Genomic DNA, 144,179 nt, shown 5'->3' with positions numbered 1-144,179 from the left:
TACTCAGTAAGAAGTGTCGGTCTTCATGTACTTAAGTCGGCATTGTGCCTTTTGTATGAAATTCCGATGCAATTTCTGTGTTTCATCGTCAATAAGAAGGTCCAAGGGATACAGTAAACCTGAAGTGAAGCATCGGAATCTATAACTAGTGTCACAGGAATGGTCAGTAGGAAGAGTCAGTCTTCTTGCCCTTAAGTCGGCATTGTGCTTTTTGTATTTAATTCCGATGCAATTTCTGTGTTTCATCGTCAATAAGAAGGTCCAAGGGATACAGTACACCTGATGTGAAGCATCGCAATCTGTAACTAGTGTCACAGGAATGGTTCAAAACATAGTCAGTAAGAAGTATCGGTCTTCATGTAATTAAGTCGGCATTGTGCCTTTTGTATTTAATTCTCATGCAATTTCTGTGTTTCATCGTCGGCAAAAAGGTCCAAGGGTTACAGTAAACCTGAAGTGAAGCATCGGAATTTATAACTAGTGTCACAGGAATGGTCAGTAGAAAGAGTCAGTCTTCTTGTCCTTAAGTCGGCATTGTGCCTTTTGCATTTAATTCCGATGCAATTTCTGTGTTTCATCGTCAATAAGAAGGTCCAAGGGATACAGAAAACCTGAAGTGAACCATCAGAATCAATAACTAGTGTTACAGGAATGGTTCAAAACATAGTCAGTAAGAAGTGTCGGTCTTCATGTACTTAAGTCGGCATAGTGCCTTTTGTATGTAATTCCGATGCAATTTCTGTGTTTTTATCGTCGATAAGAAGGTCCAAGGGATACAGTAAACCTTGATTGAAGCATCGGAATCTATAACTAGTGTCACAGGAATGGTCAGTAGGAAGAGTCAGTCTTCTTGTCCTTAAGTCGGCATTGTGCCATTTGTATTTAATTCCGAAGCAATTTCTGTGTTTCATCGTCAAAAAGAAGGTCCAAGGGATACAGTAAACCTGATGTGAAGCATCGGAATCTATAACTCGTGTCACAGTAATGGTTCAAAACATAGTCAGTAAGAAGTGTAAGTCTTCATGTACTTAAGTCGGGATTGTGCCTTTTGTATTTAATTCCGATGCAATTTCTGTGTTTCATCGTCAATAAGAAGGTCCGAGTGATACAGAAAGCCTGAAGTGAAGCATTGGAATCTACAACTAGTGTCACAGGAGTGGTCAGTAGGAAGAGTCAGTCTTCTTGTCCTTAAGTCGGCATTGTGCCTTTTGTATTTAATCCGAAGCAATTTCTGTGTTTCATCGTCAATACATTGTACCAAGGGATGCAGTAAACCTGAAGTGAAGCATCGGAATCTATAACTAGTGTCACAGGAATGGTTCAAAACATTGTCAGTAGGAAGTGTCCGTCTTCATGTACTTAAGTCGGCATTGTGCCTTTTGTATTAAATTCCGATGTAATTTCTGTGTTTCATCGTCATTAAGAAGGACCAAGGGATACAGTAAACCTGGAGTGAAGCATCGGAATCTATAACTAGTGTCACAGGAATGGTTCAAATCAAAGTCAGTAAGAAGTGTCGGTCTTCATGTACTTAAGTCGGCATTGTGCCTTTTGTATTTAATTCCGATGCAGTTTCTGTCTTTCATCGTCAATAAGAAGGTCCAAGGGATACAGTAAACCTTGATTGAAGCATCGGAATCTATAACTAGTGTCACAGGAATGGTTCAGAACATAGTCAGAAACAAGTGTCGGTCACATATGTACTTTAGTCGGTATTGTGCCATTTGTATTGAATTCCGATGCAATTTCTGTGTCTCATCGTCAATAAGAAGGTATAAGGGATACAGTAAACCTGAAGTGAACCATCAGAATCAATAACTAGTGTTACAGGAATGGTTCAAAACATAGTCAGTAAGAAGTGTCGGTCTTCATGTACTTAAGTCGGCATAGTGCCTTTTGTATGTAATTCCGATGCAATTTCTGTGTTTTTATCGTCGATAAGAAGGTCCAAGGGATACAGTAAACCTGGAGTGAAACATCGGAATCTATAACTAGTGTCACAGGAATGGTTCAAAACATTGTCAGTACGAATTGTCGGTCTTCATGTACTTAAGTCGGCATTGTGAATTTTGTATTTAATTCCGAAGCAATTTCTGTGTTTCATCGTCAATAAGAAGGTCCAAGGGATTCAGTAAACCTGAAGTGAAGCATCGGAATCTATAACTAGTGTCACAGGAATGGTCAGTAGGAAGAGTCAGTCTTCTTGTCCTTAAGTCGGCATTGTGCTTTTTGTATTTAATTCCGATGCAATTTCTGTGTTTCATCGTCAATAAGAAGGTCCAAGGAATACAGTAAACCTGAAGTGAAGCATCGGAATCTTTTACTAGTGTCACAGGAATGGTTCAAAACATAGTCAGTAAGAAGTGTTGGTCTTTATGTACTTAAGTCGGCATTGTGCCTTTTGTATTTAATTCCGATGCAATTTCTGTGTTTCATCGTCAATAAGAAGGTCCAAGTGATACAGAAAACCTGAAGTGAAGCATCGGAATCTATAACTAGTGTCACAGGAGTGGTCAGTAGGAAGAGTCAGTCTTCTTGTCCTTAAGTCGGCATTGTGCCTTTTGTATTTAATCCGATGCAATTTCTGTGTTTCATCGCCAATAAGATGGTCCAAGGGATACAGTAAACCTGAAGTGAAGCATCGGAATCTATAACTAGTGTCACAGGAATGGTTCAAAACATAGTCAGTAGGAAGTGTCCGTCTTCATGTACTTAAGTCGGCATTGTGCCTTTTGTATTTAATTCCGATGTAATTTCTGTGTTTCATCGTCAATAAGAAGGTCCAAGGGATACAGTAAACCTGAAGTGAAGCATCGGAATCTATAACTAGTGTCACAGGAATGGTCTGTAGGAAAAGTCAGTCTTCTTGTCCTTAAGTTGGCAGTGTGCCTTTTGCATTTCATTCCGATGCAATTTCTGTGTTTCTTCGTCAATAAGAAGGTCCAAGGGATACAGTAAACCTGCAGTGAAGCATCGGAATCTATAACTAGTGTCACAGGAATGGTTCAAAACATAGTCAGTACGAAGTGTCGGTCTTCATGTACTTACGTCGGCAATGTGCCTTTTGTATTTAAATCCGATGCAATTTCTGTGTTTCATCGTCAATAAGAAGGTCCAACGGATACAGTAAGCCTGAAGTGAAGCATCGGAATCTATAACTAGTGTCACAGGAATGGTCAGTAGGAAGAGTCAGTCTTCTTGTACTTAAGTCGGCATTGTGCTTTTTGTATTTAATTCCGATGCAATTTCTGTGTTTCATCGTCGGTAAAAAGGTCGAAGGGATACACTAAACCTGAAGTGAAGCATCGGAATCTATAACTAGTGTCACAGGAATGGTCAGTAAGAAGAGTCAGTCTTCTTGTCCTTAAGTCGGCATTGTGCCTTTTGTATTTAATTCCGATGCAATTTCTGTGTTTCATCGTCAATAAGAAGGTCCAAGGGATACAGTAATCCTGAAGTGAAGCATCGGAATCTATAACTAGTGTTACAGGAATGGTTCAAAACATAGTCAGTAAGAAGTGTCGGTCGTCATGTACTTAAGTCGGCATTGTGCCTATTGTACTTAATTCCGATGAAATTTCAGTGTTTCATCGTCACTAAGATGGTCCAAGGGATACAGTAAACCTGAAGTGAAGCATCGGAATTTATAACTAGTGTTACAGGAATGGTTGAAAACATAGACGGTAAGAAGTGTAGGTCTTCATGTACGTAAGTCGGCATTGTGCCTTTTGTATTTAATTCCGATGCAATTTCTGTGTTTCATCGTCAATAGGAAGGTCCAAGGGATACAGTAAACCTGAAGTGAAGCATCGGAATCTATAACTAGTGTTACAGGAATGGTTCAAAACATTGTCAGTAAGAAGTGTCGGTCTTCATAAACTAAAGTCGGCATTGTGCCTTTTGTATTTAATTCCGGAGCAATTTCTGTGTTTCATCGTCAATAAGAAGGTTCAAGGGATACAGTAAACCTGGAGTGAAGCATTGGAATCTTCAACTGGTGTCCCAGGAATGGTTCAAAACATAGTCAGTAAGAAGTGTCGGTCTTCATGTACCTAAGTCGGCATTGTGCCTTTGTATTTAATTCCGATGCAATTTCTGTGTTTCATCGTCAATAAGAAGGTCCAAGGGATACAGTAAACCTGAAGTGATGCATCGGAATCAATAACTAGTTTCACAGGAATGGTCAGTAGGAAGAGTCAGTCTTCTTGTCCTTAAGTCGGCATTGTGCCTTTTGTATGTAATTCCGATGCAATTTCTGTGTTTTTATCGTCGATAAGAAGGTCCAAGGGATACAGTAAACCTTGATTGAAGCATCGGAATCTATAACTAGTGTCACAGGAATGGTCAGTAGGAAGAGTCAGTCTTCTTGTCCTTAAGTCGGCATTGTGCCATTTGTATTTAATTCCGAAGCAATTTCTGTGTTTCATCGTCAAAAAGAAGGTCCAAGGGATACAGTAAACCTGATGTGAAGCATCGGAATCTATAACTCGTGTCACAGTAATGGTTCAAAACATAGTCAGTAAGAAGTGTAAGTCTTCATGTACTTAAGTCGGGATTGTGCCTTTTGTATTTAATTCCGATGCAATTTCTGTGTTTCATCGTCAATAAGAAGGTCCGAGTGATACAGAAAGCCTGAAGTGAAGCATTGGAATCTACAACTAGTGTCACAGGAGTGGTCAGTAGGAAGAGTCAGTCTTCTTGTCCTTAAGTCGGCATTGTGCCTTTTGTATTTAATCCGAAGCAATTTCTGTGTTTCATCGTCAATACATTGTACCAAGGGATGCAGTAAACCTGAAGTGAAGCATCGGAATCTATAACTAGTGTCACAGGAATGGTTCAAAACATTGTCAGTAGGAAGTGTCCGTCTTCATGTACTTAAGTCGGCATTGTGCCTTTTGTATTAAATTCCGATGTAATTTCTGTGTTTCATCGTCATTAAGAAGGACCAAGGGATACAGTAAACCTGGAGTGAAGCATCGGAATCTATAACTAGTGTCACAGGAATGGTTCAAATCAAAGTCAGTAAGAAGTGTCGGTCTTCATGTACTTAAGTCGGCATTGTGCCTTTTGTATTTAATTCCGATGCAGTTTCTGTCTTTCATCGTCAATAAGAAGGTCCAAGGGATACAGTAAACCTTGATTGAAGCATCGGAATCTATAACTAGTGTCACAGGAATGGTTCAGAACATAGTCAGAAACAAGTGTCGGTCACATATGTACTTTAGTCGGTATTGTGCCATTTGTATTGAATTCCGATGCAATTTCTGTGTCTCATCGTCAATAAGAAGGTATAAGGGATACAGTAAACCTGAAGTGAACCATCAGAATCAATAACTAGTGTTACAGGAATGGTTCAAAACATAGTCAGTAAGAAGTGTCGGTCTTCATGTACTTAAGTCGGCATAGTGCCTTTTGTATGTAATTCCGATGCAATTTCTGTGTTTTTATCGTCGATAAGAAGGTCCAAGGGATACAGTAAACCTGGAGTGAAACATCGGAATCTATAACTAGTGTCACAGGAATGGTTCAAAACATTGTCAGTACGAATTGTCGGTCTTCATGTACTTAAGTCGGCATTGTGAATTTTGTATTTAATTCCGAAGCAATTTCTGTGTTTCATCGTCAATAAGAAGGTCCAAGGGATTCAGTAAACCTGAAGTGAAGCATCGGAATCTATAACTAGTGTCACAGGAATGGTCAGTAGGAAGAGTCAGTCTTCTTGTCCTTAAGTCGGCATTGTGCTTTTTGTATTTAATTCCGATGCAATTTCTGTGTTTCATCGTCAATAAGAAGGTCCAAGGAATACAGTAAACCTGAAGTGAAGCATCGGAATCTTTTACTAGTGTCACAGGAATGGTTCAAAACATAGTCAGTAAGAAGTGTTGGTCTTTATGTACTTAAGTCGGCATTGTGCCTTTTGTATTTAATTCCGATGCAATTTCTGTGTTTCATCGTCAATAAGAAGGTCCAAGTGATACAGAAAACCTGAAGTGAAGCATCGGAATCTATAACTAGTGTCACAGGAGTGGTCAGTAGGAAGAGTCAGTCTTCTTGTCCTTAAGTCGGCATTGTGCCTTTTGTATTTAATCCGATGCAATTTCTGTGTTTCATCGCCAATAAGATGGTCCAAGGGATACAGTAAACCTGAAGTGAAGCATCGGAATCTATAACTAGTGTCACAGGAATGGTTCAAAACATAGTCAGTAGGAAGTGTCCGTCTTCATGTACTTAAGTCGGCATTGTGCCTTTTGTATTTAATTCCGATGTAATTTCTGTGTTTCATCGTCAATAAGAAGGTCCAAGGGATACAGTAAACCTGAAGTGAAGCATCGGAATCTATAACTAGTGTCACAGGAATGGTCTGTAGGAAAAGTCAGTCTTCTTGTCCTTAAGTTGGCAGTGTGCCTTTTGCATTTCATTCCGATGCAATTTCTGTGTTTCTTCGTCAATAAGAAGGTCCAAGGGATACAGTAAACCTGCAGTGAAGCATCGGAATCTATAACTAGTGTCACAGGAATGGTTCAAAACATAGTCAGTACGAAGTGTCGGTCTTCATGTACTTACGTCGGCAATGTGCCTTTTGTATTTAAATCCGATGCAATTTCTGTGTTTCATCGTCAATAAGAAGGTCCAACGGATACAGTAAGCCTGAAGTGAAGCATCGGAATCTATAACTAGTGTCACAGGAATGGTCAGTAGGAAGAGTCAGTCTTCTTGTACTTAAGTCGGCATTGTGCTTTTTGTATTTAATTCCGATGCAATTTCTGTGTTTCATCGTCGGTAAAAAGGTCGAAGGGATACACTAAACCTGAAGTGAAGCATCGGAATCTATAACTAGTGTCACAGGAATGGTCAGTAAGAAGAGTCAGTCTTCTTGTCCTTAAGTCGGCATTGTGCCTTTTGTATTTAATTCCGATGCAATTTCTGTGTTTCATCGTCAATAAGAAGGTCCAAGGGATACAGTAATCCTGAAGTGAAGCATCGGAATCTATAACTAGTGTTACAGGAATGGTTCAAAACATAGTCAGTAAGAAGTGTCGGTCGTCATGTACTTAAGTCGGCATTGTGCCTATTGTACTTAATTCCGATGAAATTTCAGTGTTTCATCGTCACTAAGATGGTCCAAGGGATACAGTAAACCTGAAGTGAAGCATCGGAATTTATAACTAGTGTTACAGGAATGGTTGAAAACATAGACGGTAAGAAGTGTAGGTCTTCATGTACGTAAGTCGGCATTGTGCCTTTTGTATTTAATTCCGATGCAATTTCTGTGTTTCATCGTCAATAGGAAGGTCCAAGGGATACAGTAAACCTGAAGTGAAGCATCGGAATCTATAACTAGTGTTACAGGAATGGTTCAAAACATTGTCAGTAAGAAGTGTCGGTCTTCATAAACTAAAGTCGGCATTGTGCCTTTTGTATTTAATTCCGGAGCAATTTCTGTGTTTCATCGTCAATAAGAAGGTTCAAGGGATACAGTAAACCTGGAGTGAAGCATTGGAATCTTCAACTGGTGTCCCAGGAATGGTTCAAAACATAGTCAGTAAGAAGTGTCGGTCTTCATGTACCTAAGTCGGCATTGTGCCTTTGTATTTAATTCCGATGCAATTTCTGTGTTTCATTGTCAATAAGAAGGTCCAAGGGATACAGTAAACCTGAAGTGAAGCATCGGAATCTATAACTAGTGTCACAGGAATGGTTCAAAACATAGTCAGAAAGAAGTGTCGGTCCTCATGTACTTAAGTCGGCATTGTGCCTTTTGTATTTAAATCCGATGCTATTTCTGTGTTTCATCGTCAATAAGAAGGTCCAAGGGATACAGTAAACCTGAAGTGATGCATCGGAATCAATAACTAGTTTCACAGGAATGGTCAGTAGGAAGAGTCAGTCTTCTTGTCCTTAAGTCGGCATTGTGCCTTTTGTATTTAATTCCGATGCAATTTATGTGTTTCCTCGTCAATAAAAAGGTCCCAGGGATACAGTAAGCATGAAGTGAAGCATCGGAATCTATAACTAGTGTTACAGGAATCGTTCAAAGCATAGTCAGTAAGAAGTGTCGGTCTTCATGTACTTGAGTCGCCGTGTGATTTTTGTATTTAATTCCGGTTCAATTTCTGTGTTTCATTGTCAAAAAGAAGGTCCAAGGGATACAGTAAACCTGGATTGAAGCATCGGAATCTAAAACTAGTGTCACAGGAATGGTTCAAAACATAGTCGGAAAGAAGTGTCGGTCTTCATGTACTTAAGTCGGCATTGTGCGTTTTGTATTTAATTCCGATGCAATTTCTGTGTTTCATCGTCAATAAGAAGGTCCAAGGGATACAGTAAACCTGAAGTGAAACGTCGGAATCAATAACTAGTGTCACAGGAATGGTCAGTAGGAAGAGTCAGTCTTCTTGTCCGTAAGTCGGCATTGTGCCATTTGTATTTAATTCCGATGCAATTTCTGTGTTTCATCGTCAATAAGATGGTCCAAGGGATACAGTAAACCTGAAGTGAACCATCAGAATCAATAATTAGTGTTACAGGAATGGTTCAAACCATACTCAGTAAGAAGTGTCGGTCTTCATGTACTTAAGTCGGCATTGTGCCTTTTGTATGAAATTCCGATGCAATTTCTGTGTTTCATCGTCAATAAGAATGTTTAAGGGATACAGTAAACCTGGAGTGAAGCATCGGAATCTATAGCTAGTGTCACAGGAATGGTTAAAAACATTGTCAGTACGAAGTGTCGGTATTCATGTACTTAAGTCGGCATTGTGCCTTTTGTATTTAATGCCGATGCAATTTTTGTGTTTCATCGTCAATAAGAAGGTCCCAGGGATACAGTAAACCTGAAGTGAAGCATCGGAATCTATAACTAGTGTCACAGGAATGGTCAGTAGGAAGAGTCAGTCTTCTTGCCCTTAAGTCGGCATTGTGCTTTTTGTATTTAATTCCGATGCAATTTCTGTGTTTCATCGTCAATAAGAAGGTCCAAGGGATACAGTACACCTGATGTGAAGCATCGCAATCTGTAACTAGTGTCACAGGAATGGTTCAAAACATAGTTAGTAAGAAGTATCGGCCTTCATGTACTTAAGTCGGCATTGTGCCTTTTCTATTTAATTCTCATGCAATTTCTGTGTTTCATCGTCGGCAAAAAGGTCCAAGGGATACAGTAAACCTGAAGTGAAGCATCGGAATTTATAACTAGTGTCACAGGAATGGTCAGTAAAAAGAATCAGTCTCCTTGTCCTTAAGTCGGCATTGTGCCTTTTGTATTTAATTCCGATGCAATTTCTGTGTTTCATCGTCAATAAGAAGGTCCAAGGGATACAGAAAACCTGAAGTGAAGCATCGGAATCTGTAACTAGTGTCACAGGAATGGTTCAAAACATAGTCAGTAAGAAGTGTCGGTCTCTATGTACTTAAGTCGGCATTGTGCCTTTTGTATTTAATTCCGATGCAATTTCTGTGTTTCATCGTCAATAAGAAGGTCCAAGGGATACAGAAATCCTGAAGTGAAGCATCGGAATCTATAACTAGTGTCACAGGAATGGTCAGTAGGAAGAGTCAGTCTTCTTGTCCTTAAGTCGGCATTGTGCCATTTGTATTTAATTCCGAAGCAATTTCTGTGTTTCATCGTCAAAAAGAAGGTCCAAGGGATACAGTAAACCTGAAGTGAAGCATCGGAATATATAACTCGTGTCACAGTAATGGTTCAAAACACAGTCAGTAAGAAGTGTAAGTCTTCATGTACTTAAGTCGGGATTGTGCCTTTTCTATTTAATTCCGATGCAATTTCTGTGTTTCATCGTCAATAAGAATGTCCGAGTGATACAGAAAGCCTGAAGTGAAGCATTGGAATCTACAACTAGTGTCACAGGAGTGGTCAGTAGGAAGAGTCAGTCTTCTTGTCCTTAAGTCGGCATTGTGCCTTTTGTATTTAATCCGAAGCAATTTCTGTGTTTCATCGTCAATTCGTTGGTCCAAGGGATACAGTAAACCTGAAGTGAAGCATCGGAATCTATAACTAGTGTCACAGGAATGGTTCAAAACATAGTCAGTAGGAAGTGTCCGTCTTCATGTACTTAAGTCGGCATTGTGCCTTTTGTATTTAATTACGATGTAATTTCTGTGTTTCATCGTCATTAAGAAGGTCCAAGGGATACAGTAAACCTGGAGTGAAGCATCGGAATCTATAACTAGTGTCACAGGAATGGTTCAAATCAAAGTCAGTAAGAAGTGTCGGTCATCATGTACTTAAGTCGGCATTGTGCTTTTTGTATTTAATTCCGATGCAGTTTCTGTCTTTCATCGTCAATAAGAAGGTCCAAGGGATACAGTAAACCTAGATTGAAGCATCGGAATCTATAACTAGTGTCACAGGAATGGTTCAGAACATAGTCAGAAACAAGTGTCGGTCTTCATGTACTTAAGTCGGCATTGTGCCTTTTGTATTTAATTCCAATGCAATTTCTGTGTTTCATCGTCAATAAGAAGGTCCAAGGGATACAGTAAACCTGACGTGAAGCATCGGAATCTATAACTAGTGTCACAGGAATGGTCAGTAGGAAGAGTCAGTCTTCTTGTCCTTTAGTCGGTATTGTGCCATTTGTATTTAATTCCGATGCAATTTCTGTGTCTCATCGTCAATAAGAAGGTATAAGGGATACAGTAAACCTGAAGTGAACCATCAGAATCAATAACTAGTGTTACAGGAATGGTTCAAAACATAGTCAGTAAGAAGTGTCAGTCTTCATGTACTTAAGTCGGCATAGTGCCATTTGTATGTAATTCCGATGCAATTTCTGTGTTTTTATCGTCGATAAGAAGGTCCAAGGGATACAGTAAACCTGGAGTGAAACATCGGAATCTATAACTAGTGTCACAGGAATGGTTCAAAACATTGTCAGTACGAATTGTCGGTCTTCATGTACTTAAGTCGGCATTGTGAATTTTGTATTTAATTCCGAAGCAATTTCTGTGTTTCATCGTCAATAAGAAGGTCCAAGGGATACAGTAAACCTGAAGTGAAGCATCGGAATCTATAACTAGTGTCACAGGAATGGTCAGTAGGAAGAGTCAGTCTTCTTGTCCTTAAGTCGGCATTGTGCTTTTTGTATTTAATTCCGATGCAATTTCTGTGTTTCATCGTCAATAAGAAGGTCCAAGGAATACAGTAAACCTGAAGTGAAGCATCGGAATCTTTTACTAGTGTCATAGGAATGGTTCAAAACATAGTCAGTAAGAAGTGTCGGTCTTCATGTACTTAAGTCGGCATTGTGCCTTTTGTATTTAATTCCGATGCAATTTCTGTGTTTCATCGTCAATAAGAAGGTCCAAGTGATACAGAAAACCTGAAGTGAAGCATCGGAATCTATAACTAGTGTCACAGGAGTGGTCAGTAGGAAGAGTCAGTCTTCTTGTCCTTAAGTCGGCGTTGTGCCTTTTGTATTTAATCCGATGCAATTTCTGTGTTTCATCGCCAATAAGATGGTCCAAGGGATACAGTAAACCTGAAGTGAAGCATCGGAGTCTATAACTAGTGTCACAGGAATGGTTCAAAACATAGTCAGTAGGAAGTGTCCGTCTTCATGTACTTAAGTCGGCATTGTGCCTTTTGTATTTAATTCCGATGAAATTTCTGTGTTTCATTGTCAATAAGAAGGTCCAAGGGATACATTAAACCTGCAGTGAAGCATCGGAATCTATAACTAGTGTCACAGGAATGGTCTGTAGGAAAAGTCAGTCTTCTTGTCCTTAAGTCGGCATTGTGAAATTTGTATTTAATTCCGATGCAATTTCTGTGTTTCATCGTCAATAAGAAGGTCCAAGGGATACAGTAAACCTGAAGTGAACCATCAGAATCAATAACTAGTGTTACAGGAATGGATCAAAACATACTCAGTAAGAAGTGTCGGTCTTCATGTATTTAAGTCGGCATTGTGTCTTTTGTATGTAATTCCAATGCAATTTCTGTGTTTCATCGTCAGTAAGAAGGTCCAAGGGATACAGTAAACCTGCAGTGAAGCATCGGAATCTATAACTAGTGTCACAGGAATGGTTCAAAACATAGTCAGTACGAAGTGTCGGTCTTCATGTACTTACGTCGGCAATGTGCCTTTTGTATTTAAATCCGATGCAATTTCTGTGTTTCATCGTCAATAAGAAGGTCCAACGGATACAGTAAGCCTGAAGTGAAGCATCGGAATCTATAACTAGTGTCACAGGAATGGTCAGTAGGGAGAGTCAGTCTTCTTGTCCTTAAGTCGGCATTGTGCTTTTTGTATTTAATTCCGATGCAATTTCTGTGTTTCATCGTCGGTAAAAAGGTCGAAGGGATACACTAAACCTGAAGTGAAGCATCGGAATCTATAACTAGTGTCACAGGAATGGTCAGTAGGAAGAGTCAGTCTTCTTGCCCTTAAGTCGGCATTGTGCCTTTTGTATTTAATTCCGATGCAATTTCTGTGTTTCATCGTCAATAAGAAGGTCCAAGGGATACAGTAAACCTGATGTGAAGCATCGGAATCTATAACTAGTGTCACAGGAATGGTTCAAAACATAGTCAGTAAGAAGTGTCGGTCTTCATGTACCTAAGTCGGCATTGTGCGTTTTGTATTTAATTCCGATGCAATTTCTGTGTTTCATCGTCAATAAGAAGGCCCAAGGGATACAGTAAACCTGAAGTCAAGCATCGGAATCAATAACTAGTGTCACAGGAATGGTCAGTAAGAAAAGTCAGTCTTCTTGTCCTTAAGTCGGCATTGTGCCTTTTGTATTTAATTCCGATGCAATTTCTGTGTTTCATCGTCAATAAGAAGGTCCAAGGGATACAGTAATCCTGAAGTGAAGCATCGGAAACTATAACTAGTGTTACAGGAATGGTTCAGAACATAGTCAGTAAGAAGTGTCGGTCGTCATGTACTTAAGTCGGCATTGTGCCTATTGTACTTAATTCCGATGAAATTTCAGTGTTTCATCGTCACTAAGATGGTCCAAGGGATACAGTAAACCTGAAGTGAAGCATCGGAATTTATAACTAGTGTTACAGGAATGGTTCAAAACATAGACGGTAAGAAGTGTAGGTCTTCATGTACGTAAGTCGGCATTGTGCCTTTTGTATTTAATTCCGATGCAATTTCTGTGTTTCATCGTCAATAAGAAGGTCCAAGGGATACAGTAAACCTGAAGTGAAGCATCGGAATCTATAACTAGTGTCACAGGAATGGTTCAAAACATAGTCAGAAAGAAGTGTCGGTCTTCATGTACATAAGTCGGCATTGTGCCTTTTGTATTTAAATCCGATGCTATTTCTGTGTTTCATCGTCAATAAGAAGGTCCAAGGGATACAGTAAACCTGAAGTGATGCATCGGAATCAATAACTAGTTTCACAGGAATGGTCAGTAGGAAGAGTCTGTCTCCTTGTCCTTAAGTCGGCATTGTGCCTTTTGTATTTAATTCCGGTGCAATTTCTGTGTTTCATTGTCAAAAAGAAGGTCCAAGGGATACAGTAAACCTGGATTGAAGCATCGGAATCTATAACTAGTGTCACAGGAATGGTTCAAAACATAGTCGGAAAGAAGTGTCGGTCTTCATGTACTTAAGTCGGCATTGTGCGTTTTGTATTTAATTCCGATGCAATTTCTGTGTTTCATCGTCAATAAGAAGGTCCAAGGGATACAGTAAACCTGAAGTGAAACGTCGGAATCAATAACTAGTGTCACAGGAATGGTCAGTAGGAAGAGTCAGTCTTCTTGTCCGTAAGTCGGCATTGTGCCATTTGTATTTAATTCCGATGCAATTTCTGTGTTTCATCGTCAATAAGATGGTCCAAGGGATACAGTAAACCTGAAGTGAACCATCAGAATCAATAATTAGTGTTACAGGAATGGTTCAAACCATACTCAGTAAGAAGTGCCGGTCTTCATGTACTTAAGTCGGCATTGTGCCTTTTGTATGAAATTCCGATGCAATTTCTGTGTTTCATCGTCAATAAGAATGTTTAAGGGATACAGTAAACCTGGAGTGAAGTATCGGAATCTATAGCTAGTGTCACAGGAATGGTTAAAAACATTGTCACTACGAAGTGTCGGTCTTCATGTACTTAAGTCGGCATTGTGCCTTTTGTATTTAATTCCGATGCAATTTCTGTGTTTCATCGTCAATAAGAAGGTCCAAGGGATACAGTAGACCTGAAGTGAAGCATCGGAATTTATAACTAGTGTCACAGGAATGGTCAGTAGAAAGAGTCAGTCTTCTTGCCCTTAAGTCGGCATTGTGCCTTTTGTATTTAATTCCGATGCATTTTCTGTGTTTCATCGTCAATAAGAAGGTCCAAGGGATACAGTAAACCTGAAGTGAAGCATCGGAATCTATAACTAGTGTCACAGGAATGGTTCAAAACATAGTCAGTAAGATGTGTCGGTCTTCATGTACTTAAGTCGGCATTGTGCCTTTTGTATTTAATTCCGATGCAATTTCTGTGTTTCATCGTCAATAAGAGGGTCCAAGGGATACAGTAAACCTGAAGTGAAGCATCGGAATCTATAACTAATGTCACAGGAATGGTCAGTAAGAAGAGTCAGTCTTCTTGTCCTTAAGTAGGCATTGTGCCTTTTGTATTTAATTCCGATGCAATTTCTGTGTTTCATCGTCAATAAGAAGGTCCAAGGGATACAGTAAACTTGAAGTGAAGCATCGGAATCTATAACTAGTGTTACAGGAATGGTTCAAAACATAGTCAGTAAGAAGTGTCGGTCGTCATGTACTTAAGTCGGCATTGTGCCCATTGTATTTAATTCCGATGCAATTTCAGTGTTTCATCGTCACTAAGATGGTCCAAGGGATACAGTAAACCTGAAGTGAAGCATCGGAATTTATAACTAGTGTAACAGGAATGGTTCAAAACATAGACGGTAAGAAGTGTAGGTCTTCATGTAAGTAAGTCGGCATTGTGCCTTTTGTATTTAAATCCGATGCAATTTCTGTGTTTCATCGTCAATAAGAAGGTCCAAGGGATACAGTAAACCTGAAGTGAAGCATCGGAAACTATAACTAGTGTCACAGGAATGGTTCAAAGCATAGTCAGAAAGAAGTGACGGTCTTCATGTACTTAAGTCGGCATTGTGCCTTTTGTATTTCAATCCGATGCTATTTCTGTGTTTCATCGTCAATACGAAGGTCCAAGAGATACAGTAAACCTGAAGTGATGCATCGGAATCTATAACTAGTTTCACAGGAATGGTCATTAGGAAGAGTCAGTCTTCTTATCCTTAAGTCGGCAATGTGCCTTTTGTATTTAATTCCGATGCAATTTCTGTGTTTCATCGTCAATAAGAGGGTCCAAGGGATTCAGTAAACCTGAAGTGAAGCATCGGAATCTATAACTAGTGTCACAGGAATGGTCAGTAGGAAGAGTCAGTCTTTTTGTCCTTTAGTCGGCATTGTGCCTTTTGTATTTATTTCCGATGCAATTTCTGTGTTTCATCGTCAATAAGAAGGTCCAAGGGATACAGTAAACCTGAAGTGAAGCATCGGAATCTATAACTAGTGTTACAGGAATGGTTCAAAACATTGTCAGTAAGAAGTGTCGGTCTTCATAAACTAAAGTCGGCATTGTGCCTTTTGTATTTAATTCCGAAGCAATTTCTGTGTTTCATCGTCAATAACAAGGTTCAAGGGATACAGTAAACCTGGAGTGAAGCATCGGAATCTTCAACTGGTGTCCCAGGAATGGTTCAAAACATAGTCAGTAAGAAGTATCGGTCCTCATGAACCTAAGTCGGCATTGTGCCTTTGTATTTAATTCCGATGCAATTTCTGTGTTTCATCGTCAATAAGAAGGTCAAAGGGATACAGTAAACCTGAAGTGAAGCATCGGAATCTATAACTAGTGTCACAGGAATGGTTCAAAACATAGTCAGAAAAAAGTGTCGGTCTTCATGTACTTAAGTCGGCATTGTGCCTTTTGTATTTAAATCCGATGCTATTTCTGTGTTTCATCGTCAATACGAAGGTCCAAGGGATACAGTAAACCTGAAGTGATGCATTGGAATCTATAACTAGTTTCACAGGAATTGTCAGTAGGAAGAGTCAGTCTTCTTGTCCTTAAGTCGGCATTGTGCCTTTTGTATTTAATTCCGATGCAATTTATGTGTTTCCTCGTCAATAAGAAGGCCCAAGGGATACAGTAAGCATGAAGTGAAGCATCGGAATCTATAACTAGTGTTACAGGAATCGTTCAAACATAGTCAGTAAGAAGTGTCGGTCTTCATGTACTTGAGTCGCCGTGTGCCTTTTGTATTTAATTCCGGTGCAATTTCTGTGTTTCATTGTCAATAAGAAGGTCTAAGGGATACAGTAAACCTGGATTGAAGCATCGGAATCTATAACTAGTGTCACAGGAATGGTTCAAATCATAGTCAGAAAGAAGTGTGGGTCTTCATGTACTTAAGTCGGCATTGTGCCTTTTGTATTTAATTCTGATGCAATTTCTGTGTTTCATCGCCAATAAGAAGGTCCAAGGGATACAGCAAACCTGAAGTGAAACATCGGAATCAATAACTAGTGTCACAGGAATGATCAGTAGGAAGAGTCAGTCTTCTTGTCCTTAAGTCGGCATTGTGCCATTTGTATTTAATTCCGATGCAATTTCTGTGTTTCATCGTCAATAAGATGGTCCAAGGGATACAGTAAACCTGAAGTGAACCATCAGAATCAATAACTAGTGTTACAGGAATGGTTCAAACCATACTCAGTAAGAAGTGTCGGTCTTCATGTACTTAAGTCGGCATTGTGCCCTTTGTATGTAATTCCGATGCAATTTCTGTGTTTCATCGTCAATAAGAATGTTTAAGGGATACAGTAAACCTGGAGTGAAGCATCGGAATCTATAGCTAGTGTCACAGGAATGGTTAAAAACATTGTCAGTACGAAGTGTCGGTCTTCATGTACTTAAGTCGGCATTGTGCCTTTTGTATTTAATTCCGATGCAATTTCTGCGTTTCATCGTCAATAAGAAGGTACAAGGGATACAGTAAACCTGAATTGAAGCATCGGAATCTATAACTAGTGTCACAGGAATGATCAGTAGGAAGAGTCAGTCTTCTTGTCCTTAAGTCGGCATTGTGCTTTTTGTATTTAATTCCGATGCAATTTCTGTGTTTCATCGTCAATAAGAAGGTCCAAGGGATACAGTACACCTGATGTGAAGCATCGCAATCTGTAACTAGTGTCACAGGAATGGTTCAAATCATAGTCAGAAAGAAGTGTGGGTCTTCATGTACTTAAGTCGGCATTGTGCCTTTTGTATTTAATTCCGATGCAATTTCTGTGTTTCCTCGTCAATAAGATTGTCCAAGGGATACAATAAACCTGAAGTAAAGCATCGGAATCTATAACTAGAGTTACAGGAATGGTTCAAAACATAGTCAGGAAGAAGTGTTCGTCTTCATGTACTTAAGTCGGCATTGTGCCTTTTGTACCTAATTCCGATGCAATTTCTATGTTTCATCGTCACTAAGATGGTCCAAGGGATACAGTAAACCTGAAGTGAAGCATCGGAATCTGTAACTAGTGTTACAGGAATGGTTAAAAACATAGTCAGTAAGAAGTGTCAGTCTTCATGTACTTAAGTCGGCATTGTGCCTTTTGTATTTAATTCCGATGCAATTTCTGTGTTTCATCGTCATTAAGAAGGTCCAAGGGATATAATAAACCTAAGTGAAGCATCGGAATCTATAACCAGTGTCACAGAAAGGGTCAGTAGGAAGAGTCAGTCTTCTTGTCCTTAAGTCGGCATTGTGCTTTTTGTATTTAATTCCGATGCAATTTCTGTGTTTCATCGTAAACAAGAAGGTCCAAGCGATACAGTAAACCTGAAGTGAAGCATCGGAATCTATAACTAGTGTTACAGGAATGGTTCAAAACATAGACAGTAAGAAGTGTCGGTCTTCATACACTTAAGTCGGCATTGTGCCTTTTGTATTTAATTCCGAAGCAATGTCTGTGTTTCATCGTCAATAAGAAGGTCCAAGGGATACAGTAAACCTGGAGTGAAGCATCAGAATCTATAACTGGTGTCCCAGGAATGGTTCAAAACATAGTCAGTAAGAAGTGTCGGTCTTCATGTAGCTAACTCGGCATTGTGCCTTTTGTATTTAATTCCGATGCAATTTCTGTGTTTCATCGTCAATCAGAAGGTCCAATTGATACAGTAAACCTGAAGTGAAGCATCGGAATCAATAACTAGTGTCACAGGAATGGTCAGTAGGAAGAGTCAGTCTTCTTGTCCTTCAGTCGGCATTGTGCCATTTGTATTTAATTCCGATGCAATTTCTGTGTTTCATCGTCAATAAGAAGGTCCAAGGGATACAGTAAACCTGAAGTGAACCATCAGAATCATTAACTAGTGTTACAGGAATGGTTCATAGCATACTCAGTAAGAAGTGTCGGTCTACATGTACATAAGTCGGCATTGTGCCATTTGTATTTAATTCCGATGCTATTTCTGTGTTTCATCGTCAATAAGAAGGTCCAAGGGATACAGTAATCCTGAAGTGAACCATCAGAATCAATAACTAGTGTTACAGGAATGGTTCATAGCATACTCAGTAAGAAGTGTCGGTCTTCATGTACATAAGACGGCATTGTGCCTTTTGTATGTAATTCCGATGCAATTTCTGTGTTTCATCGTCAATAAGAGGGTCCAAGGGATACAGTAAACCTGAAGTGAAGCATCGGAATCTATAACAAGGGTCACAGGAATGGTCAGTAGAAAGAGTCAGTTTTCTTGCCCCTTAAGTCGGCATTGTGCCTTTTGTATTTAATTCCGATGCAATTTCTGTGTTTCATCGTCAATAAGAAGGTCCACGGGATATAGTAAACTGAAGTGAAGCATCGGAATCTATAACTAGTGTCACAGGAATGGTTCAAAACATAGTCAGTAAGAAGTGTCGGTATTCATGTACTTAAGTCGACATTGTGCCTTTTGTATTTAATTCCGATGCAATTTCTGTGTTTCATCGTCAATAAGAAGGTCCAAGGGATACAGTAAACCTGAAGTGAAGCATCGGAATCTATAACTAGTGTCGCAGGAATGGTCAGTAACAAGAGTCAGTCTTCTTTTCCTATAGTCGGCATTGTGCCTTTTGTATTTAATTCCGATGCAATTTCTGTGTTTCATCGTCAATAAGAAAGTCCTAGGGATACAGTAAACCTGAAGTGAAGCATCGGAATCTATAACTAGTGTTACAGGAATGGTTCAAAACATAGTCAGTAAGAAGTGTCGGTCTTCATGTACATAAGTCGGCATTGTGCCTTTTGTATTTAATTCCGATGCAATTTCTATGTTTCATCGTCACTAAGATGGTCCAAGGGATACAGTAAACCTGAAGTGAAGCATCGGAATCTGTAACTAGTGTTACAGGAATGGTTCAAAACATAGTCAGTAAGAAGTGTCGGTCTTCATGTACTTAATTCGGCATTGTGCCTTTTGTATTTAAATCCGATGCTATTTCTGTGTTTTATCGTCAATAAGAAGGTCCAAGGGATACAGTAAACCTGAAGTGATGCATCGGAATCTATAACTAGTTTCACAGGAATGGTCAGTAGAAGAGTCAGTCTTCTTGTTCCTAAGTCAGCATTGTGCCTTTTGTATTTTATTCCGATGCAATTTATGTGTTTCTTCGGCAATAAGAAGGTCCAAGGGATACAGTAAGTATGAAGTGAAGCATCGGAATCTATAACTAGTGTTACAGGAATCGTTCAAAACATAGTCAGTAAGAGGTGTCGGTCTTCATGTACTTAAGTCACCGTGTGCCTTTTGTTTTTAATTCCGATGCAATTTCTGTGTTTCATCGTCAATAAGAAGGTCCAAGGGATACAGTAAACCTGGATTGAAGCATCGGAATCTATAACTAGTGTCACAGGAATGGTTCAAAACATAGTCAGAAAGAAGTGTTGGTCTTCATGTACTTAAGTCGGCATTGTGCCTTTTGTATTTAATTCCGATGCAATTTCTGTGTTTCATCGTCAATACGAAGGTACAAGGGATACAGTAAACCTGAAGTGAAGCATCGGAATCAATAACTAGTGTCACAGGAATGGTCAGTAGGAAGAGTCAGTCTTCTTGTCCTTAAGTCGGCATTATGCTTTTTGTATTTAATTAAGATGCAATTTCTGTGTTTCATCGTCAATAAGAAGGTCCAAGGGATACAGTAAACCTGAAGTGAAGCATCGGAATCTGTAACTAGTGTTACAGGAATGGTTCAAAGCATAGTCAGTAAGAAGTGTCGGTCTTCATGTACGGAAGTCGGCATTGTGCCTTTTGTATTTAATTCCGATGCAATTTCTGTGTTTCATCGTCGGTAAAAAGGTCCAAGGGATACAGTAAACCTGAAGTGAAGCATCGGAATCTATAACTAGTGTCACAGGAATGGACAGTAGAAAGAGTCAGTCTTCTTGCCCCTTAAGTCGGCATTGTGCCTTTTGTATTTAATTCCGATGCAATTTCTGTGTTTCATCGTCAATAAGAAGGTCCAAGGGATACAGTAAACCTGAAGTGAAGCATCGGAATCTATAACTAGTGTCACAGGAATGGTTCAAAACATAGTCAGTAAGAAGTGTCGGTCTTCATGTACTTAAGTCGGCATTGTGCCTTTTGTATTTAATTCCGATGCAATTTCTGTGTTTCATCGTCAATAAGAAGTTCCAAGGGATACAGTAAACCTGAAGTGAAGCATCGGAATCTATAACTAGTGTCACAGGAATGGTCAGTAAGAAGAGTCAGTCTTCTTTTCCTTAAGTCGGCATTGTGCCTTTTGTATTTAATTCCGATGCAATTTCTGTGTTTCATCGTCAATAAGAAGGTCCAAGGGATACAGTATACCTGAAGTGAAGCATCGGAATCTATAACTAGTGTTACAGGAATGGTTCAAAGCATAGTCAGGAAGAAGTGTCGGTCTTCATGTACTTAAGTCGGCATTGTGCCTTTTGTATTTAATTCCGATGCAATTTCTATGTTTCATCGTCACTAAGATGGTCCAAGGGATACAGTAAACCTGAAGTGAAGCATCGGAATCTGTAACTAGTGTTACAGGAATGGTTCAAAACATAGTCAGTAAGAAGTGTCGGTCTTCATGTACTTAAGTCGGCATTGTGCCTTTTGTATTTAATTCCGATGCAATTTCTGTGTTTCATCGTCAATAAGAAGGTCCAAGGGATAAAGTAAACCTGAAGTGAAGCATCGGTATCTATAACTAGTGTCTCAGTAAGGGTCAGTAGGAAGAGTCAGTCTTCTTGTCCTTAAGTCGGCATTGTGCCTTTTGTATTTAATTCCGATGCAATTTCTGTGTTTCATCGTAGTTAAGAAGGTCCAAGCGATACAGTAAACCTGAAGTGAAGCATCGGAATCTATAACTAGTGTTACAGGAATGGTTCAAATCATAGTCAGTAAGATGTGTCGGTTTTCATAAACTTAAATCGGCACTGTGCCTTTTGTATTTAATTCCGAAGCAATTTCTGTGTTTCATCGTCAATAAGAAGGTCCAAGGGATACAGTTAACCTGGAGTGAAGCATCGGAATCTATAACTGGTGTCCCAGGAATGGTTCAAAACGTAGTCATTAAGAAGTGTCTTTCTTCATGTACCTAAGTCGGCATTGTGCCTTTTGTATTTAATTCCGATGCAATTTCTGTGTTTCATCGTCAATAAGAAGGTCCAAGGGATACAGTAAACCTGAAGTGAACCATCAGAATCAATAACTAGTGTTACAGGAATGGTTCATAGCATACTCAGTAAGAAGTGTCGGTCTACATGTACATAAGTCGGCATTGTGCCATTTGTATTTAATTCCGATGCTATTTCTGTGTTTCATCGTCAATAAGAAGGTCCAAGGGATACAGTAATCCTGAAGTGAACCATCAGAATCAATAACTAGTGTTACAGGAATGGTTCATAGCATACTCAGTAAGAAGTGTCGGTCTTCATGTACATAAGACGGCATTGTGCCTTTTGTATGTAATTCCGATGCAATTTCTGTGTTTCATCGTCAATAAGAGGGTCCAAGGGATACAGTAAACCTGAAGTGAAGCATCGGAATCTATAACAAGGGTCACAGGAATGGTCAGTAGAAAGAGTCAGTTTTCTTGCCCCTTAAGTCGTCATTGTGCCTTTTGTATTTAATTCCGATGCAATTTCTGTGTTTCATCGTCAATAAGAAGGTCCAAGGGATACAGTAAACCTGAAGTGAAGCATCGGAATCTATAACTAGTGTCGCATGAATGGTCAGTAACAAGAGTCAGTCTTCTTTTCCTTTAGTCGGCATTGTGCCTTTTGTATTTAATTCCGATGCAATTTCTGTGTTTCATCGTCAATAAGAAAGTCCTAGGGATACAGTAAACCTGAAGTGAAGCATCGGAATCTATAACTAGTGTTACAGGAATGGTTCAAAACATAGTCAGGAAGAAGTGTCGGTCTTCATGTACATAAGTCGGCATTGTGCCTTTTGTATTTAATTCCGATGCAATTTCTATGTTTCATCGTCACTAAGATGGTCCAAGGGATACAGTAAACCTGAAGTGAAGCATCGGAATCTGTAACTAGTGTTACAGGAATGGTTCAAAACATAGTCAGTAAGAAGTGTCGGTGTTCATGTACTTATGTCGGCATTGTGCCTTTTGTATTTAATTCCGATGCAATTTCTGTGTTTCATCGTCAATAAGAAGGTCCAAGGGATACAGTAAACCTGAAGTGAAGCATCGGAATCTACAACTAGTGTCACAGGAATGGTTCAAAACATAGTCAGTAAGAAGTGTCGGTCTTCATGTACATAAGTCGGCATTGTGCCTTTTGTATTTAATTCCGATGCAATTTCTATGTTTCATCGTCACTAAGATGGTCCAAGGGATACAGTAAACCTGAAGTGAAGCATCGGAATCTGTAACTAGTGTTACAGGAATGGTTCAAAACATAGTCAGTAAGAAGTGTCGGTCTTCATGTACTTAATTCGGCATTGTGCCTTTTGTATTTAAATCCGATGCTATTTCTGTGTTTTATCGTCAATAAGAAGGTCCAAGGGATACAGTAAACCTGAAGTGATGCATCGGAATCAATAACTAGTTTCACAGGAATGGTCAGTAGAAGAGTCAGTCTTCTTGTTCCTAAGTCAGCATTGTGCCTTTTGTATTTTATTCCGATGCAATTTATGTGTTTCTTCGGCAATAAGAAGGTCCAAGGGATACAGTAAGTATGAAGTGAAGCATCGGAATCTATAACTAGTGTTACAGGAATCGTTCAAAACATAGTCAGTAAGAGGTGTCGGTCTTCATGTACTTAAGTCACCGTGTGCCTTTTGTTTTTAATTCCGATGCAATTTCTGTGTTTCATCGTCAATAAGAAGGTCCAAGGGATACAGTAAACCTGGATTGAAGCATCGGAATCTATAACTAGTGTCACAGGAATGGTTCAAAACATAGTCAGAAAGAAGTGTCGGTCTTCATGTACTTAAGTCGGCATTGTGCCTTTTGTATTTAATTCCGATGCAATTTCTGTGTTTCATCGTCAATACGAAGGTACAAGGGATACAGTAAACCTGAAGTGAAGCATCGGAATCAATAACTAGTGTCACAGGAATGGTCAGTAGGAAGAGTCAGTCTTCTTGTCCTTAAGTCGGCATTATGCTTTTTGTATTTAATTCCGATGCAATTTCTGTGTTTCATCGTCAATAAGAAGGTCCAAGGGATACAGTAAACCTGAAGTGAAGCATCGGAATCTGTAACTAGTGTTACAGGAATGGTTCAAAGCATAGTCAGTAAGAAGTGTCGGTCTTCATGTACGGAAGTCGGCATTGTGCCTTTTGTATTTAATTCCGATGCAATTTCTGTGTTTCATCGTCGGTAAAAAGGTCCAAGGGATACAGTAAACCTGAAGTGAAGCATCGGAATCTATAACTAGTGTCACAGGAATGGACAGTAGAAAGAGTCAGTCTTCTTGCCCCTTAAGTCGGCATTGTGCCTTTTGTATTTAATTCCGATGCAATATCTGTGTTTCATCGTCAATAAGAAGGTCCAAGGGATACAGTAAACCTGAAGTGAAGCATCGGAATCTATAACTAGTGTCACAGGAATGGTTCAAAACATAGTCAGTAAGAAGTGTCGGTCTTCATGTACTTAAGTCGGCATTGTGCCTTTTGTATTTAATTCCGATGCAATTTCTGTGTTTCATCGTCAATAAGAAGTTCCAAGGGATACAGTAAACCTGAAGTGAAGCATCGGAATCTATAACTAGTGTCACAGGAATGGTCAGTAAGAAGAGTCAGTCTTCTTTTCCTTAAGTCGGCATTGTGCCTTTTGTATTTAATTCCGATGCAATTTCTGTGTTTCATCGTCAATAAGAAGGTCCAAGGGATACAGTATACCTGAAGGGAAGCATCGGAATCTATAACTAGTGTTACAGGAATGGTTCAAAGCATAGTCAGGAAGAAGTGTCGGTCTTCATGTACTTAAGTCGGCATTGTGCCTTTTGTATTTAATTCCGATGCAATTTCTATGTTTCATCGTCACTAAGATGGTCCAAGGGATACAGTAAACCTGAAGTGAAGCATCGGAATCTGTAACTAGTGTTACAGGAATGGTTCAAAACATAGTCAGTAAGAAGTGTCGGTCTTCATGTACTTAAGTCGGCATTGTGCCTTTTGTATTTAATTCCGATGCAATTTCTGTGTTTCATCGTCAATAAGAAGGTCCAAGGGATAAAGTAAACCTGAAGTGAAGCATCGGTATCTATAACTAGTGTCTCAGTAAGGGTCAGTAGGAAGAGTCAGTCTTCTTGTCCTTAAGTCGGCATTGTGCCTTTTGTATTTAATTCCGATGCAATTTCTGTGTTTCATCGTAGTTAAGAAGGTCCAAGCGATACAGTAAACCTGAAGTGAAGCATCGGAATCTATAACTAGTGTTACAGGAATGGTTCAAATCATAGTCAGTAAGATGTGTCGGTTTTCATAAACTTAAATCGGCACTGTGCCTTTTGTATTTAATTCCGAAGCAATTTCTGTGTTTCATCGTCAATAAGAAGGTCCAAGGGATACAGTTAACCTGGAGTGAAGCATCGGAATCTATAACTGGTGTCCCAGGAATGGTTCAAAACGTAGTCATTAAGAAGTGTCTTTCTTCATGTACCTAAGTCGGCATTGTGCCTTTTGTATTTAATTCCGATGCAATTTCTGTGTTTCATCGTCAATAAGAATGTCCAAGGATACAGTAAACCTGAAGTGTTGCATCGGAAACTATAACTAGTGTCACAGGAATGGTTCAAAACAGAGACAGTAAGAAGAGTCAGTCTTCTTTTACTTAAGTCGGCATTGTGCCTTTTCTATTTAATTCCGATGCAATTTCAGTGTTTCATCGTCAATAAGAAGGTCAGAGGGATACAGTAAACCTGAAGTGAAGCATCGGAATCTATAACTAGTGTCACAGGAATGGTTCAAAACATAGTCAGTAAGAAGAGTCACCCTTCTTGTAATTAAGTCGGCATTGTGCCTTTTGTATTTAATTCCGATGCAATTTCTGTGTTTCATCATCAATCAGAAGGTCAGAGGGATACAGTAAACCTGAAGTGAAAAATCGGAATCTATAACTAGTGTCACATGAACAGTTCAAAACATAGTCAGTAAGAAGAGTCACTCTTTTTGTACATAAGTCCTCATTGTGCCTTTTGTATTTAATTCCGATGCAATTTCTGTGTTTAATCGTCAATAAGAAGGTCAAAGGGATGCAGTAAACCTGAACTGAAGCATCGGAATCTCTAACTAGTAACACAGGATTGGTTCAAAGCATAGACAGTAAGAAGAGTCTGTCTCCTTGTACTTAAGTCGGCATTGTGCCTTTTGTATTTAATTCCGATGCAATTTCTGTGTTTCACCGTCAATAAGAAGGTCCAAGGGATGCAGCAAACCTGAAGTGAAGCATCGGAATCTATAACTAGTGTCACAGGAATGGTTCAAAACATTGTCATTAAGAAGAGTCAGTCTCTTGTACTTAAGTCGGCTTTGTGCCTTTTGTATTTAATTCCGATGCAATTTCTGTGTTTCATCGTCAATAAGAAGGTCCAAGGGATACAGTAAAACTGAAGTCAAACATCGGAATCTATAACTAGTGTCACAGGAATAGTTCAAATCTTAGACAGTAGGACGAGTCAGTCTTCTTGTACTTAAGTCGCCATTGTTCCTTTTGTATTTAATTCCGATGCAATTTCTGTGTTTCATCGCCAATAAGAACGTCCAAGGGATACAGTAAATCTGCAGTGAAGCATCGCAATCTATAACTAGTGTCACAGGAATGGTTCAAAACATTGTCAGTAAGAAGAGTCAGTCTCTTGTACCTAAGTTGGCTTTGTGCCTTTTGTATTTAATTCCGATGCAATTTCTGTATTTCATCGTCACTAAGAAGGTTCAAGGGATACAGTAAACCTGGGGTGTAGCATCGGAATCTATAACTAGTGTCACAGGAATGGTTCAAAACATAGTCAGTAAGAAGTGTCGGTCTTCATGTACTTAAGTCGGCATTGTGCCTTTTGTATTTAATTCCAATGCAATTTCTGCGGTTCATCGTCAATAAGAAGGTCCAAGGGATACAGTAAACCTGACGTGAAGCATCGAAATCTTTAGCTAGTGTCACAGGAATGGTCAGTAGGAAGTGTCAGTCTTCTTGTCCTTAAGTCGGCATTGTGCATTTTGTATTTAATTCCTATGCAATTTCTGTGTTTCATCGTCAATAAGAAGGTCCAAGGGATAAAGTAAACCTGAAGTGAAGCATCGGTATCTATAACTAGTGTCTCAGTAAGGGTCAGTAGGAAGAGTCAGTCTTCTTGTCCTTAAGTCGGCATTGTGCCTTTTGTATTTAATTCCGATGCAATTTCTGTGTTTCATCGTAGTTAAGAAGGTCCAAGCGATACAGTAAACCTGAAGTGAAGCATCGGAATCTATAACTAGTGTTACAGGAATGGTTCAAATCATAGTCAGTAAGATGTGTCGGTTTTCATAAACTTAAATCGGCACTGTGCCTTTTGTATTTAATTCCGAAGCAATTTCTGTGTTTCATCGTCAATAAGAAGGTCCAAGGGATACAGTTAACCTGGAGTGAAGCATCGGAATCTAAAACTGGTGTCCCAGGAATGGTTCAAAACGTAGTCATTAAGAAGTGTCTTTCTTCATGTACCTAAGTCGGCATTGTGCCTTTTGTATTTAATTCCGATGCAATTTCTGTGTTTCATCGTCAATAAGAAGGTCCAAGGGATACAGTAAACCTGAAGTGAACCATCAGAATCAATAACTAGTGTTACAGGAATGGTTCATAGCATACTCAGTAAGAAGGGTCGGTCTACATGTACATAAGTCGGCATTGTGCCATTTGTATTTAATTCCGATGCTATTTCTGTGTTTCATCGTCAATAAGAAGGTCCAAGGGATACAGTAATCCTGAAGTGAACCATCAGAATCAATAACTAGTGTTACAGGAATGGTTCATAGCATACTCAGTAAGAAGTGTCGGTCTTCATGTACATAAGACGGCATTGTGCCTTTTGTATGTAATTCCGATGCAATTTCTGTGTTTCATCGTCAATAAGAGGGTCCAAGGGATACAGTAAACCTGAAGTGAAGCATCGGAATCTATAACAAGGGTCACAGGAATGGTCAGTAGAAAGAGTCAGTTTTCTTGCCCCTTAAGTCGGCATTGTGCCTTTTGTATTTAATTCCGATGCAATTTCTATGTTTCATCGTCAATAAGAAGGTCCACGGGATATAGTAAACTGAAGTGAAGCATCGGAATCTATAACTAGTGTCACAGGAATGGTTCAAAACATAGTCAGTAAGAAGTGTCGGTATTCATGTACTTAAGTTGACATTGTGCCTTTTGTATTTAATTCCGATGCAATTTCTGTGTTTCATCGTCAATAAGAAGGTCCAAGGGATACAGTAAACCTGAAGTGAAGCATCGGAATCTATAACTAGTGTTACAGGAATGGTTCAAAACATAGTCAGGAAGAAGTGTCGGTCTTCATGTACATAAGTCGGCATTGTGCCTTTTGTATTTAATTCCGATGCAATTTCTATGTTTCATCGTCACTAAGATGGTCCAAGGGATACAGTAAACCTGAAGTGAAGCATCGGAATCTGTAACTAGTGTTACAGGAATGGTTCAAAACATAGTCAGTAAGAAGTGTCGGTGTTCATGTACTTATGTCGGCATTGTGCCTTTTGTATTTAATTCCGATGCAATTTCTGTGTTTCATCGTCAATAAGAAGGTCCAAGGGATACAGTAAACCTGAAGTGAAGCATCGGAATCTACAACTAGTGTCACAGGAATGGTTCAAAACATAGTCAGTAAGAAGTGTCGGTCTTCATGTACATAAGTCGGCATTGTGCCTTTTGTATTTAATTCCGATGCAATTTCTATGTTTCATCGTCACTAAGATGGTCCAAGGGATACAGTAAACCTGAAGTGAAGCATCGGAATCTGTAACTAGTGTTACAGGAATGGTTCAAAACATAGTCAGTAAGAAGTGTCGGTCTTCATGTACTTAATTCGGCATTGTGCCTTTTGTATTTAAATCCGATGCTATTTCTGTGTTTTATCGTCAATAAGAAGGTCCAAGGGATACAGTAAACCTGAAGTGATGCATCGGAATCAATAACTAGTTTCACAGGTATGGTCAGTAGAAGAGTCAGTCTTCTTGTTCCTAAGTCAGCATTGTGCCTTTTGTATTTTATTCCGATGCAATTTATGTGTTTCTTCGGCAATAAGAAGGTCCAAGGGATACAGTAAGTATGAAGTGAAGCATCGGAATCTATAACTAGTGTTACAGGAATCGTTCAAAACATAGTCAGTAAGAGGTGTCGGTCTTCATGTACTTAAGTCATCGTGTGCCTTTTGTTTTTAATTCCGATGCAATTTCTGTGTTTAATCGTCAATAAGAAGGTCCAAGGGATACAGTAAACCTGGATTGAAGCATCGGAATCTATAACTAGTGTCACAGGAATGGTTCAAAACATAGTCAGAAAGAAGTGTCGGTCTTCATGTACTTAAGTCGGCATTGTGCCTTTTGTATTTAATTCCGATGCAATTTCTGTGTTTCATCGTCAATACGAAGGTACAAGGGATACAGTAAACCTGAAGTGAAGCATCGGAATCAATAACTAGTGTCACAGGAATGGTCAGTAGGAAGAGTCAGTCTTCTTGTCCTTAAGTCGGCATTATGCTTTTTGTATTTAATTCCGATGCAATTTCTGTGTTTCATCGTCAATAAGAAGGTCCAAGGGATACAGTAAACCTGAAGTGAAGCATCGGAATCTGTAACTAGTGTTACAGGAATGGTTCAAAGCATAGTCAGTAAGAAGTGTCGGTCTTCATGTACGGAAGTCGGCATTGTGCCTTTTGTATTTAATTCCGATGCAATTTCTGTGTTTCATCGTCGGTAAAAAGGTCCAAGGGATACAGTAAACCTGAAGTGAAGCATCGGAATCTATAACTAGTGTCACAGGAATGGACAGTAGAAAGAGTCAGTCTTCTTGCCCCTTAAGTCGGCATTGTGCCTTTTGTATTTAATTCCGATGCAATTTCTGTGTTTCATCGTCAATAAGAAGGTCCAAGGGATACAGTAAACCTGAAGTGAAGCATCGGAATCTATAACTAGTGTCACAGGAATGGTTCAAAACATAGTCAGTAAGAAGTGTCGGTCTTCATGTACTTAAGTCGGCATTGTGCCTTTTGTATTTAATTCCGATGCAATTTCTGTGTTTCATCGTCAATAAGAAGTTCCAAGGGATACAGTAAACCTGAAGTGAAGCATCGGAATCTATAACTAGTGTCACAGGAATGGTCAGTAAGAAGAGTCAGTCTTCTTTTCCTTAAGTCGGCATTGTGCCTTTTGTATTTAATTCCGATGCAATTTCTGTGTTTCATCGTCAATAAGAAGGTCCAAGGGATACAGTATACCTGAAGTGAAGCATCGGAATCTATAACTAGTGTTACAGGAATGGTTCAAAGCATAGTCAGGAAGAAGTGTCGGTCTTCATGTACTTAAGTCGGCATTGTGCCTTTTGTATTTAATTCCGATGCAATTTCTATGTTTCATCGTCACTAAGATGGTCCAAGGGATACAGTAAACCTGAAGTGAAGCATCGGAATCTGTAACTAGTGTTACAGGAATGGTTCAAAACATAGTCAGTAAGAAGTGTCGGTCTTCATGTACTTAAGTCGGCATTGTGCCTTTTGTATTTAATTCCGATGCAATTTCTGTGTTTCATCGTCAATAAGAAGGTCCAAGGGATAAAGTAAACCTGAAGTGAAGCATCGGTATCTATAACTAGTGTCTCAGTAAGGGTCAGTAGGAAGAGTCAGTCTTCTTGTCCTTAAGTCGGCATTGTGCCTTTTGTATTTAATTCCGATGCAATTTCTGTGTTTCATCGTAGTTAAGAAGGTCCAAGCGATACAGTAAACCTGAAGTGAAGCATCGGAATCTATAACTAGTGTTACAGGAATGGTTCAAATCATAGTCAGTAAGATGTGTCGGTTTTCATAAACTTAAATCGGCACTGTGCCTTTTGTATTTAATTCCGAAGCAATTTCTGTGTTTCATCGTCAATAAGAAGGTCCAAGGGATACAGTTAACCTGGAGTGAAGCATCGGAATCTATAACTGGTGTCCCAGGAATGGTTCAAAACGTAGTCATTAAGAAGTGTCTTTCTTCATGTACCTAAGTCGGCATTGTGCCTTTTGTATTTAATTCCGATGCAATTTCTGTGTTTCATCGTCAATAAGAATGTCCAAGGATACAGTAAACCTGAAGTGTTGCATCGGAAACTATAACTAGTGTCACAGGAATGGTTCAAAACATAGACAGTAAGAAGAGTCAGTCTTCTTTTACTTAAGTCGGCATTGTGCCTTTTCTATTTAATTCCGATGCAATTTCAGTGTTTCATCGTCAATAAGAAGGTCAGAGGGATACAGTAAACCTGAAGTGAAGCATCGGAATCTATAACTAGTGTCACAGGAATGGTTCAAAACATAGTCAGTAAGAAGAGTCACCCTTCTTGTAATTAAGTCGGCATTGTGCCTTTTGTATTTAATTCCGATGCAATTTCTGTGTTTCATCATCAATCAGAAGGTCAGAGGGATACAGTAAACCTGAAGTGAAAAATCGGAATCTATAACTAGTGTCACATGAACAGTTCAAAACATAGTCAGTAAGAAGAGTCACTCTTTTTGTACATAAGTCCTCATTGTGCCTTTTGTATTTAATTCCGATGCAATTTCTGTGTTTAATCGTCAATAAGAAGGTCAAAGGGATGCAGTAAACCTGAACTGAAGCATCGGAATCTCTAACTAGTAACACAGGATTGGTTCAAAGCATAGACAGTAAGAAGAGTCTGTCTCCTTGTACTTAAGTCGGCATTGTGCCTTTTGTATTTAATTCCGATGCAATTTCTGTGTTTCACCGTCAATAAGAAGGTCCAAGGGATGCAGTAAACCTGAAGTGAAGCATCGGAATCTATAAATAGTGTCACAGGAATGGTTCAAAACATTGTCATTAAGAAGAGTCAGTCTCTTGTACTTAAGTCGGCTTTGTGCCTTTTGTATTTAATTCCGATGCAATTTCTGTGTTTCATCGTCAATAAGAAGGTCCAAGGCATACAGTAAAACTGAAGTCAAACATCGGAATCTATAACTAGTGTCACAGGAATAGTTCAAATCTTAGACAGTAGGACGAGTCAGTCTTCTTGTACTTAAGTCGCCATTGTTCCTTTTGTATTTAATTCCGATGCAATTTCTGTGTTTCATCGCCAATAAGAACGTCCAAGGGATACAGTAAATCTGCAGTGAAGCATCGCAATCTATAACTAGTGTCACAGGAATGGTTCAAAACATTGTCAGTAAGAAGAGTCAGTCTCTTGTACTTAAGTTGGCTTTGTGCCTTTTGTATTTAATTCCGATGCAATTTCTGTATTTCATCGTCACTAAGAAGGTTCAATGGATACAGTAAACCTGGAGTGTAGCATCGGAATCTATAACTAGTGTCACAGGAATGGTTCAAAACATAGTCAGTAAGAAGTGTCGGTCTTCATGTACTTAAGTCGGCATTGTGCCTTTTGTATTTAATTCCAATGCAATTTCTGCGGTTCATCGTCAATAAGAAGGTCCAAGGGATACAGTAAACCTGACGTGAAGCATCGAAATCTATAGCTAGTGTCACAGGAATGGTCAGTAGGAAGTGTCAGTCTTCTTGTCCTTAAGTCGGCATTGTGCATTTTGTATTTAATTCCTATGCTATTTCTGTGTTTCATCGTCAATAAGATGATCCAAGGGATACAGTATACCTGAAGTGAAGCATCGGAATCTCTAACTAGTGTCACAGGAATGGTTCAAAACATAGTCAGTACGATGTGTCCGTCTTCATGAACTTAAGTCGGCATTGGGCCTTTTGTATTTAATTCCGATTCAATTTCTGTGTTTCATCGTCAATAAGAAGGTCCAAGGGATACAGTAAACCTGGAGTGAAGCATTGGAATCTATAACTAGTGTCACAGGAATGGTTCAAAACAAAGTCAGTAAGAAGTGTCTGTCTTCATGTACTTCAGTCGGCATTGTGCCTTTTGTATTTAATTCCGATGCAATTTCTGTGTTTCACCGTAAATAAGAAGGTCCAAGCGATACAGTAAACCTGAAGTGAAGCATCGGAATCTATAACTAGTGTCACAGGAATGGTCAGTAGGAAGAGTCAGTCTTCTTGTCCTTAAGTCGGCATTGTGCCTTTTGTATTTAATTCCGATGCAATTTGTGTGTTTCATCGTCAATAAGAAGGTCCAAGGGATACAGTAAACCTGAAGTGAAGCATCGGAATCTATAACTAGTGTTACATGAATGGTTCTAAACTTAGTCAGTAAGAAGTGTCGGTCTTCGTGTACTTAAGTCGGCATTGTGCCTTTTGTATTTAATTCCGATGGAATTTCTGTGTTACATCGTCAATAAGAAGGTCCAAGGGATACAGTAAACCTGAAGTGAAGCATCGGAATCTATAACTAGTGTCACAGGAATGGTCAGTCGGAAGAGTCAGTTATCTCGTCCTTAAGTCAGCATTGTGCCTTTTGTATTTAATTCCGATGCAATTTCTGTGTTTCATCGTAAATAAGAAGGTCCAAGCGATACAGTAAACCTGAAGTGAAGCATCGGAATCTATAACTAGTGTTACAGGAATCGTTCAAATCATAGTCAGTAAGATGTGTCGGTTTTCATAAACTTAAATCGGCACTGTGCCTTTTGTATTTAATTCCGAAGCAATTTCTGTGTTTCATCGTCAATAAGAAGGTCCAAGGGATACAGTTAACCTGGAGTGAAGCATCGGAATCTATAACTGGTGTCCCAGGAATGGTTCAAAACGTAGTCATTAAGAAGTGTCTTTCTTCATGTACCTAAGTCGGCATTGTGCGTTTTGTATTTAATTCCGATGCAATTTCTGTGTTTCATCGTCAATAAGAATGTCCAAGGATACAGTAAACCTGAAGTGATGCATCGGAAACTATAACTAGTGTCACAGGAATGGTCAGTAGAAAGAGTCAGTTTTCTTGCCCCTTAAGTCGGCATTGTGCCTTTTGTATTTAATTCCGATGCAATTTCTGTGTTTCATCGTCAATAAGAAGGTCCAAGGGATACAGTACACCTGATGTGAAGCATCGCAATCTGTAACTAGTGTCACAGGAATGGTTCAAATCATAGTCAGAAAGAAGTGTGGGTCTTCATGTACTTAAGTCGGCATTGTGCATTTTAAATTTAATTCCGATGCAATTTCTGTGTTTCCTCGTCAATAAGATTGTCCAAGGGATACAATAAACCTGAAGTAAAGCATCGGAATCTATAACTAGAGTTACAGGAATGGTTCAAAACATAGTCAGGAAGAAGTGTTCGTCTTCATGTACTTAAGTCGGCATTGTGCCTTTTGTATTTAATTCCGATGCAATTTCTATGTTTCATCGTCACTAAGATGGTCCAAGGGATACAGTAAACCTGAAGTGAAGCATCGGAATCTGTAACTAGTGTTACAGGAATGGTTAAAAACATAGTCAGTAAGAAGTGTCAGTCTTCATGTACTTAAGTCGGCATTGTGCCTTTTGTATTTAATTCCGATGCAATTTCTGTGTTTCATCGTCATTAAGAAGGTCCAAGGGATATAATAAACCTAAGTGAAGCATCGGAATCTATAACTAGTGTCACAGAAAGGGTCAGTAGGAAGAGTCAGTCTTCTTGTCCTTAAGTCGGCATTGTGCTTTTTGTATTTAATTCCGATGCAATTTCTGTGTTTCATCGTAAACAAGAAGGTCCAAGGGATACAGTTAACCTGGAGTGAAGCATCGGAATCTATAACTGGTGTCCCAGGAATGGTTCAAAACGTAGTCATTAAGAAGTGTCTTTCTTCATGTACCTAAGTCGGCATTGTGCCTTTTGTATTTAATTCCGATGCAATTTCTGTGTTTCATCGTCAATAAGAAGGTCCAAGGGATACAGTAAACCTGAAGTGAACCATCAGAATCAATAACTAGTGTTACAGGAATGGTTCATAGCATACTCAGTAAGAAGTGTCGGTCTACATGTACATAAGTCGGCATTGTGCCATTTGTATTTAATTCCGATGCTATTTCTGTGTTTCATCGTCAATAAGAAGGTCCAAGGGATACAGTAATCCTGAAGTGAACCATCAGAATCAATAACTAGTGTTACAGGAATGGTTCATAGCATACTCAGTAAGAAGTGTCGGTCTTCATGTACATAAGACGGCATTGTGCCTTTTGTATGTAATTCCGATGCAATTTCTGTGTTTCATCGTCAATAAGAGGGTCCAAGGGATACAGTAAACCTGAAGTGAAGCATCGGAATCTATAACAAGGGTCACAGGAATGGTCAGTAGAAAGAGTCAGTTTTCTTGCCCCTTAAGTCGGCATTGTGCCTTTTGTATTTAATTCCGATGCAATTTCTGTGTTTCATCGTCAATAAGATGGTCCACGGGATATAGTAAACTGAAGTGAAGCATCGGAATCTATAACTAGTGTCACAGGAATGGTTCAAAACATAGTCAGTAAGAAGTGTCGGTATTCATGTACTTAAGTTGACATTGTGCCTTTTGTATTTAATTCCGATGCAATTTCTGTGTTTCATCGTCAATAAGAAGGTCCAAGGGATACAGTAAACCTGAAGTGAAGCATCGGAATCTATAACTAGTGTCGCAGGAATGGTCAGTAACAAGAGTCAGTCTTCTTTTCCTTTAGTCGGCATTGTGCCTTTTGTATTTAATTCCGATGCAATTTCTGTGTTTCATCGTCAATAAGAAAGTCCTAGGGATACAGTAAACCTGAAGTGAAGCATCGGAATCTATAACTAGTGTTACAGGAATGGTTCAAAACATAGTCAGGAAGAAGTGTCGGTCTTCATGTACATAAGTCGGCATTGTGCCTTTTGTATTTAATTCCGATGCAATTTCTATGTTTCATCGTCACTAAGATGGTCCAAGGGATACAGTAAACCTGAAGTGAAGCATCGGAATCTGTAACTAGTGTTACAGGAATGGTTCAAAACATAGTCAGTAAGAAGTGTCGGTGTTCATGTACTTATGTCGGCATTGTGCCTTTTGTATTTAATTCCGATGCAATTTCTGTGTTTCATCGTCAATAAGAAGGTCCAAGGGATACAGTAAACCTGAAGTGAAGCATCGGAATCTACAACTAGTGTCACAGGAATGGTTCAAAACATAGTCAGTAAGAAGTGTCGGTCTTCATGTACATAAGTCGGCATTGTGCCTTTTGTATTTAATTCCGATGCAATTTCTATGTTTCATCGTCACTAAGATGGTCCAAGGGATACAGTAAACCTGAAGTGAAGCATCGGAATCTGTAACTAGTGTTACAGGAATGGTTCAAAACATAGTCAGTAAGAAGTGTCGGTCTTCATGTACTTAATTCGGCATTGTGCCTTTTGTATTTAAATCCGATGCTATTTCTGTGTTTTATCGTCAATAAGAAGGTCCAAGGGATACAGTAAACCTGAAGTGATGCATCGGAATCAATAACTAGTTTCACAGGAATGGTCAGTAGAAGAGTCAGTCTTCTTGTTCCTAAGTCAGCATTGTGCCTTTTGTATTTTATTCCGATGCAATTTATGTGTTTCTTCGGCAATAAGAAGGTCCAAGGGATACAGTAAGTATGAAGTGAAGCATCGGAATCTATAACTAGTGTTACAGGAATCGTTCAAAACATAGTCAGTAAGAGGTGTCGGTCTTCATGTACTTAAGTCACCGTGTGCCTTTTGTTTTTAATTCCGATGCAATTTCTGTGTTTCATCGTCAATAAGAAGGTCCAAGGGATACAGTAAACCTGGATTGAAGCATCGGAATCTATAACTAGTGTCACAGGAATGGTTCAAAACATAGTCAGAAAGAAGTGTCGGTCTTCATGTACTTAAGTCGGCATTGTGCCTTTTGTATTTAATTCCGATGCAATTTCTGTGTTTCATCGTCAATACGAAGGTACAAGGGATACAGTAAACCTGAAGTGAAGCATCGGAATCAATAACTAGTGTCACAGGAATGGTCAGTAGGAAGAGTCAGTCTTCTTGTCCTTAAGTCGGCATTATGCTTTTTGTATTTAATTCCGATGCAATTTCTGTGTTTCATCGTCAATAAGAAGGTCCAAGGGATACAGTAATCCTGAAGTGAAGCATCGGAATCTGTAACTAGTGTTACAGGAATGGTTCAAAGCATAGTCAGTAAGAAGTGTCGGTCTTCATGTACGGAAGTCGGCATTGTGCCTTTTGTATTTAATTCCGATGCAATTTCTGTGTTTCATCGTCGGTAAAAAGGTCCAAGGGATACAGTAAACCTGAAGTGAAGCATCGGAATCTATAACTAGTGTCACAGGAATGGACAGTAGAAAGAGTCAGTCTTCTTGCCCCTTAAGTCGGCATTGTGCCTTTTGTATTTAATTCCGATGCAATTTCTGTGTTTCATCGTCAATAAGAAGGTCCAAGGGATACAGTAAACCTGAAGTGAAGCATCGGAATCTATAACTAGTGTCACAGGAATGGTTCAAAACATAGTCAGTAAGAAGTGTCGGTCTTCATGTACTTAAGTCGGCATTGTGCCTTTTGTATTTATTTCCGATGCAATTTCTGTGTTTCATCGTCAATAAGAAGTTCCAAGGGATACAGTAAACCTGAAGTGAAGCATCGGAATCTATAACTAGTGTCACAGGAATGGTCAGTAAGAAGAGTCAGTCTTCTTTTCCTTAAGTCGGCATTGTGCCTTTTGTATTTAATTCCGATGCAATTTCTGTGTTTCATCGTCAATAAGAAGGTCCAAGGGATACAGTATACCTGAAGTGAAGCATCGGAATCTATAACTAGTGTTACAGGAATGGTTCAAAGCATAGTCAGGAAGAAGTGTCGGTCTTCATGTACTTAAGTCGGCATTGTGCCTTTTGTATTTAATTCCGATGCAATTTCTATGTTTCATCGTCACTAAGATGGTCCAAGGGATACAGTAAACCTGAAGTGAAGCATCGGAATCTGTAACTAGTGTTACAGGAATGGTTCAAAACATAGTCAGTAAGAAGTGTCGGTCTTCATGTACTTAAGTCGGCATTGTGCCTTTTGTATTTAATTCCGGTGCAATTTCTGTGTTTCATCGTCAATAAGAAGGTCCAAGGGATAAAGTAAACCTGAAGTGAAGCATCGGTATCTATAACTAGTGTCTCAGTAAGGGTCAGTAGGAAGAGTCAGTCTTCTTGTCCTTAAGTCGGCATTGTGCCTTTTGTATTTAATTCCGATGCAATTTCTGTGTTTCATCGTAGTTAAGAAGGTCCAAGCGATACAGTAAACCTGAAGTGAAGCATCGGAATCTATAACTAGTGTTACAGGAATGGTTCAAATCATAGTCAGTGAGATGTGTCGGTTTTCATAAACTTAAATCGGCACTGTGCCTTTTGTATTTAATTCCGAAGCAATTTCTGTGTTTCATCGTCAATAAGAAGGTCCAAGGGATACAGTTAACCTGGAGTGAAGCATCGGAATCTATAACTGGTGTCCCAGGAATGGTTCAAAACGTAGTCATTAAGAAGTGTCTTTCTTCATGTACCTAAGTCGGCATTGTGCCTTTTGTATTTAATTCCGATGCAATTTCTGTGTTTCATCGTCAATAAGAATGTCCAAGGATACAGTAAACCTGAAGTGTTGCATCGGAAACTATAACTAGTGTCACAGGAATGGTTCAAAACATAGACAGTAAGAAGAGTCAGTCTTCTTTTACTTAAGTCGGCATTGTGCCTTTTCTATTTAATTCCGATGCAATTTCAGTGTTTCATCGTCAATAAGAAGGTCAGAGGGATACAGTAAACCTGAAGTGAAGCATCGGAATCTATAACTAGTGTCACAGGAATGGTTCAAAACATAGTCAGTAAGAAGAATCACCCTTCTTGTAATTAAGTCGGCATTGTGCCTTTTGTATTTAATTCCGATGCAATTTCTGTGTTTCATCATCAATCAGAAGGTCAGAGGGATACAGTAAACCTGAAGTGAAAAATCGGAATCTATAACTAGTGTCACATGAACAGTTCAAAACATAGTCAGTAAGAAGAGTCACTCTTTTTGTACATAAGTCCTCATTGTGCCTTTTGTATTTAATTCCGATGCAATTTCTGTGTTTAATCGTCAATAAGAAGGTCAAAGGGATGCAGTAAACCTGAACTGAAGCATCGGAATCTCTAACTAGTAACACAGGATTGGTTCAAAGCATAGACAGTAAGAAGAGTCTGTCTCCTTGTACTTAAGTCGGCATTGTGCCTTTTGTATTTAATTCCGATGCAATTTCTGTGTTTCACCGTCAATAAGAAGGTCCAAGGGATGCAGTAAACCTGAAGTGAAGCATCGGAATCTATAACTAGTGTCACAGGAATGGTTCAAAACATTGTCATTAAGAAGAGTCAGTCTCTTGTACTTAAGTCGGCTTTGTGCCTTTTGTATTTAATTCCGATGCAATTTCTGTGTTTCATCGTCAATAAGAAGGTCCAAGGGATACAGTAAAACTGAAGTCAAACATCGGAATCTATAACTAGTGTCACAGGAATAGTTCAAATCTTAGACAGTAGGACGAGTCAGTCTTCTTGTACTTAAGTCGCCATTGTTCCTTTTGTATTTAATTCCGATGCAATTTCTGTGTTTCATCGCCAATAAGAACGTCCAAGGGATACAGTAAATCTGCAGTGAAGCATCGCAATCTATAACTAGTGTCACAGGAATGGTTCAAAACATTGTCAGTAAGAAGAGTCAGTCTCTTGTACTTAAGTTGGCTTTGTGCCTTTTGTATTTAATTCCGATGCAATTTCTGTATTTCATCGTCACTAAGAAGGTTCAAGGGATACAGTAAACCTGGAGTGTAGCATCGGAATCTATAACTAGTGTCACAGGAATGGTTCAAAACATAGTCAGTAAGAAGTGTCGGTCTTCATGTACTTAAGTCGGCATTGTGCCTTTTGTATTTAATTCCAATGCAATTTCTGCGGTTCATCGTCAATAAGAAGGTCCAAGGGATACAGTAAACCTGTCGTGAAGCATCGAAATCTATAGCTAGTGTCACAGGAATGGTCAGTAGGAAGTGTCAGTCTTCTTGTCCTTAAGTCGGCATTGTGCATTTTGTATTTAATTCCTATGCTATTTCTGTGTTTCATCGTCAATAAGATGATCCAAGGGATACAGTATACCTGAAGTGAAGCATCGGAATCTATAACTAGTGTCACAGGAATGGTTCAAAACATAGTCAGTACGATGTGTCCGTCTTCATGAACTTAAGTCGGCATTGGGCCTTTTGTATTTAATTCCGATTCAATTTCTGTGTTTCATCGTCAATAAGAAGGTCCAAGGGATACAGTAAACCTGGAGTGAAGCATTGGAATCTATAACTAGTGTCACAGGAATGGTTCAAAACAAAGTCAGTAAGAAGTGTCTGTCTTCATGTACTTCAGTCGGCATTGTGCCTTTTGTATTTAATTCCGATGCAATTTCTGTGTTTCACCGTCAATAAGAAGGTCCAAGCGATACAGTAAACCTGAAGTGAAGCATCGGAATCTATAACTAGTGTCACAGGAATGGTCAGTAGGAAGAGTCAGTCTTCTTGTCCTTAAGTCGGCATTGTGCCTTTTGTATTTAATTCCGATGCAATTTGTGTGTTTCATCGTCAATAAGAAGGTCCAAGGGATACAGTAAACCTGAAGTGAAGCATCGGAATCTATAACTAGTGTTACATGAATGGTTCTAAACTTAGTCAGTAAGAAGTGTCGGTCTTCGTGTACTTAAGTCGGCATTGTGCCTTTTGTATTTAATTCCGATGGAATTTCTGTGTTACATCGTCAATAAGAAGGTCCAAGGGATACAGTAAACCTGAAGTGAAGCATCGGAATCTATAACTAGTGTCACAGGAATGGTCAGTCGGAAGAGTCAGTTATCTCGTCCTTAAGTCAGCATTGTGCCTTTTGTATTTAATTCCGATGCAATTTCTGTGTTTCATCGTAAATAAGAAGGTCCAAGCGATACAGTAAACCTGAAGTGAAGCATCGGAATCTATAACTAGTGTTACAGGAATCGTTCAAATCATAGTCAGTAAGATGAGTCGGTTTTCATAAACTTAAATCGGCACTGTGCCTTTTGTATTTAATTCCGAAGCAATTTCTGTGTTTCATCGTCAATAAGAAGGTCCAAGGGATACAGTTAACCTGGAGTGAAGCATCGGAATCTATAACTGGTGTCCCAGGAATGGTTCAAAACGTAGTCATTAAGAAGTGTCTTTCTTCATGTACCTAAGTCGGCATTGTGCGTTTTGTATTTAATTCCGATGCAATTTCTGTGTTTCATCGTCAATAAGAATGTCCAAGGATACAGTAAACCTGAAGTGATGCATCGGAAACTATAACTAGTGTCACAGGAATGGTCAGTAGAAAGAGTCAGTTTTCTTGCCCCTTAAGTCGGCATTGTGCCTTTTGTATTTAATTCCGATGCAATTTCTGTGTTTCATCGTCAATAAGAAGGTCCAAGGGATACAGTACACCTGATGTGAAGCATCGCAATCTGTAACTAGTGTCACAGGAATGGTTCAAATCATAGTCAGAAAGAAGTGTGGGTCTTCATGTACTTAAGTCGGCATTGTGCCTTTTAAATTTAATTCCGATGCAATTTCTGTGTTTCCTCGTCAATAAGATTGTCCAAGGGATACAATAAACCTGAAGTAAAGCATCGGAATCTATAACTAGAGTTACAGGAATGGTTCAAAACATAGTCAGGAAGAAGTGTTCGTCTTCATGTACTTAAGTCGGCATTGTGCCTTTTGTATTTAATTCCGATGCAATTTCTATGTTTCATCGTCACTAAGATGGTCCAAGGGATACAGTAAACCTGAAGTGAAGCATCGGAATCTGTAACTAGTGTTACAGGAATGGTTAAAAACATAGTCAGTAAGAAGTGTCAGTCTTCATGTACTTAAGTCGGCATTGTGCCTTTTGTATTTAATTCCGATGCAATTTCTGTGTTTCATCGTCATTAGGAAGGTCCAAGGGATATAATAAACCTAAGTGAAGCATCGGAATCTATAACTAGTGTCACAGAAAGGGTCAGTAGGAAGAGTCAGTCTTCTTGTCCTTAAGTCGGCATTGTGCTTTTTGTATTTAATTCCGATGCAATTTCTGTGTTTCATCGTAAACAAGAAGGTCCAAGCGATACAGTAAACCTGAAGTGAAGCATCGGAATCTATAACTAGTGTTACAGGAATGGTTCAAAACATAGACAGTAAGAAGTGTCGGTCTTCATACACTTAAGTCGGCATTGTGCCTTTTGTATTTAATTCCGAAGCAATGTCTGTGTTTCATCGTCAATAAGAAGGTCCAAGGGATACAGTAAACCTGGAGTGAAGCATCAGAATCTATAACTGGTGTCCCAGGAATGGTTCAAAACATAGTCAGTAAGAAGTGTCGGTCTTCATGTACCTAACTCGGCATTGTGCCTTTTGTATTTAATTCCGATGCAATTTCTGTGTTTCATCGTCAATCAGAAGGTCCAAGGGATACAGTAAACCTGAAGTGAAGCATCGGAATCAATAACTAGTGTCACAGGAATGGTCAGTAGGAAGAGTCAGTCTTCTTGTCCTTCAGTCGGCATTGTGCCATTTGTATTTAATTCCGATGCAATTTCTGTGTTTCATCGTCAATAAGAAGGTCCAAGGGATACAGTAAACCTGAAGTGAACCATCAGAATCAATAACTAGTGTTACAGGAATGGTTCATAGCATACTCAGTAAGAAGTGTCGGTCTACATGTACATAAGTCGGCATTGTGCCATTTGTATTTAATTCCGATGCTATTTCTGTGTTTCATCGTCAATAAGAAGGTCCCAGGGATACAGTAATCCTGAAGTGAACCATCAGAATCAATAACTAGTGTTACAGGAATGGTTCATAGCATACTCAGTAAGAAGTGTCGGTCTTCATGTACATAAGACGGCATTGTGCCTTTTGTATGTAATTCCGATGCAATTTCTGTGTTTCATCGTCAATAAGAGGGTCCAAGGGATACAGTAAACCTGAAGTGAAGCATCGGAATCTATAACTAGGGTCACAGGAATGGTCAGTAGAAAGAGTCAGTTTTCTTGCCCCTTAAGTCGGCATTGTGCCTTTTGTATTTAATTCCGATGCAATTTCTGTGTTTCATCGTCAATAAGAAGGTCCACGGGATACAGTAAACTGAAGTGAAGCATCGGAATCTATAACTAGTGTCACAGGAATGGTTCAAAACATAGTCAGTAAGAAGTGTCGGTATTCATGTACTTAAGTCGACATTGTGCCTTTTGTATTTAATTCCGATGCAATTTCTGTGTTTCATCGTCAATAAGAAGGTCCAAGGGATACAGTAAACCTGAAGTGAAGCATCGGAATCTATAACTAGTGTCGCAGGAATGGTCAGTAACAAGAGTCAGTCTTCTTTTCCTTTAGTCGGCATTGTGCCTTTTGTATTTAATTCCGATGCAATTTCTGTGTTTCATCGTCAATAAGAAAGTCCTAGGGATACAGTAAACCTGAAGTGAAGCATCGGAATCTATAACTAGTGTTACAGGAATGGTTCAAAACATAGTCAGGAAGAAGTGTCGGTCTTCATGTACATAAGTCGGCATTGTGCCTTTTGTATTTAATTCCGATGCAATTTCTATGTTTCATCGTCACTAAGATGGTCCAAGGGATACAGTAAACCTGAAGTGAAGCATCGGAATCTGTAACTAGTGTTACAGGAATGGTTCAAAACATAGTCAGTAAGAAGTGTCGGTCTTCATGTACTTATGTCGGCATTGTGCCTTTTGTATTTAATTCCGATGCAATTTCTGTGTTTCATCGTCAATAAGAAGGTCCAAGGGATACAGTAAACCTGAAGTGAAGCATCGGAATCTACAACTAGTGTCACAGGAATGGTTCAAAACATAGTCAGTAAGAAGTGTCGGTCTTCATGTACTTAATTCGGCATTGTGCCTTTTGTATTTAAATCCGATGCTATTTCTGTGTTTTATCGTCAATAAGAAGGTCCAAGGGATACAGTAAACCTGAAGTGATGCATCGGAATCTATAACTAGTTTCACAGGAATGGTCAGTAGAAGAGTCAGTCTTCTTGTTCCTAAGTCAGCATTGTGCCTTTTGTATTTTATTCCGATGCAATTTATGTGTTTCTTCGGCAATAAGAAGGTCCAAGGGATACAGTAAGTATGAAGTGAAGCATCGGAATCTATAACTAGTGTTACAGGAATTGTTCAAAACATAGTCAGTAAGAGGTGTCGGTCTTCATGTACTTAAGTCACCGTGTGCCTTTTGTTTTTAATTCCGATGCAATTTCTGTGTTTCATCGTCAATAAGAAGGTCCAAGGGATACAGTAAACCTGGATTGAAGCATCGGAATCTATAACTAGTGTCACAGGAATGGTTCAAAACATAGTCAGAAAGAAGTGTCGGTCTTCATGTACTTAAGTCGGCATTGTGCCTTTTGTATTTAATTCCGATGCAATTTCTGTGTTTCATCGTCAATACGAAGGTACAAGGGATACAGTAAACCTGAAGTGAAGCATCGGAATCAATAACTAGTGTCACAGGAATGGTCAGTAGGAAGAGTCAGTCTTCTTGTCCTTAAGTCGGCATTATGCTTTTTGTATTTAATTCCGATGCAATTTCTGTGTTTCATCGTCAATAAGAAGGTCCAAGGGATACAGTAAACCTGAAGTGAAGCATCGGAATCTGTAACTAGTGTTACAGGAATGGTTCAAAGCATAGTCAGTAAGAAGTGTCGGTCTTCATGTACGGAAGTCGGCATTGTGCCTTTTGTATTTAATTCCGATGCAATTTCTGTGTTTCATCGTCGGTAAAAAGGTCCAAGGGATACAGTAAACCTGAAGTGAAGCATCGGAATCTATAACTAGTGTCACAGGAATGGACAGTAGAAAGAGTCAGTCTTCTTGCCCCTTAAGTCGGCATTGTGCCTTTTGTATTTAATTCCGATGCAATTTCTGTGTTTCATCGTCAATAAGAAGGTCCAAGGGATACAGTAAACCTGAAGTGAAGCATCGGAATCTATAACTAGTGTCACAGGAATGGTTCAAAACATAGTCAGTAAGAAGTGTCGGTCTTCATGTACTTAAGTCGGCATTGTGCCTTTTGTATTTAATTCCGATGCAATTTCTGTGTTTCATCGTCAATAAGAAGTTCCAAGGGATACAGTAAACCTGAAGTGAAGCATCGGAATCTATAACTAGTGTCACAGGAATGGTCAGTAAGAAGAGTCAGTCTTCTTTTCCTTAAGTCGGCATTGTGCCTTTTGTATTTAATTCCGATGCAATTTCTGTGTTTCATCGTCAATAAGAAGGTCCAAGGGATACAGTATACCTGAAGTGAAGCATCGGAATCTATAACTAGTGTTACAGGAATGGTTCAAAGCATAGTCAGGAAGAAGTGTCGGTCTTCATGTACTTAAGTCGGCATTGTGCCTTTTGTATTTAATTCCGATGCAATTTCTATGTTTCATCGTCACTAAGATGGTCCAAGGGATACAGTAAACCTGAAGTGAAGCATCGGAATCTGTAACTAGTGTTACAGGAATGGTTCAAAACATAGTCAGTAAGAAGTGTCGGTCTTCATGTACTTAAGTCGGCATTGTGCCTTTTGTATTTAATTCCGATGCAATTTCTGTGTTTCATCGTCAATAAGAAGGTCCAAGGGATACAGTAAACCTGAAGTGAAGCATCGGTATCTATAACTAGTGTCAAAGTAAGGGTCAGTAGGAAGAGTCAGTCTTCTTGTCCTTAAGTCGGCATTGTGCCTTTTGTATTTAATTCCGATGCAATTTCTGTGTTTCATCGTAGTTAAGAAGGTCCAAGCGATACAGTAAACCTGAAGTGAAGCATCGGAATCTATAACTAGTGTTACAGGAATGGTTCAAATCATAGTCAGTAAGATGTGTCGGTTTTCATAAACTTAAATCGGCACTGTGCCTTTTGTATTTAATTCCGAAGCAATTTCTGTGTTTCATCGTCAATAAGAAGGTCCAAGGGATACAGTTAACCTGGAGTGAAGCATCGGAATCTATAACTGGTGTCCCAGGAATGGTTCAAAACGTAGTCATTAAGAAGTGTCTTTCTTCATGTACCTAAGTCGGCATTGTGCCTTTTGTATTTAATTCCGATGCAATTTCTGTGTTTCATCGTCAATAAGAATGTCCAAGGATACAGTAAACCTGAAGTGTTGCATCGGAAACTATAACTAGTGTCACAGGAATGGTTCAAAACATAGACAGTAAGAAGAGTCAGTCTTCCTTTACTTAAGTCGGCATTGTGCCTTTTCTATTTAATTCCGATGCAATTTCAGTGTTTCATCGTCAATAAGAAGGTCAGAGGGATACAGTAAACCTGAAGTGAAGCATCGGAATCTATAACTAGTGTCACAGGAATGGTTCAAAACATAGTCAGTAAGAAGAGTCACCCTTCTTGTAATTAAGTCGGCATTGTGCCTTTTGTATTTAATTCCGATGCAATTTCTGTGTTTCATCATCAATCAGAAGGTCCAAGGGATGCAGTAAACCTGAAGTGAAGCATCGGAATCTATAACTAGTGTCACAGGAATGGTTCAAAACATTGTCATTAAGAAGAGTCAGTCTCTTGTACTTAAGTCGGCTTTGTGCCTTTTGTATTTAATTCCGATGCAATTTCTGTGTTTCATCGTCAATAAGAAGGTCCAAGGGATACAGTAAAACTGAAGTCAAACATCGGAATCTATAACTAGTGTCACAGGAATAGTTCAAATCTTAGACAGTAGGACGAGTCAGTCTTCTTGTACTTAAGTCGCCATTGTTCCTTTTGTATTTAATTCCGATGCATTTTCTGTGTTTCATCGCCAATAAGAACGTCCAAGGGATACAGTAAATCTGCAGTGAAGCATCGCAATCTATAACTAGTGTCACAGGAATGGTTCAAAACATTGTCAGTAAGAAGAGTCAGTCTCTTGTACTTAAGTTGGCTTTGTGCCTTTTGTATTTAATTCCGATGCAATTTCTGTATTTCATCGTCACTAAGAAGGTTCAAGGGATACAGTAAACCTGGAGTGTAGCATCGGAATCTATAACTAGTGTCACAGGAATGGTTCAAAACATAGTCAGTAAGAAGTGTCGGTCTTCATGTACTTAAGTCGGCATTGTGCCTTTTGTATTTAATTCCAATGCAATTTCTGCGGTTCATCGTCAATAAGAAGGTCCAAGGGATACAGTAAACCTGACGTGAAGCATCGAAATCTATAGCTAGTGTCACAGGAATGGTCAGTAGGAAGTGTCAGTCTTCTTGTCCTTAAGTCGGCATTGTGCATTTTGTATTTAATTCCTATGCTATTTCTGTGTTTCATCGTCAATAAGATGATCCAAGGGATACAGTATACCTGAAGTGAAGCATCGGAATCTATAACTAGTGTCACAGGAATGGTTCAAAACATAGTCAGTACGATGTGTCCGTCTTCATGAACTTAAGTCGGCATTGGGCCTTTTGTATTTAATTCCGATTCAATTTCTGTGTTTCATCGTCAATAAGAAGGTCCAAGGGATACAGTAAACCTGGAGTGAAGCATTGGAATCTATAACTAGTGTCACAGGAATGGTTCAAAACAAAGTCAGTAAGAAGTGTCTGTCTTCATGTACTTCAGTCGGCATTGTGCCTTTTGTATTTAATTCCGATGCAATTTCTGTGTTTCACCGTCAATAAGAAGGTCCAAGCGATACAGTAAACCTGAAGTGAAGCATCGGAATCTATAACTAGTGTCACAGGAATGGTCAGTAGGAAGAGTCAGTCTTCTTGTCCTTAAGTCGGCATTGTGCCTTTTGTATTTAATTCCGATGCAATTTGTGTGTTTCATCGTCAATAAGAAGGTCCAAGGGATACAGTAAACCTGAAGTGAAGCATCGGAATCTATAACTAGTGTTACATGAATGATTCTAAACTTAGTCAGTAAGAAGTGTCGGTCTTCGTGTACTTAAGTCGGCATTGTGCCTTTTGTATTTAATTCCGATGGAATTTCTGTGTTACATCGTCAATAAGAAGGTCCAAGGGATACAGTAAACCTGAAGTGAAGCATCGGAATCTATAACTAGTGTCACAGGAATGGTCAGTCGGAAGAGTCAGTTATCTCGTCCTTAAGTCAGCATTGTGCCTTTTGTATTTAATTCCGATGCAATTTCTGTGTTTCATCGTAAATAAGAAGGTCCAAGCGATACAGTAAACCTGAAGTGAAGCATCGGAATCTATAACTAGTGTTACAGGAATCGTTCAAATCATAGTCAGTAAGATGTGTCGGTTTTCATAAACTTAAATCGGCGCTGTGCCTTTTGTATTTAATTCCGAAGCAATTTCTGTGTTTCATCGTCAATAAGAAGGTCCAAGGGATACAGTTAACCTGGAGTGAAGCATCGGAATCTATAACTGGTGTCCCAGGAATGGTTCAAAACGTAGTCATTAAGAAGTGTCTTTCTTCATGTACCTAAGTCGGCATTGTGCGTTTTGTATTTAATTCCGATGCAATTTCTGTGTTTCATCGTCAATAAGAATGTCCAAGGATACAGTAAACCTGAAGTGATGCATCGGAAACTATAACTAGTGTCACAGGAATGGTTCAAAACATAGCTAGTAAGAAGAGTCAGTCTTCTTTTACTTAAGTCGGCATTGTGCCTTTTCTATTTAATTCCGATGCAATTTCAGTGTTTCATCGTCAATAAGAAGGTCAGAGGGATACAGTAAACCTGAAGTGAAGCATCGGAATCTATAACTAGTGTCACAGGAATGGTTCAAAACATAGTCAGTAAGAAGAGTCACCCTTCTTGTAATTAAGTCGGCATTGTGCCTTTTGTATTTAATTCCGATGCAATTTCTGTGTTTCATCATCAATCAGAAGGTCAGAGGGATACAGTAAACCTGAAGTGAAGAATCGGAATCTATAACTAGTGTCACATGAACGGTTCAAAACATAGTCAGTAAGAAGAGTCACTCTTTTTGTACTTAAGTCCTCATTGTGCCTTTTGTATTTAATTCCGATGCAATTTCTGTGTTTAATCGTCAATAAGAAGGTCAAAGGGATGCAGTAAACCTGAACTGAAGCATCTTAATCTCTAACTAGTAACACAGGATTGGTTCAAAGCATAGACAGTAAGAAGAGTCTGTCTCCTTGTACTTAAGTCGGCATTGTGCCTTTTGTATTTAATTCCGATGCAATTTCTGTGTTTCACCGTCAATAAGAAGGTCCAAGGGATGCAGTAACCCTGAAGTGAAGCATCGGAATCTATAACTAGTGTCACAGGAATGGTTGAAAACATTGTCATTAAGAAGAGTCAGTCCCTTGTACTTAAGTCGGCTTTGTGCCTTTTGTATTTAATTCCGATGCAATTTCTGTGTTTCATCGTCAATAAGAAGTTCCAAGGGATACAGTAAAACTGAAGTCAAACATCGGAATCTATAACTAGTGTCACAGGAATAGTTCAAATCTTAGACAGTAATACGAGTCAGTCTTCTTGTACTTAAGTCGCCATTGTGCCTTTTGTATTTAATTCCGATGCAATTTCTGTGTTTCATCGCGAATAAGAACGTCCAAGGGATACAGTAAATCTGCAGTGAAGCATCGCAATCTATGACTAGTGTCACAGGAATGGTTCAAAACATTGTCAGTAAGAAGAGTCAGTCTCTTGTACTTAAGTTGGCTTTGTGCCTTTTGTATTTAATTCCGATGCAATTTCTGTATTTCATCGTCACTAAGAAGGTTCAAGGGATACAGTAAACCTGGAGTGTAGCATCGGAATCTATAACTAGTGTCACAGGAATGGTTCAAAACATAGTCAGTAAGAAGTGTCGGTCTTCATGTACTTAAGTCGGCATTGTGCCTTTTGTATTTAATTCCAATGCAATTTCTGCGGTTCATCGTCAATAAGAAGGTCCAAGGGATACAGTAAACCTGACGTGAAGCATCGAAATCTATAACTAGTGTCACAGGAATGGTCAGTAGGAAGTGTCAGTCTTCTTGTCCTTAAGTCGGCATTGTGCATTTTGTATTTAATTCCTATGCTATTTCTGTGTTTCATCGTCAATAAGATGATCCAAGGGATACAGTTTACCTGAAGTGAAGCATCGGAATCTATAACTAGTGTCACAGGAATGGTTCAAAACATAGTCAGTACGATGTGTCCGTCTTCATGAACTTAAGTCGGCATTGGGCCTTTTGTATTTAATTCCGATTCAATTTCTGTGTTTCATCGTCAATAAGAAGGTCCAAGGGATACAGTAAACCTGGAGTGAAGCATTGGAATCTATAACTAGTGTCACAGGAATGGTTCAAAACAAAGTCAGTAAGAAGTGTCTGTCTTCATGTACTTCAGTCGGCATTGTGCCTTTTGTATTTAATTCCGATGCAATTTCTGTGTTTCACCGTCAATAAGAAGGTCCAAGCGATACAGTAAACCTGAAGTGAAGCATCGGAATCTATAACTAGTGTCACAGGAATGGTCAGTAGGAAGAGTCAGTCTTCTTGTCCTTAAGTCGGCATTGTGCCTTTTGTATTTAATTCCGATGCAATTTGTGTGTTTCATCGTCAATAAGTAGGTCCAAGGGATACAGTAAACCTGCAGTGAAGCATCGGAATCTATAACTAGTGTTACATGAATGGTTCTAAACTTAGTCAGTAAGAAGTGTCGGTCTTCGTGTACTTAAGTCGGCATTGTGCCTTTTGTATTTAATTCCGATGGAATTTCTGTGTTACATCGTCAATAAGAAGGTCCAAGGGATACAGTAAACCTGAAGTGAAGCATCGGAATCTATAACTAGTGTCACAGGAATGGTCAGTCGGAAGAGTCAGTTATCTCGTCCTTAAGTCAGCATTGTGCCTTTTGTATTTAATTCCGATGCAAATTCTGTGTTTCATCGTCAATAAGAAGGACCAAGGGATACAGTAAACCTGAAGTGAAGCATCGGAATCTATAACTAGTGTCACAGGAATGGTTCAAAACATAGTCAGTAAGAAGTGTCGGTCTTCATGTGCTTCAGTCGGCTTTGTGCCTTTTGAATTTAAATCCGATGCAATTTTTGTGTTTCATCGTCAATAAGAAAGTCGAAGGGATACAGTAAACCTGAAGTGAAGCATCGTAATATATAACTAGTGTCATAGGAATGGTCAGTAGGAAGAGTCAGTCTTCTCGTCCCTAAGTCGGCATAGTGCCTTTTGTATTTAATTCTGATGCACTCTCTGTCTTTCATCGTCAATAAGAAGGTCCAAGGGATACAGTAAACCTGAAGTGAAGCATCGGAATCTATAACTAGTGTTACAGAAATGGTTCAAAAGATAGTCAGTAAGAAGTGTCGGTCTTCATGTACTTTAAATGGCATTGTGCCTTTTGTATTTAATTCCGATGCAATTTCTGTGTTTCATCGTCAATAAGAAGGTCCAATAGATACAGTAATCCTGAAGTGAAGCATCGGAATCTATAACTAGTGTCACAGGAATGGTTCAAAATAATAGTCAGTAAGATGTGTCGGTCTTCATGTACTTAAGTCGGCATTGTGTCTTTTGTATTTAATTATGATGCAATTTCTGTGTTTCATCGTCAATGAGAAGGTCAGAGGGATACAGTAAACCTGGAGTGAAGCATCGGAATCTATACCTAGTGTCACAGGAATGGTTCAAAACATAGTAAGTAAGAAGTGTCGGTCTTCATGTACTTATGTCGGAATTGTGCCTTTTGTATTTAATTCCAATGCAATTTCTGTGTTTCATCGTCAATAAGAAGGTCCAAGGGATACAGTAAAACTGAAGTCAAACATCGGAATCTATAACTAGTGTCACAGGAATGGTTCAAAACATACACAGTAAGAAGAGTCAGTCTTCTTGTACTTAAGTCGGCATTGTGCCTTTTGCATTTAATTCCGATGCAATTTCGGTGTTTCATCGACAATAAGAAGATCAGAGTAATACAGTAAACCTGAAGTGTAGCATCGGAATCCATAACTAGTGTCACAGGAATGATTCAAAACATAGTCAGTAAGAAGTGTCAGTCCTCTGGTACTTAATTCGGCATTGTGCATTTTTATTTAATTCCGATGCAATTTATGTGTTTCATGGTCACTAAGAAGGTCAGAGGGATACAGCAAACCTCAAGTGAAGCATCGGAATCTATAACTTGTGTCACAGAAATGGTTCAAAACATAGTCAGTAAGAAGAGTCAGTCTTTTTGTACTTAAGTCGGCATTGTACCTTTTGTATTTAATTCCGATGCAATTTCTGTGTTTCATCGTCAATAAGAAGGACGGAAGGGATACAGTAAACCTGAAGAGAAGCATCGGAATCTATAACTAGTGTCACAGGATTGGTTCAAGACATAGACAGTAAGAAGAGTCAGGCTTCTTGTATTTAAGACGGCATTGTGCTACTCTATTTAATTCCGATGCAATTTCAGTGTTTCATCGTCAATAAGATGGTCAGAGGGATACAGTAAACCTGAAGTGAAGCATCCTAATCTATAACTAGTGTTACAGAAATGGTTCAAAAGATAGTCAGTAAGAAGTGTCGGTCTTCATGTACTTAAGTTGGCATTGTGCCTTTTGTATTTAATTCCGATGCAATTTCTGTGTTTCATCGTCAATAAGAAGGTCAAAGGGATACAGTAATCCTGAAGTGAAGCATCGGAATCTATAACTAGTGTCACAGGAATGGTTCAAAACAATAGTCTGTAAGAAGTGTCGGTCTTCATGTACATAAGTCGGCATTGTGTCTTTTGTATTTAATTATGATGCAATTTCTGTGTTTCATCGTCAATAAGAAGGTCCAAGGGATGCAGTAAACCTGGAGTGAAGCATCGGAATCTATAACTAGTGTCACAGGAATGGTTCAAAACATAGTAAGTAAGAAGTGTCGGTCCTCATGTACTTGAGTCGGCATTGTGCCTTTTGTATTTAATTCCGAAGCAATTTCTGTGTTTCATCGTCAATACGATGGTCCAAGGGATACAGTAAAACTGGAGTGTAGCATCGGAATCTATAACTAGTGTCACAGGTATGGTTCAAAACATAGTCAGTAAGAAGAGTCAGTCTTCATGTACTTAAGTCTGCATTGTGCCTTTTGTATTTAATTCCGATGCAATTTTTGTGTTTCATCGTCAATAAAAAGGTCCAAGGAATACAGTAAACCTGAAGTGAAGCATCGAAATCTATAACTAGTGTCACAGGAATGGTTCAAATCATAGACTGTAAGAAGAGTCAGTCTCCTGTACTTAAGTCGGCATTGTGCCTTTTGAATTTTATTCCGATGCAATTTCTGTGTTTCATCGTCAATAAGAAGGTCCAAGGGATACAGTAAAACTGAAGTCAAGCATCGGAATCCATAACTAGTGTCGCAGGAATGGTTCAAAACATAGACAGTAACAAGAGTCAGTCTTCTTGTACTTAAGTCGGCATTGTGACTTTTCTATTTAATTCCGATGCAATTTCAGTGTTTCATCGTCAATCAGATTGTCCAAGGGATACAGTAAACCTGGAGTGAAGCATCGGAATCTATAACTAGTGTCAATGGAATGGTTCAAAACATAGACAGTGAGAAGAGTCAGTCTTCTTGTACATAAGTCGGCATTGTGCCGCTTGTATTTAATTCCGGTGCAATGTCTGTGTTTCATCGTCAATAAGAAGGTCAGAGTGATACAGTAAACCTGATGTGAAGCATCGGAATCTATAACTAATGCCACAGGAATGGTTCAAAACATAGTCAGTAAGAGGAGACAGTCTTCTTGTCCTTAAGTCGTCCTTATCCCTTTTGTAATTAATTCCGATGCAACTTCTGTTTTCACCGTCAATAAGAAAGTCCAAGGTATACAGTAATCCTGGAGTGAAGAATCGGAATCTATAACTAGTGTCACAGGAATGGTTCAAAACATAGACAGTACTTAAATCGACATTGTGCCTTTTGTATTTAATTCCGATGCAATTTCTGTGTTTCATCGTCAATACGAAGGTGCAAGGGATACAGTAAACCTGAAGTGAAGCATCGGAATCTATAACTAGTGTCACAGGAATGGTTCAAAACATAGACAGTAGGAAGAGTCAGTCCTCTTGTACTTAGGTCGGCATTGTGCCTTTTCTATTTAATTCCGATGCAATTTCTGTGTTTCATAGTCAACAAGAAGGTCAGAGGAATACAGTAAACCTGAAGAGAAGCATCGGAATCTATATCTAGTGTCACAGGAATGGTTCAAAACATAGTCTGTAAGAAGAGTCAGTCTTCTTGTACTAAAGTCGGCATTGTGCCTTTTCTATTTAAATCCGATGCAATTTCTGTGTTTCATCGTCAATAAGAACGTCAGAGGGATACAGTAAATCTGAAGTGAAGCATCAGAATCTAAATTTAGTGTCACTGGAATGGTTCAAAAGATAGTCAGTAAGAAGAATCAGTCTCTTGTACTTAAGTCGGCATTGTGTCTTTTGTATTTAATTCCGATGCAATTTCTGTGTTTCATCGTCAATTAGAAGGTCCAAGGGATACAGTAAAACTGATGTCAAACATCGGAATCTATAACTAGTGTCACAGGAATGGTTCAAAACATAGCCAGTAAGAGGAGTCAGTCATCTTGTACTTATGTCGGCATTGTGCCTTTTCTATTTAATTCCGACGCAATTTCAGTGTTTCATCGTCAATAAGAAGGTCAGAGGGGTACAGTAAACGTGAAGTGAAGCCTCGGAATCTGTAAGTAGTGTCACAGGAATGGTTCAAAACATAGTCAGTAAGAAGTGTCAGTCTTCTTGTACTTAAGCCGGCATTGTGCCTTTTGTATTTAATTCCGATGCAATTTCTGTGTTTCATCATCCATAAGAAGGTCAGAGGGATACAGTAACCCTGAAGTGAAGCATCGGAATCTATAACTAATGTCACATCAACGGTTCAAAACATAGTCAGTAAGAAGAGTCAGTCTTTTTGTACTTAAGTCGGCATTGTGCATTTTGTATTTAATTCCGATGCAATTTCTGTGTTTCATTGTCAATAAGAAGTTCCAAGGGATGCAGTAAACCTGCTGTGAAGCATCGGAATCTCTAACTAGTGTAACAGGATTGGTTCAAAACATAGACAGTAAGAAGAGTCAGTATTCTTGTACTTAAGTCGGCATAGTGCCTTTTGAATTTTATTCCGATGCAATTTCAGTGTTTCATCGTCAATAAGATGGTCCAAGGGATACAGTAAACCTGAAGTGAAGCATCGGAATCTATAACTAGTGTCACAGGAATGGTCAGTAGGAAGAGTCAGTCTTCTTGTCCTTAAGTCGGCATTGTGCCTTTTGTATTTAATTCCGATGCAATTTCTGTGTTTAATCGTCAATAAGAAGGTCCAAGGGATACAGTAAACCTGAAGTGAAGCATCGCAATCTATAAGTAGTGTTACAGGAATGGTTCAAAACTTAGTCAGTAAGAAGTGTCGGTCTTCGTGTACTTAAGTCGGCATTGTGCCTTTTGTATTTAATCCCGATGGAATTTCTGTGTTACATCGTCAATAAGAAGGTCCAAGGGATACAGTAATCCTGGCGTGAAGCATCGGAATCTATAACTAGTGTCACAGGAATGGTTCAAAACATTGTCAGTAAGAAGTGTCGGCCTTCATGTACATAAGTCGGCATTGTGCCTTTTGTATTTAATTCCGGTGCAATTTCTGTGTTTAATCGTCAACAAGAAGGTCCAAGGGATACAGTAAACCTGAAGTGAAGCATCGGAATCTATAACTAGTGTCACAGGAATGGTCAGTCGGAAGAGTCAGTTATCTCGTCCTTAGGTCAGCATTGTGCCTTTTGTATTTAATTCCGATGCAAATTCTGTGTTTCATCGTCAATAAGAAGGACCAAGGGATACAGTAAACCTGAAGTGAAGCATCGGAATCTATAACTAGTGTCACAGGAATGGTTCAAAACATAGTCAGTAAGAAGTGTCGGTCTTCATGTGCTTAAGTCGGCTTTGTGCCTTTCGTATTTAAATCCGATGCAATTTTTGTGTTTCATCGTCAATAAAAGGTCCAAGGGATACAGTAAACCTGAAGTGAAGCATCGGAATCTATAACTAGTGTCACAGGAGTGGTCAGTAGGAAAAGTCAGTCTTCTTGTCCTTATGTCGGCATTGTGCCTTTTGTATTTAATTCCGATGCAATTTCTGTGTTTCATCGTCAATAAGAAGGTCCAAGGGATACAGTAAACCTGAAGTGAAGCATCGTAATATATAACTAGTGTCGCAGGAATGGTCAGTAGGAAGAGTCAGTCTTCTCGTCCTTAATTCGGCATAGTGCCTTTTGTATTTAATTCCGATGCAATCTCTGTCTTTCATCGTCAATAAGAAGGTCCAAGGGATACAGTAAACCTGAAGCGAAGCATCGGAATCTATAACTAGTGTTACAGAAATGGTTCAAAAGATAGTCAGTAAGAAGTGTCGGTCTTCATGTGCTTAAGTTGGGATTGTGCCTTTTGTATTTAATTCCGATGCAATTTCTGTGTTTCATCGTCAATAAGAATGTCCAAGGGAGACAGTATACCTGAAGTGAAGCATCGGAATCTATAAGTAGTGTCACAGGAATGGTTCAAAATAATAGTCAGTGAGAAGTGTCGGTCTTCATGTACTTAAGTCGGCATTGTGTCTTTTGTATTTAATTATGATGCAATTTCTGTGTTTCATCGTCAATAATAAGGTCCAAGGGATGCTGTAAACCTGGAGTGAAGCATCGGAATCTATAACTAGTGTCACAGGAATGGTTCAAATCATAGTAACTAAGAAGTGTCGGTCTTCATGCACTTAAGTCGGCATTGTGCCTTTTGTATTTAATTCCGATGCAGATTCTGTGTTTCATCGTCAATAAGATTGTCCAAGGGTACAGTAAACCAGAAGTGAAGCATCGGAAACTATAACTAGTGTCACAGGAATGGTTAAAAACATAGTCAGTAAGAAGTGTCGGTCTTCATGTACTTAAGTCGGCATTGTGCCTTTTGTATTTAATTCCAATGCAATTTCTGTGTTTCATCGTCAATAAGAAGGTCCAAGGGATACAGTAAAACTGAAGTCAAACATCGGAATCTATAATTAGTGTCACAGGAATGGTTCAAAACATAGACAGTAAGAAGAGTCAGTCTTCTTGTACTTAAGTCGGCATCGTGCCTTTTGCATTTAATTCCGATGCAATTTTGGTGTTTCATCGTCAATAAGAAGATCAGAGGGATACAGTAAACCTGAAGTGAAGCATCGGAATCCATAACTAGTGTCACAGGAATGGTTCAAAACATTGTCAGTAAGAAGAGTCAGTCTTCTGGTACTTAATTCGGCATTGTGCATTATTATTTAATTCCGATGCAATTTCTGTGTTTCATGGTCACTGAGAAGGTCAGAGGGATACAGCAAACCTAAAGTGAAGCATCGGAATCTATAACTAGTGTCACAGAAATGGTTCAAAACATAGTCAGTAAGAAGAGTCAGTCTTTTTGTACTTAAGTCGGCATTGTGCCTTTTGTATTTAATTCCAAAGCAATTTCTGTGTTTCATCGTCAATAAGAAGGACGGAAGGGATACAGTAAACCTGAAGAGAAGCATCTGAATCTATAACTAGTGTCATCGGATTGGTTCAAGACATAGACAGTTAGAAGAGTCAGCCTTCTTGTACTTAAGACGGCATTGTGCTATTCTATTTAATTCCGATGCAATTTCAGTGTTTCATCGTCAATAAGATGGTCAGAGGGATACAGTAAACCTGATGTGAAGCATCGGAATCTATAACTAGTGTCACAGGAATGGTTCAAAACATAGTCAGTAAGAAGAGTCAGTCTTGTTGTCCTTAAGTCTGCATTGTGCCTTTAGTATTTAATTCCGATGCAATTTCGGTGTTTCATCGACAATAAGAAGATCAGAGGGATACAGTAAACCTGAAGTGTAACATCGGAATCCATAACTAGTGTCACAGGAATGATTCAAAACATAGTCAGTAAAAAGTGTCAGTCCTCTGGTACTTAATTCGGCATTGTGCATTTTTATTTAATTCCGATGCAATTTATGTGTTTCATGGTCACTAAGAAGGTCAGAGGGATACAGCAAACCTAAAGTGAAGCATCGGAATCTATAACTAGTGTCACAGAAATGGTTCAAAACATAGTCAGTAAGAAGAGTCAGTCTTTTTGTACTTAAGTCGGCATTGTCCCTTTTGTATTTAATTCCGATGCAATTTCTGTGTTTCATCGTCAATAAGAAGGACGGAAGGGATACAGTAAACCTGAAGAGAAGCATCGGAATCTATAACTAGTGTCACAGGAATGGTTCAAAACAATAGTCTGTAAGAAGTGTCGGTCTTCATGTACATAAGTCGGCATTGTGTCTTTTGTATTTAATTATGATGCAATTTCTGTGTTTCATCGTCAATAAGAAGGTCCAAGGGATGCAGTAAACCTGGAGTGAAGCATCGGAATCTATAACTAGTGTCACAGGAATGGTTCAAAACATAGTAAGTAAGAAGTGTCGGTCCTCATGTACTTAAGTCGGCATTGTGCCTTTTGTATTTAATTCCGAAGCAATTTCTGTGTTTCATCGTCAATACGATGGTCCAAGGGATACAGTAAAACTGGAGTGTAGCATCGGAATCTATAACTAGTGTCACAGGTATGGTTCAAAACATAGTCAGTAAGAAGAGTCAGTCTTCATGTACTTAAGTCTGCATTGTGCCTTTTGTATTTAATTCCGATGCAATTTTTGTGTTTCATCGTCAATAAAAAGGTCCAAGGAATACAGTAAACCTGAAGTGAAGCATCGAAATCTATAACTAGTGTCACAGGAATGGTTCAAATCATAGACTGTAAGAAGAGTCAGTCTCCTGTACGTAAGTCGGCATTGTGCCTTTTGAATTTTATTCCGATGCAATTTCTGTGTTTCATCGTCAATAAGAAGGTCCAAGGGATACAGTAAAACTGAAGTCAAGCATCGGAATCCATAACTAGTGTCGCAGGAATGGTTCAAAACATAGACAGTAACAAGAGTCAGTCTTCTTGTACTTAAGTCGGCATTGTGACTTTTCTATTTAATTCCGATGCAATTTCAGTGTTTCATCGTCAATAAGATGGTCCAAGGGATACAGTAAACCTGGAGTGAAGCATCGGAATCTATAACTAGTGTCAATGGAATGGTTCAAAACATAGACAGTGAGAAGAGTCAGTCTTCTTGTACATAAGTCGGCATTGTGCCGCTTGTATTTAATTCCGGTGCAATGTCTGTGTTTCATCGTCAATAAGAAGGTCAGAGTGATACAGTAAACCTGATGTGAAGCATCGGAATCTATAACTAATGCCACAGGAATGGTTCAAAACATAGTCAGTAAGAGGAGACAGTCTTCTTGTCCTTAAGTCGTCCTTATCCCTTTTGTAATTAATTCCGATGCAACTTCTGTTTTCACCGTCAATAAGAAAGTCCAAGGTATACAGTAATCCTGGAGTGAAGAATCGGAATCTATAACTAGTGTCACAGGAATGGTTCAAAACATAGACAGTACTTAAATCGACATTGTGCCTTTTGTATTTAATTCCGATGCAATTTCTGTGTTTCATCGTCAATACGAAGGTGCAAGGGATACAGTAAACGTGAAGTGAAGCATCGGAATCTATAACTAGTGTCACAGGAATGGTTCAAAACATAGACAGTAGGAAGAGTCAGTCCTCTTGTACTTAGGTCGGCATTGTGCCTTTTCTATTTAATTCCGATGCAATTTCTGTGTTTCATAGTCAACAAGAAGGTCAGAGGAATACAGTAAACCTGAAGAGAAGCATCGGAATCTATATCTAGTGTCACAGGAATGGTTCAAAACATAGTCTGTAAGAAGAGTCAGTCTTCTTGTACTTAAGTCGGCATTGTGCCTTTTCTATTTAAATCCGATGCAATTTCTGTGTTTCATCGTCAATAAGAACGTCAGAGGGATACAGTAAATCTAAAGTGAAGCATCAGAATCTAAATTTAGTGTCACTGGAATGGTTCAAAAGATAGTCAGTAAGAAGAATCAGTCTCTTGTACTTAAGTCGGCATTGTGCCTTTTGTATTTAATTCCGATGCAATTTCTGTGTTTCATCGTCAATTAGAAGGTCCAAGGGAAACAGTAAAACTGATGTCAAACATCGGAATCTATAACTAGTGTCACAGGAATGGTTCAAAACATAGCCAGTAAGAGGAGTCAGTCATCTTGTACTTATGTCGGCATTGTGCCTTTTCTATTTAATTCCGACGCAATTTCAGTGTTTCATCGTCAATAAGAAGGTCAGAGGGGTACAGTAAACGTGAAGTGAAGCCTCGGAATCTGTAAGTAGTGTCACAGGAATGGTTCAAAACATAGTCAGTAAGAAGTGTCAGTCTTCTTGTACTTAAGCCGGCATTGTGCCTTTTGTATTTAATTCCGATGCAATTTCTGTGTTTCATCATCCATAAGAAGGTCAGAGGGATACAGTAACCCTGAAGTGAAGCATCGGAATCTATAACTAATGTCACAGGAACGGTTCAAAACATAGTCAGTAAGAAGAGTCAGTCTTTTTGTACTTAAGTCGGCATTGTGCATTTTGTACTTAATTCCGATGCAATTTCTGTGTTTCATTGTCAATAAGAAGTTCCAAGGGATGCAGTAAACCTGCAGTGAAGCATCGGAATCTCTAACTAGTGTAACAGGATTGGTTCAAAACATAGAAAGTAAGAAGAGTCAGTATTCTTGTACTTAAGTCGGCATAGTGCCTTTTGAATTTTATTCCGATGCAATTTCAGTGTTTCATCGTCAATAAGATGGTCCAAGGGATACAGTAAACCTGAAGTGAAGCATCGGAATCTATAACTAGTGTCACAGGAATGGTCAGTAGGAAGAGTCAGTCTTCTTGTCCTTAAGTCGGCATTGTGCCTTTTGTATTTAATTCCGATGCAATTTCTGTGTTTAATCGTCAATAAGAAGGACCAAGGGATACAGTAAACCTGAAGTGAAGCATCGGAATCTATAACTAGTGTCACAGGAATGGTTCAAAACATAGTCAGTAAGAAGTGTCGGTCTTCATGTGCTTAAGTCGGCTTTGTGCCTTTCGTATTTAAATCCGATGCAATTTTTGTGTTTCATCGTCAACAAGAACGTCCAAGGGATACAGTAAACCTGAAGTGAAGCATCGGAATCCATAACTAGTGTCACAGGAATGGTCAGTCGGAAGAGTCAGTCTTCTTGTCCTTAGGTCAGCATTGTGCCTTTTGTATTTAATTCCGATGCAAATTCTGTGTTTCATCGTCAATAAGAAGGACCAAGGGATACAGTAAACCTGAAGTGAAGCATCGGAATCTATAACTAGTGTCACAGGAATGGTTCAAAACATAGTCAGTAAGAAGTGTCGGTCTTCATGTGCTTAAGTCGGCTTTGTGCCTTTCGTATTTAAATCCGATGCAATTTTTGTGTTTCATCGTCAATAAAAGGTCCAAGGGATACAGTAAACCTGAAGTGAAGCATCGGAATCTATAACTAGTGTCACAGGAGTGGTCAGTAGGAAGAGTCAGTCTTCTTGTCCTTATGTCGGCATTGTGCCTTTTGTATTTAATTCCGATGCAATTTCTGTGTTTCATCGTCAATAAGAAGGTCCAAGGGATACAGTAAACCTTAAGTGAAGCATCGGAATCTATAACTAGTGTCACAGGAATGGTTCAAAACATAGTCAGTATGAAGTGTCGGTCTTCACGTACTTAAGTCGGCATTGTGCCTTTTGTATTTAATTCCGATGCAATTTCTGTGTTTCATCGTCAATAAGAAGGTCCAAGGGATACAGTAAACCTGAAGTGAAGCATCGTAATATATAACTAGTGTCACAGGAATGGTCAGTAGGAAGAGTCAGTCTTCTCGTCCTTAAGTCGGCATAGTGCCTTTTGTATTTAATTCCGATGCAATCTCTGTCTTTCATCGTCAATAAGAAGGTCCAAGGGATACAGTAAACCTGAAGCGAAGCATCGGAATCTATAACTAGTGTTACAGAAATGGTTCAAAAGATAGTCAGTAAGAAGTGTCGGTCTTCATGTGCTTAAGTTGGGATTGTGCCTTTTGTATTTAATTCCGATGCAATTTCTGTGTTTCATCGTCAATAAGAAGGTCCAAGGGAGACAGTAATCCTGAAGTGAAGCATCGGAATCTATAAGTAGTGTCACAGGAATGGTTCAAAATAATAGTCAGTGAGAAGTGTCTGTCTTCATGTACTTAAGTCGGCATTGTGTCTTTTGTATTTAATTATGATGCAATTTCTGTGTTTCATCGTCAATAATAAGGGCCAAGGGATGCAGTAAACCTGGAGCGAAGCATCGGAATCTATAACTAGTGTCACAGGAATGGTTCAAATCATAGTAACTAAGAAGTGTCGGTCTTCATGCACTTAAGTCGGCATTGTGCCTTTTGTATTTAATTCCGATGCAGATTCTGTGTTTCATCGTCAATAAGATTGTCCAAGGGTACAGTAAACCAGAAGTGAAGCATCGGAAACTATAACTAGTGTCACAGGAATGGTTAAAAACATAGTCAGTAAGAAGTGTCGGTCTTCATGTACTTAAGTCGGCATTGTGCCTTTTGTATTTAATTCCAATGCAGTTTCTGTGTTTCATCGTCAATAAGAAGGTCCAAGGGAAACAGTAAAACTGAAGTCAAACATCGGAATCTATAATTAGTGTCACAGGAATGGTTCAAAACATAGACAGTAAGAAGAGTCAGTCTTCTTGTACTTAAGTCGGCATCGTGCCTTTTGCATTTAATTCCGATGCAATTTTGGTGTTTCATCGTCAATAAGAAGATCAGAGGGATACAGTAAACCTGAAGTGAAGCATCGGAATCCATAACTAGTGTCACAGGAATGGTTCAAAACATTGTCAGTAAGAAGAGTCAGTCTTCTGGTACTTAATTCGGCATTGTGCATTTTTATTTAATTCCGATGCAATTTCTGTGTTTCATGGTCACTGAGAAGGTCAGAGGGATACAGCAAACCTAAAGTGAAGCATCGGAATCTATAACTAGTGTCACAGAAATGGTTCAAAACATAGTCAGTAAGAAGAGTCAGTCTTTTTGTACTTAAGTCGGCATTGTGCCTTTTGTATTTAATTCCAAAGCAATTTCTGTGTTTCATCGTCAATAAGAAGGACGGAAGGGATACAGTAAACCTGAAGAGAAGCATCTGAATCTATAACTAGTGTCATCGGATTGGTTCAAGACATAGACAGTTAGAAGAGTCAGCCTTCTTGTACTTAAGACGGCATTGTGCTATTCTATTTAATTCCGATGCAATTTCAGTGTTTCATCGTCAATAAGATGGTCAGAGGGATACAGTAAACCTGATGTGAAGCATCGGAATCTGTAACTAGTGTCACAGGAATGGTTCAAAACATAGTCAGTAAGAAGAGTCAGTCTTGTTGTCCTTAAGTCTGCATTGTGCCTTTAGTATTTTTTCCGATGCAATTTCTGTGTTTCATCGTCTATAAGAAGGTCCAAGGGATACAGTAAACCTGGAGTGTAGCATCGGAATCTATAACTAGTGTCACAGGTATGGTTCAAAACATAGTCAGTAAGAAGAGTCAGTCTTCATGTACTTAAGTCGTCATTGTGCCTTTTGTATTTAATTCCGGTGCAATTTCTGTGTTACATCGTCAATAAAACGGTCCAAGTAATACAGTAAACCTGAAGTGAAGCATCGAAATCTATAACTAGTGTCACAGGAATGGTTCAAATCATAGACTGTAAGAAGAGTCAGTCTCCTGTACTTAAGTCGGCATTGTGCCTTTTGAATTTTATTCCGATGCAATTTCTGTGTCTCATCGTCAATAAGAAGGTCCAAGGGATACAGTGAAACTGAAGTCAAGCATCGTAATCCATAACTAGTGTCACAGGAATGGTTCAAAACATAGACAGTAACAAGAGTCAGTCTTCTTGTACTTAAGTCGGCATTGTGCCTTTTATATTTAATTCCGATGCAATTTCAGTGTTTCATCGTCAATAAGATGGTCCAAGGGATACAGTAAACCTGAAGTGAAGCATCGGAATCTATAACTAGTGTCAATGGAATGGTTCAAAACATAGACAGTGAGAAGAGTCAGTCTTCTTGTACTTAAGTCGGCATTGTGCCGTTCGTATTTAATTCCGGTGCAATGTCTGTATTCCATCGTCAATAAGAAGGTCAGAGGGATACAGTAAACCTGATGTGAAGCATCGGAATCTATAACTAATGTCACAGGAATGGTTCAAATCATAGTCAGTAAGAGGAGACAGTCTTCTTGTCCTTAAGTCAGCCTTATCCCTTTTGTAATTAATTCCGATGCAACTTCTGTTTTCATCGTCAATAAGAAGGTCCAAGGGGTACAGTAATCCTGGAGTGAAGAATCGGAATCTATAACAAGTGTCACAGGAATGGTTCAAAACATAGACAGTAGGAAGAGTCAGTCCTCTTGTACTTAAGTCGGCATTGTGCCTTTTCTATTTAATTCCGATGCAATTTCTGTGTTTCATAGTCAACAAGAAGGTCAGAGGGATACAGTAAATCTGAAGAGAAGCATCGGAATCTATATCTAGTGTCACAGGAATGGTTCAATACATAGTCTGTAAGAAGAGTCAGTTTTCTTGTACTTAAGTCGGCATTGTGCCTTTTCTATTTAATTCCGATGCAATTTCTGTGTTTCATCGTCAATAAGAACGTCAGAGGGATACCGTAAATCTGAAGTCAAGCATCGGAATCTAAATTTAGTGTCACAGGAATGGTTCAAAAATAGTCAGTAAGAAGAATCAGTCTCTTGTACTTAAGTCGGCATTGTGCCTTTTGTATTTAATTCCGATGCAATTTCTGTGTTTCATCGTCAATTAGAAGGTCCAAGGGAAACAGTAAAACTGAAGTCAGCCATCGGAATCTATAACTAGAGTCACAGGAATCGTTCAAAACATAGCCAGTAAGAGGAGTCAGTCATCTTGTACTTAAGTCGGCATTGTGCTTTTTCTATTTAATTCCGATGCAATTTCAGTGTTTCATCGTCAATAAGAAGGTCAGAGGGGTACAGTAAACGTGAAGTGAAGCCTCGGAATCTATAAGTAGTGTCACAGGAATGGTTCAAAACATAGTCAGTAAGAAGTGTCAGTCTTCTTGTACTTAAGCCGGCATTGTGTCTTTTGTATTTAATTCCGATGCAATTTCTGTGTTTCATCATCCATAAGAAGGTCAGAGGGATACAGTAACCCTGAAGTGAAGCATCGGAATCTATAACTAATGTCACAGGAACGGTTCAAAACATAGTCAGTAAGAAGAGTCAGTCTTTTTGTACTTAAGTCGGCATTGTGCATTTTGTATTTAATTCCGATGCAATTTCTGTGTTTCATTGTCAATAAGAAGTTCCAAGGGATGCAGTAAACCTGCAGTGAAGCATCGGAATCTCTAACTAGTGTAACAGGATTGGTTCAAAACATAGACAGTAAGAAGAGTCAGTATTCTTGTACTTAAGTCGGCATAGTGCCTTTTGAATTTTATTCCGATGCAATTTCAGTGTTTCATCGTCAATAAGATGGTCCAAGGGATACAGTAAACCTGAAGTGAAGCATCGGAATCTATAACTAGTGTCACAGGAATGGTCAGTAGGAAGAGTCAGTCTTCTTGTCCTTAAGTCGGCATTGTGCCTTTTGTATTTAATTCCGATGCAATTTCTGTGTTTAATCGTCAATAAGAAGGTCCAAGGGATACAGTAAACCTGAAGTGAAGCATCGCAATCTATAAGTAGTGTTACAGGAATGGTTCAAAACTTAGTCAGTAAGAAGTGTCGGTCTTCGTGTACTTAAGTCGGCATTGTGCCTTTTGTATTTAATCCCGATGGAATTTCTGTGTTACATCGTCAATAAGAAGGTCCAAGGGATACAGTAATCCTGGCGTGAAGCATCGGAATCTATAACTAGTGTCACAGGAATGGTTCAAAACATTGTCAGTAAGAAGTGTCGGCCTTCATGTACATAAGTCGGCATTGTGCCTTTTGTATTTAATTCCGGTGCAATTTCTGTGTTTAATCGTCAACAAGAAGGTCCAAGGGATACAGTAAACCTGAAGTGAAGCATCGGAATCTATAACTAGTGTCACAGGAATGGTCAGTCGGAAGAGTCAGTTATCTCGTCCTTAGGTCAGCATTGTGCCTTTTGTATTTAATTCCGATGCAAATTCTGTGTTTCATCGTCAATAAGAAGGACCAAGGGATACAGTAAACCTGAAGTGAAGCATCGGAATCTATAACTAGTGTCACAGGAATGGTTCAAAACATAGTCAGTAAGAAGTGTCGGTCTTCATGTGCTTAAGTCGGCTTTGTGCCTTTCGTATTTAAATCCGATGCAATTTTTGTGTTTCATCGTCAATGAAAGGTCCAAGGGATACAGTAAACCTGAAGTGAAGCATCGGAATCTATAACTAGTGTCACAGGAGTGGTCAGTAGGAAAAGTCAGTCTTCTTGTCCTTATGTCGGCATTGTGCCTTTTGTATTTAATTCCGATGCAATTTCTGTGTTTCATCGTCAATAAGAAGGTCCAAGGGATACAGTAAACCTGAAGTGAAGCATCGTAATATATAACTAGTGTCGCAGGAATGGTCAGTAGGAAGAGTCAGTCTTCTCGTCCTTAATTCGGCATAGTGCCTTTTGTATTTAATTCCGATGCAATCTCTGTCTTTCATCGTCAATAAGAAGGTCCAAGGGATACAGTAAACCTGAAGCGAAGCATCGGAATCTATAACTAGTGTTACAGAAATGGTTCAAAAGATAGTCAGTAAGAAGTGTCGGTCTTCATGTGCTTAAGTTGGGATTGTGCCCTTTGTATTTAATTCCGATGCAATTTCTGTGTTTCATCGTCAATAAGAATGTCCAAGGGAGACAGTATACCTGAAGTGAAGCATCGGAATCTATAAGTAGTGTCACAGGAATGGTTCAAAATAATAGTCAGTGAGAAGTGTCGGTCTTCATGTACTTAAGTCGGCATTGTGTCTTTTGTATTTAATTATGATGCAATTTCTGTGTTTCATCGTCAATAATAAGGTCCAAGGGATGCTGTAAACCTGGAGTGAAGCATCGGAATCTATAACTAGTGTCACAGGAATGGTTCAAATCATAGTAACTAAGAAGTGTCGGTCTTCATGCACTTAAGTCGGCATTGTGCCTTTTGTATTTAATTCCGATGCAGATTCTGTGTTTCATCGTCAATAAGATTGTCCAAGGGTACAGTAAACCAGAAGTGAAGCATCGGAAACTATAACTAGTGTCACAGGAATGGTTAAAAACATAGTCAGTAAGAAGTGTCGGTCTTCATGTACTTAAGTCGGCATTGTGCCTTTTGTATTTAATTCCAATGCAATTTCTGTGTTTCATCGTCAATAAGAAGGTCCAAGGGATACAGTAAAACTGAAGTCAAACATCGGAATCTATAATTAGTGTCACAGGAATGGTTCAAAACATAGACAGTAAGAAGAGTCAGTCTTCTTGTACTTAAGTCGGCATCGTGCCTTTTGCATTTAATTCCGATGCAATTTTGGTGTTTCATCGTCAATAAGAAGATCAGAGGGATACAGTAAACCTGAAGTGAAGCATCGGAATCCATAACTAGTGTCACAGGAATGGTTCAAAACATTGTCAGTAAGAAGAGTCAGTCTTCTGGTACTTAATTCGGCATTGTGCATTATTATTTAATTCCGATGCAATTTCTGTGTTTCATGGTCACTGAGAAGGTCAGAGGGATACAGCAAACCTAAAGTGAAGCATCGGAATCTATAACTAGTGTCACAGAAATGGTTCAAAACATAGTCAGTAAGAAGAGTCAGTCTTTTTGTACTTAAGTCGGCATTGTGCCTTTTGTATTTAATTCCAAAGCAATTTCTGTGTTTCATCGTCAATAAGAAGGACGGAAGGGATACAGTAAACCTGAAGAGAAGCATCTGAATCTATAACTAGTGTCATCGGATTGGTTCAAGACATAGACAGTTAGAAGAGTCAGCCTTCTTGTACTTAAGACGGCATTGTGCTATTCTATTTAATTCCGATGCAATTTCAGTGTTTCATCGTCAATAAGATGGTCAGAGGGATACAGTAAACCTGATGTGAAGCATCGGAATCTATAACTAGTGTCACAGGAATGGTTCAAAACATAGTCAGTAAGAAGAGTCAGTCTTGTTGTCCTTAAGTCTGCATTGTGCCTTTAGTATTTAATTCCGATGCAATTTCGGTGTTTCATCGACAATAAGAAGATCAGAGGGATACAGTAAACCTGAAGTGTAGCATCGGAATCCATAACTAGTGTCACAGGAATGATTCAAAACATAGTCAGTAAAAAGTGTCAGTCCTCTGGTACTTAATTCGGCATTGTGCATTTTTATTTAATTCCGATGCAATTTATGTGTTTCATGGTCACTAAGAAGGTCAGAGGGATACAGCAAACCTAAAGTGAAGCATCGGAATCTATAACTAGTGTCACAGAAATGGTTCAAAACATAGTCAGTAAGAAGAGTCAGTCTTTTTGTACTTAAGTCGGCATTGTACCTTTTGTATTTAATTCCGATGCAATTTCTGTGTTTCATCGTCAATAAGAAGGACGGAAGGGATACAGTAAACCTGAAGAGAAGCATCGGAATCTATAACTAGTGTCACAGGAATGGTTCAAAACAATAGTCTGTAAGAAGTGTCGGTCTTCATGTACATAAGTCGGCATTGTGTCTTTTGTATTTAATTATGATGCAATTTCTGTGTTTCATCGTCAATAAGAAGGTCCAAGGGATGCAGTAAACCTGGAGTGAAGCATCGGAATCTATAACTAGTGTCACAGGAATGGTTCAAAACATAGTAAGTAAGAAGTGTCGGTCCTCATGTACTTAAGTCGGCATTGTGCCTTTTGTATTTAATTCCGAAGCAATTTCTGTGTTTCATCGTCAATACGATGGTCCAAGGGATACAGTAAAACTGGAGTGTAGCATCGGAATCTATAACTAGTGTCACAGGTATGGTTCAAAACATAGTCAGTAAGAAGAGTCAGTCTTCATGTACTTAAGTCTGCATTGTGCCTTTTGTATTTAATTCCGATGCAATTTTTGTGTTTCATCGTCAATAAAAAGGTCCAAGGAATACAGTAAACCTGAAGTGAAGCATCGAAATCTATAACTAGTGTCACAGGAATGGTTCAAATCATAGACTGTAAGAAGAGTCAGTCTCCTGTACGTAAGTCGGCATTGTGCCTTTTGAATTTTATTCCGATGCAATTTCTGTGTTTCATCGCCAATAAGAAGGTCCAAGGGATACAGTAAAACTGAAGTCAAGCATCGGAATCCATAACTAGTGTCGCAGGAATGGTTCAAAACATAGACAGTAACAAGAGTCAGTCTTCTTGTACTTAAGTCGGCATTGTGACTTTTCTATTTAATTCCGATGCAATTTCAGTGTTTCATCGTCAATAAGATGGTCCAAGGGATACAGTAAACCTGGAGTGAAGCATCGGAATCTATAACTAGTGTCAATGGAATGGTTCAAAACATAGACAGTGAGAAGAGTCAGTCTTCTTGTACATAAGTCGGCATTGTGCCGCTTGTATTTAATTCCGGTGCAATGTCTGTGTTTCATCGTCAATAAGAAGGTCAGAGTGATACAGTAAACCTGATGTGAAGCATCGGAATCTATAACTAATGCCACAGGAATGGTTCAAAACATAGTCAGTAAGAGGAGACAGTCTTCTTGTCCTTAAGTCGTCCTTATCCCTTTTGTAATTAATTCCGATGCAACTTCTGTTTTCACCGTCAATAAGAAAGTCCAAGGTATACAGTAATCCTGGAGTGAAGAATCGGAATCTATAACTAGTGTCACAGGAATGGTTCAAAACATAGACAGTACTTAAATCGACATTGTGCCTTTTGTATTTAATTCCGATGCAATTTCTGTGTTTCATCGTCAATACGAAGGTGCAAGGGATACAGTAAACGTGAAGTGAAGCATCGGAATCTATAACTAGTGTCACAGGAATGGTTCAAAACATAGACAGTAGGAAGAGTCAGTCCTCTTGTACTTAGGTCGGCATTGTGCCTTTTCTATTTAATTCCGATGCAATTTCTGTGTTTCATAGTCAACAAGAAGGTCAGAGGAATACAGTAAACCTGAAGAGAAGCATCGGAATCTATATCTAGTGTCACAGGAATGGTTCAAAACATAGTCTGTAAGAAGAGTCAGTCTTCTTGTACTTAAGTCGGCATTGTGCCTTTTCTATTTAAATCCGATGCAATTTCTGTGTTTCATCGTCAATAAGAACGTCAGAGGGATACAGTAAATCTAAAGTGAAGCATCAGAATCTAAATTTAGTGTCACTGGAATGGTTCAAAAGATAGTCAGTAAGAAGAATCAGTCTCTTGTACTTAAGTCGGCATTGTGCCTTTTGTATTTAATTCCGATGCAATTTCTGTGTTTCATCGTCAATTAGAAGGTCCAAGGGAAACAGTAAAACTGATGTCAAACATCGGAATCTATAACTAGTGTCACAGGAATGGTTCAAAACATAGCCAGTAAGAGGAGTCAGTCATCTTGTACTTATGTCGGCATTGTGCCTTTTCTATTTAATTCCGACGCAATTTCAGTGTTTCATCGTCAATAAGAAGGTCAGAGGGGTACAGTAAACGTGAAGTGAAGCCTCGGAATCTGTAAGTAGTGTCACAGGAATGGTTCAAAACATAGTCAGTAAGAAGTGTCAGTCTTCTTGTACTTAAGCCGGCATTGTGCCTTTTGTATTTAATTCCGATGCAATTTCTGTGTTTCATCATCCATAAGAAGGTCAGAGGGATACAGTAACCCTGAAGTGAAGCATCGGAATCTATAACTAATGTCACAGGAACGGTTCAAAACATAGTCAGTAAGAAGAGTCAGTCTTTTTGTACTTAAGTCGGCATTGTGCATTTTGTACTTAATTCCGATGCAATTTCTGTGTTTCATTGTCAATAAGAAGTTCCAAGGGATGCAGTAAACCTGCAGTGAAGCATCGGAATCTCTAACTAGTGTAACAGGATTGGTTCAAAACATAGAAAGTAAGAAGAGTCAGTATTCTTGTACTTAAGTCGGCATAGTGCCTTTTGAATTTTATTCCGATGCAATTTCAGTGTTTCATCGTCAATAAGATGGTCCAAGGGATACAGTAAACCTGAAGTGAAGCATCGGAATCTATAACTAGTGTCACAGGAATGGTCAGTAGGAAGAGTCAGTCTTCTTGTCCTTAAGTCGGCATTGTGCCTTTTGTATTTAATTCCGATGCAATTTCTGTGTTTAATCGTCAATAAGAAGGACCAAGGGATACAGTAAACCTGAAGTGAAGCATCGGAATCTATAACTAGTGTCACAGGAATGGTTCAAAACATAGTCAGTAAGAAGTGTCGGTCTTCATGTGCTTAAGTCGGCTTTGTGCCTTTCGTATTTAAATCCGATGCAATTTTTGTGTTTCATCGTCAACAAGAACGTCCAAGGGATACAGTAAACCTGAAGTGAAGCATCGGAATCCATAACTAGTGTCACAGGAATGGTCAGTCGGAAGAGTCAGTCTTCTTGTCCTTAGGTCAGCATTGTGCCTTTTGTATTTAATTCCGATGCAAATTCTGTGTTTCATCGTCAATAAGAAGGACCAAGGGATACAGTAAACCTGAAGTGAAGCATCGGAATCTATAACTAGTGTCACAGGAATGGTTCAAAACATAGTCAGTAAGAAGTGTCGGTCTTCATGTGCTTAAGTCGGCTTTGTGCCTTTCGTATTTAAATCCGATGCAATTTTTGTGTTTCATCGTCAATAAAAGGTCCAAGGGATACAGTAAACCTGAAGTGAAGCATCGGAATCTATAACTAGTGTCACAGGAGTGGTCAGTAGGAAGAGTCAGTCTTCTTGTCCTTATGTCGGCATTGTGCCTTTTGTATTTAATTCCGATGCAATTTCTGTGTTTCATCGTCAATAAGAAGGTCCAAGGGATACAGTAAACCTTAAGTGAAGCATCGGAATCTATAACTAGTGTCACAGGAATGGTTCAAAACATAGTCAGTATGAAGTGTCGGTCTTCACGTACTTAAGTCGGCATTGTGCCTTTTGTATTTAATTCCGATGCAATTTCTGTGTTTCATCGTCAATAAGAAGGTCCAAGGGATACAGTAAACCTGAAGTGAAGCATCGTAATATATAACTAGTGTCACAGGAATGGTCAGTAGGAAGAGTCAGTCTTCTCGTCCTTAAGTCGGCATAGTGCCTTTTGTATTTAATTCCGATGCAATCTCTGTCTTTCATCGTCAATAAGAAGGTCCAAGGGATACAGTAAACCTGAAGCGAAGCATCGGAATCTATAACTAGTGTTACAGAAATGGTTCAAAAGATAGTCAGTAAGAAGTGTCGGTCTTCATGTGCTTAAGTTGGGATTGTGCCTTTTGTATTTAATTCCGATGCAATTTCTGTGTTTCATCGTCAATAAGAAGGTCCAAGGGAGACAGTAATCCTGAAGTGAAGCATCGGAATCTATAAGTAGTGTCACAGGAATGGTTCAAAATAATAGTCAGTGAGAAGTGTCGGTCTTCATGTACTTAAGTCGGCATTGTGTCTTTTGTATTTAATTATGATGCAATTTCTGTGTTTCATCGTCAATAATAAGGGCCAAGGGATGCAGTAAACCTGGAGTGAAGCATCGGAATCTATAACTAGTGTCACAGGAATGGTTCAAATCATAGTAACTAAGAAGTGTCGGTCTTCATGCACTTAAGTCGGCATTGTGCCTTTTGTATTTAATTCCGATGCAGATTCTGTGTTTCATCGTCAATAAGATTGTCCAAGGGTACAGTAAACCAGAAGTGAAGCATCGGAAACTATAACTAGTGTCACAGGAATGGTTAAAAACATAGTCAGTAAGAAGTGTCGGTCTTCATGTACTTAAGTCGGCATTGTGCCTTTTGTATTTAATTCCAATGCAATTTCTGTGTTTCATCGTCAATAAGAAGGTCCAAGGGAAACAGTAAAACTGAAGTCAAACATCGGAATCTATAATTAGTGTCACAGGAATGGTTCAAAACATAGACAGTAAGAAGAGTCAGTCTTCTTGTACTTAAGTCGGCATCGTGCCTTTTGCATTTAATTCCGATGCAATTTTGGTGTTTCATCGTCAATAAGAAGATCAGAGGGATACAGTAAACCTGAAGTGAAGCATCGGAATCCATAACTAGTGTCACAGGAATGGTTCAAAACATTGTCAGTAAGAAGAGTCAGTCTTCTGGTACTTAATTCGGCATTGTGCATTTTTATTTAATTCCGATGCAATTTCTGTGTTTCATGGTCACTGAGAAGGTCAGAGGGATACAGCAAACCTAAAGTGAAGCATCGGAATCTATAACTAGTGTCACAGAAATTGTTCAAAACATAGTCAGTAAGAAGAGTCAGTCTTTTTGTACTTAAGTCGGCATTGTGCCTTTTGTATTTAATTCCAAAGCAATTTCTGTGTTTCATCGTCAATAAGAAGGACGGAAGGGATACAGTAAACCTGAAGAGAAGCATCTGAATCTATAACTAGTGTCATCGGATTGGTTCAAGACATAGACAGTTAGAAGAGTCAGCCTTCTTGTACTTAAGACGGCATTGTGCTATTCTATTTAATTCCGATGCAATTTCAGTGTTTCATCGTCAATAAGATGGTCAGAGGGATACAGTAAACCTGATGTGAAGCATCGGAATCTGTAACTAGTGTCACAGGAATGGTTCAAAACATAGTCAGTAAGAAGAGTCAGTCTTGTTGTCCTTAAGTCTGCATTGTGCCTTTAGTATTTTTTCCGATGCAATTTCTGTGTTTCATCGTCTATAAGAAGGTCCAAGGGATACAGTAAACCTGGAGTGTAGCATCGGAATCTATAACTAGTGTCACAGGTATGGTTCAAAACATAGTCAGTAAGAAGAGTCAGTCTTCATGTACTTAAGTCGTCATTGTGCCTTTTGTATTTAATTCCGGTGCAATTTCTGTGTTACATCGTCAATAAAACGGTCCAAGTAATACAGTAAACCTGAAGTGAAGCATCGAAATCTATAACTAGTGTCACAGGAATGGTTCAAATCATAGACTGTAAGAAGAGTCAGTCTCCTGTACTTAAGTCGGCATTGTGCCTTTTGAATTTTATTCCGATGCAATTTCTGTGTCTCATCGTCAATAAGAAGGTCCAAGGGATACAGTGAAACTGAAGTCAAGCATCGGAATCTATAACAAGTGTCACAGGAATGGTTCAAAACATAGACAGTAGGAAGAGTCAGTCCTCTTGTACTTAAGTCGGCATTGTGCCTTTTCTATTTAATTCCGATGCAATTTCTGTGTTTCATAGTCAACAAGAAGGTCAGAGGGATACAGTAAATCTGAAGAGAAGCATCGGAATCTATATCTAGTGTCACAGGAATGGTTCAATACATAGTCTGTAAGAAGAGTCAGTTTTCTTGTACTTAAGTCGGCATTGTGCCTTTTCTATTTAATTCCGATGCAATTTCTGTGTTTCATCGTCAATAAGAACGTCAGAGGGATACCGTAAATCTGAAGTCAAGCATCGGAATCTAAATTTAGTGTCACAGGAATGGTTCAAAAATAGTCAGTAAGAAGAATCAGTCTCTTGTACTTAAGTCGGCATTGTGCCTTTTGTATTTAATTCCGATGCAATTTCTGTGTTTCATCGTCAATTAGAAGGTCCAAGGGAAACAGTAAAACTGAAGTCAGCCATCGGAATCTATAACTAGAGTCACAGGAATCGTTCAAAACATAGCCAGTAAGAGGAGTCAGTCATCTTGTACTTAAGTCGGCATTGTGCTTTTTCTATTTAATTCCGATGCAATTTCAGTGTTTCATCGTCAATAAGAAGGTCAGAGGGGTACAGTAAACGTGAAGTGAAGCCTCGGAATCTATAAGTAGTGTCACAGGAATGGTTCAAAACATAGTCAGTAAGAAGTGTCAGTCTTCTTGTACTTAAGCCGGCATTGTGTCTTTTGTATTTAATTCCGATGCAATTTCTGTGTTTCATCATCCATAAGAAGGTCAGAGGGATACAGTAACCCTGAAGTGCAGCATCGGAATCTATAACTAGTGTCACAGGAACGGTTCAAAACATAGTCAGTGAGAAGAGTCAGTCTTTTTGTACTTAAGTAGGCATTGTGCATTTTGTATTTAATTCCGATGCTGTTTCTGTGTTTCATTGTCAATAAGAAGGTCCAAGGGATGCAGTAAACCTGCAGTGAAGCATCGGAATCTCTAACTAGTGTAACAGGATTGGTTCAAAACATAGACAGTAAGAAGAGTCAGTCTTCTTGTACTTAAGTCGGCATTGTGCCTTTTGTATTTAATTCCGATGCAATATCTGTGTTTCATCGTCAATAAGAAGGACCAAGGGATACAGTAAACCAGAAGTGAAGCATCGGAATCAATAACTAGTGTCACAGGAATGGTTCAAAACATAGACAGTAAGAAGAGTCAGTTTTCTTGTACTTAAGTCGGCATTGTGCCTTTTCTATTTAATTCCGATGAAATTTCTGTGTTTCATCGTCAATAAGAACGTCAGAGGGATACCGTAAATCTGAAGTCAAGCATCGGAATCTAAATTTAGTGTCACAGGAATGGTTCAAAAATAGTCAGTAAGAAGAATCAGTCTCTTGTACTTAAGTCGGCATTGTGCCTTTTGTATTTAATTCCGATGCAATTTCTGTGTTTCATCGTCAATAAGAAGGTCCAAGGGATACAGTAAAACTGAAGTCAAACATCGGAATCTATAACTAGTGTCACAGGAATGGTTCAAAACTTAGACAGTAGGAAGAGTCAGTCTTCTTGTACTTAAGTCGGCATTGTGCCTTTTGTATTCAATTCCGACGCAATTTCTGTGTTTCATCGTCAATAAGAACGTCCAAGGAATACAGTAAACCAGAAGTGAAGTATCGGAATCTATAACTAGTGTCACAGGAATGGTTCAAAACATAGACAGTAAGAAGATACAGTCTTCTTGTACTTAAGTCGGCACTGTGCCCTTTGTTTTTGATTCCGATGCAATTTCTGTGTTTCATCGTCAACAAGAAGGTCCAAGGGATACAGTAAACCTGAAGTGAAGCATCGAAATCTATAACTAGTGTCACAGGAATGGTTCATAACATAGTCAGTAAGAAGTATCGGCCTTCATGTACTTAAGTTGACATTGTGCCTTTTGTATTTAATTCCAAATGCAATTTCTGTGTTTCATCGTCAATAAGAAGGTCCAATGGATACAGAAAACCTGAAGTGAAGCATCGGAATCTATAACTAGTGTCACAGGAATGGTTCCAGACATATTTAGTAAGAAGTGTCGGTCTAAATGTACTTAAGTCGGCATTGTGCCTTTTGTATTTAATCCCGATGCAATTTCTGTGTTTCATCGTCAATTGGAAGGTCCAAGGGATACAGAAATCCTGAAGTGAAGCATCGAAATCTATAACTAGTGTCACAGTAATGGTCAGTAAGAAGAGTCAGTCTTCTTGTCCTCAAGTCGGCATTGTGCCTTTTGTATTTAATTCCGAAGCAATTTCTGTGTTCCATCGTCAATAAGAAGGTCCAAGGGATACAGTAAACCTGTAGTGAAGCATCGGAATCTATAACTCGTGTCACAGTAATGGTTCAAAACATAGTCAGTAAGAAGTGTCAGCCTTCATGTATTTAAGTCGGCATTGTGCCTTTTGTATTTAATTCCGATGCAATTTCTGTGTTTCATCGTCAATAAGAAGGTCCGAGTGATACAGAAAACCTGAAGTGAAGCATCGGAATCTACAACTAGTGTCACATGGGTGGTCAGTAGGAAGAGTCAGTCTTCTTGTCCTTAAGTCGGCATTGTGCCTTTTGTATTTAATCCGATGCAATTTCTGTGTGTCATCGTCAATAAGATGGTCCAAGGGATACAGTAAACCTAAAGTGAAGCATCGGAATCTATAACTAGTGTCACAGGAATGGTTCAAAACATAGTCAGTAGGAAGTGTCCGTCTTCATGTACTTAAGTTGGCATTGTGCCTTTTGTACTTAATTCCGATGCAATTTCTGTGTTTCATCCTCATTAAGAAGGTCCAAGGTATACAGTAAACCTGGAGTGAAGCATCGGAATCTATAACTAGTGTCACAGGAATGGTTCAAATCAAAGTCAGTAAGAAGTGTCGGTCTTCATGTACTTAAGTCGGCATTGTGAGTTTTGTATTTAATTCCGTTGCAGTTTCTGTGTTTCATCGTCAATAAGAAGGTCCAAGGGATACAGTATACCTGAAGTGAAGCATCGGAATCTATAACTAGTGTCACAGGAATGGTTCAAATCAAAGTCAGTAAGAAGTGTCGGTCTCCATGTACTTAAGTCGGCATTGTGCCTTTTGTATGTAATTCCGATGCAATTTCTGTGTTTCATCGTCAATTAGAAGGTCCAAGGGATACAGTAAACCTGGAGTGAATCATCGGAATCTAAAACTAGTGTCACAGGAATGGTTCAAAACATTGTCAGTACGAATTGTCGGTCTTCATGTACTTAAGTCGGCATTGTGCCTTTTGTATCTAATTCCGATGCAATTTCTGTGTTTCATCGTCAATAAGAAGGTCCAAGGGATACAGTAAACCTGAATTGAAGCATCGGAATCTATAACTAGTGTCACAGGAATGGTCAGTAGGAAGAGTCAGTCTTCTTGTCCTTAAGTCGGCATTGTGCTTTTTGTATTTAATTCCGATGCAATATCTGTGTTTCATCGTCAATAAGAAGGTCCTAGGGATCCAGTCAACCTGAAGTGAAGCATCGGAATCTGTAACTAGTGTCACAGCAATGGTTCAAAACATAGTCCGTGAGAAGTGTCGGTCTTCATGTACTTAAGTCGGCATTGTGCCTTTTGCATTTAATTCCGATGCAATTTCTGTGTTTCATCGTCAATAAGAAGGTCCAAGTGATACAGAAAACCTGAAGTGAAGCATCGGAATCTATAACTAGTGTCACAGGAGTGGTCAGTAGGAAGAGTCAGTATTCTTGTCCTTAAGTCGGCATTGTGCCTTTTGTATTTAATCCGATGCAATTTCTGTGTTTCATCGTCAATAAGATGGTCCAAGCGATACAGTAAACCGGAAGTGAAGCATCGGATTCTATAACTAGTGTCACAGGAATGGTTCAAAACATAGTCAGTAGGAAGTGTCCGTCTTCATGTACTTAAGTCGGCATTGTGCCTTTTGTATTTAATTCCGATGCAATTTCTGTGTTTAATCGTCATTAAGAAGGTCCAAGGGATACAGTAAACCTGGAGTGAAGCATCGGAATCTATAACTAGTGTCACAGGAATGGTTCAAATCAAAGTCAGTAAGAAGTATCGATCTTCTTGTACTTAAGTCGGCATTGTGCCTTTTGTATTTAATTCCGATGCAGTTTCTGTGTTTCATCGTCAATAAGAAGGTCCAAGGGATACAGTATACCTGAAGTGAAGCATCGGAATCTATAACTAGAGTCACAGGAATGATCAGTAGGAAGAGTCAGTCTTCTTGTCCTTATGACGGCATTGAGCCTTTAGTATTTAATTCCGATGCAATTTATGTGTTTCTTCGTCAATAAGAAGGTCCAAGGGATACAGTAGACCTGGATTGAACCATCGGAATCTATAACTAGTTTCACAGGAATGGTACAAAACATAGTCAGAAAGAGGTGTCGCTCTTAATGTACTTAAGTCGGCATTGTGCCTTTTGTATTTAATTCCGATGCAATTTCTGTGTTTAATCGTCAATAAGATGGTCCAAGCGATACAGTAAACCTGAAGTGAAGCATCGGAATCTATAACTAGTGTTACAGGAATGGTTCAAAACATAGTCAGTAAGAGGTGTCGGTCTTCATTTACTTAAGTCGGCGTGAGCCTTTTGTATTTAATTCTGATGCAATTTCTGTGTTTCCTCGTCAATAAGAAGGTCCAAGGGATACAGTAGACCTGGATTGAACCATCGGAATCTATAACTAGTTTCACAGGAATGGTACAAAACATAGTCAGAAAGAGGTGTCGCTCTTAATGTACTTAAGTCGGCATTGTGCCTTTTGTATTTAATTCCGATGCAATTTCTGTGTTTCATCGTCAATAAGAAGGTCCAAGGGATACAATAAACCTGAAGTGAAGCATCGGAATCTATAACTAGTGTTACAGGAATGGTTCAAAACATAGACAGTAAGAAGTGTAGGTCTTCATGTACTTAAGTCGGCATTGTGCCTTTTGTATTTAATTCTGATGCAATTTCCGTGTTTCATCGTCAATAAGAAGGTCCAAGGGATACAGTAAACCTGAAATGAAGCATCGGAATCTATAACTAGTGTCACAGAAAGGGTCAGTAAGAAGAGTCAGTCTTCTTGTCCTTACGTCGGCATTGTGCCTTTTGTATTGAATTCCGATGCAATTTCTGTGTTTCATCGTCAATAAGAAGGTCCAAGGGATACAGTAAACCTGAAGTGAAGCATCGGAATCTATAACTAGTGTTACAGGAATGGTTCGAAACATAGTCAGTGAGAAGTGTCGGACTTCATAAACTAAAGTCGGCATTGTGCCTATTGTATTTAATTCCGAAGCAATTTCTGTGTTTCATCGTCAATAAGAAGGTCCAAGGGATACAGTAAACCTGGAGTGAAGCATCGGAATCTATAACTGGTGTCCCAGGAATGGTTCAAAACATAGTCAGTAAGAAGTGTCGGTCTTCATGTACCTAAGTCGGCATTGTGCCTTTTGTATTTAATTCAGGTGCAATTTCTGTGTTTCATCGTCAATAAGAAGGTCCAAGGGATACAGTAAACCTGAAGTGAAGCATCGGAATCTTTAACTAGTGTCACAGGAATGGTTCAAACCATAGACAGTAAGAAGTGTCGGTCTTCATGTACTTAGGTCGGCATTGTGCCTATTGTATTTAAATCCGATGCTATTTCTGTGTTTCATCGTCAATAAGAAGGTCCAAGGGATACAGTAAACCTGAGGTGATGCATCGAAATCTATAACCAGTGTCACAGGAATGGTTCAAAACATTGTCAGTACGAAGTGTCGGTCTTCATGTACTTAAGTCGGCATTGTGCCTTTTGTATTTAATTCCGATGCAATTTCTGTGTTTCATCGTCAATAAGAAGGTCCAAGGGATACAGTAAACCTGACGTGAAGCATCGGAATCTATAACTGGTGTCACAGGAATGGTCAGTAGGAAGAGTCAGTCTTCTTGTCCTTAAGTCGGCATTGTGCTTTTTGTATTTAATTCCGATGCAATTTCTGTGTTTCATCGTCAATAAGAAGGTCCAAGGGATACAGTTAACCTAAAGTGAAGCATCGGAATCTGTAACTAGTGTCACAGGAATGGTTCAAAAGATAGTCAGTAAGAAGTGTCGGTCTTCATGTACTTAAGTCGGCATTGTGCCTTTTGTATTTAATTGCGATGCAATTTCTGTGTTTCATCGTCGGTAAAAAGGTCCAAGGGATACAGTAAACCTGAAGTGAAGCATCGGAATCTATAACTAGTGTCACAGAAATGGTCAGTAGGAAGAGTCAGTCTTCTTGCCCTTAAGTCGGCATTGCGCCTTTTGTATTTAATTCCGATGCAATTTCTGTGTTTCATCGTCAATAAGAAGGTCCAAGGGATACAGTAAACCTGAAGTGAAGCATCGGAATCTATAACTAGTGTTACAGGAATGGTTCAAAACATAGACAGTAAGAAGTGTAGGTCTTCATGTACTTAAGTCGGCATTGTGCCTCTTGTATTTAATTCCGATGCAATTTCTGTGTTTCATCGTCAATAAGAAGGTCCAAGGGATACAGTAAACCTGAAGTGAAGCATCGGAATCTATAACTAGTGTCACAGAAAGGGTCAGTAGGAAGAGTCAGTCTTCTTGTCCTTACGTCGGCATTGTGCCTTTTGTATTGAATTCCGATGCAATTTCTGTGTTTCATCGTCAATAAGAAGGTCCAAGGGATACAGTAAACCTGAGTGAAGCATCGGAATCTATAACTAGTGTTACAGGAATGGTTCAACACATAGTCAGTAAGAAGTGTCGGTCTTCATAATCTAAAGTCGGCATTGTGCCTTTTGTATTTAATTCCGAAGCAATTCCTGTGTTTCATCGTCAATAAGAAGGTCCAAGGGATACAGTAAACCTGGAGTGAAGCATCGGAATCTATAACTGGTGTCCCAGGAATGGTTCAAAACATAGTCAGTAAGAAGTGTCGGTCTTCATGTACCTAAGTCGGCATTGTGCCTTTTGTATTTAATTCCGAATCAATTTCTGTGTTTCATCGTCAATAAGAAGGTCCAAGGGTTACATTAAACCTGAAGTGAAGCATCGGAACCTATAACTAGTGTCACAGGAATGGTTCAAAACATAGTCAGTAAGAAGTGTCGGTCTTCATGTACCTATGTCGGCATTGTGCCTTTTGTATTTAAATCCGATGCTATTTCTGTGTTTCATCGTCAATAAGAAGGTCCAAGGGATACAGTAAACCTGAGGTGATGCATCGGAATCTATAACCAGTGTCACAGGAATGGTTCAAAGCATTGTCAGTACGAAGTGTCGGTCTTCATGTACTTAAGTCCGCATTGTGTCTTTTGTATTTAATTCCGATGCAATTTCTGTGTTACATCGTCAATAAGAAGGTGCAAGGGACACAGTAAACCTGAAGTGAAGCATCGGAATCTATAACTAGTGTCAGAGGAATGGTCAGTTGGAAGAGTCAGTCTTCTTGTCCTTAAGTCGGCATTGTGCTTTTTGTATTTAATTCCGATGCAATCTCTGTGTTTCATCGTCAATAAGAAGGTCCAAGGGATACAGTAAACCTGACGTGAAGCATCGGAATCTGTAACTAGTGTCACAGGAATGGTTCAAAACATAGTCAGTAAGAAGTGTCGGTCCTCATGTACTTAAGTCGGCATTGTGCCTTTTGTAGTTAATTCCGATGCAATTTCTGTGTTTCATCGTCGGTAAAAAGGTCCAAGGGATACAGTAAACCTGAAGTGAGGCATCGGAATCTGTAACTAGTGTCACAGAAATGGTCAGTAGGAAGAGTTAGTCTTCTCGCTCTTAAGTCGGCATTGCGCCTTTTGTATTTAATTCCGATGCAATTTCTGTGTTTCATCGTCAATAAGAAGGTACAAGGGATACAGTAAACCTGAAGTGAAGCATCGGAATCTATAACTAGTGTCACAGGAATGGTTCAAAACATAACCAGTAAGAAGTGTCGGTCTTCATGTACTTAAGTCGGCATTGTGCCTTTTGTATTTAATTCCGATGCAATTTCTGTGTTTCATCGTCAATAAGAAGGTCCAAGGGATACAGTAAACCTGAAGTGAAGCATCGGAATCTTTAACTATTGTTACAGCAATGGTTCAAAACATAGTCAGTAAGAAGTGTCGGTCGTCATGTACTTAAGTCGATGTTGTGCCTTTTGTATTCAATTCCGATGCAATTTCTGTGTTTCATCGTCACTAAGATGGTCCAAGAGATACAGTAAACCCGAAGTGAAGCATCGGAATCTATAACTAGTGTTACAGAAATGGTTCAAAACATAGACAGTAAGAAGTGTAGGTCTTCATGTACTTAAGTCGGCATTGTGCCTTTTGTATTTAATTCCGATGCAGTTTCTGTGTTTCATCGTCAATAAGAAGGTCCAAGGGATACAGTAAACCTGAAGTGAAGCATCGGAATGTATAACTAGTGTCACGAAAGGGTCAGTAGGAAGAGTCAGTCTTCTTGTCCTTACGTCGGCATTGTGCCTTTTGTATTGAATTCCGATGCAATTTCTGTGTTTCATCGTCAATAAGAAGGTCCAAGTGATACAGTAAACCTGAAGTGAAGCATCGGAATCTATAACTAGTGTCACAGGAATGGTCAGTATGAAGAGTCAGTCTTCTTGTCCTTAAGTCGGCATTGTGCTTTTTGTATTTAATTCCGATGCAATTTCTTTGTTTCATCGTCAATAAGGAGGTCCAAGGGATACAGTAAACCTGAAGTGAAGCATCGGAATCTGTAACTACTGTCACAGGAATTATTCAAAACATAGTCAGTAAGAAGTGTCGGTCTTCATGTCCTTAAGTCGGCATTGTGCCTTTTGTATTTAATTCCGATGCAATTTCTGTGATTCATCGTCGGTAAAAAGGTCCAAAGGATACAGTAAACGTGAAGTGAAGCATCGGAATCTATAACTAGTGTCACGGGAATGGTCAGTAGAAAGAGTCAGTCTTCTTGCCCTCAAGTCGGCATTGTGCCTTTTGTATTTAATTCCGATGCAATTTCTGTGTTTCATCGCCAATAAGAAGGTCCAAGGGATACAGTAAACCTGAAGTGAAGCATCGGAATCTATAACTAGTGTCACAGGAATGGTTGAAATCATAGCCAGTAACAAGTGTCGGTCTTCATGTACTTAAGTCGGCATTGTGCCTGTTGTATTTAATTCCGCTGCTATTTCTGTGTTTCATCGTCAATAAGAAGGTCCAAGGGATACAGTAAACCTGAAGTGAAGCATCGGAATCTATAACTAGTGTCACAGGAATGGTCAGTAAGAAGAGTCAGTCTTCTTGTCCTTAAGTCGGCATTGTGCCTTTTGTATTTAATTCCGATGCAATTTCTGTGTTTCATCGTCAATTAGAAGGTCCAAGGGACACAGTAAACCTGAAGTGAAGCATCGGAATCTATACCTAGTGTCACAGGAATGGTCAGTGAGAAGAGTCAGTCTTCTTGTCCTTAAGTCGGCATTGTGCCTTTTGTATTTAATTCCGATGCAATTTCTGTGTTTCATCGTCAATAAGAAGGTCAAAGGGATACAGTAAAACTGAAGTGAAGCATCGGAATCTTTAACTAGTGTTACAGGAATGGTTCAAAACATAGTCAGTAAGAAGTGTCGGTCGTCATGTACTTAAGTCGATATTGTGCCTTTTCTATTCAATTCCGATGCAATTTCTGTGTTTCATCGTCACTAAGATGGTCCAAGAGATACAGTAAACCCGAGGTGAAGCATCGGAATCTATAACTAGTGTTACAGAAATGGTTCAAAACATAGACAGTAAGAAGTGTAGGTCTTCATGTACTTAAGTCGGCATTGTGCCTTTTGTATTTAATTCCGATGCAGTTTCTGTGTTTCATCGTCAATAAGAAGGTCCAAGGGATACAGTAAACCTGAAGTGAAGCATCGGAATCTATAACTAGTGTCACAGAAAGGGTCAGTAGGAAGAGTCAGTCTTCTTGTCCTTATGTCGGCATTGTGCCTTTTGTATTGAATTCCGATGCAATTTCTGTGTGTCATCGTCAATAAGAAGGTCCAAGGGATACAGTAAACCTGAAGTGAAGCATCGGAATCTATAACTATTGTTACAGGAATGGTTCAAAACATAGTCAGTAAGAAGTGTCTGTCTTCATAAACTAAAGTCGGCATTGTGCCTTTTGTATTAAATTCCGAAGCAATTTCTGTGCTTCATCGTCAATAAGAAGGTCAAAGGGATACAGTAAACCTGGAGTGAAGCATCGGAATTTATAACTGGTGTCCCAGGAATGGTTCAAAGCATAGTCAGTAAGAAGTGTCGGTCTTCATGTACCTAAGTCGGCATTGTGCCTTTTGTATTTAATTCCGATGCAATTTCTGTGTTTCATCGTCAATAAGGAGGTCCAAGGGATACAGTAAACCTGAAGTGAAGAATCGGAATCTATAACTAATGTCACAGGAATGGTTCAAAACACAGTCAGTAAGAAGTGTCGGTCTTCATGTACTTAAGTCGGCATTGTGCCTTTTGTATTTAAATCCGATGCTATTTCTGTGTTTCATCGTCAATAAGAAGGTCCAAGGGATACAGTAAACCTGAGGTGATGCATCGGAATCTATAACTGGTTTCACAGGAATGGTCAGTAGGAAGAGTCAGTCTTCTTTTCCTTAAGTCGGCATTGTGCCTTTCGTATTTAATTCCGATGCAATTTCTGTGTTTCATCGTTAATAAGTAGCTCCAAGGCATACAGTAAACCTGGAGTGAAGCATCGGAATCTATAACTAGTGTCACAGGAATGGTTCAAAACATTGTCAGTACGAAGTGTCGGTCATCATGTACTTAAGTCGGCATTGTGCCTTTTGTATTTAATTCCGAAGCAATTTCTGTGTTTCATCGTCAATAAGAAGATCCAAGGGATACAGTAAACCTGGAGTGAAGCATCGGAATCTATAACTGGTGTCCCAGGAATGGTTAAAAACATAGTCAGTAAGAAGTGTCGGTCTTCATGTACCAAAGTCGGCATTGTGCCTTTTGTATTTAATTCCGATGCAATTTCTGTGTTTCATCGTCAATAAGAAGGTCCAAGGGATACAGTAAACCTGAAGTGAAGCATCGGAATCTATAACTAGTGTCATAGGAATGGTTCAAAACATAGTCAGTAAGAAGTGTCGGTGTTCATGTACTTAAGTCGGCATTGTGCCTTTTGTATTTAAATCCGATGCTATTTCTGTGTTTCATCTTCAATAAGGAGGTCCAAGGGATACAGTAAAACTGAAGTCAAACATCGGAATCTATAACTAGTGTCACAGGAATGGTTCAAAACATAGACAGTAAGAAGAGTTAGTCTTCTTTTACTTAAGTCGGCTTTGTGCCTTTTCTATTTAATTCCGATGCAATTTCAGTGTTTCATCGTCAATAAGATGGTCAGAGGGATACAGTAAACCTGAAGTGAAGCATCGGAATCTATAACTAGTGTCACAGGAATGGTTCAAAACATAGTCAGTAAGAAGAGTCAGACTTCTTGTAATTAAGTTGGCATTGTGCCTTTTGTATTTAATTCCGATGCAATTTCTATGTTTCATCGTCAATAAGAACATCCAAGGGATACAGTAAACCTGAAGTGAAGCATCGGAATCTATAACTAGTGTCACAGGAATGGTTCAAATCATTGTCAGTAAGAAGTGTCAGTCTCTTGTACTTAAGTCGGCTTTGTGCCTTTTGTATTTAATTCCGATGCAATTTCTGTGTTTCATCGTCAATAAGAAGGTCCAAGGGATACAGTAAAACTGAAGTCAAGCATCGGAATCAATAACTAGTGTCACAGGAATGGTTCAAAACTTAGACAGTAGGAAGAGTCAGTCTTCCTGTACTTAAGTCGGCATTGTGCCTTTTGTATTTAATTCCGATGCAATTTCTGTGTTTCATCGTCAATAAGAACGTCCAAGGGATACAGTAAACCTGAAGTGAAGCATCGGAATCCATAACTAGTGTCACAGGAATGGATCAAAACATAGTCAGTAAGAAGATAAAGTCTTCTTCTACTTAAGTCAGCATTGTGCCTTTTGTATTTGATTCCGATGCAATATCTGTGTTTCATCGTCAATAAGAAGGTCCAAGGGATACAGTATACCTGAAGTGAAGCATCGGAATATATAACTAGTGTCACAGGAATGGTCAGTAGGAAGAGTCAGTCTTCTTGTCCTTAAGACGGCATTGTGCCTTTTGTATTTAATTCCGATGCAATTTCTGTGTTTCATCGTCAATAAGAAGGTCCAAGGGATACAGTAAACCTGACGTGAAGCATCGGAATCTATAACTAGTGTTACAGGAATGGTTCAAAGCATAGTCAGTAAGAAGTTTCGGTCCTCATGTACTTAAGTCGGCATTGTGCCTTTCGTATTTAATTCGGATGCAATTTCTGTGTTTCATCGTCAATAAGATGGTCCAAGGGATACAGTAAACTTGAAGTGAAGCATCGGAATCTATAACTCGTGTCACAGGAGTGGTTGGAAACATAGTCAGTAAGAAGTGTCGGTCTTCATGTACTTAAGTCGGCATTGTGCCTTTTGTATTTAATTCCGATGCAATTTCTGTGTTTCATCGTCAATAAGAAGGTAAGAGGGATACAGTAAACCTGAAGTGAAGCATCGGAATCTATAACTAGTGTCACAGGAATGGTTCAAAACATAGTCAGTAAGAAGTGTCGGTCGTCATGTACTTAAGTCGATATTGTGCCTTTTCTATTCAATTCCGATGCAATTTCTGTGTTTCATCGTCACTAAGATGGTCCAAGAGATACAGTAAACCCGAGGTGAAGCATCGGAATCTATAACTAGTGTTACAGAAATGGTTCAAAACATAGACAGTAAGAAGTGTAGGTCTTCATGTACTTAAGTCGGCATTGTGCCTTTTGTATTTAATTCCGATGCAGTTTCTGTGTTTCATCGTCAATAAGAAGGTCCAAGGGATACAGTAAACCTGAAGTGAAGCATCGGAATCTATAACTAGTGTCACAGAAAGGGTCAGTAGGAAGAGTCAGTCTTCTTGTCCTTATGTCGGCATTGTGCCTTTTGTATTGAATTCCGATGCAATTTCTGTGTGTCATCGTCAATAAGAAGGTCCAAGGGATACAGTAAACCTGAAGTGAAGCATCGGAATCTATAACTAGTGTCACAGGAATGGTTCAAAACATAACCAGTAAGAAGTGTCGGTCTTCATGTACTTAAGTCGGCATTGTGCCTTTTGTATTTAATTCCGATGCAATTTCTGTGTTTCATCGTCAATAAGAAGGTCCAAGGGATACAGTAAACCTGAAGTGAAGCATCGGAATCTTTAACTATTGTTACAGCAATGGTTCAAAACATAGTCAGTAAGAAGTGTCGGTCGTCATGTACTTAAGTCGATGTTGTGCCTTTTGTATTCAATTCCGATGCAATTTCTGTGTTTCATCGTCACTAAGATGGTCCAAGAGATACAGTAAACCCGAAGTGAAGCATCGGAATCTATAACTAGTGTTACAGAAATGGTTCAAAACATAGACAGTAAGAAGTGTAGGTCTTCATGTACTTAAGTCTTCATTGTGCCTTTTGTATTTAATTCCGATGCAGTTTCTGTGTTTCATCGTCAATAAGAAGGTCCAAGGGATACAGTAAACCTGAAGTGAAGCATCGGAATGTATAACTAGTGTCACGAAAGGGTCAGTAGGAAGAGTCAGTCTTCTTGTCCTTACGTCGGCATTGTGCCTTTTGTATTGAATTCCGATGCAATTTCTGTGTTTCATCGTCAATAAGAAGGTCCAAGTGATACAGTAAACCTGAAGTGAAGCATCGGAATCTATAACTAGTGTCACAGGAATGGTCAGTATGAAGAGTCAGTCTTCTTGTCCTTAAGTCGGCATTGTGCTTTTTGTATTTAATTCCGATGCAATTTCTGTGTTTCATCGTCAATAAGGAGGTCCAAGGGATACAGTAAACCTGAAGTGAAGCATCGGAATCTGTAACTACTGTCACAGGAATTATTCAAAACATAGTCAGTAAGAAGTGTCGGTCTTCATGTCCTTAAGTCGGCATTGTGCCTTTTGTATTTAATTCCGATGCAATTTCTGTGATTCATCGTCGGTAAAAAGGTCCAAAGGATACAGTAAACGTGAAGTGAAGCATCGGAATCTATAACTAGTGTCACGGGAATGGTCAGTAGAAAGAGTCAGTCTTCTTGCCCTCAAGTCGGCATTGTGCCTTTTGTATTTAATTCCGATGCAATTTCTGTGTTTCATCGCCAATAAGAAGGTCCAAGGGATACAGTAAACCTGAAGTGAAGCATCGGAATCTATAACTAGTGTCACAGGAATGGTTGAAATCATAGCCAGTAACAAGTGTCGGTCTTCATGTACTTAAGTCGGCATTGTGCCTGTTGTATTTAATTCCGCTGCTATTTCTGTGTTTCATCGTCAATAAGAAGGTCCAAGGGATACAGTAAACCTGAAGTGAAGCATCGGAATCTATAACTAGTGTCACAGGAATGGTCAGTAAGAAGAGTCAGTCTTCTTGTCCTTAAGTCGGCATTGTGCCTTTTGTATTTAATTCCGATGCAATTTCTGTGTTTCATCGTCAATTAGAAGGTCCAAGGGACACAGTAAACCTGAAGTGAAGCATCGGAATCTATACCTAGTGTCACAGGAATGGTCAGTGAGAAGAGTCAGTCTTCTTGTCCTTAAGTCGGCATTGTGCCTTTTGTATTTAATTCCGATGCAATTTCTGTGTTTCATCGTCAATAAGAAGGTCAAAGGGATACAGTAAAACTGAAGTGAAGCATTGGAATCTTTAACTAGTGTTACAGGAATGGTTCAAAACATAGTCAGTAAGAAGTGTCGGTCGTCATGTACTTAAGTCGATATTGTGCCTTTTCTATTCAATTCCGATGCAATTTCTGTGTTTCATCGTCACTAAGATGGTCCAAGAGATACAGTAAACCCGAGGTGAAGCATCGGAATCTATAACTAGTGTTACAGAAATGGTTCAAAACATAGACAGTAAGAAGTGTAGGTCTTCATGTACTTAAGTCGGCATTGTGCCTTTTGTATTTAATTCCGATGCAGTTTCTGTGTTTCATCGTCAATAAGAAGGTCCAAGGGATACAGTAAACCTGAAGTGAAGCATCGGAATCTATAACTAGTGTCACAGAAAGGGTCAGTAGGAAGAGTCAGTCTTCTTGTCCATATGTCGGCATTGTGCCTTTTGTATTGAATTCCGATGCAATTTCTGTGTGTCATCGTCAATAAGAAGGTCCAAGGGATACAGTAAACCTGAAGTGAAGCATCGGAATCTATAACTATTGTTACAGGAATGGTTCAAAACATAGTCAGTAAGAAGTGTCTGTCTTCATAAACTAAAGTCGGCATTGTGCCTTTTGTATTAAATTCCGAAGCAATTTCTGTGCTTCATCGTCAATAAGAAGGTCAAAGGGATACAGTAAACCTGGAGTGAAGCATCGGAATTTATAACTGGTGTCCCAGGAATGGTTCAAAGCATAGTCAGTAAGAAGTGTCGGTCTTCATGTACCTAAGTCGGCATTGTGCCTTTTGTATTTAATTCCGATGCAATTTCTGTGTTTCATCGTCAATAAGGAGGTCCAAGGGATACAGTAAACCTGAAGTGAAGAATCGGAATCTATAACTAATGTCACAGGAATGGTTCAAAACACAGTCAGTAAGAAGTGTCGGTCTTCATGTACTTAAGTCGGCATTGTGCCTTTTGTATTTAAATCCGATGCTATTTCTGTGTTTCATCGTCAATAAGAAGGTCCAAGGGATACAGTAAACCTGAGGTGATGCATCGGAATCTATAACTGGTTTCACAGGAATGGTCAGTAGGAAGAGTCAGTCTTCTTTTCCTTAAGTCGGCATTGTGCCTTTCGTATTTAATTCCGATGCAATTTCTGTGTTTCATCGTTAATAAGTAGCTCCAAGGCATACAGTAAACCTGGAGTGAAGCATCGGAATCTATAACTAGTGTCACAGGAATGGTTCAAAACATTGTCAGTACGAAGTGTCGGTCATCATGTACTTAAGTCGGCATTGTGCCTTTTGTATTTAATTCCGAAGCAATTTCTGTGTTTCATCGTCAATAAGAAGATCCAAGGGATACAGTAAACCTGGAGTGAAGCATCGGAATCTATAACTGGTGTCCCAGGAATGGTTAAAAACATAGTCAGTAAGAAGTGTCGGTCTTCATGTACCAAAGTCGGCATTGTGCCTTTTGTATTTAATTCCGATGCAATTTCTGTGTTTCATCGTCAATAAGAAGGTCCAAGGGATACAGTAAACCTGAAGTGAAGCATCGGAATCTATAACTAGTGTCATAGGAATGGTTCAAAACATAGTCAGTAAGAAGTGTCGGTGTTCATGTACTTAAGTCGGCATTGTGCCTTTTGTATTTAAATCCGATGCTATTTCTGTGTTTCATCTTCAATAAGGAGGTCCAAGGGATACAGTAAAACTGAAGTCAAACATCGGAATCTATAACTAGTGTCACAGGAATGGTTCAAAACATAGACAGTAAGAAGAGTTAGTCTTCTTTTACTTAAGTCGGCTTTGTGCCTTTTCTATTTAATTCCGATGCAATTTCAGTGTTTCATCGTCAATAAGATGGTCAGAGGGATACAGTAAACCTGAAGTGAAGCATCGGAATCTATAACTAGTGTCACAGGAATGGTTCAAAACATAGTCAGTAAGAAGAGTCAGACTTCTTGTAATTAAGTTGGCATTGTGCCTTTTGTATTTAATTCCGATGCAATTTCTATGTTTCATCGTCAATAAGAACATCCAAGGGATACAGTAAACCTGAAGTGAAGCATCGGAATCTATAACTAGTGTCACAGGAATGGTTCAAATCATTGTCAGTAAGAAGAGTCAGTCTCTTGTACTTAAGTCGGCTTTGTGCCTTTTGTATTTAATTCCGATGCAATTTCTGTGTTTCATCGTCAATAAGAAGGTCCAAGGGATACAGTAAAACTGAAGTCAAGCATCGGAATCAATAACTAGTGTCACAGGAATGGTTCAAAACTTAGACAGTAGGAAGAGTCAGTCTTCCTGTACTTAAGTCGGCATTGTGCCTTTTGTATTTAATTCCGATGCAATTTCTGTGTTTCATCGTCAATAAGAACGTCCAAGGGATACAGTAAACCTGAAGTGAAGCATCGGAATCCATAACTAGTGTCACAGGAATGGATCAAAACATAGTCAGTAAGAAGATAAAGTCTTCTTCTACTTAAGTCAGCATTGTGCCTTTTGTATTTGATTCCGATGCAATATCTGTGTTTCATCGTCAATAAGAAGGTCCAAGGGATACAGTATACCTGAAGTGAAGCATCGGAATATATAACTAGTGTCACAGGAATGGTCAGTAGGAAGAGTCAGTCTTCTTGTCCTTAAGACGGCATTGTGCCTTTTGTATTTAATTCCGATGCAATTTCTGTGTTTCATCGTCAATAAGAAGGTCCAAGGGATACAGTAAACCTGACGTGAAGCATCGGAATCTATAACTAGTGTTACAGGAATGGTTCAAAGCATAGTCAGTAAGAAGTTTCGGTCCTCATGTACTTAAGTCGGCATTGTGCCTTTCGTATTTAATTCGGATGCAATTTCTGTGTTTCATCGTCAATAAGATGGTCCAAGGGATACAGTAAACTTGAAGTGAAGCATCGGAATCTATAACTCGTGTCACAGGAGTGGTTGGAAACATAGTCAGTAAGAAGTGTCGGTCTTCATGTACTTAAGTCGGCATTGTGCCTTTTGTATTTAATTCCGATGCAATTTCTGTGTTTCATCGTCAATAAGAAGGTAAGAGGGATACAGTAAACCTGAAGTGAAGCATCGGAATCTATAACTAGTGTCACAGGAATGGTCAGTAGGAAGAGTCAGTCTTCTTGTCCTTGAGTCGGCATTGTGCCTTTTATACTTAATTCATATGCAATTTCTGTGTTTCATCGTCAATAAGAAGGTCCAAGGGATACAGTAAACCTGAAGTGAAGCATCGGAATCGATAACTAGTGTCACAGAAAGGGTCAGTAAGAAGAGTCAGTCTTCTTGTCCTTAAGTCGGCATTGTGCCTTTTGTATTTAATTCCGATGCAATTTCTGTGTTTCATCGTAAATAAGAAGGTCCAAGCGATACAGTAAACCTGAAGTGAAGCATCGGAATCTATAACTAGTGTTACAGGAATGGATCAAAACATAGTCAGTAAGAAGTGTCGGTCTTCATGTACTTAAGTCGGCATTGTGCCTTTTGTATTTAATTCCTATGCAATTTCTGTGACTCATCGTCAATAAGAATGTCCAAGGGATACAGTAAACCTAGAGTGAAGCATCGGAATCTGTAACTAGTGTTCAGGAATGGTTCAAAACATAGTCAGTAAGAAGTGTCGGTCTTCATGTACTTAAGTCGGCATTGTGCCTTTTGTATTTAATTCCGAAGCAATTTCGGTGTTTCATCGTCAATAAGAAGATCCAAGGGATACAGTAAACCTGGAGCGAAGCATCGGAATCTATAACTGGTGTCCCAGGAATGGTTAAAAACATAGTCAGTAAGAAGTGTCGGTCTTCATGTACCTAAGTCGGCATTGTGCCTTTTGTATTTAATTCCGATGCAATTTCTGTGTTTCATCGTCAATAAGAAGGTCCAAGGGATACAGTAAACCTGAAGTGAAGCATCGGAATCTATAACTAGTGTCATAGGAATGGTTCAAAACATAGTCAATAAGAAGTGTCGGTGTTCATGTACTTAAGTCGGCATTGTGCCTTTTGTATTTAAATCCGATGCTATTTCTGTGTTTCATCTTCAATAAGGAGGTCCAAGGGATACAGTAAAACTGAAGTCAAACATCGGAATCTATAACTAGTGTCACAGGAATGGTTCAAAACATAGACAGTAAGAAGAGTCAGTTTTCCTTTACTTAAGTCGGCATTGTGCCTTTTCTATTTAATTCCGATGCAATATCTATGTTTCATCGACACTAAGATGGTCCAAGGGATACAGTAAACCTGAAGTGAAGCATCGGAATCTGTAACTAGTGTTCAGGAATGGTTCAAAACATAGTCAGTAAGAAGTGTCGGTCTTCATGTACTTAAGTCGGCATTGTGCCTTTTGTATTTAATTCCGATGCAATTTCTGTGTTTCATCGTCAATAAGAAGGTGCAAGGGATGCAGTTAACCTGAAGTGAAGCATCGGTATCTATAACTAGTGTCACAGAAAGGGTCAGTAAGAAGAGTCAGTCTTCTTGACCTTAAGTCGGCATTGTGCCTTTTGTATTTAATTCCGATGCAATTTCTGTGTTTCATCGTAAATAAGAAGGTCCAAGCGATACAGTAAACCTGAATTGAAGCATCGGAATCTATAACTAGTGTTACAGGAATGGTTCAAAACATAGTCAGTAAGAAGTGTCGGTCTTCATGTACTTAAGTCGGCATTGTGCCTTTTGTATTTAATTCCGAAGCAATTTCTGTGTTTCATCGTCAATAAGAAGATCCAAGGGATACAGTAAACCTGGAGCGAAGCATCGGAATCTATAACTGGTGTCCCAGGAATGGTTAAAAACATAGTCAGTAAGAAGTGTCGGTCTTCATGTACCTAAGTCGGCATTGTGCCTTTTGTATTTAATTCCGATGCAATTTCTGTGTTTCATCGTCAATAAGAAGGTCCAAGGGATACAGTAAACCTGAAGTGAAGCATCGGAATCTATAACTAGTGTCATAGGAATGGTTCAAAACATAGTCAGTAAGAAGTGTCGGTGTTCATGTACTTAAGTCGGCATTGTGCCTTTTGTATTTAAATCCGATGCTATTTCTGTGTTTCATCTTCAATAAGGAGGTCCAAGGGATACAGTAAAACTGAAGTCAAACATCGGAATCTATAACTAGTGTCACAGGAATGGTTCAAAACATAGACAGTAAGAAGAGTCAGTTTTCTTTTACTTAAGTCGGCATTGTGCCTTTTCTATTTAATTCCGATGCAATATCTATGTTTCATCGACACTAAGATGGTCCAAGGGATACAGTAAACCTGAAGTGAAGCATCGGAATCTGTAACTAGTGTTCAGGAATGGTTCAAAACATAGTCAGTAAGAAGTGTCGGTCTTCATGTACTTAAGTCGGCATTGTGCCTTTTGTATTTAATTCCGATGCAATTTCTGTGTTTCATCGTCAATAAGAAGGTGCAAGGGATACAGTTAACCTGAAGTGAAGCATCGGTATCTATAACTAGTGTCACAGAAAGGGTCAGTAAGAAGAGTCAGTCTTCTTGACCTTAAGTCGGCATTGTGCCTTTTGTATTTAATTCCGATGCAATTTCTGTGTTTCATCGTAAATAAGAAGGTCCAAGCGATACAGTAAACCTGAATTGAAGCATCGGAATCTATAACTAGTGTTACAGGAATGGTTCAAAACATAGTCAGTAAGAAGTGTCGGTCTTCATGTACTTAAGTCGGCATTGTGCCTTTTGTATTTAATTCCGATGCAATTTCTGTGTTTCATCGTCAATAAGAAGGTCCAAGGGATACAGTAAACCTGAAGTGAAGCATCGGAATCTATAACTAGTGTCATAGGAATGGTTCAAAACATAGTCAGTAAGAACTGTCGGTGATCATGTACTTAAGTCGGCATTGTGCTTTTTGTATTTAAATCCGATGCTATTTCTGTGTTTCATCTTCAATAAGGAGGTCCAAGGGATACAGTAAAACTGAAGTCAAACATCGGAATCTATAACTAGTGTCACAGGAATGGTTCAAAACATAGACAGTAAGAAGAGTCAGTCTTATTTTACTTAAGTCGGCATTGTGCCTTTTCTATTTAATTCCGATGCAATTTCAGTGTTTCATCGTCAATAAGATGGTCAGAGGGATACAGTAAACCTGAAGTGAAGCATCGGAATCTATAACTAGTGTCACAGGAATGGTTCAAAACATAGTCAGTAAGAAGAGTCAGACTTCTTGTAATTAAGTTGGCATTGTGCCTTTTGTATTTAATTCCGATGCAATTTCTATGTTTCATCGTCAATAAGAACATCCAAGGGATACAGTAAACCTGAAAAGAAGCATCGGAATCTATAACTCGTGTCACAGGAATGGTTCAAATCCTTGTCAGTAAGAAGAGTCAGTCTCTTGTACTTAAGTCGGCTTTGTGCCTTTTGTATTTAATTCCGATGCAATTTCTGTGTTTCATCGTCAATAAGAAGGTCCAAGGGATACAGTAAAACTGAAGTCAAGCAACGGAATCTATAACTAGTGTCACAGGAATGGTTCAAAACTTAGACAGTAGGAAGAGTCAGTCTTCTTGTACTTAAGTCGGCATTGTGATTTTTGTATTTAATTCCGATGCAATTTCTGTGTTTCATCGTCAATAAGAACGTCCAAGGGATACAGTAAACCTGAAGTGAAGCATCGGAATCCATAACTAGTGTCACAGGAATGGATCAAAACATAGTCAGTAAGAAGATAAAGTCTTCTTCTACTTAAGTCAGCATTGTGCCTTTTGTATTTGATTCCGATGCAATATCTGTGTTTCATCGTCAATAAGAAGGTCCAAGGGATACAGTATACCTGAAGTGAAGCATCGGAATATATAACTAGTGTCACAGGAATGGTCAGTAGGAAGAGTCAGTTTTCTAGTCCTTAAGACGGCATTGTGCCTTTTGTATTTAATTCCGATGCAATTTCTGTGTTTCATCGTCAATAAGAAGGTCCAAGGGTTACAGTAAACCTGACGTGAAGCATCGGAATCTATAACTAGTGTTACAGGAATGGTTCAAAGCATAGTCAGTAAGAAGTTTCGGTCCTCATGTACTTAAGTCGGCATTGTGCCTTTCGTATTTAATTCGGATGCAATTTCTGTGTTGCATCGTCAATAAGATGGTCCAAGGGATACAGTAAACTTGAAGTGAAGCATCGGAATCTACAACTTGTGTCACAGGAGTGGTTGAAAACATAGTCAGTAAGAAGTGTCGGTCTTCATGTACTTAAGTCGGCATTGTGCCTTTTGTATTCAATTCCGATGCAATTTCTGTGTTTCATCGTCAATAAGAAGGTCCGAGGGATACAGTAAACCTGAAGTGAATCATCGGAATCTATAACTAGTGTCACAGAAAGAGTCTGTAGGAAGAGTCAGTCTTCTTGTCCCTAAGTCGGCATTGTGCCTTTTGCATTTAATTCCGATGCAATTTCTGTGTTTCATCGTCAATAAGAAGGTCCAAGGGATACAGTAAACCTGAAGTGAAGCATCGGAATCTATAACTAGTGTCACAAGTATGGTTCAAATCATAGCCAGTAACAAGTGTCGGTCTCCATGTACTTAAGTCGGCATTGTGCCTTTTGTATTTAATTCCGATGCCATTTCTGCGATTCATCGTCGGTAAAAAGGTCCAAAGGATACAGGAAACGTGAAGTGAAGCATCGGAATCTATAACTAGTGTCACGGGAATGGTCAGTAGAAAGAGTCAGTCTTCTTGCCCTCAAGTCGGCATTGTGCCTTTTGTATTTAATTCCGATGCAATTTCTGTGTTTCATCGTCAATAAGAAAGTCCAAGGGATACAGTAAACCTGAAGTGAAGCATCGGAATCTATAACTAGTGTCACAGGAATGGTTCAAATCATAGCCAGTAACAAGTGTCGGTCTTCATGTACTTAAGTCGGCATTGTGCCTTTTGTATTTAATTCCGCTGCTATTTCTGTGTTTCATCGTCAATAAGAAGGTCCAAGGGATACAGTAAACCTGAAGTGAAGCATCGGAATCTATAACTAGTGTCACAGGATGGTCAGTAAGAAGAGTCAGTCTTCTTGTCCTTAAGTCGGCATTGTGCCTTTTGTATTTAATTCCGATGCAATTTCTGTGTTTCATCGTCAATAAGAAGGTCCAAGGGATACAGTGAACCTGACGTGAAGCATCGGAATCTATAACTAGTGTTATAGGAATGGTTCAAAACATAGTCAGGAAGAAGTGTCGGTCTTCATGTACTTAAGTCGTCATTGTGTCTTTTGTATTTAATTCCGATGCAATATCTATGTTTCATCGACACTAAGATGGTCCAAGGGATACAGTAAACCTGAAGTGAAGCATCGAAATCTGTAACTAGTGTTCAGGAATGGTTCAAAACATAGTCAGTAAGAAGTGTCGGTCTTCATGTACTTAAGTCGGCATTGTGCCTTTTGTATTTAATTCCGATGCAATTTCTGTGTTTCATCGTCAATAAGAAGGTGCAAGGGATACAGTTAACCTGAAGTGAAGCATCGGAATCTATAACTAGTGTCACAGAAAGGGTCAGTAAGAAGAGTCAGTCTTCTAGCCCTTAAGTCGGCATTGTGCCTTTTGTATTTAATTCCGATGCAATTTCTGTGTTTCATCGTAAATAAGAAGGTCCAAGCGATACAGTAAACCTGAAGTGAAGCATCGGAATCTATAACTAGTGTTACAGGAATGGTTCAAAACATAGTCAGTAAGAAGTGTCGGTCTTCATGTACTTAAGTCGGCATTGTGCCTTTTGTATTTAATTCCGAAGCAATTTCTGTGTTTCATCGTCAATAAGAAGATCCAAGGGATACAGTAAACCTGGAGTGAAGCATCGGAATCTATAACTGGTGTCCCAGGAATGGTTAAAAACATAGTCAGTAAGAAGTGTCGGTCTTCATGTACCTAAGTCGGCATTGTGCCTTTTGTATTTAATTCCGATGCAATTTCTGTGTTTCATCGTCAATAAGAAGGTCCAAGGGATACAGTAAACCTGAAGTGAAGCATCGGAATCTATAACTAGTGTCATAGGAATGGTTCAAAACATAGTCAGTAAGAAGTGTCGGTGTTCATGTACTTAAGTCGGCATTGTGCCTTTTGTATTTAAATCCGATGCTATTTCTGTGTTTCATCTTCAATAAGGAGGTCCAAGGGATACAGTAAAACTGAAGTCAAACATCGGAATCTATAACTAGTGTCACAGGAATGGTTCAAAACATAGACAGTAAGAAGAGTCAGTCTTCCTTTACTTAAGTCGGCATTGTGCCTTTTCTATTTAATTCCGATGCAATTTCAGTGTTTCATCGTCAATAAGATGGTCAGAGGGATACAGTAAACCTGAAGTGAAGCATCGGAATCTATAACTAGTGTCACAGGAATGGTTCAAAACATAGTCAGTAAGAAGAGTCAGACTTCTTGTAATTAAGTTGGCATTGTGCCTTTTGTATTTAATTCCGATGCAATTTCTATGTTTCATCGTCAATAAGAACATCCAAGGGATACAGTAAACCTGAAGTGAAGCATCGGAATCTATAACTAGTGTCACAGGAATGGTTCAAATCATTGTCAGTAAGAAGAGTCAGTCTCTTGTACTTAAGTCGGCTTTGTGCCTTTTGTATTTAATTCCGATGCAATTTCTGTGTTTCATCGTCAATAAGAAGGTCCAAGGGATACAGTAAACCTGTAGTGAAGCATCGGAATCCATAACTAGTGTCACAGGAATGGATCAAAACATAGTCAGTAAGAAGATAAAGTCTTCTTCTACTTAAGTCAGCATTGTGCCTTTTGTATTTGATTCCGATGCAATATCTGTGTTTCATCGTCAATAAGAAGGTCCAAGGGATACAGTATACCTGAAGTGAAGCATCGGAATATATAACCAGTGTCACAGGAATGGTCAGTAGGAAGAGTCAGTCTTCTTGTCCTTAAGACGGCATTGTGCCTTTTGTATTTAATTTCGATGCAATTTTTGTGTTTCATCGTCAATAAGAAGATCCAAGGGATACAGTAATCCTGACGTGAAGCATCGGAATCTATAACTAGATTTACAGGAATGGTTCAAAGCATAGTCAGTAAGAAGTTTCGGTCCTCATGTACTTAAGTCGGCATTGTGCCTTTCGTATTTAATTCGGATGCAATTTCTGTGTTTCATCGTCAATAAGATGGTCCAAGGGATACAGTAAACTTGAAGTGAAGCATCGGAATCTATAACTCGTGTCACAGGAGTGGTTGAAAACATAGTCAGTAAGAAGTGTCGGTCTTCATTTACTTAAGTCGGCATTGTGCCTTTTGTATTTAATTCCGATGCAATTTCTGTGTTTCATCGTCAATAAGAAGGTCCGAGGGATACAGTAAACCTGAAGTGAAGCATCGGAATCTATAACTAGTGTCACAGGAATGGTCAGTAGGAAGAGTCAGTCTTCTTGTCCTTAAGTCGGCTTTGTGCCTTTTATACTTAATTCATATGTCATTTCTGTGTTTCATCGTCAATAAGAAGGTCCAAGGGATACAGTAAACCTGAAGTGAAGCATCGGAATCTATAACTAGTGTTACAGGAATGGTTCAAAACATAGTCAGTAAGAAGTGTCGGTCTTCATGTAATTAGGCCGGCATTGTACCTTTTGTATTTAATTCCTATGCAATTTCTGTGACTCATCGTCAATAAGAATGTCCAAGGGATACAGTAAACCTAGAGTGAAGCATCGGAATCTGTAACTAGTGTTCAGGAATGGTTCAAAACATAGTCAGTAAGAAGTGTCGGTCTTCATGTACTTAAGTCGGCATTGTGCCATTTGTATTTCATTCCGATGCAATTTCTGTGTTTCAACGTCAATAAGAAGGTGCAAGGGATACAGTTAACCTGAAGTGAAGCATCGGAATCTATAACTAGTGTCACAGAAAGGGTCAGTAAGAAGAGTCATTCTTCTTGTCCTTAAGTCGGCATTGTGCCTTTTGTATTTAATTCCGATGCAATTTCTGTGTTTCATTGTAAATAAGAAGGTCCAAGCGATACAGTAAACCTGAAGTGAAGCATCGGAATCTATAACTAGTGTTACAGGAATGGTTCAAAACATAGTTAGTAAGAAGTGTCGGTCTTCATGTACTTAAGTCGGCATTGTGCCTTTTGTATTTAATTCCGAAGCAATTTCTGTGTTTCATCGTCAATAAGAAGATCCAAGGGATACAGTAAACCTGGAGCGAAGCATCGGAATCTATAACTGGTGTCCCAGGAATGGTTAAAAACATAGTCAGTAATAAGTGTCGGTCTTCATGTACCTAAGTCGGCATTGTGCCTTTTGTATTTAATTCCGATGCAATTTCTGTGTTTCATCGTCAATAAGAAGGTCCAAGGGATACAGTAAACCTGAAGTGAAGCATCGGAATCTATAACTAGTGTCATAGGAATGGTTCAAAACATAGTCAGTAAGAAGTGTCGGTGTTCATTTACTTAAGTCGGCATTGTGCCTTTTGTATTTAAATCCGATGCTATTCCTGTGTTTCATCTTCAATAAGGAGGTCCAAGGGATACAGTAAAACTGAAGTCAAACATCGGAATCTATAACTAGTGTCACAGGAATGGTTCAAAACATAGACAGTAAGAAGAGTCAGTCTTCTTTTACTTAAGTCGGCATTGTGCCTTTTCTATTTAATTCCGATGCAATATCTGTGTTTCATCGACACTAAGATGGTCCAAGGGATACAGTAAACCTGAAGTGAAGCATCGGAATCTGTAACTAGTGTTCAGGAATGGTTCAAAACATAGTCAGTAAGAAGTGTCGGTCTTCATGTACTTAAGTCGGCATTGTGCCTTTTGTATTTAATTCCGATGCAATTTCTGTGTTTCATCGTCAATAAGAAGGTGCAAGGGATACAGTTAACCTGAAGTGAAGCATCGGACTCTATAACTAGTGTCACAGAAAGGGTCAGTAAGAAGAGTCAGTCTTCTTGTCCTTAAGTCGGCATTGTGCCTTTTGTATTTAATTCCGATGCAATTTCTGTGTTTCATCGTCAATAAGAAGATCCAAGGGATACAGTAAACCTGGAGTGAAGCATCGGAATCTATAACTGGTGTCCCAGGAATGGTTAAAAACATAGTCAGTAAGAAGTGTCGGTCTTCATGTACCTAAGTCGGCATTGTGCCTTTTGTATTTAAATCCGATGCAATTTCTGTGTTTCATCGTCAATAAGAAGGTCCAAGGGATACAGTAAACCTGAAGTGAAGCATCGGAATCTATAACTAGTGTCATAGGAATGGTTCAAAACATAGTCAGTAAGAAGTGTCGGTGTTCATGTACTTAAGTCGGCATTGTGCCTTTTGTATTTAAATCCGATGCTATTTCTGTGTTTCATCTTCAATAAGGAGGTCCAAGGGATACAGTAAAACTGAAGTCAAACATCGGAATCTATTACTAGTGTCACAGGAATGGTTCAAAACATAGACAGTAAGAAGAGTCAGTCTTCTTTTACTTAAGTCGGCATTGTGCCTTTTCTATTTAATTCCGATGCAATTTCAGTGTTTCATCGTCAATAAGATGGTCAGAGGAATACAGTAAACCTGAAGTGAAGCATCGGAATCTATAACTAGTGTCACAGGAATGGTTCAAAACATAGTCAGTAAGAAGAGTCAGACTTCTTGTAATTAAGTTGGCATTGTGCCTTTTGTATTTAATTCCGATGCAATTTCTATGTTTCATCGTCAATAAGAACATCCAAGGGATACAGTAAACCTGAAGTTAAGCATCGGAATCTATAACTAGTGTCACAGGAGTGGTTCAAATCATTGTCAGTAAGAAGAGTCAGTCTCTTGTACTTAAGTCGGCTTTGTGCCTTTTGTATTTAATTCCGATGCAATTTCTGTGTTTCATCGTCAATAAGAAGGTCCAAGGGATACAGTAAAACTGAAGTCAAGCATCGGAATCTATAACTAGTGTCACAGGAATGGTTCAAAACTTAGACAGTAGGAAGAGTCAGTCTTCTTGTACTTAAGTCGGCATTGTGCCTTTTGTATTTAATTCCGATGCAATTTCTGTGTTTCATCGTCAATAAGAACGTCCAAGGGATACAGTAAACCTGAAGTGAAGCATCGGAATCCATAACCAGTGTCACAGGAATGGATCAAAACATAGTCAGTAAGAAGATAAAGTCTTCTTCTACTTAAGTCAGCATTGTGCCTTTTGTACTTGATTCCGATGCAATATCTGTGTTTCATCGTCAATAAGAAGGTCCAAGGGATACAGTATACCTGAAGTGAAGCATCGGAATATATAACTAGTGTCACAGGAATGGTCAGTAGGAAGAGTCAGTTTTCTTGTCCTTAAGACGGCATTGTGCCTTTTGTATTTAATTCCGATGCAATTTCTGTGTTTCATCGTCAATGAGAAGGTCCAAGGGATACAGTAAACCTGACGTGAAGCATCGGAATCTATAACTAGTGTTACAGGAATGGTTCAAACCATAGTCAGTGAGAAGTTTCGGTCCTCATGTACTTAAGTCGGCATTGTGCCTTTCGTATTTAATTCGGATGCAATTTCTGTGTTTCATCGTCAATAAGAAGGTCCGAGGGATACAGTAAACCTGAAGTGAAGCATCGGAATCTATAACTAGTGTCACAGGAATGGTCAGTAGGAAGAGTCAGTCTTCTTGTCCTTAAGTCGGCATTGTGCCTTTTATACTTAATTCATATGCAATTTCTGTGTTTCATCGTCAATAAGAAGGTCCAAAGGATACAGTAAACCTGAAGTGAAGCTTCGGAATCTATAACTAGTGTTACAGGAATGGTTCAAAACATAGTCAGTAAGAAGTGTCGGTCTTCATGTACTTAAGTCGGCATTGTGCCTTTTGTATTTAATTCCTATGCAATTTCTATGACTCATCGACAATAAGAATGTCCAAGGGATACAGTAAACCTAGAGTGAAGCATCGGAATCTATGACTAGTGTCTCAGGAATGGTTCAAAACATAGTCAGTAAGAAGTGTCGGTCTTCATGTACTTATGTCGGCATTGTGCCTTTTGTTTTTAATTCCGATGCAATTTCTGTGTTTCATCGTCAATAAGAAGGTCTAAGGGATACAGTAAACCTGAAGTGAATCATCGGAATCTATAACTAGTGTCACAGAAAGAGTCTGTAGGAAGAGTCAGTCTTCTTGTCCTTAAGTCGGCATTGTGCCTTTTGCATTTAATTCCGATGCAATTTCTGTGTTTCATCGTCAATAAGAAGGTCCAAGGGATACAGTAAACCTGAAGTGAAGCATCGGAATCTACAACTAGTGTTACAGGAATGGTACAAAGCATGGTGAGTAAGAAGTGTCGGTCTTCATAAACTTAAGTCGGCATTGTGCCTTTTGTATTTAATTCCGAAGCAATTTCTCTGATTCATCGTCAATAAGAAGGTTCAAGGGATACAGTAAACCTGGAGTGAAGCATCGGAATCTATAACTGGTGTCCCAGGAATGGTTCAAAACATAGTCAGTAAGAAGTGTCGGTCTTCATGTATCTAAGTCGGCATTGTGCCTTTTGTATTTAATTCTGATGCATTTTCTGTATTTTATCGTCAATACGAAGGTCCAAGGGATACAGTAAACCTGAAGTGAAGCATCGGAATCTATAACTAGTGTCACAGGAATGGTACAAAACATAGTCAGTATGAAGTGTCGGTCTTCATGTACTTAAGTCGGCATTGTGCCTTTTGTATTTAAATCCGATGCCATTTCTGTGCTTCATCGTCAATAAGAAGGTCCAAGGGATACAGTAAACCTGAAGTGATGCATAGGAATCTATGACTAGTTTCACAGGAATGGTCAGTAGGAAGAGTCAGTCTTCTTGTCCTTAAGTCGGCATTGTGCCTATTGTATTTAATTCCGATGCGATTTCTGTGTTTCATCGTCAATAAGAAGGTCCAAGGGATACAGTATACCTGAAGTGAAGCATCGGAATATATAACTAGCGTCACAGGAATGGTCAGTAGGAAGAGTCAGTTTTCTTGTCCTTAAGACGGCATTGTGCCTTTTGTATTTAATTCCGATGCAATTTCTGTTTTTCATCGTCAATGAGAAGGTCCAAGGGATACAGTAAACCTGACGTGAAGCATCGGAATCTATAACTAGTGTTACAGGAATGGTTCAAACCATAGTCAGTAAGAAGTTTCGGTCCTCATGTACTTAAGTCGGCATTGTGCCTTTCGTATTTAATTCGGATGCAATTTCTGTGTTTCATCGTCAATAAGAAGGTCCGAGGGATACAGTAAACCTGAAGTGAAGCATCGGAATCTATAACTAGTGTCACAGGAATGGTCAGTAGGAAGAGTCAGTCTTCTTGTCCTTAAGTCGGCATTGTGCCTTTTATACTTAATTCATATGCAATTTCTGTGTTTCATCGTCAATAAGAAGGTCCAAAGGATACAGTAAACCTGAAGTGAAGCATCGGAATCTATAACTAGTGTTACAGGAATGGTTCAAAACATAGTCAGTAAGAAGTGTCGGTCTTCATGTACTTAAGTCGGCATTGTGCCTTTTGTATTTAATTCCTATGCAATTTCTATGACTCATCGACAATAAGAATGTCCAAGGGATACAGTAAACCTAGAGTGAAGCATCGGAATCTATGACTAGTGTCTCAGGAATGGTTCAAAACATAGTCAGTAAGAAGTGTCGGTCTTCATGTACTTATGTCGGCATTGTGCCTTTTGTTTTTAATTCCGATGCAATTTCTGTGTTTCATCGTCAATAAGAAGGTCTAAGGGATACAGTAAACCTGAAGTGAATCATCGGAATCTATAACTAGTGTCACAGAAAGAGTCTGTAGGAAGAGTCAGTCTTCTTGTCCTTAAGTCGGCATTGTGCCTTTTGCATTTAATTCCGATGCAATTTCTGTGTTTCATCGTCAATAAGAAGGTCCAAGGGATACAGTAAACCTGAAGTGAAGCATCGGAATCTGCAACTAGTGTTACAGGAATGGTACAAAGCATGGTGAGTAAGAAGTGTCGGTCTTCATAAACTTAAGTCGGCATTGTGCCTTTTGTATTAAATTCCGAAGCAATTTCTCTGATTCATCGTCAATAAGAAGGTTCAAGGGATACAGTAAACCTGGAGTGAAGCATCGGAATCTATAACTGGTGTCCCAGGAATGGTTCAAAACATAGTCAGTAAGAAGTGTCGGTCTTCATGTATCTAAGTCGGCATTGTGCCTTTTGTATTTAATTCTGATGCATTTTCTGTATTTTATCGTCAATACGAAGGTCCAAGGGATACAGTAAACCTGAAGTGAAGCATCGGAATCTATAACTAGTGTCACAGGAATGGTACAAAACATAGTCAGTATGAAGTGTCGGTCTTCATGTACTTAAGTCGGCATTGTGCCTTTTGTATTTAAATCCGATGCCATTTCTGTGCTTCATCGTCAATAAGAAGGTCCAAGGGATACAGTAAACCTGAAGTGATGCATAGGAATCTATGACTAGTTTCACAGGAATGGTCAGTAGGAAGAGTCAGTCTTCTTGTCCTTAAGTCGGCATTGTGCCTATTGTATTTAATTCCGATGCGATTTCTGTGTTTCATCGTCAATAAGAAGGTCCAAGGGATACAGTAAAACTAAAGTCAAACATCGGAATCTATAACTAGTGTCACAGGAATGGTTCAAAACATAGACAGTAAGAAGAGTCAGTCATCTTTTACTTAAGTCGGCATTGTGCCTTTTCTATTTAATTCCGATGCAATTTCAGTGTTTCATCGTCAATAAGAAGGTCAGAGGGTTACAGTTAACCTGAAGTGAAGCATCGGAATCTATAACTAGTGTCACAGGAATGGTTCAAAACATTGTCAGTACGAAGTGTCGGTCTTCATGTACTTAAGTCGGCATTGTGCCTTTTGTATTATATTCCGATGCAATATCTGTGTTTCATCGTCAATAAGAAGGTCCAAGTGATACAGTAAACCTGAAGAGAAGCATCGGAATCTATAACTAGTGTCACAGGAATGGTCAGTAGGTAGAGTCAGTCTTCTAGTCCTTAAGTCGGCATTGTGCTTTTTGTATTTAATTCCGATGCAATTTCTGTGTTTCATCGTCAATAAGAAGGTCCAAGGGATACAGTAAACCTGAAGTGAAGCATTGGAATCTGTAACTAGTGTCACAGGAATGGTTCAAAACATAGTCAGTAAGAAGTGTCGGTCTTCATGTCCTTAAGTCGGCATTGTGCCTTTTGTATTTAATTCCGAAGCAATTTCTGTGTTTCATCGTCAATAAGAAGGTTCAAGGGATACAGTAAACCTGGAGTGAAGCATCGGAATCTACAACTGGTGTCCCAGGAATGGTGCAAAACATAGTCAGTAAGAAGTGTCGGTCTTCATGTACCTAAGTCGGCATTGTGCCTTTTGTATTTAATTCCGATGCATTTTCTGTGTTTTATCGTCAATAAGAAGGTCCAAGGGATACAGTAAACCTGAAGTGAAGCATCGGAATCTATAACTAGTGTCACAGGAATGGTTCACAACATAGATAGTATGAAGTCTCGGTCTTCATGTACTTAAGTCTTCATTGTGCCTTTTGTATTTAAATCCGATGCCATTTCTGTGCTTCATCGTCAATAAGAAGGTCCAAGGGATACAGTAAACCTGAAGTGATGCATCGGAATCTATGACTAGTTTCACAGGAATGGTCAGTAGGAAGAGTCAGTCTTCTTGTCCTTAAGTCGGCCATGTGCCTATTGTATTTAATTCCGATGCAATTTCTGTGTTTCATCGTCAATAAGAAGAACCAAGGGATGCAGTAAAACTAAAGTCAAACATCGGAATCTATAACTAGTGTCACAGGAATGGTTCAAAACATAGACAGTAAGAAGAGTCAGTCATCTTTTACTTAAGTCGGCATTGTGCCTTTTCAATTTAATTCCGATGCAATTTCAGTGTTTCATCGTCAATAAGAAGGTCAGAGGGATGCAGTAAACCTGAAGTGAAGCATCGGAATCTATAACTAGTGTCACAGGAATGGTTCAAAACATAGTCAGGAAGAAGTGTCGGTCTTCATGTACTTAAGTCGGCATTGTGTCTTTTGTATTTAATTCCGATGCAATATCTATATTTCATCGACACTAAGATGGTCCAAGGGATACAGTAATCCTGAAGTGAAGCATCGGAAACTCTAACTAGTGTTCAGGAATGGTTCAAAACATAGTCAGTAAGAAGTGTCGGTCTTCATGTACTTAAGTCGGCATTGTGCCTTTTGTATTTAATTCCGATGCAATTTCTGTGATCCATCGTCGGTAAAAAGGTCCAAAGGATACAGTAAACGTGAAGTGAAGCATCGGAATCTATAACTAGTGTCACGGGAATGGTCAGTAGAAAGAGTCAGTCTTCTTGCCCTCAAGTCGGCATTGTGCCTTTTGTATTTAATTCCGGTGCAATTTCTGTGTTTCATCGTCAATAAGAAGGTCCAAGGGATACAGTGAACCTGAAGTGAAGCATCGGAATCTATAACTAGTGTTATAGGAATGGTTCAAAACATGGTCAGGAAGAAGTGTCGGTCTTCATGTACTTAAGTCGGCATTGTGTCTTTTGTATTTAATTCCGATGCAATATCTATATTTCATCGACACTAAGATGGTCCAAGGGATACAGTAATCCTGAAGTGAAGCATCGGAAACTCTAACTAGTGTTCAGGAATGGTTCAAAACATAGTCAGTAAGAAGTGTCGGTCTTCATGTACTTAAGTCGGCATTGTGCCTTTTGTATTTAATTCCGATGCAATTTCTGTGTTTCATCGTCAATAAGAAGGTGCAAGGGATACAGTTAACCTGAAGTGAATCATCGGAATCTATAACTAGTGTCACAGAAAGAGTCTGTAGGAAGAGTCAGTCTTCTTGTACTTAAGTCGGCATTGTGCCTTTTGTATTTAATTCCGATGGAATTTCTGTGTTTCATCGTCAATAAGAACGTCCAAGGGATACAGTAAACCTGAAGTGAAGCATCGGAATCTACAACTAGTGCTACAGGAATGGTACAAAGCATGGTGAGTGAGAAGTGTCGGTCTTCATAAACTTAAGTCGGCATTGTGCCTTTTGTATTTAATTCCGAAGCAATTTCTATGTTTCATCGTCAATAAGAAGGTTCAAGGGATACAGTAAACCTGGAGTGAAGCATCGGAATCTACAACTGGTGTCCCAGGAATGGTTCAAAACATAGTCAGTAAGAAGTGTCGGTCTTCATGTACCTAAGTCGGCATTGTGCCTTTTGTATTTAATTCCGATGCATTTTCTGTGTTTTATCGTCAATTAGAAGGTCCAAGGGATACAGTAAACCTGAAGTGAAGCATCGGAATCTATAACTAGTGTCACAGGAATGGTTCACAACATAGTCAGTATGAAGTCTCGGTCTTCATGTACTTAAGTCTTCATTGTGCCTTTTGTATTTAAATCCGATGCCATTTCTGTGCTTCATCGTCAATAAGAAGGTCCAAGGGATACAGTAAACCTGAAGTGATGCATCGGAATCTATGACTAGTTTCACAGGAATGGTCAGTAGGAAGAGTCAGTCTTCTTGTCCTTAAGTCGGCCATGTGCCTATTGTATTTAATTCCGATGCAATTTCTGTGTTTCATCGTCAATAAGGAGAACCAAGGGATGCAGTAAAACTAATGTCAAACATCGGAATCTATAACTAGTGTCACAGGAATGGTTCAAAACATAGACAGTAAGAAGAGTCAGTCATCTTTTACTTAAGTCGGCATTGTGCCTTTTCAATTTAATTCCGATGCAATTTCAGTGTTTCATCGTCAATAAGAAGGTCAGAGGGATGCAGTAAACCTGAAGTGAAGCATCGGAATCTATAACTAGTGTCACAGGAATGGTTCAAAACATAGTCAGTAAGAAGAGTCGGACTTCTTGTAATTAAGTCGGGATTGTGCGTTTTCTATTTAATTCCGATGCAATTTCTGTGTTTCATCATCAATAAGAAGGTCAGAGGGATACAGTAAACCTGAAGTGAAGCATCGGAATCTATAACTAGTGTCACATGAACGGTTCAAATCATAGTCAGTAAGAAGAGTCAGTCTTTTTGTACTTAAGTCGGCATTGTGCCTTTTGTATTTAATTCCGATGCAATTTCTGTGTTTTATCGTCAATAAGAAGGTCAAAGGGATGCAGTAAACCTGAAGTGAAGCATCGGAATCTCTAAATAGTGTCACAGGATTGGTTCAAAACATAGACAGTAAGAAGAGTCAGACTTCTTGTCCTTAAGTCGGCATTGTGCCTTTTGTAATTAATTCCGATGCAATTTCTGTGTTTCATCGTAAATAAGAAGGTCCAAGCGATACAGTAAACATGAAGTGAGCATCGGAATCTATAACTAGTGTCACAGGAATGGTTCAAAACATAGTCAGTAAGAAGTGTCGGTCTTCATGTACTTAAGACGGCATTGTGATTTTTGTATTTAATTCCGAAGCAATTTCTGTGTTTCATCGTCAATAAGAAGGTCCAAGGGATACAGTAAACCTGAAGTGAAGCATCGGAATCTATAACTAGTGTCACAGGAATGGTTCAAAGCATAGTCAGTAAGAAGTAACGGTCTTCATGTACTTAAGTCGGCATTGTGATTTTTGTATTTAAGTCCGATGCTATTTCTGTGTTTCATCTTCAATAAGGAGGTCCAAGGGATACAGTAAACCTGAAGTGAAGCATCGGGATCTATAACCAGTGTCACATAAACGGTTGAAACATGGTCAGTAAGAAGAGTCAGTCTTTTTGTACTTAAGTCGGCATTGTGCCTTTCGTATTTAATTCCGATGCAAATTCTGTGTTTAATCGTCAATAAGAAGGTCAAAGGTATGCAGTAACCCTGAAGTGAAGAATCGGAATCTCTAACTAGTGTCACAGGATTGGTTCAAAACATAGTCAGTAAGAAGAGTCAGTCTTCTTGTACTTAAGTGGGCATTGTGCCTTTTGTATTTAATTCCGATGCAATTTCTGTGTTTCATCGTCAATAAGAAGGTCCAAGGGATACAGTAAACCTGAAGTGAAGCATCGGAATCTATAACTAGTGTCACAGGAATGGTTCAAAACATTGTCAGTAAGAAGAGTCAGTCTCTTGTACTTAAGTCGGCTTTGTGCCTTTTGTATTTAATTCCGATGCAATTTCTGTGTTTCATCGTCAATAAGAAGGTCCAAGAGATACAGTAAAACTTAAGTCAAACATCGGAATCTATAACTAGTGTCACAGGAATGGTTCAAAACTTAGACAGTAGGATGAGTCAGTCTTCTTGTACTTAAGTCGGCATTGTGCCTTTTGTATTTAATTCCGATGCAATTTCTGTGTTTCATCGTCAATAAGAACGTCCAAGGGATACAGTAAACCTGAAGTGAAGCATCGGAATCTATAACTAGTGTCACAGGAATGGTTCAAAGCATTGTCAGTAAAAAGAGTCAGTCTCTTGTACGTAAGTCGGCTTTGTGCCTTTTGTATTTAATTCCGATGTAATTTCTGTGTTTCATCATCAATAAGAAGGTAAAAAGGGATACAGTAAAACTGAACTGAAGCATCGGAATCTATAACTAGTGTCACAGGAATGGTTCAAAACTTAGACAGTAGGAAGAGTCAGTCTTCTTGTACTTAAGTCGGCATTGTGCCTTTTGTATTTAATTCCGATGCAATTTCTGTGTTTCATTGTCAATAAGAACGACCAAGGGATACAGTAAACCTGAAGTGAAGCATCGGAATCTATAACTAGTGTTACAGGAATGGTTCAAAGCATAGTCAGTAAGAAGTGTCGGTCTCCATGTACTTAAGTCGGCATTGTGCCTTTCGTATTTAATTCGGATGCAAATTCTGTGTTTCATCGTCAATAAGAAGGTCCAAATGATACAGTAAGCTTGAAGTGAAGCATCGGAATCTATAACTCGTGTCACAGGAATGGTTCCAAATATAGTCAGTAAGAAGTGTCGGTCTTCATGTACTTAAGTCGGCATTGTGCCTTTTGTATTTAATTCCGATGCAGTTTCTGTGTTTCATCGTCAATAAGAAATTCCGAGGGATACAGTAAACCTGAAGTGAAGCATCGGAATCTATAACTAGTGTAACAGGAATGGTCAGTAGGAAGAGTCAGTCTTCCTGTCCTTAAGTCGGCATTGTGCATTTTATATTTAATTCCTATGCAATTTTTGCGTTTCATCGTCAATATGAGGGTCCAAGGGATACAGTATACCTGAAGTGAAGCATCGGAATCTATAATTAGTGTTACAGGATTGGTTCAAAACATAGTCAGTAAGAAATGTCGGTCTTCATGTACTTAAGTCGGCATTGTGCCTTTTGTATTTAATTCCTATGCAATTTCTGTGATTCATCGTCAATAAGAAGGTCCAAGGGATACAGTAAACCTAGAGTGAAGCATCGGAATCTATAACTAGTGTCTCAGGAATGGTTCAAAACATAGTCAGTAAGAAGTGTCGGTCTTCATGTACTTAAGTCGGCATTGTGCCTTTTGTTTTTAATTCCGATGCAATTTGTGTGTTTCATCGTCAATAAGAAGGTCCAAGGGATACAGTAAACCTGAAGTGAATCATCGGAATCTATAACTAGTGTCACAGAAAGGGTCTGAAGGAGGAGTCAGGCTTCTTGTACTTAAGTCAGCATTGTGCATTTTGTATCTAATTAGGATGCAATTTCTGTGTTTCATCGTCAATAAGAAGGTCCAAGGGATACAGTAAACCTGAAGTGAAGCATCGGAATCTATAACTAGTGTTACGGGAATGGTACTAAGCATAGTGAGTAAGAAGTGTCGGTCTTCATATACTTAAGTCGGCATTGTGCCTTTTGTATTTAATTCAGAAGCAATTTCTGTGTTTCATCGTCAATAAGAAGGTCCAAGGGATACAGTAAATTTGAAGTGAAGCATCGGAATCTATAACTAGTGTCACAGGAATGGTTCAAAACATTGTCAGTAAGAAGAGTCAGTCTCTTGTACTTAATTCGGCTTTGTGCCTTTTGTATTTAGTTCCGCAGCAATTTCTGTGTTTCAACGTCAATAAGAAGGTCCAAGGGATACAGTAAAACTGAAGTCAAACATCGGAATCTATAACAAGTGTCACAGGAATGGTACAAATCTTAGACAGTAGGAAGGGTCAGTCTTCTTGTACTTAAGTCGGCATTGTGCATTTTGTATTTAATTCCGATGCAATTTCTGTGTTTCATCGTCAATAAGAACGTCCAAGGGATACAGTAAACCTGAAGTGAAGCATCGGAATCTGCAACTTGTATCACAGGAATGGTTCAAAACATTGTCAGTAAGAAGAGTCAGTCTCTTGTACTTAAGTCGGCTTTGTGCCTTTTGTATTTAATCCGATGCCATTTCTGTGTTTCATCGTCAATAAGAAGGTCCAAGGGATACAGTAAAACTGAAGTCAAGCATCACAATCTATAACTAGTGTCACAGGAATGGTTCAAAACTTAGACAGTAGGAAGAGTCAGTCTTCTTGTAGTTAAGTCGGCATTGTGCCTTTTGTATTTAATTCCGATGCAATTTCCGTGTTTCATCGTCAATAAGAACGTCCAAGGGATACAGTAAACCTGAAGTGAAGCATCGGAATCTATAACTAGTGTCACAGGAATGGATCAAAACATAGTCAGTAAGAAGATACAGTCTTCTTGTACTTAAGTCGGCATTGTGCCATTTGTATTTGATTCCGATGCAATATATGTGTTTCATCGTCAATAAGAAGGTCCAAGGGATACAGTATACCTGCAGTAAAGCATCGGAATTTATAACTAGTGTCACAGGAATGGTCAGTAGGAAGAGTCAGTCTTCTTGTCCTTAAGTCGGCATTGTGCCTTTTGTATTTAATTCCGATGCAATTTCTGTGTTTCATCGTCAATAAGAAGGTCCAAGGGATACAGTAAACCTGAAGTGAAGCATCGGAATCTATAACTAGTGTCACAGGAATGGTTCAAAGCATTGTCAGTAAAAAGAGTCAGTCTCTTGTACGTAAGTCGGCTTTGTGCCTTTTGTATTTAATTCCGATGTAATTTCTGTGTTTCATCATCAATAAGAAGGTAAAAAGGGATACAGTAAAACTGAACTGAAGCATCGGAATCTATAACTAGTGTCACAGGAATGGTTCAAAACTTAGACAGTAGGAAGAGTCAGTCTTCTTGTACTTAAGTCGGCATTGTGCCTTTTGTATTTAATTCCGATGCAATTTCTGTGTTTCATTGTCAATAAGAACGACCAAGGGATACAGTAAACCTGAAGTGAAGCATCGGAATCTATAACTAGTGTTACAGGAATGGTTCAAAGCATAGTCAGTAAGAAGTGTCGGTCTCCATGTACTTAAGTCGGCATTGTGCCTTTCGTATTTAATTCGGATGCAAATTCTGTGTTTCATCGTCAATAAGAAGGTCCAAATGATACAGTAAGCTTGAAGTGAAGCATCGGAATCTATAACTAGTGTCACAGGAATGGATCAAATCATAGTCAGTAAGAAGATACAGTCTTCTTGTACTTAAGTCGGCATTGTGCCATTTGTATTTGATTCCGATGCAATACATGTGTTTCATCGTCAATAAGAAGGTCCAAGGGATACAGTATACCTGCAGTAAAGCATCGGAATTTATAACTAGTGTCACAGGAATGGTCAGTAGGAAGAGTCAGTCTTCTTGTCCTTAAGTCGGCATTGTGCCTTTTGTATTTATTTCCGATGCAATTTCTGTGTTTCATCGTCAATAAGAAGGTCCAAGGGATACAGTAAACCTGAAGTGAATCATCGGAATCTATAACTAGTGTCACAGAAAGGGTCTGTAGGAAGAGTCAGTCTTCTTGTCCTTAAGTCGGCATTGTGCCTTTTGTATTTAATTCCGATGCAATTTCTGTGTTTCATCGTCCATAAGAAGGTCCAAGGGATACAGTAAACCTGAAGTGAAGCATCGGAATCTGTAACTAGTGTTACAGGAATGGTTCAAAGCATAGTCAGTAAGAAGTGTCGGTCTTCATAAACTTAAGTCGGCATTGTGCCTTTTGTATTTAATTCCGATGCAATTTCTGTGTTTCATCGTCCATAAGAAGGTCCAAGGGATACAGTAAACCTGAAGTGAAGCATCGGAATCTGTAACTAGTGTTACAGGAATGGTTCAAAGCATAGTCAGTAAGAAGTGTTGGTCTTCATGTACTTAGGTCGGCATTGTTCCTTTTGTATTTAAATCCGAAGCTATTTCTGTGTTTCATCGTCAATAAGAAGGTCCAAGGGATACAGTAAACCTGAAGTGATGCATCGGAATCTATAACTAGTTTCACAGGAATGGTCAGTAGGAAGAGTCAGTTTTCTTGTCCTTAAGTCGGCATTGTGCCTATTGTATTTAATTCCGTTGCAATTTCTGTGTTTCATCGTCAATAAGAAGGTCCAAGGGATACAGTAAAACTAAAGTCAAACATCGGCATCTATAACTTAGTGTCACAGGAATGGTTCAAAACATAGACAGTAAGAATAGTCAGTCTTCTTTTACTTAAGTCGGCATTGTGCCTTTTCTATTTAATTCTGATGCAATTTCAGTGTTACAACGACAATAAGAAGGTCAGAGGGATACAGTAAACCTGAAGTGAGGCATCGGAATCTATAACTAGTGTCACAGGAATGGTTCAAAACATAGTCAGTAAGAAGAGTCAGACTTCTTGTAATTAAGTCGGCATTGTGCCTTTTGAATTTAATTCCGATGCAATTTCCGTGTTTCATCATCAATAAGAAGGTCAGAGGGATACAGTAAACCTGAAGTGAAGCATCGGAATCTCTTACTAGTGTCACAGGATTGGTTCAAAACATAGACAGTAAGAAGAGTCAGTCTTCTTGTACTTAAGTCGGCATTGTGCCTTTTGTATTTAATTCCGATGCAATTTCTGTGTTTCACCGTCAATAAGAAGGTCCAAGGGATACAGTAAAACTGAAGTCAAACATCGGATTCTATAACCAGTGTCACAGGAATGGTTCAAACCTTAGGCAGTAGGAAGAGTCAGTCTTCTTGTACTTAAGTCGGCATTGTGCCTTTTGTATTTAATTCCGATGCAATTTCTGTGTTTCATCGTCAATAAGAACGTCCAAGGGATACAGTAAACCTGAAGGAAGCATCGGAATCTGTAACTAGTGTCACAGGAATGGATCAAAACATAGTCAGTAAGAAGAGTCAGTCTCTTCTACTTAAGTCGGCATTGTGCCTTTTGTATTTAATTCATATGCAATTTCTGTGTTTCATCGTCAATAAGATGGTCCAAGGGATATAGTAAAACTGAAGTCAAGCATCGGAATCTACAACTTGTGTCACAGGATTGGTTCAAAACATAGACAGTAAGAAGATACAGTCTTCTTGTACTTAAGTCGGCATTGTGCCTTTTGTATTTGATTCCGATGCAATTTCTGTGTTTCATCGTCAATAAGAAGGTCCAAGGGATACAGTATACCTGAAGTGAAGCATCGGAATCTATAACTAGTGTCACAGAAATGGTCAGTAGGAAGAGTCAGTCTTCTTGTCCTTAAGACGGCATTGTGCCTTTTGTATTTAATTCCGATGCAATTTCTGTGTTTCATCGTCAATAAGAAGGTCCAAGGGATACAGTAAACCTGAAGTGAAGCATCGGAATCTATAACTAGTGTTACAGGAATGGTTCAAAGCATAGTCAGTAAGAAGTGTCGGTCTTCATGTACTTAAGTCGGCATTGTGCCATTTGTATTTAATTCGGATGCAATTTCTGTGTTTCATCGTCAGTAAGAAGGTCCAAGGGATACAGTAAACCTGTAGTGAAGCATCGGAATCTATAACTAGTGTCACAGGAATAGTTCAGAACATAGTCAGTAAGAAGTGTCGGTCATCATGTCCTTAAGTCGGCATTGTGCCTTTTGTATTTAATTCCGATGCATTTTCACTGTTACATCGTCAATAAGAAGGTCCAAGGGATACAGTAAACCTGAAGTGAAGCATCGGAATCTATAACTAGTGTCACAGGAATGGTTTCTAAACATAGTCAGTAAGAAGAGTCAGTCTTCTTGTCCTTAAGTCGGCCTTGTTCCTTTTGTATTTAATTCCGATGCAATTTCGGTGTTTCATCGTCAATAAGAAGGTCCAAGGGATACAGTAAACCTGGAGTGAAGCATCTGAATCTATAACTAGTGCCACAGGAACGGTTCAAAACATAGTCAGCAAGAAGAGTCCGTCTTCATGTACTTAAGTCGGCATTGTGCCTTTTGTATTTAATTCCGATGCAATTTCTGTGTTTCATCGTCAATAAGAAGGTCCAACTGATAAAGTAAACCTGAAGTGTAGCATCGGAATCTATAACTAGTGTCACAGGAATGGTTCAAAACATAGTCAGTAAGAAGTGTCGGTCTTCATGTACTTAAGTAAGCATTGAGTCTTTTGTATCTAATTCCGATGCAATTTCTGTGTTTCATCGTAAATAAGAAGGTCCGAGAGATACAGTAAACCTGAAGTGAAGCATCGGAATCTATAACTAGTGTCACAATAATGGTCAGTAGGAAGAGTCAGTCTTCTTGTCCTTAAGACGGCATTGTGCCTTTTGTATTTAATTCCGATGCAATTTCTGTGTTTCATCGTCAATAAGAAGGTCCAAGGGATACAGTAAACCTGATGTGAAGCATTGAAATCTATAACTACTGTTACAGGAATGGTTCAAAACATAGTCAGTAAGAAGTGTCGGTCTTCATGTACTTCAGTCGGCATTGTGCATTTTGAATTTACTTCCAATGCAATTTCTGTGTTTCATCGTCAATAAGAAGGCCCAAGGCATACAGTAAACCTAGAGTGAAGCATCGGAATCTATAACTAGTGTCTCAGGGATGGTTCAAAACATAGTCAGTAAGAAGTGTCGGTCTTCATGTACTTATGTCGGCATTGTGCCTTTTGTTTTTACATCCGATGCAATTTCTGTGTTTCATCGTCAATAATAAGGTCCAAGGGATACAGTAAACCTGAAGTGAAGCATCGGAATCTATAACTAGTGTCACAGGAATGGTTCAATACATTGTCAGTAAGAAGTGTCGGTCTTCATGTACTTAAGTCGGCATTGTGCCTTTTGTATTTAATTCCAATGCAATTTCTGTGTTTCATCGTCAATAAGAAGGTCCAAGGGATACAGTAAACCTGAAGTGAAGAATCGGAATCTATAACTAGTGTCACAAGAATGGTCAGTAGGAAGAGTCGGACTTCTTGTCCTTAAGTCGGCATTGTGCCTTTTGTATTTAATTCCAATGCAATTTCTGTGTTTCATTGTCAATAAGAAGGTCCAAGGGATACAGTAAACCTGAAGTGAAGCATCGGAATCTATAACTAGTGTCACAGGAATGGTCAGTAGGAAGAGTCAGTCTTCTTGTCCTTAAGTCGGCATTGTGCTTTTTGTATTTAATTCCGATGCAATTTCTGTGTTTCATCGTCAATAAGACGGTCCAAGGGATACCGTAAACCTGAACTGAAGCATCGGAATCTGTAACTAGTGTCACAGGAATGGTTCAGAACATAGTCAGTAAGAAGTGTCGGCCTTCATGTACTTAAGTCGGCATTGTGCCTTTTGTATTTAATTCCGATGCAATTTTTGTGTTTCATCGTCAATAAGAAGGTCCAAGGGATACAGTAAACCTTGAGTGAAGCATCGGAATCTATTACTAGTGGCACAGGAATGGTCAGTAGGAAGAATCAGTCTGCTTGTCCTTCAGTCGGCATTGTGCCTTTTGTATTTAATTCCGATGCAATTTCTGTGTTTCATCGTCAATTTGATGGTCCAAGAGATACAGTAAACCTGAAGTGAAGCATCGGAATCTATAACTAGTGTCACAGGAATCTTCAGTAGGAAGAGTCAGTCTTCTTATCCTTAAGTCGGCATTGTGCCTTTTGTATTTAATTCCGATGCAATTTCTGTCGTTCATCGTCAATAAGAGGGTGCAAGGGATACAGTAAACCTGAAGTGAAGCATGGGGACCTATTACTAGTGTCACAGGAATGGTTCAAAACATAGTCAGTAAGAAGTGTCGGTCTTCATGTACTTAAGTCGGCATTGTTCCTTTTGTATTTAATTCCCACGCAATTTCTGTGTTTCATCGTCAAAAGAAGTCCAAGGGATACAGTAAACCTGAAGTGAAACATCGGAATCTTTAACTAGTGTCACAGGATTGGTCAGTAGGAAGAGTCAGTCTTCTTGTCCTTAAGTCGGCATTGTGCCTTTTGCATTTAATTCCGATGCAATCTCTGTGTTTCATCGTCAATAAGAAGGTACAAGGGATACAGTAAACCTGAAGTGAGGCATCGGAACCTATAGCTAGGGTCACAGGAATGGTTCAAATCATAGTCAATAAGAAGTGTCGGTCTTCATGTACTTAAGTCGGCATTGTGGCTTTTGTATTTAATTCCGGTGCAATTTCTGTGTTTCATCGTCAATAAGAAGGTTCAAGGGATACAGTAAACCTCAAGTGAAACATCGGAAACAATAACTAGTGTCACAAGAATGGTCAGTAAAAAGAGTTTGTCTTCTTGTCCTTAAGTCGGCATTGTGCCTTTTGTATTTAAATCCGATGCAATTTCTGTGTTTCATCGTCAATAAGAAGGTCCAAGGGATAGAGTAAACCTGAAGTGATGCATCGGAATCTATAACTAGTGTCACAGGAATGGTCAGTAAGAAGAGTCAGTCTTCTTGTCCTTAAGTCGGCGCTGTGCATTTTATATTTAATTCCGATGCAATTTCTGTGTTTTATCGTCAATAAGTAGGTCCAAGGGATACAGTAAACCTGAAGTGAAGCAACGGATTCTATAACTAGTGTCACAGGAATGGTTCAAAACATAGTCAGTAAGAAGTGTCGGTCTTCAAGTACTTTAGTCGGCATTGTGCCTTTTGTAATTATTTCCGAAGCACGTTCTGTGTTTCATCGTCAATAAGAAGGTCCAAGGGATACAGTAAACCTGGAGTGAAGCATCGGAATAGATAACTTGTGTCACAGGAATGGTCAGTAGGAAGAGTCAGTCTTCTTGACCTTAAGTCGGCAATGAGCCGTTGTATTTAATTCCGATGCAATTTCTGGGTTTCATCGTCAATAAGAAGGTCAAGGGATACAGTAAACCTGGAGTGAAGCATCGGAATCTATAACTAGTGTCACAGGAATGGTCAGCAGGAAGAGTCAATCTTCATGTCCTTATGTCGCATTCTGCCTTTTGTATTTAATTCCGATGCAATTTCTGGGTTTCATCGTCAATAAGAAGGTCCAAGGGATACAGTAAACCTGAAGTGAAGCATCGGAATCTATAACTAGTGACACAGGAATGGTTCAAAACATAGCCAGGAAGAACTGTCGGTCTTCATGTACTTAAGTCGGCATTGTGCCTTTTGTATTTAATTCCGATGCAATTTCTGCGTTTCATCGTCAATAAGAAGGTCCAAGGGATACAGTGAACCTGAAGTGAAGCATCGGAAACTATAACTAGTGTCACAGGAATGGTTCAAAATATAGTCAGTAAGAAGTGTCGGTCTTCATGTACTTAAGTCGGCATTGTGCCTTTTGTATTTAATTCCGATGCAATTTCTGTGTTTCATCGTCAATAAGAAGGTCCAAGAGATACAATAAACCTGAAGTGAAGCATCGGAATATATAACTAGTGTCACAGGATTGGTCAGTAGGAAGAGTCAGTCTTCTTGTCCTTAAGTCTGCATTGTGCCTTTTGTATTTAATTCCGATGTAATTTCTGTGTTTCATCGTCAATAAGAAGGTCCAAGGGATACAGTAAACCTGAAGTGAAGCATCGGAATCTATACTAGTGTCACAGGAATGGTTCAAAACATAGTCAGTAAGAACTGTCGGTCTTCATGTACTTAAGTCGGCATTGTGCCTTTTGTATTTAATTCCGATGCAATTTCTGCGTTTCATCGTCAATAAGATGGTCCAAGGGATACAGTAAACCTGAAGTGAAGCATCGGAAACTATAACTAGTGTCACAGGTATGGTTCAAAATATAGTCAGTAAGAAGTGTCGGTCTTCATGTACTTAAGTCGGCATTGTGCATTTAGTATTTAATTCCGATGCAATTTCGGTGTTTCATCGTCAACAAGAAGGTCCAAGGGATACAATAAACCTGAAGTGAAGCATCGGACTATATAACTAGTGTCACAGGAATGGTCAGTAGGAAGAGTCAGTCTTCTTGTCCATAAGTCTGCATTGTGCCTTTTGTATTTAATTCCGATGCAATTTCTGTGTTTCATCGTCAATAAGAAAGTCCAAGGGATACAGTAATCCTGAAGTGAAGCATCGGAATCTATAACTAGTGTCACAGGAATGGGCAGTAGGAAGAGTCAGTCATCTTGTCCTTAAGTCGTCATTGTGCCTTTTGTATTTAATTCCGATGCAATTTCTGGGTTTCATCGCCAATAAGAAGGTCCAAGGGATACAGTAAACCTGGAGTGAAGCATCGGAATCTATAACTAGTGTCACAGGAATGGTCAGAAGGAAGAGTCAATCTTCATGTCCTAATGTCGGCATTCTGCCTTTTGTATTTAATTCTGATGCAATTTCTGTATTTCATCGTCAATAAGAAGGTCCAACGGATACAGTAAACCTGAAGTGAAGCATCAGAATCTATAACTAGTGTCACAGCAATGGTTGAAATCTTAGTCAGTAAGAAGTATCGGTCTTCATGTACTTAAGTCGGCATTGTGCCTTTGGTATATAATTCTGATGCAATTTCTGTGTTTCATCGTCAATAAGAAGGTCCAAGGGATACAGTAAACCTGAAGTGAAGCATCGGAATCTATAACTAGTGTCACAGGAATGGTTCAAAACATAGTCAGTAAGAACTATCGGTCTTCATGTACTTAAGTCGGCATTGTGCCTTTTGTATTTAATTCCGATGCAATTTCTGCGTTTCATCGTCAATAAGAAGGTCCAAGGGATACAGTGAACCTGAAGTGAAGCATCGGAAACTATAACTAGTGTCACAGGAATGGTTCAAAATACAGTCAGTAAGAAGTGTCGGTCTTCATGTACTTAAGTCGGCATTGTGCCTTTTGTATTTAATTCCGATGCAATTTCTGTGTTTCATCGTCAATAAGAAGGTCCAAGGGATACAATAAGCCTGAAGTGAAGCATCGGAATATATAACTAGTGTCACGGGAATGGTTAGTAGGAAGAGTCAGTCTTTTTGTCCTTAAGTCGGCATTGTGCGTTTTGTATTTAATTCCGATGCAATTTCTGTGTCTCATCGTCAATAAGAAGGTCCAAGGGATACAGTAAACCTGAAGTGAAGCATCGGAATCTATAACTAGTGTCACAGGAATGGTTCAAAACATAGTCAGTAAGAAATGTCGGTCTTCATGTACTTAAGTCGGCATTGTGCCTTTTGTATTGAATTCCGATGCAATTTCTGCGTTTCATCGTCAATAAGAAGGTCCAAGGGATACAGTAAACCTGAAGTGAAGCATCGGAATCTATAACTAGTGTCACAGGAATGGTTCAAAATATAGTCAGTAAGAAGTGTCGGTCTTCATGTACTTAAGTCGGCATTGTGCCTTTTGTATTTAATTCCGATGCTATTCCTGTGTTTCATTGTCAATAAGAAGGTCCAAGGGATACAATAAACCTGAAGTGAAGCATCGGAATATATAACTAGTGTCACAGGAATGGTCAGTAGGAAGAGTCAGTCTTCTTGTCCTTAAGTCTGCATTGTGCCTTTTGTATTTACTTCCGATGCAATTTCTGTGTTTCATCGTCAATAAGAAGGTCCAAGGGATACAGTAAACCTGAAGTGAACCATCGGAATCTATAACTAGTGTCACAGGAATGGTCAGTAGGAAGAGTCAGACTTCTTGTCCTTAAGTCGGCATTGTGCCTTTTGTGTTTAATTCCAATGCAATTTCTGTGTTTCATTGTCAATAAGAAGGTCCAAGGGACACAGTAAACCTGAAGTGAAGCATCGGAATCTATAACTAGTGTCACAGGAATGGTCAGTAGGAAGAGTCAGACTTCTTGTCCTTAAGTCGGCATTGTGCCTTTTGTATTTAATTCCAATGCAATTTCTGTGTTTCATTGTCAATAAGAAGGTCCAAGGGATACAGTAAATCTGAAGTGAAGCATCGGAATCTATAACTAGTGTCACAGGAATGGTTCAAAACATAGTCAGTAAGAACTATCGGTCTTCATGTACTTAAGTCGGCATTGTGCCTTTTGTATTTAATTCCGATGCAATTTCTGCGTTTCATCGTCAATAAGAAGGTCCAAGGGATACAGTGAACCTGAAGTGAAGCATCGGAAACTATAACTAGAGTCACAGGAATGGTTCAAAATACAGTCAGTAAGAAGTGTCGGTCTTCATGTACTTAAGTCGGCATTGTGCCTTTTGTATTTAATTCCGATGCAATTTCTGTGTTTCATCGTCAATAAGAAGGTCCAAGGGATACAATAAACCTGAAGTGAAGCATCGGAATATATAACTAGTGTCACGGGAATGGTTAGTAGGAAGAGTCAGTCTTTTTGTCCTTAAGTCGGCATTGTGCGTTTTGTATTTAATTCCGATGCAATTTCTGTGTCTCATCGTCAATAAGAAGGTAAAAGGGATACAGTAAACCTGAAGTGAAGCATCGGAATCTATAACTAGTGTCACAGGAATGGTTCAAAACATAGTCAGTAAGAAATGTCGGTCTTCATGTACTTAAGTCGGCATTGTGCCTTTTGTATTGAATTCCGATGCAATTTCTGCGTTTCATCGTCAATAAGAAGGTCCAAGGGATACAGTAAACCTGAAGTGAAGCATCGGAATCTATAACTAGTGTCACAGGAATGGTTCAAAACAGAGTCAGTAAGAACTATCGGTCTTCATGTACTTAAGTCGGCATTGTGCCTTTTGTATTTAATTCCGATGCAATTTCTGCGTTTCATCGTCAATAAGAAGGTCCAAGGGATACAGTGAACCTGAAGTGAAGCATCGGAAACTATAACTAGTGTCACAGGAATGGTTCAAAATACAGTTAGTAAGAAATGTCGGTCTTCATGTACTTAAGTCGGCATTGTGCCTTTTGTATTTAATTCCGATGCAATTTCTGTGATTCATCGTCAATAAGAAGGTCCAAGGGATACAATAAACCTGAAGTGAAGCATCGGAATATATAACTAGTGTCACGGGAATGGTTAGTAGGAAGAGTCAGTCTTTTTGTCCTTAAGTCGGCATTGTGCGTTTTGTATTTAAATCCGATGCAATTTCTGTGTCTCATCGTCAATAAGAAGGTCCAAGGGATACAGTAAACCTGAAGTGAAGCATCGGAATCTATAACTAGTGTCACAGGAATGGTTCAAAACATAGTCAGTAAGAAATGTCGGTCTTCATGTACTTAAGTCGGCATTGTGCCTTTTGTATTGAATTCCGATGCAATTTCCGCGTTTCATCGTCAATAAGAAGGTCCAAGGGATACAGTAAACCTGAAGTGAAGCATCGGAATCTATAACTAGTGTCACAGGAATGGTTCAAAATATAGTCAGTAAGAAGTGTCGGTCTTCATGTACTTAAGTCGGCATTGTGCCTTTTGTATTTAATTCCGATGCTATTCCTGTGTTTCATTGTCAATAAGAAGGTCCAAGGGATACAATAAACCTGAAGTGAAGCATCGGAATATATAACTAGTGTCACAGGAATGGTCAGTAGGAAGAGTCAGTCTTCTTGTCCTTAAGTCTGCATTGTGCCTTTTGTATTTACTTCCGATGCAATTTCTGTGTTTCATCGTCAATAAGAAGGTCCAAGGGATACAGTAAACCTTGAGTGAAGCATCGGAATCTATTACTAGTGGCACAGGAATGGTCAGTAGGAAGAATCAGTCTGCTTGTCCTTCAGTCGGCATTGTGCCTTTTGTATTTAATTCCGATGCAATTTCTGTGTTTCATCGTCAATATGATGGTCCAAGAGATACAGTAAACCTGATGTGAAGCATCGGAATCTATAACTAGTGTCACAGGAATCTTCAGTAGGAAGAGTCAGTCTTCTTATCCTTAAGTCGGCATTGTGCCTTTTGTATTCAATTCCGATGCAATTTCTGTCGTTCATCGTCAATAAGAGGGTGCAAGGGATACAGTAAACCTGAAGTGAAGCATGGGGACCTATTACTAGTGTCACAGGAATGGTTCAAAACATAGTCAGTAAGAAGTGTCGGTCTTCATGTACTTAAGTCGGCATTGTGCCTTTTGTATTTAATTCCCACGCAATTTCTGTGTTTCATCGTCAGAAGAAGTCCAAGGGATACAGTAAACCTGAAGTGAAACATCGGAATCTTTAACTAGTGTCACAGGATTGGTCAGTAGGGAGAGTCAGTCTTCTTGTCCTTAAGTCGGCATTGTGCCTTTTGCATTTAATTCCGATGCAATCTCTGTGTTTCATCGTCAATAAGAAGGTACAAGGGATACAGTAAACCTGAAGTGAAGCATCGGAACCTATAGCTAGTGTCACAGGAATGGTTCAAATCATAGTCAATAAGAAGTGTCGGTCTTCATGTACTTAAGTCGGCATTGTGCCTTTTGTATTTAATTCCGATGCAATTTCTGTGTTTCATCGTCAATAAGAAGGTCCAAGGGATACAGTAAACCTGAAGTGAAGCATCGGAATCTATAACTAGTGTCACAGGAATGGTTCAAAACGTAGTTAGTAAGAAGTGCCGGTCTTCATGTACTTAAGTCGGCATTGTATCTTTTGTATTTAATTCCGATGCAATTTCTGTGTTTCATCGTCAATAAGAAGGTCCAAGGGATACAGTAAACCTGAAGTGAAGCATCGGAATCTATAACTAATGTCACAGGAATGGTTCAAAGCATAGTCAGTAAGATGTGTCGGTATTCATGTACTTAAGTCGGCATTGTGGCTTTTGTATTTAATTCCGATGCAATTTCTGTGTTTCATCGTCAATAAGAAGGTTCAAGGGATACAGTAAACCTCAAGTGAAACATCGGAAACAATAACTAGTGTCACAAGAATGGTCAGTAAAAAGAGTTTGTCTTCTTGTCCTTAAGTCGGCATTGTGCCTTTTGTATTTAAATCCGATGCAATTTCTGTGTTTCATCGTCAATAAGAAGGTCCACGGGATAGAGTAAACCTGAAGTGATGCATCGGAATCTATAACTAGTGTCACAGGAATGGTCAGTAAGAAGGGTCAGTCTTCTTGTCCTTAAGTAGGCGCTGTGCATTTTATATTTAATTCCGATGCAATTTCTGTGTTTTATCGTCAATACGTAGGTCCAAGGGATACAGTAAACCTGAAGTGAAGCATCGGATTCTATATCTAGTGTCACAGGAATGGTTCAAAACATAGTCAGTAAGAAGTGTCGGTCTTCAAGTACTTTAGTCGGCATTGTGCCTTTTGTAATTATTTCCGATGCACGTTCTGTGTTTCATCGTCAATAAGAAGGTCCAAGGGATACAGTAAACCTGGAGTGAAGCATCGGAATAGATAACTTGTGTCACAGGAATGGTCAGTAGGAAGAGTCAGTGTTCTTGACCTTAAATCGGCAATGAGCCGTTGTATTTAATTCCGATGCAATTTCTGGGTTTCATCGTCAATAAGAAGGTCAAGGGATACAGTAAACCTGGAGTGAAGCATCGGAATCTATAACTAGTGTCACAGGAATGGTCAGCAGGAAGAGTCAATCTTCATGTCCTTATGTCGCATTCTGCCTTTTGTATTTAATTCCGATGCAATTTCTGTGTTTCATCGTCAATAAGAAGGTCCAAGGGATACAGTAAACCTGAAGTGAAGCATCGGAATCTATAACTAGTGACACAGGAATGGTTCAAAACATAGCCAGGAAGAACTGTCGGTCTTCATGTACTTAAGTCGGCATTGTGCCTTTTGTATTTAATTCCGATGCAATTTCTGCGTTTCATCGTCAATAAGAAGGTCCAAGGGATACAGTGAACCTGAAGTGAAGCATCGGAAACTATAACTAGTGTCACAGGAATGGTTCAAAATATAGTCAGTAAGAAGTGTCGGTCTTCATGTACTTAAGTCGGCATTGTGCCTTTTGTATTTAATTCCGATGCAATTTCTGTGTTTCATCGTCAATAAGAAGGTCCAAGAGATACAATAAACCTGAAGTGAAGCATCGGAATATATAACTAGTGTCACAGGATTGGTCAGTAGGAAGAGTCAGTCTTCTTGTCCTTAAGTCTGCATTGTGCCTTTTGTATTTAATTCCGATGTAATTTCTGTGTTTCATCGTCAATAAGAAGGTCCAAGGGATACAGTAAACCTGAAGTGAAGCATCGGAATCTATACTAGTGTCACAGGAATGGTTCAAAACATAGTCAGTAAGAACTGTCGGTCTTCATGTACTTAAGTCGGCATTGTGCCTTTTGTATTTAATTCCGATGCAATTTCTGCGTTTCATCGTCAATAAGAAGGTCCAAGGGATACAGTAAACCTGAAGTGAAGCATCGGAATCTATAACTAGTGTCACAGGAATGGTTCAAAATATAGTCAGTAAGAAGTGTCGGTCTTCATGTACTTAAGTCGGCATTGTGCCTTTTGTATTTAATTCCGATGCTATTCCTGTGTTTCATTGTCAATAAGAAGGTCCAAGGGATACAATAAACCTGAAGTGAAGCATCGGAATATATAACTAGTGTCACAGGAATGGTCAGTAGGAAGAGTCAGTCTTCTTGTCCTTAAGTCTGCATTGTGCCTTTTGTATTTACTTCCGATGCAATTTCTGTGTTTCAACGTCAATAAGAAGGTCCAAGGGATACAGTAAACCTGAAGTGAACCATCGGAATCTATAACTAGTGTCACAGGAATGGTCAGTAGGAAGAGTCAGTCTCCTTGTCCTTAAGTCGGTATTCTGCCTTTGGTATTTAATTCTGATGCAATTTCTTGGTTTCATCGTCAACAAGAAGGTCCAAGGGATACAGTAAACCTGAAGTGAAGCATCGGAATCTATAACTAGAGTCACAGGAATGGTTCAAAACATAGTCAGTAAGAAGTGTCGGTCTTCATGTACTTATGTCGGCATTGTGCCTTTGGTACATAATTCCGATGCAATTTCTGTGTTTCATCGTCAATAAGAAGGTCCAAGGGATACAGTAAACCTGAAGTGATGCATCGGAATCTATAACTAGTTTCACAGGAATGGTCAGTAGGATGAGTCAGTCTTCTTGTCCTTAAGTCGGCATTGTGCCTATTGTATTTAATTCCGATGCAATTTCTGTGTTTCATCGTCAATACGAAGGACCAAGGGATACAGTAAAACTAAAGTCAAACATCGGAATCTATAACTAGTGTCACAGGAATGGTTCAAAACATAGACAGTAAGAAGAGTCAGTCATCTTTTACTTAAGTCGGCATTGTGCCTTTTCTTCTTAATTCCGATGCAATTTCAGTGTTTCATCCTCAATAAGAAGGTCAGAGGGATACAGTAAACCTGAAGTGAAGCATCGGAATCTATAACTAGTGTCACAGGAATGGTTCAAAACATAGTCAGTAAGAAGAGTCGGTTTTTTGTAATTAAGTCGGCATTGTGCCTTTTGTATTTAATTCCGTTGCAATTTCTGTGTTTCATCATCAATAAGAAGGTCAGAGGGATACAGTAAACCTGAAGTGAAGCATCGGAATCTGTAACTAGTGTCACATGGACGGTTCTAAACATAGTCAGTAAGAAGAGTCAGTCTTTTTGTACTTAAGTCGGCATTGTGCTTTTTGTATTTAATTCCGATGCAATTTCTGTGTTTTATCGTCAATAAGAAGGTCAAAGGGATGCAGTAAACCTGGTGTGAGGCATCGGAAACTCTAACTACTGTCACAGGATTGGTTCAAAACATAGACAGTAAGAAGAGTCAGTCTTCTTGTCCTTAAGTCGGCATTGTGCCTTTTGTATTTAATTCCGATGCAATTTCTGTGTTTCATCGTAAATAAGAAGGTCCAAGCGATACAGTAAACCTGAAGTGAAGCATCGGAATCTATAACTAGTGTTACATAAATGGATCAAAACCTAGTCAGTAAGAAGTGTCGGTCTTCATAAACTTTAGTCGGCATTGTGCCTTTTGTATTTAATTCCGAAGCAATTTCTGTGTTTCATCGTCAATAAGAAGGTCCAAGGGATACAGTAAACCTGGAGTGAAGCATCGGAATCTATAACTGGTGTCCCAGGAATGGTTCAGAACATAGTCAGTAAGAAGTGTCGGTCTTCATGTACCTAAGTCGGCATTGTGCCTTTTGTATTTAATTCCGATGCAATTTCTGTGTTTCATCGTCAATAAGAAGGTCCAAGGGATACAGTAAACCTGAAGTGAAGCATCGGAATCTATAACTAGTGTCACAGGAATGGTTCAAAACATAGTCAGTAAGAAGTGTCGGTCTTCATGTACTTAAGTCGGCATTGTGGCTTTTGTATTTAATTCTGATGCAATTTCTTGGTTTCATCGTCAGTAAGAAGGTCCAAGGGATACAGTAAACCTGAAGTGAAGCATCGGAATCTATAACTAGAGTCACAGGAATGGTTCAAAACATAGTCAGTAAGAAGTGTCGGTCTTCATGTACTTATGTCGGCATTGTGCCTTTGGTACATAATTCCGATGCAATTTCTGTGTTTCATCGTCAATAAGAAGGTCCGAGGGATACAGTAAACCTGAAGTGAATCATCGGAATCTATAACTAGTGTCACAGGAATGGTTCAAATCATAGTCAAAAGAAGTGTCGGTCTTCATGTACTTAAGTCGGCATTGTGCCTTTTGTATTTAAATCCGATGCTATTTCTGTGTTTCATCGTCAATAAGAAGGTCCAAGGGATACAGTAAACCTGAAGTGATGCATCGGAATCTATAACTAGTTTCACAGGAATGGTCAGTAGGATGAGTCAGTCTTCTTGTCCTTAAGTCGGCATTGTGCCTATTGTATTTAATTCCGATGCAATTTCTGTGTTTCATCGTCAATACGAAGGACCAAGGGATACAGTAAAACTAAAGTCAAACATCGGAATCTATAACTAGTGTCACAGGAATGGTTCAAAACATAGACAGTAAGAAGAGTCAGTCATCTTTTACTTAAGTCGGCATTGTGCCTTTTCTATTTAATTCCGATGCAATTTCAGTGTTTCATCCTCAATAAGAAGGTCAGAGGGATACAGTAAACCTGAAGTGAAGCATCGGAATCTATAACTAGTGTCACAGGAATGGTTCAAAACATAGTCAGTAAGAAGAGTCGGTTTTTTGTAATTAAGTCGGCATTGTGCCTTTTGTATTTAATTCCGTTGCAATTTCTGTGTTTCATCATCAATAAGAAGGTCAGAGGGATACAGTAAACCTGAAGTGAAGCATCGGAATCTGTAACTAGTGTCACATGGACGGTTCTAAACATAGTCAGTAAGAAGAGTCAGTCTTTTTGTACTTAAGTCGGCATTGTGCTTTTTGTATTTAATTCCGATGCAATTTCTGTGTTTTATCGTCAATAAGAAGGTCAAAGGGATGCAGTAAACCTGGTGTGAGGCATCGGAAACTCTAACTACTGTCACAGGATTGGTTCAAAACATAGACAGTAAGAAGAGTCAGTCTTCTTGTCCTTAAGTCGGCATTGTGCCTTTTGTATTTAATTCCGATGCAATTTCTGTGTTTCATCGTAAATAAGAAGGTCCAAGCGATACAGTAAACCTGAAGTGAAGCATCGGAATCTATAACTAGTGTTACATAAATGGATCAAAACCTAGTCAGTAAGAAGTGTCGGTCTTCATAAACTTTAGTCATCATTGTGCCTTTTGTATTTAATTCCGAAGCAATTTCTGTGTTTCATCGTCAATAAGAAGGTCCAAGGGATACAGTAAACCTGGAGTGAAGCATCGGAATCTATAACTGGTGTCCCAGGAATGGTTCAGAACATAGTCAGTAAGAAGTGTCGGTCTTCATGTACCTAAGTCGGCATTGTGCCTTTTGTATTTAATTCCGATGCAATTTCTGTGTTTCATCGTCAATAAGAAGGTCCAAGGGATACAGTAAACCTGAAGTGAAGCATCGGAATCTATAACTAGTGTCACAGGAATGGTTCAAAACATAGTCAGTAAGAAGTGTCGGTCTTCATGTACTTAAGTCGGCATTGTGGCTTTTGTATTTAAATCCGATGCTATTTTTTGTGTTTCATCTTCAATAAGGAGGTGCAAGGGATACAGTAAACCTGAAGTGAAGCATCGGAATCTATAACTAGTGTCACATGAACGGTTCAAAACATAGTCAGTAAGAAGAGTCAGACTTTTTGTACTTAAGTCGGCATTGTGCCCTTTGTATTTAATTCCGATGCAATTTCTGTGTTTCATCGTCAATAAGAAGGTCCAAGGGATACAGTACATTTGAAGTGAAGCATCGGAATCTATAACTAGTGTCACAGGAATGGTTCAAAACATTGTCAGTAAGAAGATTCAGTCTCTTGTACTTAAGTCGGCTTTGTGCCTTTTGTATTTAATTCCGATGCAATTTCTGTGTTTCATCGTCAATAAGAAGGTCCAAGGGATACAGTAAAAATGAAGTCAAACATCGCAATCTATAACTAGTGTCACAGGAATGGTACAAAACTTAGACAGTAGGAAGGGTCAGTCTTCTTGTACTTAAGTCGGCATTGCGCCTTTTGTATTTAATTCCGATGCAATTTCTGTGTTTCATCGTCAATAAGAACGTCCAAGGGATACAGTAAACCTGAAGTGAAGCATCGGAATCTGTAACTAGTGTCACAGGAATGGTTCAAAACATTGTCAGTAAGAAGAGTCAGTCTCTTGTACTTAAGTCGGCTTTGTGCCTTTTGTATTTAATTCCGATGCAATTTCTGTGTTTCATCGTCAATAACAAGGTCCAAGGGATACAGTAATACTGAAGTCAAGCATCCCAATCTACAACTAGTGCCACAGGAATGATTCAAAACTTAGACAGTAGGAAGAGTCAGTCTTCTTGTACTTAAGTCGTCATTGTGCCTTTTGTATTTAATTCCGATGCAATTTCTGTGTTTCATCGTCAATAAGAACGTCCAAAGGATACAGTGAACCTGAAGTGAAGCATCGGAATCTATAACTAGTGTCACAGGAATGGATCAAAACATAGTCAGTAAGAAGATACAGTCTTCTTGTACTTAAGTCGGCATTGTGCCATTTGTATTTGATTCCGATGCAATATCTGTGTTTCATCGTCAATAAGAAGGTCCAAGGGATACAGTATACCTGCAGTGAAGCATCGGAATTTATAACTAGTGTCACAGGAATGGTCAGTAGGAAGAGTCAGTCTTCTTTTCCTTAAGTCGGCATTGTGCCTTATGTAATTAATTCCAATGAAATTTCTGTGTTTCATCGTCAATAAGAGGGTCTAAGGGATACAGTAAACCTGAAGTGAAGCATCGGAATCTATAACTAGTGTTACAGGAATGGTTCAAATCATAGTCAGTAAGAAGTGTCGGTCTTCATGTACTTAAGTCGGGATTGTGCCTTTTGTATTTAATTCCTATGCAATTTCTGTGATTCATCGTCAATGAGAAGGTCCAAGGGATACAGTAAACCTAGTGTGAAGCATCGGAATCTATAACTAGTGTCTCAGGAATGGTTCAAAACATAGTCAGTAAGAAGTGTCGGTCTTCATGTACTTAAGTCGGCATTGTGCCTTTTGTTTTTAATTCCAATGCAATTTCTGTGTTTCATCGTCAATACGAAGGTCCAAGGGATACAGTAAACCTGAAGTGAATCATCGGAATCTATAACTAGTGTCATAGAAAGGGTCTGTAGGAAGAGTCAGTCTTCTTGTCCTTAAGTCGGCATTGTGCCTTTTGTATTTAATTCCGATGCAATTTCTGTGTTTCATCGTCAATAAGAAGGTCCAAGGGATACAGTAAACCTGAAGTGAAGCATCGGAATCTGTAACTAGTGTTACAGGAATGGTTCAAAGCATAGTAAGTAAGAAGTGTCGGTCTTCATAAACTTAAGTCGGCATTGTGCCTTTTGTATTTAATTCCGAACCAATTTCTGTGATTCATCGTCAATAAGGAGGTCCAAGGGATACAGTAAACCTGGAGTGAAGCATCGGAATCTATAACTGGTGTCCCAGGAATGGTTCAAAACATAGTCAGTAAGAAGTGTCGGTCTTCATGTACCTAAGTCGGCATTGTGCCTTTTGTATTTAATTCCGATGAAATTTCTGTGTTTTATCGTCAATAAGAAGGTCCAAGGGATACAGTAAACCTGAAGTGAAGCATCGGAATCTATAACTAGTGTCACATGAACGGTTCAAAACATAGTCAGTAAGAAGAGTCAGTCTTTTTGTACTTAAGTCGGCATTGTACCTTTTGTATTTAATTCCGATGCAATTTCTGTGTTTCATCGTCAATAAGAAGGTCCAAGGGATACAGTAAATTTGAAGTGAAGCATCGGAATCTATAACTAGTGTCACAGGAATGGTTCAAAACATTGTCAGTATGAAGAGTCAGTCTCTTGTACTTAAGTCGGCTTTGTGCCTTTTGTATTTAGTTCCGCAGCAATTTCTGTGTTTCATCGTCAATAAGAAGGTCCAAGGGATACAGTAAAACTGAAGTCAAACATCGGAATCTATAAGAAGTGTCACAGGAATGGTACAAATCTTAGACAGTAGGAAGGGTCAGTCTTCTTGTACTTAAGTCGGCATTGTGCATTTTGTATTTAATTCCGATGCAATTTCTGTGTTTCATCGTCAATAAGAACGTCCAAGGGATACAGTAAACCTGAAGTGAAGCATCGGAATCTGCAACTTGTATCACAGGAATGGTTCAAAACATTGTCAGTAAGAAGAGTCAGTCTCTTGTACTTAAGTCGGCTTTGTGCCTTTTGTATTTAATTCCGATGCAATTTCTGTGTTTCATCGTCAATAAGAAGGTCCAAGGGATACAGTAAAACTGAAGTCAAGCATCACAATCTATAACTAGTGTCACAGGAATGGTTCAAAACTTAGACAGTAGGAAGAGTCAGTCTTCTTGTACTTAAGTCGGCATTGTGCCTTTTGTATTTAATTCCGATGCAATTTCCGTGTTTCATCGTCAATAAGAACGTCCAAGGGATACAGTAAACCTGAAGTGAAGCATCGGAATATATAACTAGTGTCACAGGAATGGATCAAAGCACAGTCAGTAAGAAGATACAGTCTTCTTGTACTTAAGTCGGCATTGTGCCATTTGTATTTGATTCCGATGCAATATCTGTGTTTCATCGTCAATAAGAAGGTCCAAGGGATACAGTATACCTGCAGTGAAGCATCGGAATTTATAACTAGTGTCACAGGAATGGTCAGTAGGAAGAGTCAGTCTTCTTGCCCTTAAGACGGCATTGTGCCTTTTGTATTTAATTCCGATTCAATTTCTGTGTTTCATCGTCAATAAGAAGGTCCAAGGGATACAGTAAACCTGAAGTGAAGCATCGGAATCTATGACTAGTGTCACAGGAATGGTCAGTAGGAAGAGTCAGTCTTCTTGTCCTTAAGTCGGTCTTGTGCTTTTGTATTTAATTCCGATGCAATTTCTGTGTTTCATCGTCAATAAGAAGGTCCAAGGGATACAGTAAACCTGAAGTGAATCATCGGAATCTATAACTAGTGTCACAGAAAGGGTCTGTAGGAAGAGTCAGTCTTCTTGTCCTTAAGTCGGCATTGTGCCTTTTGTATTTAATTCCGATGCAATTTCTGTGTTTCATCGTCAATAAGAAGGTCCAAGGGATACAGTAAACCTGAAGTGAAGCATCGGAATCTGTAACTAGTGTTACAGGAATGGTTCAAAGCATAGTCAGTAAGAAGTGTCGGTCTTCATAAACTTAAGTCGGCATTGTGCCTTTTGTATTTAATTCCGAACCAATTTCTGTGTTTCATCGTCAATAAGGAGGTCCAAGGGATACAGTAAACCTGGAGTGAAGCATCGGAATCTATAACTGGTGTCCCAGGAATGGTTCAAAACATAGTCAGTAAGAAGTGTCGGTCTTCATGTACCTAAGTCGGCATTGTGCCTTTTGTATTTAATTCCGATGCAATCTCTGTGTTTTATCGTCAATAAGAAGGTCCAAGGGATACAGTAAACCTGAAGTGAAGCATCGGAATCTATAACTAGTGTCACAGGAGTGGTTCAAAACATAGTCAGTAAGAAGTGTTGGTCTTCATGTACTTAGGTCGGCATTGTGCCTTTTGTATTTAAATCCGATGCTATTTCAGTGTTTCATCGTCAATAAGAAGGTCCAAGGGATACAGTAAACCTGAAGTGATGCATCGGAATCTATAACTAGTTTCACAGGAATGGTCAGTAGGAAGAGTCAGTCTTCTCGTCCTTAAGTCGGCATTGTGCCTATTGTATTTAATTTCGATGCAATTTCTGTGTTTCATCGTCAATAAGAAGGTCCAAGGGATACAGTAAAACTAAAGTCAAACATCGGAATCTATAACTAGTGTCACAGGAATGGTTCAAAACATAGACAGTAAGAAGAGTCAGTCTTCTTTTACTTAAGTCGGCATTGTGTCTTTTCTATTTAATTCCGATGCAATTTCAGTGTTACATCGTCAATAAGAAGGTCAGAGGGATACAGTAAACCTGAAGTGAAGCATCGGAATCTATAACTAGTGTCACAGGAATGGTTCAAAACATAGTCAGTAAGAAGAGTCAGACTTCTTGTAATTAAGTCGGCATTGTGCCTTTTGTATTTAATTCCGATGCAATTTCCGTGTTTCATCATCAATAAGAAGGTCAGAGGGATACAGTAAACCTGAAGTGAAGCATCGGAATCTATAACTAGTGTCACATGAACGGTTCAAATCATAGTCAGTAAGAAGAGTCAGTCTTTTTGTACTTAAGTCGGCATTGTGCCTTTTGTATTTAATTCCGATGCAATTTCTGTGTTTTATCGTCAATAAGATGGTCAGTGGGATGCAGTAAACCTGAAGTGAAGCATCGGAATCTCTAACTAGTGTCACTGGATTGGTTCAAAACATAGACAGTAAGAAGAGTCAGTCTTCTTGTACTTAAGTCGGCATTGTGCCTTTTGTATTTAATTCCGATGCAATTTCTGTGTTTCATCGTCAATAAGAAGGTCCAAGGGATACAGTAAAACTGAAGTCAAACATCGGAAACTATAACCAGTGTCACAGGAATGGTTCAAAACTTAGACAGTAGGAAGAGTCAGTCTTCTTGTACTTAAGTCGGCATTGTGCCTTTCGTATTTAATTCCGATGCAATTTCTGTGTTTCATCGTCAATAAGAAGGTCCAAGGGATACAGTAAATTTGAAGTGAAGCATCGGAATCTATAACTAGTGTCACAGGAATGGTTCAAAACATTGTCAGTAAGAAGAGTCAGTCTCTTGTACTTAAGTCGGTTTTGTGCCTTTTGTATTTAGTTTCGCAGCAATTTCTGTGTTTCATCGTCAATAAGAAGGTCCAAGGGATACAGTAAAACTGAAGTCAAACATCGGAATCTATAACAAGTGTCACAAGAATGGTACAAATCTTAGACAGTAGGAAGGGTCAGTCTTCTTGTACTTAAGTCGGCATTGTGCATTTTGTATTTAATTCCGATGCAATTTCTGTGTTTCATCGTCAATAAGAACGTCCAAGGGATACAGTAAACCCGAAGTGAAGCATCGGAATCTGCAACTTGTATCACAGGAATGGTTCAAAGCATTGTCAGTAAGAAGAGTCAGTCTCTTGTACTTAAGTCGGCTTTGTGCCTTTTGTATTTAATTCCGATGCAATTTCTGTGTTTCATCGTCAATAAGAAGGTCCAAGGGATACAGTAAAACTGAAGTCAAGCATCACAATCTATAACTAGTGTCACAGGAATGGTTCAAAACTTAGACAGTAGGAAGAGTCAGTCTTCTTGTACTTAAGTCGGCATTGTGCTTTTTGTATTTAATTCCGATGCAATTTCCGTGTTTCATCGTCAATAAGAACGTCCAAGGGATACAGTAAACCTGAAGTGAATCATCGGAATCTATAACTAGTGTCACAGAAAGGGTCTGTAGGAAGAGTCAGTCTTCTAGTCCTTAAGTCGGCATTGTGCCTTTTGTATTTAATTCCGATGCAATTTCTGTGTTTCATCGTCCATAAGAAGGTCCAAGGGATACAGTAAACCTGAAGTGAAGCATCGGAATCTGTAACTAGTGTTACAGGAATGGTTCAAAACATAGTCAGTAAGAAGAGTCAGACTTCTTGTAATTAAGTCGGCATTGTGCCTTTTGAATTTAATTCCGATGCAATTTCCGTGTTTCATCATCAATACGAAGGTCAGAGGGATACAGTAAACCTGAAGTGAATCATCGGAATCTATAACTAGTGTCACAGAAAGGGTCTGTAGGAAGAGTCAGTCTTCTAGTCCTTAAGTCGGCATTGTGCCTTTTGTATTTAATTCCGATGCAATTTCTGTGTTTCATCGTCCATAAGAAGGTCCAAGGGATACAGTAAACCTGAAGTGAAGCATCGGAATCTGTAACTAGTGTTACAGGAATGGTTCAAAACATAGTCAGTAAGAAGAGTCAGACTTCTTGTAATTAAGTCGGCATTGTGCCTTTTGAATTTAATTCCGATGCAATTTCCGTGTTTCATCATCAATACGAAGGTCAGAGGGATACAGTAAACCTGAAGTGAAGCATCGGAATCTATAACTAGTGTCACATGAACGGTTCAAATCATAGTCAGTAAGAAGAGTCAGTCTTTTTGTAGTTAAGTCGGCATTGCGCCTTTTGTATTTAATTCCGATGCAATTTCTGTGTTTTATCGTCAATAAGATGGTGAAAGGGATGCAGTAAACCTGAAGTAAAGCATCGGAATCTCTTACTAGTGTCACAGGATTGGTTCAAAACATAGACAGTAAGAAGAGTCAGTCTTCTTGTACTTAAGTCGGCATTGTGCCTTTTGTATTTAATTCCGATGCAATTTCTGTGTTTCATCGTAAATAAGAAGGTCCAAGGGATACAGTAAAACTGAAGTCAAACATCGGAATCTATAACCAGTGTCACAGGAATGGTTCAAAACTTAGACAGTAGGAAGAGTCAGTCTTCTTGTACTTAAGTCGGCATTGTGCCTTTTGTATTTAATTCCGTTGCAATTTCTGTGTTTCATCGTCAATAAGAACGTCCAAGGGATACAGTAAACCTGAAGTGAAGCATCGGAATCTGTAACTAGTGTCACAGGAATGGATCAAAACATAGTCAGTAAGAAGAGTCAGTCTCTTCTACTTAAGTCGGCATTGTGCCTTTTGTATTTAATTCATATGCAATTTCTGTGTTTCATCGTCAATAAGAAGGTACAAGGGATATAGTAAAACTGAAGTCAAGCATCGGAATCTACAACTAGTGTCACAGGATTGGTTCAAAACATAGACAGTAAGAAGATACAGTCTTCTTGTACTTAAGTCGGCATTGTGCCTTTTGTATTTAATTCCGATGCAATTTCTGTGTTTCATCGTCAATAAGAAGGTCCAAGGGATACAGTATACCTGAAGTGAAGCATCGGAATCTATAACTAGTGTCACAGGAATGGTTCAAAACATAGACAGTAAGAAGAGTCAGCCTTCTTTTACTTAAGTCGGCATTGTGTCTTTTCTATTTAATTCCGATGCAATTTCAGTGTTACATCGTCAATAAGAAGGTCAGAGGGATACAGTAAACCTGAAGTGAAGCATCGGAATCTATAACTAGTGTCACAGGAATGGTTCAAAACATAGTCAGTAAGAAGAGTCAGACTTCTTGTAATTAAGTCGGCATTGTGCCTTTTGTATTTAATTCCGATGCAATTTCCGTGTTTCATCATCAATAAGAAGGTCAGAGGGATACAGTAAACCTGAAGTGAAGCATCGGAATCTATAACTAGTGTCACATGAACGGTTCAAATCATAGTCAGTAAGAAGAGTCAGTCTTTTTGTACTTATGTCGGCATTGTGCCTTTTGTATTTAATTCCGATGCAATTTCTGTGTTTTATCGTCAATAAGATGGTCAGTGGGATGCAGTAAACCTGAAGTGAAGCATCGGAATCTCTAACTAGTGTCACAGGATTGGTTCAAAACATAGACAGTAAGAAGATACAGTCTTCTTGTACTTAAGTCGGCATTGTGCCTTTTGTATTTAATTCCGATGCAATTTCTGTGTTTCATCGTCAATAAGAACGTCCAAGGGATACAGTAAACCTGTAGTGAAGCATCGGGGTCTATAACTAGTGTCACAGGAATGGTTCAGAACATAGTCAGTAAGAAGTGTCGGTCATCATGTCCTTAAGTCGGCATTGTGCCTTTTGTATTTAATTCCGATGCATTTTCACTGTTACATCGTCAATAAGAAGGTCCAAGGGATACAGTAAAGTTGAAGTGAAGCATCGGAATCTATTACTCGTGTCACAGGAATGGTTCAAAACATAGTCAGTAAGAAGTGTCGGTCTTCATGTACTTAAGTAAGCATTGAGTCTTTTGTATCTAATTCCGATGCAATTTCTGTGTTTCATCGTCAATAAGAAGGTCCGAGAGAGACAGTAAACCTGAAGTGAAGCATCGGAATCTATAACTAGTGTCACAGGAATGGTCAGTAGGAAGAGTCAGTCTTCTTGTCCTTAAGACGGCATTGTGCCTTTTGTAGTTAATTCCGATGCAATTTCTGTGTTTCATCGTCAATAAGAAGGTCCAAGGGATACAGTAAACCTGAAGTGAAGCATCGAAATCTACAACTAGTGTTACAGGAATGGTTCAAAACATAGTCAGTAAGAAGTGTCGGTCTTCATGTACTTCAGTCGGCATTGTGCCTTTTGAATTTACTGCCAAGGCAATTTCTGTGTTTCATCGTCAATAAGAAGGCCCAAGGGATACAGTAAACCTAGAGTGAAGCATCGGAATCTATAACTAGTGTCTCAGGAATGGTTCAAAACATAGTCAGTAAGAAGTGTCGGTCTTCATGTACTTATGTCGGCATTGTGCCCTTTGTTTTTAAATACGATGCCATTTCTGTGTTTCATCGTCAATAATAAGGTCCAAGGGATACAGTAAACCTGAAGTGAAGCATCGGAATCTATAACTAGTGTCACAGGAATGGTTCAATACATTGTCAGTAAGAAGTGTCGGTCTTCATGTACTTAAGTCGGCATTGTGCCTTTTGTATTTAATTCCAATGCAATTTCTGTGTTTCATCGTCAATAAGAAGGTCCAAGAGATACAGTAAACCTGAAGTGAAACATTGGAAACAATAACTAGTGTCACAAGAATGGTCAGTAAAAAGAGTCTGTCTTCTTGTCCATAAGTCGGCATTGTGCATTTTGTATTTAAATCCGATGCAATTTCTGTGTTTCATCGTCAATAAGAAGGTCTAAGGGATACAGTAAACCTGAAGTGAAGAATCGAAATCTATAACTAGTGTCACAGGAATGGTCAGTAGGAAGAGTCAGACTTCTTGTCCTTAAGTCGGCATTGTGCCTTTTGTATTTAATTCCAATGCAATTTCTGTGTTTCATCGTCAATAAGAAGGTCCAAGGGATACAGTAAACCTGAAGTGAAGCATCGGAATCTATAACTAGTGTCACAGGAATGGTCAGTAGGAAGAGTCAGTCTTCTTGTCCTTAAGTCGGCATTGTGCCTTTTGTATTTAATTCCGATGCAATTTCTGTGTTTCATCGTCAATAAGACGGTCCAAGGGATACCGTAAACCTGAACTGAAGCATCGGAATCTGTAACTAGTGTCACAGGAATGGTTCAGAACATAGTCAGTAAGAAGTGTCGGCCTTCATGTACTTAAGTCGGCATTGTGCCTTTTGTATTTAATTCCGATGCAATTTCTGTGTTTCATCGTCAATAAGAAGGTCCAAGGGATACAGTAAACCTTGAGTGAAGCATCGGAATCTATAACTAGTGGCACAGGAATGGTCAGTAGGAAGAATCAGTCTGCTCGTCCTTCAGTCGGCATTGTGCCTTTTGTATTTAATTCCGATGCAATTTCTGTGTTTCATCGTCAATATGATGGTCCAAGAGATACAGTAAACCTGAAGTGAAGCATCGGAATCTATAACTAGTGTCACAGGAATGTTCAGTAGGAAGAGTCAGTCTTCTTGTCCTTAAGTCGGCATTGTGCCTTTTGTATTTAATTCCGATGCAATTTCTGTCGTTCATCGTCAATAAGAGTGTGCAAGGGATACAGTAAACCTGATGTGAAGCATGGGGACCTATTACTAGTGTCACAGGAATGGTTCAAAACATAGTCAGTAAGAAGTGTCGGTCTTCATGTACTTAAGTCGGCATTGTGCCTTTTGTATTTAATTCCGACGCAATTTCTGTGTTTCATCGTCAAAAGAAGTCCAAGGGATACAGTAAACCTGAAGTGAAACATCGGAATCTTTAACTAGTGTCACAGGATTGGTCAGTAGGAAGAGTCAGTCTTCTTGTCCTTAAGTCGGCATTGTGCCTTTTGTATTGAATTCCGATGCAACTTCTGTGATTCATCGTCAATAAGAAGGTACAAGGGATACAGTAAACCTGAAGTGAAGCATCGGAATCTATAACTAGTGTCACAGGAATGGTTCAAATCATAGTCAATAAGAAGTGTCGGTCTTCATGTACTTAAGTCGGCATTGTGCCTTTTGTATTTAATTCCGATGCAATTTCTGTGTTTCATCGTCAATAAGAAGGTCCAAGGGATACAGTAAACCTGAAGTGAAGCATCGGAATCTATAACTAGTGTCACAGGAATGGTTCAAAACATAGTTAGTAAGAAGTGTCGGTCTTCTTGTACTTAAGTCGGCATTGTATCTTTTGTATTTAATTCCGATGCAATTTCTGTGTTTCATCGTCAATAAGAAGGTCCAAGGGATACAGTAAACCTGAAGTGAAGCATCGGATTCTATAACTAGTGTCACAGGAATGGTCAGTAGGAAGAGTCAGTCTTCTTGTCCTTAAGTCGGCATTGTGCCTTTTGTATTTAATTACGATGCAATTTCTGTGTTTCATCGTCAATAAGAGGGTCCAAGGGATACCGTAAACCTGAGCTGAAGCATCGGAATCAATAACTAGTGTCACAGGAATGGTTCAAAACATAGTCAGTAAGAAGTGTCGGCCTTCATGTACATAAGTCGGCATATTGCCTTTTGTATTTAATTCCGATGCAACTTCTGCGTTTCATCGTCAATAAGAAGGTCCAAGGGATACAGTAAACCTTGAGTGAAGCATCGGAATCTATAACTAGTGTCACAGGAATGGTCAGTAGGAAGAATCAGTCTGCTTGTCCTTAAGTCGGCATTGTGCCTTTTGTATTTAATTCCGATGCAATTTCTGTGTTTCATCGTCAATAAGAAGGTCCAAGGGATACAGTAAACCTGAAGTGAAGCATCGTAATCTATAACTAGTGTCACAGGAATGGTCAGTAGGAAGAGTCAGTCTTCTTGTCCTTTAAGTCGGCATTGTGCCTTTTGTATTTAATTCCGATGCAATTTCTGTGTTTCATCGTCAATAAGAAGGTGCAAGGGATACAGTTAACCTGAAGTGAAGCATGGGGACCTATTACTAGTGTCACATGAATGGTTCAAAGCATAGTCAGTAAGAAGTGTCGGTCTTCATGTACTTAAGTCGGCATTGTGCTTCTTGTATTTAATTCCGATGCAATTTCTGTGTTGCATCGTCAATAAGAAGGTCCAAGGGATACAGTAAACCTGAAGTGAAGCATCGGAATCTTTAACTAGTGTCACAGGATTGGTCAGTAGGAAGAGTCAGTCTTCTTGTCCTTAAGTCGGCATTGTGCCTTTTGTATTTAATTCCGATGCAATTTCTGTGTTTCATCGTGAATAAGAAGGTCCAAGGGATACAGAAAAACTGGAGCGAAGCATCGGAATCTATAACCAGTGTCACAGGAATGGTCAGCAGGAAGAGTCAATCTTCACGTCCTTATGTCGGCATTCTGCCTTTCGTATTTAATTCCGATGCAATTTCTGTGTCTCATCGTCAATAAGAAGGTCCAAGGGATACAGTAAACCTGAAGTGAAGCATCGGAATCTACAACTAATGTCACAGGAATGGTTCAAAGCATAGTCAGTAAGATGTATCGGTCTTCATGTACTTAAGTCGGCATTGTGGCTTTTGTATTTAATTCCGATGCAATTTCTGTGTTTCATCGTCAATAAGGAGGTCCAAGGGATACAGTAAACCTCAAGTGAAACATCGGAAACAATAACTAGTGTCACAAGAATGGTCAGTAAAAAGAGTTTGTCTTCTTGTCCTTAAGTCGGCATTGTGCCTTTTGTATTTAAATCCGATGCAATTTCTGTGTTTCATCGTCAATAAGAAGGTCCAAGGGATAGAGTAAACCTGAAGTGAAGAATCGGAATCTATAACTAGTGTCACAGGAATGGTCAGTAGGAAGAGTCAGACTTCTTGTCCTTATGTCGGCATTGTGCCTTTTGTATTTAATTTCAATGCAATTTCTGTGTTTCATCGTCAATAAGAAGGTCCAAGGGATACAGTAAACCTGAAGTGAAGCATCGGAATCTATCACTAGTGTCACAGGAATGGTTCAAAGCATAGTCAGTAAGAAGTGTCGGCATTCATGTACTTAAGTCGGCATTGTGCCTTTTGTATTTAATTCCGATGCAATTTCTGTGTTTCATCGTCAATAAGAAGGTCTAAGGGATACAGTAAACCTGAAGTGAAGCATCGGAATCTTTAACTAATGTCACAGGAATGGTCAGTAATAAGAGTCAGTCTTCTTGTCCCTAAGTCGGTATTGTGCCTTTTGTATTTAATTCCGATGAAATTTCTGTGTTTCATCGTCAATAAGAAGGTGCAAGGGATACAGTAACCCTGAAGTGAAGCATCGGGATCTATTACTAGTGTCACAGGAATGGTTCAAAACATAGTCAGTAAGAAGTGTCGGTCTTCATGTACTTAAGTCGGCATTGAGCCTTTTGTATTTATTTCCGATGCAATTTCTGTGTTTCATCGTCAATAAGAAGGTCCAAGGGATACAGTAAACCTGAAGTGAAGCATCGGAATCTTTAACTAGTGTCACAGGATTGGTTAGTAGGAAGAGTCAGTCTTCTTGTCCTTAAGTCGGCATTGTGCCTTTTGTATTTAATTCCGATGCAACTTCTGTGTTTCATCGTCAATAAGAAGGTACAAGGGATACAGTAAACCTGAATTGATGCATCGGAATCTATAACTAGTGTCACAGGAATGGTTCAAATCATAGTCAGTAGGAAGTGTCGGTTCCTCATGTACTTAAGTCGGCATTGTGCCTTTTGTATTTAATTCCGATGCAATTTCTGTGTTTCATCGTCAATAAGAAGGTCCAAGGGACACAGTAAACCTGATGTGAAGCATCGGAATCTATAACTAGTGTCACTGGAATGGTCAGTAGGAAGAGTCAGTCTTCTTGTCCTTAAGTCGGCATTGTGCCTTTTGTATTTACTTCCGATGCAATTTCTGGGTTTCATCGTCAATAAGGAGGTCCAAGGGATACAGTAAACCTGGAGTGAAGCAATGGAATCTGTAACTAGTGTCACAGAAATGGTCAGCAGGAAGAGTCAATCTTCATGTCCTTATGTTGGCATTTTGCCTTTTGTATTTAATTCTGATGCAATTTCTGTGTTTCATCGTCAATAAGAAGGTCCAAGGGATACAGTAAACCTGAAGTGATGCATCGGAATCTATAACTAGTGTCACAGGAATGGTCAGTAAGAAGAGTCAGTCTTCTTGTCCTTAAGTCGGCGCTGTGCATTTTATATTTAATTCCGATGCAATTTCTGTGTTTTATCGTCAATAAGTAGGTCCAAGGGATACAGTAAACCTGAAGTTAAGCATCGGATTCTATAACTAGTGTCACAGGAATGGTTCAAAACATAGTCAGTAAGAAGTGTCGGTCTTCAAGTACTTTAGTCGGCATTGTGCCTTTTGTAATTATTTCCGATGCAAGTTCTGTGTTTCATCGTCAATAAGAAGATCCAAGGGATACAGTAAACCTGGAGTGAAGCATCGGAATAGATAACTTGTGTCACAGGAATGGTCAGTAGGAAGACTCAGTCTTCTTGACCTTAAGTCGGCAATGAGCCGTTGTATTTAATTCCGATGCAATTTCTGGGTTTCATCGTCAATAAGAAGTTCAAGGGATACAGTAAACCTGGAGTGAAGCATCGGAATCTATAACTAGTGTCACAGGAATGGTCAGCAAGAAGAGTCAATCTTCATGTCCTTATGTCGCATTCTGCCTTTTGTATTTAATTCCGATGCAATTTCTGGGTTTCATCGTCAATAAGAAGGTCCAAGGGATACAGTAAACCTGAAGTGAAGCATCGGAATCTATAACTAGTGACACAGGAATGGTTCAAAACATAGCCAGTAAGAACTGTCGGTCTTCATGTACTTAAGTCGGCATTGTGCCTTTTGTATTTAATTCCGATGCAATTTCTGCGTTTCATCGTCAATAAGAAGGTCCAAGGGATACAGTAAACCTGAAGTGAAGCATCGGAATCTATAACTAGTGTCACAGGAATTTTTCAAAATATAGTCAGTAAGAAGTGTCGGTCTTCATGTACTTAAGTCGGCATTGTGCCTTTTGTATTTAATTCCGATGCAATTTCTGTGTTTCATCGCCAA

This window comes from Schistocerca americana, chromosome 2, assembly GCF_021461395.2.
Source record: "Schistocerca americana isolate TAMUIC-IGC-003095 chromosome 2, iqSchAmer2.1, whole genome shotgun sequence".
Classification (NCBI taxonomy): Eukaryota; Metazoa; Arthropoda; class Insecta; order Orthoptera; family Acrididae; genus Schistocerca; species Schistocerca americana.
The sequence above is the reverse complement of the archived record's forward strand: the minus strand, read 5'-3'. Positions refer to the sequence as shown.